The sequence below is a fragment of the Elephas maximus genome, chromosome 25 (genome assembly GCF_024166365.1).
Source record: "Elephas maximus indicus isolate mEleMax1 chromosome 25, mEleMax1 primary haplotype, whole genome shotgun sequence".
Classification (NCBI taxonomy): domain Eukaryota; kingdom Metazoa; phylum Chordata; class Mammalia; order Proboscidea; family Elephantidae; genus Elephas; species Elephas maximus.
The window spans coordinates 45,489,666-45,633,844 of NC_064843.1; the positions used below are offsets into that span (position 1 = coordinate 45,489,666).

The 144,179-nt window shown below is 39.0% G+C and overlaps 2 pseudogenes; one reads left to right on the forward strand and one right to left on the reverse strand.

The window, feature by feature from the left end:
• The first annotated feature begins 24,741 nt into the window (after positions 1–24,741).
• On the forward strand, positions 24,742–25,171 carry LOC126067357 (prothymosin alpha-like; annotated as a pseudogene).
• Positions 25,172–48,673: 23,502 nt separating this feature from the next.
• Positions 48,674–93,424, reverse strand: LOC126067358 (60S ribosomal protein L36-like; annotated as a pseudogene).
• Between the last annotated feature and the right edge of the window lie 50,755 nt (positions 93,425–144,179).

Sequence of the window (144,179 nt, forward strand, 5' to 3'; positions counted from 1 at the left end):
ATCAACCCAATAGGAATTGGTGTTTCAGTAAAGTTGTTGTTGTTGTGTGCCGTTGAGTCAATTCTGACTCATAGCGACCTGATAGGACAGAGTAGAACTACGCCATAGGATTTCCAAGGAGTGGCTGATAGATTCAAACTGATGACCTTACAGTTAGCAGCCTGGGCTCTTAACCACTTCACAACCAAGGCACCTTTTTGGTAAAGTGAGGGCTATTTACATTGTCAGGAAAAAAAAAACATTACAATACTATGTAACCCTGTCTCATGCTTTTCTGTTATTTTTGCCTCTGTGTACTATTCTAGTGCCAGTATCTTAATTTTCCTTTGGGGACACATTACTTTTCCACTTTCAGTCCCTGAGGCTTGGCTAGGCCTGACTCACTTTCTCCTGACCTGCACCAGCTACACTGATGGTCAAGTGGCCCATGCCTGACCATTCAGAGCCCTCTATCTCCAGACAGAACTATTAGTTTTAGATGTGCTCCTGATCCATCATCCATTTGAGTAGAGTCAGTCCTGGTGCTTTTATTGGAGATTTTAGGAAAAAATGCTCTTCATCTGCTGGAGTAGATGTACTGATAGAATGCAAACCTAGTAATCCTGGAGACCATCTTTGTCACCACCTGGAAAGAACTTGTCTGAGAATGAAGCCAACTCAGGGGAAAGCACAGTTGAGATACGGTGAGGAGTATAGTCCCGATAACACCACTTGAGTTGTATTAAATGAGGATCTAGTCCAGCTTTGCCTAAAGCCACAGATCCAACTAATTGTTATTATTATTTTGTTTACATAGGCCAGTTTGAGTTGGATTTCTGTAACATGCAATGGAAAGTACTCTTAATACTATGCCATCTTTTATACAGCCTGTGTATCAGTCAGCTATTGCCACAATAATAGTGTATAATAAAATACTCAAAACTCAAGTACATTCTACAGTACTTTCTTATGTATTTATGAGTTGGTTGGGATTGGATTAGCCTGAGCTGGACTCAACTGGACTTGGCTCCAAGCTTTAGGTTGGGTCAAGTCTGCTCCATGTATCTCTTATCTATTACGGACCAGTGGCTATTTAGGGCGTGTTGTTCTTCTTGTGGTGACTGACAGGAATGGCAGACAGCAATCCCAACCACACAAACACATTTCAAGTCTTTACCTGTGTCATGTTCATTACATCCCATTGGCCTAAACAAAACACTTGGTCAAGCCCAACATCAATGGGGAAATGTGCTCTTCCCATGGGGGTGGAGAGGAGGGAGTAAATGTTTGGTGAACAATAATCTAGTCTACCACAGCCTGAATTTAAAGCAAAGGGGATAATGACTATAAAAAATGACTACTTATTATAAAATCGTATAATTTAAAACCTACAGAGCTATAAATATAGTGATAAATAAACAATGTAAAGTATTTTAAACAAGGTACTGTAACAAATGGCTATCAACTTTTTTTTTTAGCACTTGTACATTTCTGTTTCCATGAAAGATTCAAGCTCCTTATTTGTATCTAATATGAATGGTGTTAAAACTAGCTTTGAAATAAGTATAACATCATATTGGTGTATCCTTCTGACTAAGGAGTTTCATCAGTGATATATGACCTATGAGTTGATGTAAGAATTCAATGAGAATTTGTTTAAAATATTGTCACTCTACAGGGCATGAAATTAAAGGAGAATATCTGAAGGCAGTAATAATAATGGTTGTTGCTCTTTTGAGTATCTATTACGTTTCAGGTACTGCGTTAAATGAGGCTCATCGATATTAAGTAATGTTGCCTAATATTCAAATTCTGGTAAGAGCCAGAGAAAGAACATCAACCTGGGTCTGTCTTGTGTCAAAACCCAAGCTCTTACTCCCTACGCTATAGGAAGTTTAGGTTAGAAGAGGAAGAGTTGGTAGCTTACTAATGGCGACGATACAGTCTCAATGCTAGGAAATGTTGCTGCATTCATAAAGGAAACCATTGTTCCAATCCTGCTTTAAGGCAGGAGGTCAGATTAGGTGAAGAGAGACTGTGTGGGGTGGACAACCAAGAAATTCAGCATGGGATCTGGTAAGACTCACCTGGACTCGGTTTTCTGTTATATGTAGTGGGTAAAACAATAGTTCGAACTATAGGTGCCTTTTGAAGAGTTAATGCAATAACATGCGCCATGATCTTTATTCAAATGTGTGGCTGAGTGGGCAGTTATTGTTGTTGTAAAATTCAATTAACAAACAAAAACAGGCCAGTTCTCTACCCTGGAAATGCGATACGTGGTCTGACTAAAACAGAGGCTGACTCTTGAAATCATTTTTAATCCTTAGCTCATGGGGTTGTTTAGGTTTCGAAACTTTTCTAAACACTTGAGAAAATGAATTTTCAACAGTGGTACTGTCCCTGGTTTTGTGTAAGTTCCAACAATTAGTACCCAGGCTGCCTAAATGAGTCTAAATTGAGCACTGAAAAGTCAACACTAAAAATGACCAAGAAAGCAGAAGCATTGAGCCCAAATTTCTTTTTAATTCCTGCGTCTGGACACAAGATTTCATAGCGAAAATCTTGGGATGGAAAACAAGATTTTTTTACCCCCTTTGGCCTTCACTTTGAATGGAGGTAATATTTGATTCAGGGATGAGTTTAAAGTAGCTAGAGGCAGTAATATAGTCTACTCCCACTCAAGAAAATGAAGAGTGAAAAATATCTTCTCAGAATTTGTCATGTCTGTTTTACTGTGCGACAGTTTATGAATGCTAATGTGGATGGCTTCCATGATAACATCCATAATACAGTTAATATGAGAATATGATTCTGTTTATAAGATACTTTTCAAACAAGGTAAGCACAACTTTAAAATAATTGTATGTTAGGGATGATTCCAGACACGTGGAGGCATGATTCTTGATTCTAATTTGAGCACGGAGGCAATTAGATTTAAAGCGTGTGTCCAATTTTCCTGGGCTGTGGAGGGGAAGGAAAACTTGATATATTTTTGTAAATCTCCTTCTCCTCTTCTATTTTTAGGATGGGAGGGTTACTTCACCTCTAGGTGAAGATACTGAGCAAACACACTGGGTTAGGAACAATAAAAAGCCCAGAAAATGGAGCCAGGCACCTCCTTCTGGCAAAATCTTGAGTGAATAGACAGGCACCGTGAATGGCAGCAAGCAGGTGAGCTGTCAGAACATGAAATGAGAGGAATTCTGAAGTTAGGGCCTTGCCCACAGACTGTCCTGCCTCCCACTTCTGAAGGTTTAATTCCAAGAACCCAGAAGGAGAACATTGCATTACTCCTGAGAGATCTGATCAAAAAGAGAGAGGGATGGCTCGGAACCTCAACTATTTTGAGTTTCATGGGTACAGCGGCATGACCCGGGCATGTTATTATTCTTATGACTTGGGCAACTTGCCGCTCGTTTAATCCTTTTTTCCCTCTCCTTTTTCATTTCAAGAAATATAGGTGATGAGTCAAATCGGTATTTAAAAAATTGCAAGCCTTAGTACCCTTGTATTTCTTAGAAACCTAAGAAAATCTCAAGAATTCCATGGCCCACCACAGGTTTGGCAGATGCGTAGGGCAAACAGGAGGGACTCTGCTCCCTCCACCTTCAGTTCACTTAGAATTCTTTCTCATTTGGGGTTTGGGTGTACCACTCTGACCAACAAAACTTTTTAGAAGCCAGTGTACTACATGACCTTGAAGCATCCTTCCAGCTCTGATATCCTTGGTGACCCTGAGAGCCAGAAGCATGTTCAAAGTTTATTCATTCTCACCAGAAACATAGCAAAACATTAGAAGTATCCCATTAGGTCCTGGGGATAAAAAGAACAAAAAGATACAATCCTTGCCCTCAAGGATTTTATGGTCCAATGAAGAGAAAAAGACAAACCTATCATTATGCTATAACAAGGTGATTGATTAAATGGAGGTCTATGCCAAGAAGAAAGGGAACACAGAGGGTGGATTGCTCAAGTTCAGCTGAGGGAATGAGAGAAAGCTTCAAAGAGGAAGAGGTCTCTGAGCTGAGGAGTTGTGCAGGCAGGTGTGCATGATTTAAAAATATAATCCTGATTGTTTTAGTCCTCTGCATGAAATATTTCAAGGGCTTCCCATTGTACTCAGAATAAAATCAAACTCTTTGTCATGGCTACAAGGCCATTACGATATGGCCCTCTGCTTCTCTCTCAGACACCAACTCTTTCTATCTCCTCCATACTTATTAGCCTCTTACCATTTGCTGTTGTTCTCCATTCCTCAACAGCCCAAGCTCACTGCCACCTTGAGTCCTTCACCTTCACTGTTTTCTCTGGCTGAAATGCTTTTCCCTCAGACTCTTCAGGAATGACTATTTCTCATCTCTCTGGTGTCAGAATAAATGCCACACCAACTAGCCAACATTTCCAGTTTTCCTCCTTTTGGACCCAAGGGAGAGATTACTCCTTGCTGGTTAGGAAATACCAGGTGACCTTCTTTGGCCATTGAAACGCAAGTAGAAGTTAAATATGCCACTTCTGGGCAAAAGCATTTACTTTCTAGTGTGAGATTCTCTAATGCTTTCTCCCTTGCCATGGTGACACTGGATGTCTGTGTTGATATGGAGGCACTGGCAGAGACATGGCATAAAGGACAAGTGCCCAGCAGAGTTCTCCCAGATTCATAGGACACTCTGCTTAAGTGCGTATTAATGTGTACTGGTTTCAGCCACTGAAACGTCAGGATTTTTTTTGTTGTTGTTATTGTTGTTACCAGAGAATAACCTACCCTATCCTGCCTGATACAGATCCTTTCTACCAGTTTTAAAGTAGCCGCCCAACCCCCTCTTCCTTTGCTACAATTATTTTCTATCTTTTATTTTTTTTCCATTGCACTTATCTGAAATTGTACTGATGTATATTTATTTGTGATCTATCTTCCTTCTGAAAATACAAACTCCATGAGAGCAGGTACCTTATCTGTCCCGCACTACATCTGCAGTCATTGGACAAGTCCCTTGCACAAAGTAGGTAGTCAAAAAAATGTTGGAAAATTTTTGGAAATTATGGAAAGAAAGAATGGAATTCCCATTAGCACACAAGATCAGATAATGGAAAGCAAATGGGAAAAAAGTATATCTGTGCCACGTGGAACAGGGTGGCTAGTCTCCAGAGAAAGGAATCATATGTAGAAATCCAATGCCTGAGTAAGCTTGAATAGTTGTTGTTGGGTGCCATCAAGTTGATTCCAACTCTTTTTTGTTTATTGTGCTTTAAGTGAAAGTTTACAATTCAAGTCAGTTTCTCATACAAAAACTTATTCACACATTGTTATGTGACCCTAGCTGCTCTCCCTGTAATGTGGCAGCACACTCCTCCCCTCCACCCTATATTTCCCATGTCCATTCAACCAGCTCCTGTCTCTTTCTGCCTTCTCATCTCACCTCTGGATGGAAGCTGCCCACTTAATCTCATGTGTCTACTTGAGCTAAGAAGCTCAGTCTTCACCGGTATCATTTTATGTCTTACGGTCTATTCTAATCTTTGTCTGAAGAGCTGGCTTCATAATTCCAACTCTTAATGACTCTGTAGGACAGAGTAGAACTGCCCCATAGGTTTTCCCAGGCTGAAACCTTCATGGGAGCAAATGGCCAGGTCTTTTCCTCTGTGCAGTGGCTGGTGGGTTCGAACTGCCAACATTTGGGTTAGCAGTTTCATGCTTAACCATTGCACCACAGGGCTACTTCGTTGCAGTCAAATTGGCTCCAACTCATGGCATCCTTATGTTTAACAGGACGAAATGTTGCCTGGTCATGTACCATTTTCATGATGGTTGCTATATTTGAGTCCATTGTTGCAGACACCATGTCAATCCATCTCATTGAGGGTTTCCTTCATTTTCACTGACTCTCTACTTTACCAAACGTGATGTTCTTTTCCTTTTGATGTGCCGGAAATAATCAAGTGGAAGCCTTGCCATCCTCGCTTCTAAGTAACATTCTGGTTGTATTTTTTCTAAGGCTGATTTGTTTGGCAGTCCATGGTATATTCAACAACATTCTTCACCAACATCACAATATGAATGCATCAATTCTTCTTCTGTCTTTTTCATTGTCTAGCTTTCACTTGAATCAATGGGCCTCCCAAATTAGGAAACCAAGTATAAGGAACATACATAATTTATATGGACTTTCTCAGTCACTATTTTCTAAGTCATTTTAAAATCACAAATGTGGAATATGGGTTTGCCCCTAAAATCTTATTGGTTATTTATTGGTAAAGGACTTAATTAGATGTAAATTTTGTGCTGAGTTTAGAATGTAGAATTCCAATATTATAGTGAATATGAGAGCTTTTTTTTGGTTTGTTCTGAAAGTAAGTTTTATTAAAGTTTACTGCTCTAGATAGTACAGCAGACAATCTGTGATGGCCAGAGTCTCATAGACTTTTTCCTTTTAAGATCTGAGGATTGAAGCCTAAACCTTAGTTTGTTTCATTCATCTTGACATTGTTCGCTTCCAAACAGTTCTGGAAAAGTAGACTGCATTTAAGGACACATAAATAGAAGAGCTGAGAAGTTCAGTTGGTAAAATATTGATTATAAATACTTGTAAATGTGACTGAGTAACCTATAGACATTGTTGTTGTTGTTGTTAGGTGCCGTTCGAGTTGGTTCCGACTCATAGCGACCCTATGCACAACAGAACGAAATACTGCCCAGTCCTGAGCCGTCCTCACAATTGTTATGCTTGAGCTCATTGTTGCAGCCACTGTGTCAGTCCACCTTGTTGAGGGTCTTCCTCTTTTCTGCTGACCCTGTACTCTGCCAAGCATGATGTCCTTCTCCAGGGACTGATCCCTCCTGACAACATGTCCAAAGTATGTAAGACGCAGTCTCGCCATCCTCGCTTCTAAGGAGCATTCTGGTCGTACTTCTTCTAAGACAGATTTGTTTGTTCTTCTGGCAGTCCATGGCGTATTCAACGTTCTTCACCAACACCACAATTCAAAGGCGTCAATTCTTCTTCAGTCTTCCTTTTTCATTGTCCAGCTTTCATATGCATATGATGCGATTGAAAATGCCATGGCTTGGGTCAGGTGCACCTTAGTCTTCAGGGTGACATCTTTGCTCTTCAACACTTTGAAGAGGTCCTTTGCAGCAGATTTGCCCAATGCAACACGTCTTTTGATTTCTTGACTGCTGCTTCCATGGTTGTTGATTGTGGATCCAAGTAAAATGAAATCCTTGACAACTTCAATCTTTTCTCCTTTTATCATGATGTTGCTCATTGGTCCAGTTGTGAGGATTTCTTCCTTTAGGAAGAAGGACCTGGCAATCTACTTCTGAAAAGCATTAGCCGGTGAAAACCTTATGAATAGTAGCAGAACATTGTCTGATACAGTGCTGGAAGATGAGCCCCCCAGGTTGGAAGGCACTCAAAAGACGGCTGAGGAGGAGCTGCCTCCTCAAAGTAGAGTTGACCTTAATGATGTGGATGGAGTAAAGGTTTCGGGACCTTCATTTCCTGATGTGGCATGACTCAAAATGAGAAGAAACAGCTGCAAACATCCATTAATAATCAGAACCTGGAATGTATGAAGTATGAATTTAGGAAAATTGGAAATCATCAAAAACGAAATGGAATGCATTAGGCATTAATGAGCTGAAATGGACTGGTATTGGCCATTTTGAATCAGACAATCATATAGTCTACCATGCTGGGAATGACAAGTTGAAGATGAATGGTGTTGCGTTCATCAAAAAGAATGTTTCAAGGTCTATCCTGAAGTACAACGCTGTCAGTGATAGGATGATATCCATACACCTAAAAGGAAGACCAGTTAATATATTATTCAAATTTACACACCAACCACTAAGGCCAAAATGAAGAAATAGAAGATAGACATTAGAGAAATTTAATTTAAGAAGGAGCGTTAAATTGTCTGTGTAGTCCTTAACTTTAAAGGCATGAAAGTTATTTTTAAATTATGTATTTTGTTGAAACGGTGTTAAATTGCTAACCTTTCTGAATCTAGAGTAACACTTTGACGTCCATGGAGTCTGTTCAGATCATTAGAGTTTTTAGTGCAGTGCAAACCATTTTTAAAAGAAAGCTCTATCTTATTTCTCAACCATATGTTTTGGTTGAAGATCTTAAAGATAATCTTGCACCCATAGGAAAATGTGCTGGAATTGTTAGCTTTGGACTTATCTAACTTTGCAAGCTGAGCTCCTTTGAGAATTAGAAAATGATCCTCCATTTGGTGGGCTTATACCCTAAGGTACTACCTGCTTCTACCTGTATTAACAAATTTTGAGATAATAAAACCCTATAGAATGGATGACATTAAATCCTTTGCATGATTGCCCAGGGAAAACTCAACATTATCAAGCTGATTCTCTTAGCAGAAAGTTTTAGTATGGAAATCTAAGGCCAAGAAGAATGTTATTCCACTTTCCATAATTGCAGCACCCCTAAGTGAATTATTTTGCTCTAACAAACTTTGGACATCTTTGCTATGTCTTTCCTTCTCATTTGCCAACAAGTTGCTGTACAACATGACACAATTGTGAGTCCTCTGTTGATAACCACAACCTGCTTGTGTTTTGTACCCATAACAGAAATAAACTAAGGAAACCATCTCCGCTTTGCTTATCTGATCTTCTGTAATAGTGGAAATTCCAATCTTACTTTCCGTTAGCTGAGTAGAACACTGCTGAAAAGGTGAAATTATCCTCAGGCACCACAGGATATCCAAAGGCCTGGGGAAGGTCCATGAGCATATTGGAAGGAGTGGACACAGGGTTTGGCTCAAAGCCAGAGGTCAAACCTTTGTTATTTCTTCTTTTATGAATTCTTTATATGAAGGTGCTGTTTTACTTTAAGATGATCTCTGAAGCAAATGGTAGAGAAGAGAAATCCTGCCTAAGGGAATTCAGAATATGATAGCTTCACAAGAGAGTAGTACCCATGCACACGGGTAATTATACAGGCTATGCAGAGCGTAGGCAGTTCATTTCAAGAGAATATTACCTTGTTTGTGAAGGCAGGGATGGATGTTCACCATGGTAACCTGGCAACCAAAGAGAAGACGTGGGGCAAAACCCAGGATAGTTATGATGGCAAGGGTGTTGTATTCTTCGACACATTTGAGGGCTTCCCAGGCTTTGTTACTTTCTCTGGGGGTGCCTCCAAAGCCACTGCTGAAGGATTAGGTCTAGATGGACATGTTCACACCAAAAAACAAAACAAAACAAAACAAAAACCCATTGCCGTCAAGTCAATTCCCTATAGGACAGAGTAGAATTGCCCCATAGGGTTTCCAAGGAGTGCCTGGTGGATTCAAACTCCTGACCTTTTGGTTAGCAGCCGAAGTCTTAACCACTATGCCACCAGGGTTTCCATGTTCATACAAGTTGACCTTATTCCAATGGCTGAAGTTTAATTGGACCAAAAAGGACACACGATCCTTGGTTTCAAATTTTAACTACGTTACACAGAAGCTAATGGCAGTAAATATTAAATGCTTGTGATGGTTAATGTTCTGTATCAACTTGGCTAGGCTATAATTCAGTGGTTCAGCAGACACTGTGCATCACCTCCCATTTTGTGGTCTGATGTGAGCAGCCAATCAGTTGGAAGAGGAGTTTCCTCGGGGGTGTGGCCTGTATTCATGATATAAGCAAATGTTCTATAAAGTTCACTTTCTCTTGATCCTGAAATTCGTCTCATCATCCTCTGACCTCCAGTTCTTGGAACATGAGAGGCCTTCAGCCTGCTGCCTGATCTGCATCAGCCCCCGCAGCCACGTGAGTCAGGAGAAGCCTCCAGCCTGCCACCTGACCCATGGATTTGGGATTTTTCATCCTCCACAATCGTGTGAGCCATTTCCTTGAAATAAATCTCTCTGTATATATTTACATATAGGCTTCACTGGTTTTGCTCCTCTAGAGAGCCCAGCCTAAGACAATGCTATTATGCTCTAGCAACCCCATGTGTGTCAGAGGAGAACTGTGCTGCACAGGGTTTTCAATAGCTGATTTTTCAGAAATAGATCAGCAGCCATTTCTTCCATTGTGCTGTGGGTATACTCAAACCTCCAACCTTCTGGTTAGCTGCTGAATGTGCTAACCATTTGCACCACACAGGGATTCCAAGAGTTAGAGTCTAGTTTATGGTACTCGCCTTCTGTTTACTTTTTAAATTTTGCTTAACCCATTCCCTGGGACCTTGCCGTTATAGAGCACTGTGGCTTGACTTCCAAAAAACTTGAGGGCTTTCTCCGGTAGCCCAAGTCAGCTTTGCTCACAATCATGGCAGGCCAGAAGCACCAGAGAGAAACAATACCCCCAGGTAGAGCTCTCGACCAATGATTTAGAGGACCTGGTGTATAAATACCCCAGCTTCCTTGTCGCTTGGCTGGGATAACTCTGAGGCACATGTTTTACGCTGACTCCTAGAGTTTCCCAGCAACGTTAAGTTCCGGTTACTCACAGTGGCAACTGGCTTGCTAATAAACATTTTATTTGCTGTCTTCTCTTCCTTGTCTCACTTTCCCACACTCTTATCAGTATTTCCTGGAATTGCCTCCCAAATAAAATAGAGCGAAACCTGTGAAAGAAAGAACTCAGTGGGACTGCCTTGTTTTTCCAGGTCTTTCAAGTTTTCCACCTTTGACAGGGCGCTGTCTTGCCACTTTTCTATTGCTTGTTTTAGTGGCAAATATTTGAGTTTTCCTTCTCCGACAGGTTCCTGCCTTAGGTTCTAGTTTTTACAGGTTTTACTGTATTTGCATTCTGATCTCTGTTGCAGAGTCCACTTCTCAGGAAACACAAATGAAGACTTAAGTAATAAGATTAGGTAGATTGGAGATCAGTGTTGGGTCACAGCAAACCAAAGCCACATATGTTCAAGTTGAAGTTCTGGGGGAAATAAAATCAAGAAGCCTCTGAATCTCATTTGCAGAGAGAGGAATGGAAAGATGAGCAGAGGGTAGTAGAGATGGCAGACGATGCAATAAAAAGTAGACAGGCAACAGTCACCCAGCCAGATGTACTGCCTGATTACCTAGCATTTAGGTTCGGTGAGATTCTGAATACCTCCCATTCTTGATAGCTTGAGGGTTATCTGTTTCTTGCTCTCCAGATGTCCCTGACTGAGACAGAGTTCAAGATATCAGTGGTTGGGGAAACACCAGAAAAGGAAATACTGGTATATAGTCCCTATGCTGAATGGAAGGTGTGTACAGAATGCCCGTGCAGGGAGCTCAATAAGGAAGGACCAAGGGTCTGAAGGAATCGGTGCAGGAGGTGAGAAAACTAAGCTGTAAGAAGAAAAAAGAATTAACTGCCTATAAACTTGGAATATAATAGTGGAAAAAAAGATTTAAAATGTTTGGAAAAGAGGTACTAATTTGTATTTTCAGAGACTAAGTTGGTTGAAAGTATACTTAAAGGTGTGAGTGAAAACCCTAATGCCACGTGGAATCACATAGAGGGTATCTTTCCAATCCCTGAAGTCTCTGGGTAGTGCAAATGGTTAGTGCGCTCTGCAGCTAACTGAAAGGTTGGAGGTTCAAGTCCACCATAAAACCAAACCCAGGGCTGTCGAGTCGATTCCGACTTATAGTGACCCTGTAGGACAGAGTAGAACTGCCCCATAGAGTTTCCAAGGAGCGCCTGGTGGATTCAAACTGCAGACCCTTTGGTTAGCAGCCACAGCACTTAACCACTATGCCACCAGGGGTTCCACCATAAACCCAGTGCTGTTCCACCATAGGCACCTCAAAAGAAAGGCCCGGCAGTTTACTTCTGAAAAACCAGCCATCATAAGCCCTAGGGACCACAGCTTTACTCTGACACCCATGGTGCCACCATGATTTGTGGCGGATTTAATGGCAAGTGGTTCTGGTTATCAGAGGATGGGAATCCTGGGGTGGTATAAATGGTTGGAGGTTCAAGTCCACCCAGGGGCACCTCAGAAGAAAGGCCTGGCAATCTACTGCTAAAAAATCAGCCACTGAAAACCCTGTGGAGCAGTTTTACCCTGACACAGATGAGGTTGCCATGTGTTGGAACGCTCTCGTGGCAGCTGGTGGTGGTTCCAATCCCTGCTTTTCAGGTTCTATAAAGGGTGAGATTTTGTAGGCTTCTGAGTGTTTTTTTTTTGGTCTCATTTTTTAACAGCTGCTCACACTCTCAGTCTATTGTGACGGGAACATTAGGAAGCTGGAAATAGAGAATGGACTGTGTAGAAGAAGGGTAAACCATTGGTCAATGAGGGTGGACTGAAACAATTCTGAGTTCTAAGTGGAAATTACTAATTCAAGGAGTTTCAGAAATGACTGGACTCTCTATAGCATGGCTTTTTCAAAGTCACCTATAGGGGAGAATTAGGCCAAACTTGTTCCTATAAGGGGGTCCCATAAGGCCAAATAATACTTAAATAAGTAAAAATCGAAGGACATCTGGGGAAAAGGGAAGGAAAAGGACTGGGATGTGAGATTAGCAGAAGAAATCGAGGCTGGAGAACCTCCTTGGTAAACTCCTTTAATAGATCTTTCCTAAAACCAGCTGCTCATGACAAACTATCCCTTGTCAACTTTTGTCCTTCTGCTTTTGCTGACTCTACACTCTTACCCTCTCCCACCCACACACCCCTCCATCTTATTAGAATTTACAATTTTTCAAAATTTGTCCAACGACATTTTATAATTTTTTCTTCAGAATATACAAGTATATCTAAAAAACAAAACAAAACAAAAAAACCGCTCAACAGGAATTCAATTATGGGGTTTGGTAAGTAATCCTATTGTTCTGTTACAAGAGGAGGGTAGAGAGAGGGAGAGAAAAGAGAGTGATGAGGGGTAACTTGTGATATTTGATGTCAGATAGCCTCTGCCACAGCCAACCTCGCAATGTCTTAAGTAAAAGAGGAGGAAACAATACTTTCCTTTTTTTGCCCTAACTTTTCATTTTAAAATGAGCATACATTCACAGGAATTTGCGAGGAAATATACAGGTACCCTTTACCCAGTCTCCTCCAATGGACATCTTGCGTAGCGATCAAACCAGGAAACTGATATTTCCCAGGTTGTCCATAGACTCATTCACATGCGTGTGTGGAGTGCTATATAATTTTATCACATGTGTAGCTTCCTGTAACCATCACCACAACCAAGACACAAAAGATTCCCTTGGGGTGCCCCTTTGGAGCCACTGCCCCATTCCAAGCCACTGACATCCTCTAATCTGTTCTCAATTTCTGTAAAATTGTTTTTTCAAGAATGTTACATAAATGGAAGCATGCAGACTGTAACCTCTGGAGATTGACAAAATCACTCAGCATAATTCCCTTGAGGTCCAACCAAGTTGTTGCTGCCTTAGTACTTTGTTCCTTTTTATTACCGATTGGTATTTCATAGTATCAAGGTATGTTTAGCTATTCACCTGTTGAGGGATACAGGTATTCCTCCCCCCCCTCCCCCCCAGTTTTTGGCTATTAGAAATAAAGTTACTATGAACCTTCATGTACAAGTTTCTGCATGAGCATAATTTTTCATTTTTCTGGCAACAGTGCCCCAGAATACAATTGCTGGGATATATGGTAAGACCATTTTTAGTTTTATGAGAAATCATCAAACTGTTTTTTTAGAGTAGCTACATCGTTTTACAGTTCCACCAGCAATGTATTCTTTGCATTTGATGCTGTCACTATTTTTTTTTATTATATTTTAGCCATTTTGATAGGTTCGCAGTGATATGTCATTGTAGTTTTGATTTGTATTTCCCTAATGGCTAATGAAGCCATTCAAAGCCATCTATCAACAAATAGCTAATGATGTTGAACATCTTTGCAGGGACCTGTTTGCCATCTGTATATCCTCTTTGGTAAAATGTCTGCTCCTATCTTCTGCCCATGTTCTAATTGATTGTTTGGTTTTAAATTCTTCACTTTTAAAAAAGCTCTTTTATAATTTCACCATTGTTTATGTTCATCATTCACTTTTCTTCCAAGTTCAACCACTCTGTGAAATGAGCAAGTATTTCTGTCATCATTTTACAGATAGTTTGAGACCTAATAAACTTTTTTTTATGAATCTAAGATCTATGTATCTAAGAATTGTGATGTAATTAAGGGTTGAAATGACTGAAAAAGGGCTTGTACTTGAATACTGAATTCATTCTAACTCTAGTGTTTCACTAAGGAGGCAATGCCTAGAATTAACTGGATGTCTCAGATTGAAAAGTAAGTGACTAGGAGTAAAGTTGATGAAAACAAGCAATACCTTTTGGTACATGTTAAAAAATACATTGTGAAATGCTTGTCATTTTACAAAGACATGGAATACAGTTTCATTTACAGCGATTGTTACTATATTTGGGTTACTTTTACCAATCTATTGTAAGTTTTTCACTTTACTCTTCAATCTTTGAATCTCTTTTTTTTCTTGATTTTTACTAGGTTAGTGGAACTTTCTTTTTTCTTTGCTTCAGTTTAGATGCTACGCATCTTTTTTTTTTTTATTTTTCTGTAGTTCCCCTTATATTTTAAACATACTTTGTTTATGTGAAAAAATCTAGAGTTGACCAATATCTCAACCTTCCTCCAGAACAATACAAGGAACTAAAAATAACTTAAGAAACAGAGGGTTCTGGACAAAACAGGAGAAAAACTGTGGAACAAAAGTTAAACTCACAAAAAAGACCAGACTTACTGGCCTGATAGAGACTATGGCCCTAAGACACCCTTCTGAACTAGAACTGAAGCCATTACCAGGGACCACCCATCAGCCAATGAAATAAACAACAACACTGGAGAGAAACGTGTTTCTTAGAACAATCTATTATAAGAGATCAAAAAGGCAACATTTGCCCAATAGCAAAGATGAGAAGAAAGGAAGAAGTAGCAATTCAGGACAAAAGGAAATGGGGAAACTAGGACAGAAATGGGGGGAGGACAGACATATTGCGGGGAGTGGAACCAATGTCATGGAACACTTTTTGTACAAACCATCAGATAGGAAACTAATTTGCTATGTAAGCTCTCACCTAATGCACAATAAAACATTAAAAAAAAGAAATGTAAACCAATAAAATAAATAATACCATCGATCAACGCACTCTCATCTTCTGTGTGTTGTTTTTGTTTAGCCCTACCCTGTTTTTATGCTCACATAAATTAATAATATGGAACAATTGTTGTATGTATTGCTGTGTGTTTACCAATTTATATCTTGCATCCTATTCCTTTTTTCCTGAGTTCATTTTCCTTTTTTATTTCTAGAGTTTCCATTTAGTCCTTCAAAAGGTATACTGTGTTCTTTATTCACAGAACCTCTTTTTTCCAATATATTTTCTATTTTTACCTCTTTAAACATTTTAAACATATTTATACTGTAGACTTTTAGATTATTTTATAATTTCTCATTCTTAGAGTGATAATTGTTCTGCATATTACTTCCATTGATTCCCTTTCATGATGATTAATTTCCTCTTGTGTTTTGTAATTCTCAGTAGTAAGCTCATCTTTGCTAGAGACCTGGGTCGTGAATATGTCCCTGCTTTGGCCAGGATCCCAGCAGTTTCATGGCTTGGACCAATACCATGGGTTGGGATTCTTCCTGCTTGCCTGGGATATAAACTCAAAGCTCACACAGGACCTACACTTGCGGTTTCAATATCACTTGAGACTTGATTTCCACCAAGAGCCCAAGACAGACCAAAAAACTTTTATTTTTACTTTCCTGGGCCAGTGGACTATGAGTTGGAATCAACTTGACGGCAGTGGGTTTTGGGTGGAGGCCAGTGGACAGAATTGTTTAGTACACTCTTCACATTTATTTAATAGGCTGTATGTTCCTCAACTTCCTTTTAGCTTCCTTCCTTTCCTCTCTGCTTCCTTCCCTCCCTCCCTTCTCTCCTTCTCTTCTTCCCCGTTGTCTTCATCTTCATCTTTGTTTTGTCTCTGTCATTAAAAATTTTACTAGGAAGATTAAAATTAGTGATAAATTCAGTAGATAAATTTAATAGGAAATGTAAAGGAAGAAATGAGCTTTAGTATTCTGAAATGCCAGGATCGACATCTCTTAAAATTCTTTCCTTACAATACCACGTTTAACACAAAACCTGTCTATTGATATTCTTGATCCTTTCTCAGACTTTTTTTTTCTTGTCTTTGTCCCCATTTTGATTTCTCTTCATTTATTCCCTGTCGAGAATGAAGTGGGGCTGCCTTTGAAGGCAAATAACTTGTGGATGTTGCTGACTGTAGGCTCTCAGTGATACACACATGGGTTTAGGTTGTGCTATTTCAAGAGATCCTTAGAAGTTAGTAGACTTGTAGGTCACCCACACACATTTTTGGAGACTCCTTGGACAGCTCTGCCTGCCTCCAGGATATGCAAATGTATCAGAAAGATCCCACAGGAATACTTGCTAAGCCCCCCAGACAGAAGTATTTGCAGGAAATGAGAGTGAGGAACTGGAGAGTTCGAGTCACAATTAACCTGTGGGCATGTTTGCCAAATTGTCTGCTATCTAGCTAAGCTTCCCCTCTAACAAATAATTGCTTCCTCACAATGAATAGGACAAACATTTTCACGTTGGAAATGTTTGCAGGCAAAACAAATCTCAAAAGGGAATAGACAAACTTAGGGACTTTTTGTTGAAATGTTTGGGAGGCATTTGCCGTCGTAAGCGAATTCAGTGTCTGACCTATATTAGTGATTCCAATGAGCAAACAGGGCAGGAGCAGGAGGTTTTATACTAAGTCAAAGAAACAAAAAGGGGAGATATGTCATCTGTTGAGCACTGCACAAATGTAACGAATCCCTTCAAAATTAACTTTTTAATTCCGGAGTGAGTTTTTTTTTTTTTTTTAAAGAAATGCAGGAGTTGTATATCTGTGTGACAATTCTTGATGTCTCATGAGTATATAGTGGAATTTATTAATAAATCGTATTTTCATTGAAGAAAAATTAACTAATTCTTAAGATGGAAGTGCAAAATTATAAAGTATATTATGTTCTATTCTTTGCTTAAACTTCAGCTCAGTGAGGAATCTTAGGGATCAGTACTGCCCCAGGCCAAATATATGAATTAGAAATTGGGGCCCTTCCCTCAAGACACTTTACTGCCATCTGCCGGAAAATCATGATTGTAAAAATGCAAATCAATGATAACTATGCCATGGAAGGTGCCCTGTATAGAGGTGCAAGGCATAATTAGGAAGACCATACACAGTGGCTCTCTAGGGGACACTGTCAGGCTTAATGAAATCATCTGGCAGAGGTTGACATTGAAGCAAGAGCCAGTAATCTTAACGCTGTCTTTTAACAATAAGTATTTTGAACCGAGAGGGTTGGATGTCCCCATGGATCCAAGCTGTAGGTTACACTATTCCATTTTGCAGGGTGTTAATGACTTGAGATGAATTGCTCACAATTCTGCCATATTCAAATATTGACTTATACAAAAGTCGCCATGGGAAAGAGAAAAGGATTACTGGGGGTCAGGGTGGGTAGTCTTTGTCAACACCCCTGCAGAAGCCTTGGGTTGTGCTGGCCAACATCTGTGCTAATAATATATGAACTGCAGCTTTTGGCAGCAGCATGGGAAATCTCCAGCAAGACAGCCTTTGCTAGCATTTTTTTTTTTTTTTTTTACTAAATGTTGGGCTGTAGGTAAAAGTGTAGACCTGCAAATGGAGACTGGTTTAAGTAGGCAGAACTTTCAGGAAGCCAAGTAACAAATGACAACTTAATTAAATATAATTAAAACATTTTCGACCTTCTTGAGTTCTCTTTCAACAGGGCAATGATTTCAGGATTGGGGGAAGGCCATGGGGGAAAGAGAGGCAAGGTGCTTTCATTTTCCTTTTTCTTGCTTTTTGGTCTCAGCTATTTTTTTCTCTTCACTATTAGAAATGCAGCTGGATTCTATTTATAATCCATTTTCACATTTGTTTGAATTAAAATCCCAGATTGTTGTGCTTTCAAGGTTGAATGTGCACAGCAGCCAACGTTTATCCAGCCATTTCAGGAGTTACTGGGTAACTGGGCTCCAGGAAGAGAGCTGAGGCCACGTGTTTGAGCCACAGGGAGGGGAGAGAGAAAACAGACCCAAACCAACAGCCTCTGACATCACTGTTGTTTGGAGAGAGATTGTTCTGCTCCCAACATGTGCTGCCTACTTAAGACTCTAATTACTCTAAATTACTTAAATTGGCTCTAATACCGGTGTTTTATTATTTGATATTAAAGAACAAACCATTTTAAAAAGAAATTCATAATGCCATCAAAATATTGGCAGCCAATTCCCTCAGTAGAAAGCTTGGGCTTGGAAATACCTATGCTCTTTTCCCTCCCACCTGAATTCTAATCTGAGAGTTGCCGTGTGCTCTCCCCAGTCTTTTCCAGTATCCTGTTTATGTCTAAATTCAATAGGCCAGCCATGCCAGCTTGTTACCACATGGAAAACTCCACTGCTCAGAGAAAGTTATGAATCCCTATATTCTTTAAGCTTTAAGATCCACTATGACATCTCCAAGTAATTGCCAGGTAAACCTACCAGATGGTTTTTGGGGAAAAGGGATCGACTAATAATTTCCATTAGCATAATATTGTTATTATAAACATTTAACGACTTCACTGATGTGGTGTCCTGTCCTAGTGGAAAGTTTATGAACCAGAAATAAAATAATACTTATGGGTACCCACGAGGCCATTTGAGAGAAGTACTAGAGAGGTTAATGAGATCTCAGGTCTCCTCAGCTCCTAATGTAATATTCTTATTTGAGCTAAGCCAACTGATCAGAGACGTGACATGGTACATGCAAAGCAGACTGAGCAGGGGTTGAGAAAAGCTCAATTCTAGTCTCAGCTCAGCTGCTACTCTTCAGGTTAGAACTGGGGCCCTGATCTGGTTTCAGACTGCCTGGGTTCCAGTTCTGGCTCCACTCTTTACTGGCTGACGTACCCTAGGTATGTTACTTAAGCTCTCTGTGCTCCAGCTTTTTCATCTGCAACATGGATATAATTACAGTACCTCAACGGCTGTCGTGAAGAATGAGGTAATTTTCACAATAGTGCTTAGAACAGTGCCAATAAAAATGAACAATTATTATTTTCCTTATTAGTATTACAGGGTTTTGAGCAAGCCATCCAACTGTACTGGTCCTCAGTTTCCTTAACAGTCAAATGAAAGAGATTGGTCTAACTCTGAAATTCTGTGATTCTATGAGCTAATGTCTTGATATAATTAAAAATCACTCTATTCTAAAATTTGAATGTGAACTTTTTTTCCCTTGAGACCTATCATCAAAGACAGACTTTGGAAACTAGTTGTGTTGTACAACAGGTGTTAAATATAAGAACAAGGGCCCAAGGAAAAGGTCATTGAGAAGAAGAAATTCCTACGTAGATGACAGAAGGGATGGCGGGTCTCTGCCTCAGAGTAACCTTGCTTGGGAGATTGTTTGGTCTATCTTGTCTGGAAGGGCATGGAGAGAGGAGTTGGTTAGTTTTTATAGGGGATTTTTTTTTTTTTAAGCAAACTTTTTAAGCTGATCATTTTTAGTCATCAGGTACAAAAATACAGCCTTCTCCTATGACATGGAAGAAGCATTCTTCATTTTGCTCTTTTGTCTACAGAAAAGGAAAGACTCTTTGCAAATTCACGGAAATGAGTCAGGTGGTTGGTTGCTACACCTTGACTGGTCAACTATGTCGTTTGAGCACTGCCTATTCCCTTGTCTGATAGTACAAGACATTTATGCTCCTTGTTTTTACAAGGATTATTTTGCTTTCTATTTGTCTTGCCATAATCCATCAGTGCAGTTGACTATGCTCTGGAGATGCAATTGAGTAATCCATTAGTCCATTGTCTTGTCTCTCTTCCCATAAAGCAATTTCCTTTTCTCCCCTAAGAGAAAGTGCCCATGCGGCTTCAATACACAAGGTCTCTATCTCATTATTTGAGTTATGCTGGTGAAGAATGGAGCCCTGGTGGTGGCTAACCAAGAAGTCGGCAGTTGGAATCCACCAGCTGCTCCTTGGAAACCCTATGGGGCAGTTCTACTCTGTCCTGTGGGATTGCTGTGAATCAAAATCAACTCGTCGGCGACGGGTTTAGTTTTGGTTTGGTGAAGAACAGAAAGGCCTTTGCTCTTCTCATTAGGGTGCCCATCTTAAGGAAGAGTTTGACCTTCCATTCTTTACACTGTTTTGATGGATGGAGCCAAGTCCATTTTGCAAAGCAGTCTCTTGTCGTGGGGCAAAACACAGTTGATATCTCTGCCCTTTGCCTCAGATCCCCTTTCCTCTTGCATTGTGGCCTGACACTGCAGGAACATGGTGTGTGTCCACAGCCAACACAGAAAAAATGTTCCCTCCAAAACCAGATTCCCAGGAAAGCAACATATTAATACATGAAGGCAAAGGTCATTGAAGTTTCTTTTAAGCGCATTGCCCAATTTCCTTAACGGGCAATGTTGATTTTTTTCTTATTTTATTTATAAAAAAGCCATGTGTAATTCATGTGGCTAACTTACATATCTTTAAACCAGCTGACTAGATATAAATAGCATTTCTGTCTTTAGCTACAAGTACAGGACTCAAGAATCCCGTTTGTAGTCTCCATCTGCATTTCAGTATTTGCAGTTAGTACACGTGGTTCCATTCAGGTTAAACACTCAGCCCCATGGAATTTGAGCAGTTCATTTGCTATTCAAACAAGTTAAATGCAAGAGACAAAATGAAGATAAATTCCTCAATGGACCAAGATAAGGTGGTTGGGTAAGGGGAAAGATAATTAGTAAGTCTTAAGCCACTCTGATTCTTCCAGGGTTTATCTTTGCAGCTTTTGGTGGTGGAGCCTCTGTCTCCAACACTGGGTGATTCTATCTTGCTTTTCACACCTGGGCCATTTTGGCTATAAGGTTGACCATAGCTGTAAATGCCCCTCAAATCTCTCCTTCATTGTGTGCATTCCTTTGGGTAAACTGGGGTGCAGGGAAAGCAGTATAGTGGGGATGGCCTTGGAAAGAAGCAGGGTGGGAGTTCTTTTGGTGAGAAAACACTACCAACATCAGTGGTTCCTTAGGGAAGTGTTTATTAGAACCAGACTTAAAACCCATGCTCCACAATAGGTTTCATATGAGATGATTGGTATGTGGATTTTGGAGAATGGTAAGAAATCAACCCTTCTTTTCAAAGATCTAAATGATCCCCTAAATCCAAAACCCGTGTGAAGTTTCTATACTAACTTCTGTTCTCCTTGAGTGTCCAGCTCCATTTATTTCCCAGGCCTTTTGTTCTATTCTCTCTTTTCATCCCAAACACTATTCTCATCCGATCTGATAATGACCAGCAACATACAACAACTCTTTGATCTATAGACATCCCTGAAAGATCATCTAGCTCTTTGTTAGCCAAAGTTTGTTTGTGGACCAGCAGCATCAACAACACCTGGAAGCTTGTTAGAAATACAGAATCTCAGGTCCCACCTGAATCCGCGTCTGTACTTAACAAGATCTTCAAGTAATCTGTATGTACATTAAAGCTTCATTCTGCTTTAGTCATCCTTGTCAGTATTCGACATTTGGTAGTTCTCAGAGCCTTGATGTCAAATTTTGACATTTGAAGAAACCGTAGAATATATTAAGTAGCTGAGGATAACATACTAGATGTAGAATTGGGAAAGGTGCTTGTCATTCCCAGATCTATCTCTGATTAACTGGGTGGTTTCACCTCTTTAGGTCTTTTCACCTCTTTAGGTTTCAGGGTATTGGTACCGATGACTTTCAAAGATTATAAAATTTGATGGTTGTGTGAATATGGGACTCTGTATTTATGGAGCAAGAAAGGTTCATTTAAGAATTTGTTGCATATTGTAAACCTAGACCAATAATAAACAAACAGGGAGAGGACTCCTCTGTTGATAAATTTCAATTTCTTGGCTACTGACCCTCCCATGTTGCTCAACCAAATGGTCAAGTGCAGAAGGACTGTGTGATTGTTTGCAAGAAGGGTCCAAATGATTGTGGAAATACAGATGGTAACCAAAGAGTGCATAGTCTCCTCCAAGAGTGGCCCAAGACCAGGAGAATAAAAATGTTTTTCTTTCCAAAAGGGTTGCTGAAATGTGCAGGTGGACGTGGTAAAAAACATGGCTGAACACTGAAACACTTGGGACTAAATTGGTCAGTTATTTCCAGAATTCGAGGCTTCCAGATGAATCTTTCATATATTTTTGTATAATGTGAATGTTGATAGGCCATAAGGCTCAATGTCTTCCATTTATGGAAATGTACATAATGGAAATGTATATATATATATGTTCATATATATATATTTTTATATATATATAGAGAACGAGAGAGAGCCCTGGTGGCTCAGTGGTTAAGAGCTACAGCTGCTAACCAAAAGGTTGGCAGTTTGAATCCAGCAGTCACTCCTTAGAAACCCTATGGGGCAGCTCTGCTCTGTCCTATAGGGTATCTACGAGTTGGAATCGACTCAATGGCAATGGGTTTATATACATATATATATGTATATAAAATACATATATATATATATATATATAAAACACAAAATCTTCAACATTAGAAGCAAATATTTATTTGTGCCATGTAAGTGGTGCTAAGAAATATCTTTAGACTAGGGAACAAATTTGAGAAACTCTCTCAGAAGTTAGAGGGAAAGGGAACTGTAAGAATGGTGTAAGAATGGTGTGGTAGAGGGGCCGGACCTCCTCCAACTTCACAAGTGGGATGAAGGATAAAGATCAACAGGCCAAGGCTGATTCTTACGAAGCAGAGGTCAGATGCGCCTCCACCCTGCAACCTTTTTAGGAATTCTGACACTAGACGACCCTCCACAGCATGTCCTACTTCTCTGCTGGGTTCGATAGTTCATTGCAATGGCCACACAGAATTCACAGACCAGTCGTTATAGAGTTTATTAGGAAGTGACAAGTTACAATTCAGGGCCAAGGATGACTCAAGATACAGTCCTTAGATCAGGACAGCCTCTTCTTAGCTGTGCTTGCAGGCAGGCCTTTCTCTGGCCCTCGGCCTCCCAGCTCCCCGGCCGTGCCTCTGCCCTGCTCAGGCAAGTATTACAAAGCTTTCTATCTCCACCAATAAGTGCCCAGGGGCACCCTACTCCACCAACAAGAATTGGCCCAAAGGCTCACAACTCTATCGCTCCACGGGTTGGCATGCCTAGCTTCGCTGATAAGTGCCCGAAGGCACCCCACTCTGCCAAGAAGCCTCCTGCCCAATGGTGCTCAGCTCTCTTGCTCCGTGGGCTGACACATCCAGTGCAGCCACCTTACTCCAGGAAGCCCACTGTGCCATCTTGTGTTGGTCTCCCGGCTTTGCCACCAGCACTTCTCTGCCACTACCTCTCACTGTCTGTCACCGTCTTCGGTGTTAAAGTTTTCTCTTTCTGTCTCCTGAATCCAGGAGATTCTTAGAGCAGGGATCCTAGGTCCAAAGTAAGCACTCACCTCCTGTCTCCTCTTTCTGGTGGTATTCATGTCCCCCTCTGCTCTGAGGTTGTCTCTTTTTTAAGCCTAGCAGAATGGCAAAACTGACCAATCCTCTCATTAGGGCGCCATACACCTTATTTGCATGGCTCCACCCACATACGGATGCCATATGTCTTATTTGCATAGTCCCACCCTGTCATTTGGTGAAAGTCACAAGACCATGGCAAGAAAGGCCATGTAAAAGCGACCCATAGCACTGCTGGAACAAAAAGAAAATGATGAGGTACAGGTGGTCAGTAAGGAGAAGAGTGAACAGAGACATGACTTCTAGAAAAATCTGTGTTTCCAAATGAACTATCGAGGGAAACAAGTTAGAAGCAATAACCAGAGGGCTATAAGACATTTTTGTGAGCTGGGCATGGGGTTTGCGTAATTATAGAAATCATTTTCTTCCTCATGAACAAGTATCACGTTCTGGGGAAAATCAGCATGAAGAGGGCCCACACCTAGCTTCATCCTGGCAAACGTTTTTGAGTGAGAAGGACTTTAAAGAATTTCGCAAGCATCCAGATGTGAGGGGAAAAAAAATCAAAGGACTACTGATAAAATTATAAAACTCTGGGTGGCCTCAGGCATCCTATGGATACATTAAATGCCAGAAGATAATTGTGGGCAATGACTAGACATAAAAAGAAGAAAGTAACATTATACAAACGCATCTAATGTTTCTCTATAATAATCATAGAATTGAAAAATAAAATGAATAAATTTTAGTACAGTCATGTGAAAACTATTACATAGCACGGATGAGAGAAAAACAATAATGAGATTTTTTAAAAAATGTTTGTTGCAGCCTAATAACCATTTGTGTAAAAATGTAAAACATAAAATAATCCAACATATTGCTTTCAACACATATGCATGAGGTAAAAATTGAAAAACATAGACCAATTATTATTATTATTTATAATAATCGTTGCAACTGGAGAAGAAGGGAGAGAACTGTGGATGGGAACCTAGAAGGCTTTATTTTTGACTGCAATGTTTTATTGTAAAAATACTTAAAGCACTTATAACCCAATGTCGTTCCTTCTAGGATGGCAAGTAAACAGTGTTTCGTTATATTATCTCTTGCCATTTTCTATACTTGTCCTTAATTTTTTAAAGAAAAGCAGTTATAACAAAATTGAGACACCCGCCAGCTTGGCCGCTCTGAAAAGGCATCTTAGTACTGTTCCCAGGTCTGGCTTCCTGCTCGCCCACAGCCACCTCTGCTGCGCGCCTCCTCCGCCATGGGAATCCTAGCAGTTTTCTGGCCAGAGTCCAGTCCCCGAACTCACGTTTTCTTCGTAGTCGTCTGCATCGGATCAGCAGTTTGTCCCACCAGGTCAGACGTGGCCGTGAACACCAGCTCCCAGATCATCCCCAGGCCACAAAGGAGAAGAAGGGGGTTGTGGAAGAGGCGGAGAATGGAAAAGGTGCACCCACGAATTGGAACACTAATGAGGAAAATGGGGAACAGGAAGCTGACCATGAGGTAGATGAAGAAGAAGGTGGAGAAGAGGAGGAGAAGGAGAAAGAAGGTGATGGTGAGGAAGTGGACAAAGATGAAGATGAGGAGACTGAGGCAGCTACAGGCAAAGGGCAGCTGAAGATGATGAGGATGACGCTGTTGACATCAAAAAGCAGAAGATGGATAGACAGCAGAAAAGGGAAAGTTAAAGAAAGAAAGAAAAAAGGGCGCCGTGACCTAGTCACTCAACACTAAGAATCTAAACGTGGTCACCTTCAAGTAGAGCGTCCCGCCCGCCCACCTCGGGCAGCGCCACCGCAGACGACAGGCGCTCTCCATTACCCAACCAAAACCACAATGTGAATTTGCAACAGGGGAGGATAAAAGAACCAAAACTTCCAGGGCCCTGCTTTTTTTTTTTTTTGAAGTACTTTAAAAAGGAAAATTTGTTTCTATTTTTCATTTACATTTTATATTTTTGTACATATTGTTAGGGGTGAGCCATTTTTAATGACCTCAGATGACCAACCCAGCCTTCAGAGTGTTCTCTGTCCTACTTTTGACTGCTTGTGGTGTGACCATATTCATTATAATCTCAAAGGGGAAAAAAAAACTTCTAAAAAAAAAGTAAACATAACAACAACAACAAAAATACAATCTTATTCCAAGCAGAGCCCAGGTGGTGCAGTGGTTAAGAGCTACAGCTGCTAAAAGGTCTGAGGCTGGAATCCACCAGCTCCTCCTTGGAAACCCCATGGGGCAGTTCTACTCTGTCCTATAGGGAAGCTCTGAGTCGAAATCGACTGGATGGCGTCGGGTTTGGTTTTGGTTATTCTGAACATTCCAGTAACTTTTTTTGTGTATGTACTTAACTGTACTATAGTAGCCTTTTTCCTTTCTGTGGTTTCAGCTACTGTGGTCACCCACGATTGGAAAAAGTTAAATGAGTATGTAGCATGATGAAATCTCATGCCGTCCCGGTCATTCACGTTTTATCACAGTATATTGTTAATAATTGTTCTATTTTATTATTAGTTATTGTTGTTAATCTTTTATTATTTTTAAATATGGTAGAGTCGGTTATGACTCATAGCGACCCTATGTACAACAGAACAAAACACTGCCCGGTTCTGTGCCATCCTCACAGTCCTTGTTATGCTCGAGCCAATGGTTGCAGCCACTGTGTTAGTCCCTCTCATTGAAGATCTTTCTCTTCTTCTCTGACCTTCTACTTTACCAAGCATGATATCCTTCTCTAAGGACTAGGCCCTCCTGATAACATGTCAAAAGTACATGAGACAAAGTTTGGCCATTCTCCCTTCTAAAGAGCATTCTGGCTGTACTTCTTCCGAGATAGATTTGTTCATTCTTCTGGCAGTCCACGGTATATTCAGTATTCTTTGCCAACACCACAATTCAAAGGCATCCATTCTTCTTCAGTTTTCCTTATTCATTGTCCAGACTTCACATGCATATTAGGTGATTGAAAACACTATGGCTTGGGTCAGACACACCTTAGTCCTTATAGTGACATCTTTGCTTTTTAACACTTTAAAGAGGTCTTGTTTATCTTTTACTGTGCCTAATTTGTAAATTAGACTTTATCATAGGTATGTATGTATGTATAGGACAAATCATAGTGTATCTGGTACTGTCCTCGGTTTCAGACATCCAAGGGAGGTCTTGGAATGTAAGAGGGGGCTTTTTATATGTAATTGGTTTGTATGAAATGGTTAAAAAGGCCAAAGATAAAAAGGCCTCTGTTCGTATATGAAGTTGCTATTTATTTATTTAGTTATTTTTGGCTTGTTACATGTATGTGTGAAATAATGTCTAACATTTTTTTTTTTTTAACAATGCATTGGAATTTTATTTTGTTGAGTTCTAAAAAAAAGAAAAAAAATTGAGACATCTATTATCACATCTCAAATCAACTATGTGTGCGTGTGTGCATACATCTACTCACTTTCCAACTATCTCATTATTCCACATTTATGACAATAGTAAAAAATCTATCTGATCATTTTACACATTAATGATATATACCTCGCAGTTACAAATGCAGAAGTGTGAGGCAAGAGTAACAGTGGCTATGAGGGTTAAGGTTACGTGTAAACTTGCTGGGCCATAATTCTCAGTGATTTCTCAGTTATGTAATGATATAATTTGGCAGTTATGTAATGATGTGGTCACCCTCCATTTTTGTGATCTGATGTAGTCATCCTCTATTTTCACTTAATGCTGATTTTCACATAAGGACTTACTCTTTGGAACCTAACCATGTCAATAAGAGAGGAATGAGGTATATAAAAGTGTATATATACATATAACCCATTGCCATCGAGTTGATTCTGAGTCATAATGACCCTATATGACAGTAAAACTAACCCATAGAGTTTCCAAGGCTGTAATCTTTATAGAAGCAGATTGCCACAGTTTCCCTCCGCAGAGCAACTGGTAGGGTCGAATCTCCAACCTTTCAGTTAGCAGCCAAGCACTTAACCACAGCTCCACCAGGGCTTCTATACACACACACACACACACACACACGCGCATATATATACACATTCGTAAAAGTGACATAGGATCAATTATTGATGCGGATTAAGGGAGCTACAATCTTCTGCTTTAATAATTTCCATGGCTTTTGATTCAGCAACTTCATTAGGAATTTACCATAAGGAAATAAGAAATATTTAGCAGAAACATTTATATCATCATGTTCGTTCATTCATTCATTCACTCAATCAGCAAATATATATTGAGTGCCTACAAAATTCAAGGAACTGTCTTGGTAGAGTCTCAGCACTCAGAAAGCCTATGTCATTATAGCTGGGAAAATTTCAAATTAGAAACCATGAACGATATCCAACAGTAACTGATTGTTTTGTTAAATTGGTATACTTAGCCTGGGGACATTTTGCCACTTAAAATAACTTTATAAGTATCATTTTTGAAAGATACTTATGATAAATTTTCTAGTTAATTCTATCAAAGAGTTTACAAAATATTGTGAACTTTCTAGTAAAATCAGAATGTTTACATAGTGTAGTAAAAGATGTTATTTGTAGTTTTCTGGGGGTGTTAAAATTTTGGGGCTTTACTTTTATCTATATTTTCTACATTTTCAATTCTAAACATAAATACTTTAATACTAAATAAAACAATGTTTTTAAAATTAAAAAACAGAAATATGATTTACATGACTTTTTAAGTAGGAATAGATCTGTAATTAATAATAGCCAAATTTAATTTTAAATAATAAATTTAAACCTCTGGAATACATTTCTAGAAAAATATTAAATTCAATATTCATCTTAAGAAATTCATATTTAAAGAGTTTATTTCATACTAGGGCAATGACCATGAAAAATGTAAATTGCACACATCCCTTGATGCAGCAATTGCACTTATAAAAATTTACCTAACAGATATATTTACATAAGTATGTAAAAAATTTTATTCTCAGTGTTGTTTGCAATATGAAAAACTGAAAACAATGTAAATATACATCAATTAAGAAATTAATCAAAACAATCCATATAATTAAATATTTTGTAGCAATACAGAAAATGCAGCTCCATATGAACTGATATGGAAGTAAATGAAAAAGAAGACATCAAACAATATGCTCAGGATAACACCTTTAATTAACTTATTTGTGCTTCTACATGCATGTATGGAAGGATTCATAAAAGTCGGTGATAATTTTTGGTGAAGAGGATTGAGCTTAATGTTTTATACTTTGTATTTGTTTGGTTTTATTTTATACCATATGGAACTAATTCAATTTTTTTTATTTTCATATATTATAACTAAAAGCTTTTAAAATACATTTGAACGTTGACCAGTTTTTTTTTTTTTGGTACAGTACTCTATTTCTTTTATCTTCTTTTGGTGCTTCAATTTTTTTGTCCATAGAATCCTTCAGTATTGCAATGCGAGCCTTGAATTTTTTCTTCATTCCTTTCAGCTTAAGAAATGCTGAGCATGTTCTTCCCTTTTGGTTTTTCTAATTCCAGCTCTTTGCACATTTCATTATAATACTTTACTTTGTCCTCTTGAACCATTCTTTGAAATCTTCTGTTCAGCTCTTTTACTTCGTCATTTCTTCCTTTCACTTTAGCTACTCTACATTCAAGATCAAGTTTCAGAGTCTCTTCTGACATTTATTTTGGTCTTTACTTTCTTTCCTGTCTTTTTAATGGCCTTTTGCTTCCTTCATGTATGATATCCTTGATGTCATCCCACAACTTCTCTGGTCTTCAGTCATCAGTACTCAATATGCCAAATCTATTTTTGAATTGGTCTCTAAATTCAGGTGGGATATACTCAAGGTTTTGCTTTGGCTTTGTGGACTTGTAGTAATTTTTTTTTTGCAGGTCAACAACTTTTACTTTATAGAATAAGCATTTGAGACTGTAATATGTTAATAAGCATATGTAATAAAGTCTTGGCTATTAACCAAAAGGTTTGTGGTTTGAATCCACCCAGAAGTGCCTCAAAAGAAAGACCCCTGGCAATTTACTTCCAAAGGGTCAGAGCCATTGCAAACCTGATGAAGCACAGTTCTACTCCGACACACATGGTGTTGCTGAGTTGGAATTGACTTGATGTCAACTGTTCTCTTTTTGACAACATTTATAAGGACAATTTATTCCCTTTCATTCTTCAAATACTGGGCTGGGAGCTATCTAGTATTTTTATGCTAACTTATAAATATCTTTATTCTCTTTGTTCATATTTGAGATGAACATATCTACTTTCTGAAAAACTGACTTTTTCAATATTTGGTGCAAAATTAACTGGAGCCTAATTCTATTTGCATCACTTTCCTCAGCAACTTCTTATGCTTAGCAGAGTGTACAAACTAGAAATCTTTGGGCCATATGTAGCTCACATATGGCTTAAATTTTTGGCTCAGCGTAATGCTTGCTTAAAATAAATGCTAAGAGAAATTTTAATTCATTGCCAATATTTTAAAAAATGAGCTAACATTTTAAAATTGGGAGATTTCTCATAAAAACCTGTAATTTTATCACATTTTGAAAAAGTAGAATATTTTACAACATTGGATCTATTGTCCCCCTGGAAAACATTTGGCTGGAGCTACAACACAGCTGTTTTCTTTAGTTTGGACATGCAGAAAACACTCCTATTTTCTATAGTCTCCACCACTCCCTGTTACTCAAACCCTGTCTGTATCACTTATTTGTGTTTCCTTTTTGGCCCTATATGCACCCCAAGTTTGCAGCCCATGGATAAAAAGAAGAATCTTGACACAAGGGGGAAATATCCCTACCATGTATTAAAACTTATTACAAAGCTTATAAAATTAAAACTGTGGTACTGAAGCATGGACAGACAAACAGACCACTGGAATAGAAAGAAACACAGAAATAGACCAAGTACGTATAGAAATTTGTCACTGTTGTTGTTGTTAGGTGCCATCGAGTTGGTTCTCATTCATACTGATCCCATGCACAACAGAACAAAATGCTGCCTGGTCCTGTGCCATCCTCACAATCATTACTATGTTTGAGCCCATTGTTGCAGCCACTGTGTCAATCCATCTCACTGAGTGTCCTACTCTTTTTTCACTGACCCTCTTTACCAAGCGTAATGTCTTTCTCCAGGGGCTAGTCCTTCCTGATAACATGTCCAAAATACATGAGACGAAGTCTCACCATCCTCCCTTCTAAAGGGCATTCTGGCTGTACTTCTTCCAGGACGAATTTGTTTGTTCTTCTGGCAGTCCATGGCATATTCAATATTCTTCACCAACACCATAACTGAAATGCATCAACTCTTCTTTAGTGTTCCTTATCCATTTGTCCAGCTTGCACATACATATGAGGCTTGAGTCAGGTGCACTTTAGTCCTCAAAGTGACATATTTGCTTTTTAACACTTTAAAGAGGTCTTTTGCAGCAGATTTGCCCAATGCAATACAGAAATTTAGTATATGATAAAAATGGCATTTCTATCACCTGGGCAAAAATATACTTTTTAATATATGGTTGAGGGACAACTGCTCAGCCATTCAAAAAAGAAAATTTATATTCATACCTCACATCATACACAACAATAAACTCCAGATGGGCTAGATTTCTAAACATAAAACAGTGAAAACACACAAGAACTAGAAAAAAACATGGGTGAATTTCTCTGTAACTTCAATCTAAAGAAAGGCTTTCTGACTATAACTCAAAATACAGAGGTGATAAAAGATCAATAAATTTGACTACATACAAATTTACATAACAAAACCACAAAAAATAAAAAACTGAGAGAAAATACCTGCAATATATGGCACAGACAAAAAGCTAATGTCCCTAATATATAAAGATCTGTTAAAAATTATGACAGACAGATGGCTTCACTGTAGAGTTCTATTAAACATTCAGAGAAGACCTCACACCAGTGCTACTCAAACGATTTCAGAACATAGAAAAAGAAGGCATAAGTCTGAATTCATTCTATGAAGCCAGCAAAACCCTGATACCAAAACTAGGAGAAGACACCACAAAAAAAGAAAATTATAGACCAATATCTTTCATGAATATAGATGCAAAAATTCTTGACAAAATTGTAGCCAATAGTATTCAGCATCATAAAAAAAAAATACACCATGATCAAGTAGGAGCCATACCAGGTACGCAAGGACGGTTCAACATTAGAAAATTAATCAATGTAATCCACCACAGAAATAAAAGAAAAAAAAATCACATGATCATCTCAATAGATGAAGAAAAGGTGTTTGACACAGTCCAACACCCATTCCCGATAAAAACTTTCAATAAAATAGGTATAGAAGGGAAATTCCTCAACATAATAAATGAAATCTATACAAAACCAACATTCAACACCATTCTTAATGGAGAGAGGCTGAAAACATTTCCCTTGAGAACAGGAACAAGACAAGGATGCCCTTTATCACCACCCCTATTTAACTTAGTGCTAGAAATCCTAGCTAGAGCAATAAGGCAAGAAAAAGAAATAATCGGTATCCAAATGGGTAATGAAGACATAAAACTGTCTCTATATGCAGACAATAAGATACTATATGTACAAAGCCCAAAAGACTCCATGAGAAAACTACTGGAACTAATAGAAAGATTCAGCAGAGTAGCAGGATACAAGATAAATATTCAAGAATCAGTTGGATTCCTACACACCAATAAAGAGAATGAAGAAAAGGAAATCAGGAAAACAATACCATTTATAATAGCCCCTAAAAAAATAAAACATTTAGGAATAAATCTTACCAGAGATGTAAGAGACCTATACAAAGAAAACTACAAAACACTACTGCAAGTATCCAAAAGAGATCTACATAAATGGAAGAACAAACCATGCTCATGGACAGGTAGACTCAGCAGTGTGAAAATGACAATTCTACCCAAAGCAATTTATAAATATAATGCAATCTCTATCCAAATACTAACGACATTCTATAAAGAGATGGAAAAACTAACATTAACTTTATATGGGAAAGGAAGGGGCCCTGGATAAGTAAAGCATTATTGAAGAAGAAAAATAAAGTAGGAGGAATCACGCTACTTGACCTCAGAGCATACTATACACCTGGTACTGGTACAAGGATAGATACATTTCCCAGTGGAACAGAATTGAGAACCCAGATGTTAATCCATCCACGGATGGTCACCTGACCTTCGACAAGGGCCCAAAGTCCATCAAATGGGGGAAAAGACAGCCTTTTTAACAAAAAGTGCTGATAAAATGGATGTTCATCTGCAAAAAAAAAAAAAAAGACACATACCTCACGCCATACACAAAAACTAATTCCAAATGGATCAAAGACTGAAATGTGAAACCTAAAACTATGAAGATCATAGTAGAAAAAATAGGCTCAACTCTAGAGGCCCTAATAATGGCATTAAAAGGATAAAAACCATAACTCACAACATACAAACTCTAGAAGATAAGCTAGATAACAGGGATCTTCTAAAAATTAAACATTTATACTCATCAAAAGACTTCACCAAAAGAGTAAAAAGAGAACCTACAGACAGAAAAAATTTTTTTTGGCTATTACAAATCCGACAAAGTTCTTATCTTTAAAATCTATAGGAAAATCCAACACCTCTACAACAAAAAGACAAATAATCCAATTAAAAAATGGGGAAAGGAAATAAACAGACGCTTCACCAAAGAACACATTCAAAAAGCTAACAGACACATGAGGAAATGCTTGAAATCACTAACCATTAGAGAAATGCAAATCAAAACCGTAATGAGATACCATCTCACCCTGGCATTACTGGCATGAATCAAAAAGAAAATAACAAGTATTGGAGGCACTGCAGGGAGATTGGAACTCTTATGCACTGCTGGTGGGAATATAAAATGGTACAACCATTTTGGCAAACACTATGGCTCTTCCTTAGAAAGCTAGAAATAGAAATACCATATGATCCAGCAAGCCCACTCCTAGGGATATATCCTAGAGAAATAAAAGCTGTCACATGAATAGACGTATGCATACTCATGTTCATTGCAGCATTTTTCACAATAGCAAAAAGATGGAAACAACCTAGATGCCCATCAACAGATGAATGGATAAACAAACTGTGGTACATACACACAATGGAGTACGACGAAACGATAAAGAACAATGATGAATTTGTGAAGCATCTCACAACATGGTTGAATCTGGAGGGTATCATGCTGAGTGAAATAAGTCAATTACAAAAGGACGAATATCGTATGAGACCACTACTATAAAAATTCATGAAAAAGTTTACACACAAAAAGAAACGATCTTTGACGGTTATGGGATGGGAATGGGGGGAAATGGAAAAACACTAAATAATAGAAAAATGGTAACTTTGGTGAAGGGTAAGATGGTACACAATACTGCGGAAGCCAACACAACTTGTATAAGGCAAGGTCATGAAAGCTCCATAGACACATCCAAGCTCCCGATGGTCTGAATTACTGGGCTGAGGGCTATGGGGACCAAGACATAACACAGTTTACAAAGAAAACGTCCTACATTCTACTTTGGTGAGTACTGTCTGGGGTCTTTAAAGCTTGTGAGCGGCCATCTAAGGTAATCCACTGGTCTCACGCCTTTGGGAGCAAAGGAGAAGGAAGGAACCTAAAGACACAGGGGAAAGGTTAGTCCAAAGGACTAATGGACCACATCTACCACGGTCTCCACCAGACTGAATCCAGCACTACTAGATGGTAACAGGCTACCACCACTGACTGCTCTGACAGGGATCACAATAGAGGGTCCTGGACAGAGCTGGAGAAAAATGTAGAACAAAATACTAACGTGCACGAAAAGATCAGACTTTCTGGCCTGACAGATACTGGAGAAACCCCAGGAGGATGGCCCCAGACACCTTTTTAGCTCAGTAATGAAGTCACTCCCGAGGATGACCCTTTAGCCAAAGATTAGACAGGCCCATAAAACAAAATGAGACTAAAGAGGCACATCAGCCCAGGGGTAAGGACTAGAAGGCAGGAGGGGACCGGAAAGCTGGTAATAGGGAACCCAAGGTTGAGAAGTGAGAGTGTTGACGTGTCGTGGGGCTGTTAACCAATGTCATAAAACAATATGTGTACTAACTCTTTAATGAGAAGCCAGTTTGTTCTGTAAACCTTCATCCAAAGTGCCATAAAAAAAAAAATTGGAAAAAAAAAATATGGGACAGAGGCCCAAAGAACTGATTAAAAAACGGGAAATGAACATAAAAAGACAATTCACAAAAAAGAAAATAAAACTGCCCTTAAAAATGTTTAAACCCACTCGCACTCAAAAATGCAAATTAAAACAACATCAAGATATCATTTCTTACCTACTGGATTGACAAAAATTTAAAAATATGCCAACACATTCTCTTGGCGAGGCTGTGGGGAAATGGACTTTACTTGCATCGCTGGTGGGAATGCAAACTAGAACAACCTTCTGGAGGGGAGATGGCAACACCTAACAAAACTATCTATGCACTCATCCCTTGACTCAGCAATTCCATTACTAGGCATCTACCTTGAAGACCCATCTCCAGCAATACAAAAATATATATGCACGAGGTTATTCGTTGCTGCGTTATTTATAATTTTAAATTACTAAAAACTACCTTCATGCTCATTTACAGGAGAGTGGTTGGATACCCTATGGTTTAACCACACTATGGGGTATTATGGAGCTATAAAGAACGATGACGAACACTCTAAGCTGATACAGTGTAAACCAGGACATGCCTTTAAATGAAAAAGGACAGTACAAAATTTATCTGTAGTGTGTTACTTTTCATGTAAGAAAAAAGAGGGTATAAAAAAATATGCATGCACCTGCTCATTTATGCAAAAAAAAATACAGGAAGCATTAAATCAGAAAACAAAAAGCTTGTTCACTTTGGTGTGTGTGTGTGCACGCATATGCGTGCATGTGTTTGTGTATGTAAGGAATGGAGAGAATGAGGGCCTCAAATGTGATATTAGGAATGAGGGAAAAGTGACACTCCTCTGAGTTTACCCTTTTGTTTAGCTCTGACTCAGCTCTGAACGATGGTAATGCTTGCATGACCAAAAAAAAAAAAGAAAAATTAAAATCACCAGATGTGTGTGTGTGTACTGGAATACGAACAATAAGAAACGGGCCTAGCTGTATTACAAATGAATAACATAGTCATGAAGAAGGTGTGAAGACAAAAAAAGTTAAGTGACTTTAAAAACAGTATTATGCCTATATAATTAAAATGAAAGACAAAAAGAAAATATGCAGCAAATATTACACTCCAGTTAATAAATTTGTTTCCGACATATGTATAAGTTAGCAACTCTGGAACTACTTTATGTGTATATTACTACTGAACAAAGAAGCAAATATATAATGGACTATGACAGCCAGGTTTCTCACGGTCAGAGAAAGACATTACCAGTAAGGAAAAGGAGAAGTCAAGAATGAACATTATTACGATAGAAAGAAATTGATGTATCAGTATGAATTTTGGGTTTTAACATAGATAGATATAGATTTTTTTTTTTAAGATATGATAGAGAAACAAATATATATGTATAAAAAAATCCATTGCTGTTGAGTCAACTCATAGCAGCCCTACAGGACAGAGTAGAATTGCCCCATAGAGTTTTCAATGAGCACCTGCTGGATTTGAACTGCCTACCTCTTGGTTAGCAGATGTAGCTCTTAACCACTACACCACCATTATTTCCATATATATATATATATAAGTGTGGGTTAATGTGTATCTGTATCTATTGCTATAAATGTATCTATATCTACATCTATTTGTTGGAAGGGTCTAGACAGTGCACCCCTGTAATAATAAGCATGCTTAACACCAAAAGCTTTCTTTCTTTTTTTGAATTGCTTTTCTTGTACTTTAGAAGGTTTACAGAGCAAACTAGTTTCTCATTAAACAATTAATACACATATTATTTTGTGACATTGGTTGCCAACCCCAAGATATGTCAACAGTCTCCCCTTCTCAAACTTGGGTTCCTCATTACTAGCTCTCCTGTCCCCTTCCTGCCTTCTTGTCCTTGCCGCTGAGCTGGTGTGCACATTTAGTCTTGTTTTTTTGATGGGCCTGTATAATCTTTGGCTGAAGGGTGAACCTCAGGTGTGACTTCGTTACTGAGCCCAAACAATGTCTGGGAGCCGTACCCTTGGGGTTTCTCCAGTCTCTATCAGATCAGTAAGTCTGGTCTCTCTCTCTCTTTTTTTTCCCTGAGTTAGGATTTTGTTCTACATTTTTTTCCAGCTCTGTCCAGGACCCTCTATAGTGAGCTCTATCAGAGCAGTCAGTGGTGGTAGTCAGGCACCATGTAGTTGTGCTGGACTCAGTCTGGGGGAGGCTGTGGTAGTCATGGTCCATTAGTCCTTTGGACTAATCTTCCCCTTGTGTTTTTGATTTTCTTCATTCTCCCTTGCTCCAGATGGGGTGAGACCAGTGGAGCATCTTACATGAGAGCTTGTTTCTAAATAGCATTCTACAATAAAAGTAACAATGGCTGCTTGGTTGATTTCAGGGCTGAGGTAGAGAAAATACAAGGAGATACAAGAGAATGATAGAATTTCTTGCGCTGCCAGGAAGTTAGAAAAAAAGCTGAAAAATAATGGTGGCATACCAAAAAGACATAGGTTCTACTCTGTAAGAGCTCAAAGGTTCTTGAGAACTACGTTACTGAACAGTTGACTGAATATATTACTGAATTATTATACAGAGAATAAAATAAATATCGTGTATCCATCATGAAGCCTTGGGGCTTCAGTGGTAGAATTCTCACCATCCATGTGGGAGACTGGTATTTGACTTCAGGCCAATGACCTCATCTAAATCACATAAAGACTTAGGCATGTAAAGGTGAGAGGGCAGGGGTGGTTCAGTGGTAGAATTATCTCCTTCCATGCAGAAGTTGTTGTTGTTAGGTGCCCTCGAATCAGCCCTGATTCATAGCTACCTATGTACAATGGAATGAAACACTGCCCGATCCTGCACCATCCTCACAATCGTTGCTATGCATCTTTGCAGCCACTGTGTCAATCCATCTTGTTGTGGGTCTTCCTCTTTTTCGCTGATCCTTTTCCTTACCAAGCACAATGTCATTTTCAAGGGACTGGTATCTCCTGATAACATGCCCAAAGTATGTGAGACGAAGTCTCATTATCTTCATTTCCAAGGAGCACTCTGGCTGTACTTGTTCCAAGACAGATTTCATTCTTCTGGCAGTCCATGGTATATTCAGTATTCTTTGCTAACACCACAATTCAAAGGAAACAATTCTTCTTCAGTCTTCCTTATTCAATATCCAGCTTTCTCATGCATATTAGGTGATTGAAAATATTGTGGCTTTAGTTTTTTTTTTAGTCCTCAAAGTGACGTTTTTGTTTTTTAACACTTTAAAGAGGTCTTTTGTAGGAGATTTGCCCAGTGCAATGTGTTGTTTGATTTCTTGACTGCTGTTTCCATGGGTATTGATTGTGGATTCAAGTAAAATGAAATCCTTAACAACTTCAATCTTTTCTTCATTTATCACACTGTTGTTCATTGGTCCAGTTGTGAGGATTTTTGTTTTCTTTATTTTGAAGTATAATCCATACTGAAGACTGTAGTCTTTGATCTTCAACAGTAAGTGCTTCAAGTCCTCTTCACTTTCAGCAAGCAAGGTTATGTCAACTGTATATCACAGGTTGTTAATGAGTCTTCCTCCAATTTTGATGCCATCTTCTTCTTCATATAATCTGGATTATTTGCTTAGCATTTAAATTGAATAAACATGGTGAAAGGATACAATCCACCTTTCCTGATTCTAAGCCATGCAGTATCCTCTTGCTCTGTTTGAATGACTGCCTCTTGGTCCATGCACAGAGTCCACATAAGGGTAATGAAGTTCTGGAATTCCCATTCTTTGCAATGTTATCCATAATTTGTTATGATCCACACAGTTGAATGCCTTTGCATAGTCAATAAAACACAGGTAAACATCCTTCTGGTATTCTCTGCTTTCAGCTAATCAACAATGATATCCCATGTTCAATTCCTGCCTACTGCACCTGGTTCAAAGCCACCACCTGTCTATCAGTGGAGGCTTGTGTGTTGCCATGTTGCTAGACAGGTTTCCGCAGAGCTTCCAGACTAAGATGGACTAGGAAGAAAGGCTTAGCAATCTGCTTCTGAAAATCAGCCAATGAAAACTGTGTGGTCTGATCTGCAATGGATCATGGGCATGGCACAGAACCAGGCAGCATTTTCTTCCATTTTGTATAGGGTCAACATGAGTCGGGGTGACTTGATGGCAACTAACAGCAAGAACAACAATAACCATGCATCCCCAACTGATATAAATAAATATTTGAACAAATAAATAAAAGGGGAGGGGAAGGAAGCTCCTCCTTACAGTAGTACTCCAATCAACAAATGTAGAAGGAATTAGGGAAATAGAAAATCAAAATTAGGCAACCATAGTAATAATTACTGTAGCCAAGAACCATTGATGGATACTAAAATTAGTGGGAAAAAGTGCGATGAGAAACAGGATATTTGCATAGTCTGAAAGTATTTCCCCACAAGATATTTATTAATTAAAAAGAGAAAAAAGTGACTTTACGGTGGAGAAACCTGGCAGACACCACATTAACCAAATGATACAGGTTAACATCACCAGTTCACAAAACGTATCAACACTACGTACCCCCTGGTATGATGCACTGAGAAGGACACAACAACACTCCTTTGGTGTTCCTGCCCAAAATACACAATCTTAACCTAATCGTGAGGAAACATCAGACGAATCAAAACTGTGAAACCTTCTATGAATAACTGACACCAAACCAAACCAAACCCATTGCCGTCAATTAGATTCTGACTCATAGTGACCCTATAGGACACAGTAGAACTGCCCCATAGGGTTTCCAAGGAGCAGCTGGAGGATTCAAACTGCCATCCTTTTGGTTAGCAGCTGAGCTCTTAACCACTGCACCACGAGGGCTCTGAATAACTGACAAGTACCCTTTAAAAACGCTAACATCAGGGAAGACAGGGAAAGGCTGGAATTGTCACAGGCCTAAGGTGACTAAGGAGACAGGAGGAAGTAATACGATGTGGGATCCTGGATTGGAACCTGAGCCAGAAAAAGAGCCTTGAGTGGAAAAATTAGTAAATTTGAATAAATTGGGTAGATTAGTTAGTCATGCTGACAACGTTAATTTCTTCATTTTGACAATTATAGCTCTACAGTTAACATTTGGAGAAAGTATAAGAAGGTCATTTCAGAATTCTGTAACATTTTTATAACTTAAAAAAATCTAAAATTATTTCACAATAAAAGTTAAAAAAAAACAATCAGATTCTGAGAAACACTTAAATTAGTCAGACTCTGAGAAAGCTTTTTTTTTTAGTAGAATAAGTGTAAAAACTCCAGGAAAGGAACTGAAATGAAGTTGAACTTGAAAGGAAGGGAAATGATTATAATATGAAGTCAGAAAGATGTATAGTTGATATTTTTTAAAAAATGGATACACTGAAATACACTTTCAAATCACAAGGGAAAATAACTGATATATCCAAATGAAAGCAGGTGGACGAAGGGAGGGAAAGAGAGAAGACTAGAACAACTAAGCTCTCGGGTTGAAAAGGAATAATAATAATAATAATAAAAAGGTGTAAATGTGACTGATTTCAAGGATTTATTTTGAAAGATCAAGTTCAGCTGGGCTGAAGAAATTCGTTTCTGTGTTTCCCCAAATGCAGCCCTGTCATCTTTTCTCGCTGAAGTGGACATAAAATAAATAGAAACAAAGACCACTGTTTGTTTGATAAAATTCCAAAACGACTGCTGGGGCCCAGAAACCACGTGATATTTGAAAGATGTCAGAGGTTGGCCTTCAGGCATGGCAGTTGCCTGTGAATGTTCACCTTTAACTCTGGGGCTGCAGTTAGATCATAGAGTTCATTTTTATTGTTTAGATTTCTCTCATTCCTTTGCTGCTTCCCAATTCTAAGGGTAAAGGCAGGTTTTATCACACTTTGCCAGTTCATCACATTTAATTCTGTTCCAACCACGCTAGATTAAATTTAAGGGTCACCAATGGCAGGAGTCACTGAACTTTGCCCTCTTAATGGTTCTCACCATTAATACTTGACCTTAAAGAGTTATGTACACAATAAACCTATTTTATAGGTGAGGTGGGAAGGGGAAGGCAGAAACGAAGTCTCTCGAGTGATTATTTATTTTGCCATGCTGTTCAGAGATTAGGAATGTTCACACAGTCTACGCTTGAGCTGCTGAACTTGGACAGGTCACAAAAGTGTGGTGCCTGAGCAGAACATCAGGACGGACATCCGTTTGAGGGTAATGCTCAACATGACATCTCAGCCTAATCTCAATCACTTCAAGGGGTGCTGATGCTTCTAGGCTTATCATGCTCCAACCTCAGATCTCTCTCTAAGATTTTCTTTGCATATGAAAAAAGAAAATCAAACACCACATTTTAATTTAAGATTATCTTTTGAAGAAAGGATGTCGTAGTCCAACAATTTATTTTCAAAGACTAGAATTGTGAAAGCTCTGAGAAACTTATTTTGGAATTGTCTGAGCTTTCTTCCATTATTCCAGCTGATCAAAGAGAACAAGAGAAAAGTCCATATGAATCGAAAGCTCCAGGATTCTGGCCTCATACACTTTGGATTCCCCTCCACCCCACATCCCTGACACACAGTAGTTTCTGGAGCTCGTTTGCTATTCCTTAAAATTTGGGCAAATTGAGTTATTGGGTTTACTTCTTTTGTCTTCTTTCTTTTACTTTTCAATGCTTCTAGTTTCCAGGGCATGTCATTACTTGCATGATAAATTAAAAGCTGTTCACATTATTATTGGAGAGCATTGCATCTGGGCTAGGCAACCCATCAATTCTCAGGTTTACAGAAAGGTTTCCTTTCCATGATTGGAGTGTGTCACATATACACACATGGAATAGTGAATTAAGGGTTGCTTTTTTTAACAATGCATGTGCAGGTATCACAGAAGAGGCCAAAGTTCACTATTAATTTACTCACAGGAACATTCTACTTCTCAACTGTTATAACTTTTAGGGGAGTGACTAGACAAAATCTTTTCTTAAGCCTGGGATAATTATTTCAGCGATATACGAGCTATCCGAAAGGAATGCGTGGTGATTAAGGCAAAGAATTTTTCTTGGTCACAGATTGACAGAGAGTCCTGGGCTTATAAAATACTCTATTTCCTCCATTAATTGTGTCCGTGTGGAGTTGTAACCAAGTCGCTGAAACAAATAAAACGTAAGTAATATTGTTTCCTTTTAAAATATTTCACTTAATTTGTGGAAGAGGTTTGAACTCATTAAACATGCACAGTCCCCTCCAAGAGAGCCCCTTTGCCCCAGTTCCCAACCCAAACCCCCTTCTGAAACATTCCAGCAATGCCCACAGCATGTCCATTCCTTCTACTTCAGTGAGGGAGGCTGCTGTAGCCATTCTCTAATTTGGGAGTTGCGGGCTTTGAGTCAGTGGTACAATTCTTGCCTTCGATGGGGGAGACTCAGGTTCGATTCCTGGTCAGTGTACCTCGTAGGCAGCTACCATCTGTCTGTCAGTAGAGGCTTGCCTGTTGGCAATGATGTTGAACAGTTTTTAGGGAAGCTTCCAACTTAAGATGAACTAGGAAGAAAGGCCTGGTGATCTGCTTCTGAAAATTAGTCAGTGAAAACGTTTGGATCACAGTGGTCTTATCTTAAATTGACTGTGGGAATGGCATAGGACCTGGCAGCATTTCATGGGGCTGCTGTGACAGCAGCTAACAACAAAGTTGGGTGTGTAAATGGAAAGGAAAGCTGAGGAATGCAAAGTTAGCCTGGGACCCTGCAGAATCTCTCCTCTTTTACCTAGAAATTATCTAATTGTTGATGTTTTGTTTCTGTTTTCTCCACGATAATTCTCATTTAAAAAAAAAAAACTATTTTATTTTATTTTTGTTGTTGTTGTCGAGACTATACACAGCAGAACATTCACAAATTCAACTATTTCTACACGTACAATTCAGTGATATTGGTCACATTATTTGAGTTGTACAACCATTCTTTCCCTCTCTTTCTGAATTGTTCCTTCCCCATAAACATAAACTCACTGCCCCATAAGGTTCCTATCTAATCTTTCAAGTTGCTGGTGTCAATTTGATCCCATATACGTAGATCTTAAAAGAATACAATGCTCAAGGCAGACATTTGTACTAGTTAAGCTAAACCATTGTTTGATTTTAAGAAGATTTCAAGGGATATTTTTGGTTTAACGTTTAAAGATTATTTCAGGGCAATAATTTCAGGGGTTCATCTAGCCGCCATGGCTCCAGAAATTTGGAGTCCATGATAATTTGAAATTCTGTTCTACATTTTCCTCCTTTTGGTAAAGATTCTTCTGTAGAATCCTTGACAAAATGTTCAGTAACAGTAGCTGGGCACCATCAAGTTTTTCTGGTTTCATGGGAAAGAAGACATTTCTTCATGGAGCAATTAGCCATGCATTCCATTTTATCTTCCTATTCCTGTCTCTCCTTTTTCCTCTGTTGGTCCATGTGATAGATACCAATTATTGTGCCTTGGATGGCTGCTTGCAAGCTTTTAAGAGTCCAGGAACTACTCAACAAACTAGGAGATGGCACAGAAACACTAAACACGTTATTAGGTCAATTAACTGGGATGTCCAATGAAACCATGACTGTTACAGATTGATTTGTGTCTCCCCAAAATGTATGTCAGCTTGGCTAGGCCATGAATCCCAGTATTATATGGTTGTCCTCCATTTTGTGATCTGATGTAATTTTATGTGTTGTGAATCCTAACCTCTGCCTGTGGTTAATGAGTGTTATGGATTGAATTGTGTCCCCCAAAAATGTGTATCGACTTGCTAGGCCATGATTCTCAGTATTGTGTGGTTGTCCACCATTTTGTGACCTGATGTAATATTCCTACGTGTTGTAAATCCTAACCTCTATGATGTTAATGAGGTAGGATTACAGGCAATGATGTTAATGAGGCAGGACACAATCTACAGGATTAAGTTGTATCTTGAATCAATCTCTTTTGAGATAGAAAAGAGAGTGTTCTCATTACCACCAATCAAGGGGAGCCAGGAGAGGAGCGTGTCCTTTAGACCCAGGGCCCCTGTGCTGAGAAGCTCCTAGACTGGAGAAAATTGATGACAAGGACCTTCCCCCAGAGCCAACAGAGAAAGAAAGCCTTCCCCTGGAGCTGGCACTCTGAATTTGGGCTAGCATCCTAAACTGTGAGAGAACTAACTTCTGTTTGTTAAAGCCATCCACTTGTGATATTCCTGTTACAGCAGCACTAGATAACTAAGATAGTATCTATCACATAGCTTTTGCTAGTTCAACTTTTTACAGGTATGCAATTTACTGACAGCCATTGCAATTATCGGCTGGGCAACCCTATCCTTAATCAGTGCAATTTTCCCATCGCTGTAAACCAAAACTCAGTACTCCGTAAGCAATAGCCCCCTCTTCCCGCTCCTTCCTACTCCTGGTAACCACTAAGAAACTTAGAAGACTTAATGATGTGTAATATAAATCAATCTCAAAAGGACAAATATTGTACTACATCATTTATACAAAAAGGCAGTAACAGGCAAATGCATAGAGACCAAAGATAATTCTCATTTTTATATACCTCTGAATACTTTGCTGAGGATTCCTAAAACTTTGAGGGGGATTATTCTTATGAAAGAATGAGATAGTTTTATGAGAGTATATTTTCCCAACACACTGAGGCGGGCGATCAATTAGTACAGTTAAATCTACCCAGTAAGCAGAAAGAAGAATCTGGAAAGAAAGAGTGAGGGTATATGGGTGTGTGAGTGGAGGGTTTGACTTTGCCTTGTACTGGTTTATTGCATCTGTCCATTTCCTAGAGAGGAGAGCATGCCAGAGTTAGCACAGAATAGCCTTCTCTAAAGGTAAATCCCCTCAAATCATGTTCGTTTAGAGCAAAGCTTTCCATCTACTTCTTGTTTGTTCTTTCACCACTTGTAAGAGAAGCCACAGGGACTGATAATTACTGTTTCCCTTATTATGGGCACCAAAAGGTATTGGGATATAAAACGGTACTTAAAAAAGAAAAACCAAACCTGTTGCCATCGAGTCACTCCTGACTCATGGTGACCCTATAGGACAGAGTAGAACTGCCCCATAGAGTTTCCAAGGAGCGCCTGGTGGATTCAAACTGCTGACCTTCTGGCTAGCAGCTGTAGCACTTAACCACTACGCCATGAGGGCTTCCAAATGGTACTTAGGAGGCCATTTTTAGTAAAATTATTCTCTCCCACTGTTATCTACATTGTCACAGCAGACCTAATCAAGAGACACACTTGGCCAGTGTTATTTAGACAAAGCAAGCTAAGAAACCTACTTATAAGTGGAGTTTCCTTTGAATCTTATACATTCCAGCTAGAGATTATTTAAGAACATATCTTTTAGCTATCAATATGTATATATTTTCAGCTCCTCAAAATACCAACTTTGTGATGGGTTCGTTCATCTTTTCCTTTCACTATTGTGGTGGGTGCCTGAGATCATTGTCTGGCTAGTCTTCTCACATAGAGATGAACCCATCATAGGCTTTCCTCAAATACCTCTGTGGAGAGTCGGGGATTTGAATTAACTAGTCAGGCTTTTCCTGTTAGGCTGAGTCAAGCCTTATTTTTGTCTGTCACCATGAGAAAATGTAGAACTATGACACAACCCCTTTGGTTTTAGGTTTTCAAATTTAAGGATGCATAGAAAATAAGAAAGGTCATTAACCCTCAATGTGATTTATTTCTAATCTTCTCTCTTTTCTCTCTCTCTCTCCAATGTACTGCCAGGGAAGAACACAGCCATAGATGTATTATAGACAGCTCATACTGAATGAATCTATTCTTAGGGTATAATTTTTCCTCTTTGTGGTAACAGTATAATTTAGATGTACAGAGAACAAGCAAGTAGACCGTGTGGGATAGATTATGATTTCTGTGTTCAGTGAAGAACTGAACTTCTCAACTGGAAATGTTATGGTCATCTATATGGCTAGGATTTAAGAAAATATCAAGCTTATAAATTAGAGACGATTATTTTTTATTATTTCAAAAGAGATCTTTGAACTTTCCAAGTTTCCTCCAATCTAAATGCATTTCCTTAAAGAACTTATTTTACTATACCATTAGATGTGTGTATCTATGTATATGTATGTATATATTTCAGTTCTAAAAGCATTAGTGCAGTTTTAAGCTTAAATAACTGCAAATTTATTAAAAATGCCATGTATTTGTTCAAATTTATTTATACTTGTTTTTTAAATTTTGGAAAATTAATTTTAATTTTTGATTTCATCTGCCATCTTCAATCAGACCAAAACAAGCAAAAGGCAAAGTGCCTTTTTGTGGGTTATTTAGTTCTTGATCATTTTCAATAAGTCCCAAAGTGGACAGAGCAACGATTTACATCAACATTAATGCAAATGGAAATCAGTAATGGAGTTCTTGATCTCTGGAGTCAGGCTGCCTGGGTTTGAATGACAATGAGCCACTTACTGACTGTGTGTGATTTTGACACAGTTATTTAACTTCTCTAAGTCTCACTGTCTTCATCTGAAAAGTGGGAGAATAATAGTTCCATGGAGCTCTTGTGAGGACTGAAGGAATAAATCTAGTGAAGTGGTCTGCACAGTTTTTAGTTCCTAGTGTGGTAAGTGGAAACCCTCTGGGTAGGTGGGTGGTGGTAGGAGTGTGGTAAGTGCTCTGATTAGAAAAGGAAGGCAAAACCCCCTGGAGATGGTTCCCTAGGCTTGGCATGGGGGAGGAATAGTTGGGATTATACCAGTGCATTGCTCGGTGACCATCAAAACCTTTCAGAAGTCAGGAAATGGCAAGCAGTTTCTATGACTTGAGACTCCTGACACATTTAAAAATGAGAAAATGCCAATTCAGGATCACAAAAATTGTGGGATATTTAAAATGTCTGCATTTAAAAGATGAAGACAATACACAAATACATGGGTACACGTGAACACAATGAGTATATATATGACTTCACTTGGTGATAACATCAAAAGGCTAAATTTGAAGCCTTTAACGAATGAGAGGTCAAAGCCAAATGGTCTTCATGAAAGCCCCTCCTACCCACTACCACCACCAGTGATAATCCCTGGTAATCATACAATATTAAGAGATTTTGGGAGATTAAGGCTCAAGGGAATGTGGACGTGATTTGGTTCAGTGGATGTTACACTGTGATGCCCAAATTAGAAAGTAGGTTAAAGTAGAGCTGCCTGGTTAGGTAGAATGAGGTTGTTGAGCTAGGTCCACCGTGCTCATTTTCTTAGGAGTGACTCATGGCTTCACAAAGCAAGTTTGAAAACCACTACTTTAGTCTCTCCATGCTTTATAGATGTCCCCCTCCATTCTGCTTTCTTAACCTAAGAAAAGAGCATTGGGAAGGGTTGTTGCAGAAAGATGGAAAGAGGCAATCGATAACAAAAACTGAATAAATGGAGAGAATAAATTGAAATAATAAATGGCAATTAACATTAACTGGTCAAAGGGAGTGACCAGTTCTACTGTTTTATAGTGTGTAAGTCTGGTTTAAGTTAATTACAAAGGCATGTCCAGAGTTAAATATGCCTAAACAAATTAACACATGCACACACACATAAAACCCCGTTCCTATCAAATTGATTCTGAATCAGTGAAGCTGTAGGACAGAGTATAACTGCCCCATAGGGTTTCCAAGGAGTGGCTGGTGGATTTGAACTGCTGACCTTGTGGTTAGCAGCCAAGCTCTTAACCACTGCACCACCAGGACACATGCACACACCTAAACATAAATAGGTCTATATTACATAATCATTTCAATGTTCTTTTCCAATTCCTTCTCCTCTTTCTCCTCTCTCTAGCCTCCTTCTTTCTTCTTTTCCTCTTCCTCCTCCTTCTTTAAGTATTCTTTCACAAACTATACAGGTCATGTCAGATGTTATTGCTTTCAGCCAAAGGTGACTCTAAGGTTAGGGAGCAAACAGAGAGTGCACTTATCTTCAGGCTGTGTGTCAGCCTATGTAAATACACAGCACGTCATAAGAAATTCTACAGATGGAGTTATCACTGTTGTTGCTGTTAAGTGCCATTGAGTCAGTTCTGACTCACAGCAACCCCACGTACAGCAGAATGAGACACTGCCCTGTTCTGCGCCCTCCTCATAATTGTCAAAAAAAAAAAAAAGAAAGGAAAGTTATCATTGCAATGGAAAACTGCATGGATTATGCTTTCTTCACGGCATTTATTCATTTTTGTTTGATGAATGGATATGGGAAATTGTCATTAGAGAACATGATGATCTCCGATGACGTATTTATGACATGGAAAGAGGTCACGTGATGAACTGTTTACAGCATGTAATGAGGGTGTGTAACAATCTCTTTACAGCCTGCAATTTCATTGACTAATTCCTTATAAAAATACTCAGCAGAGTAATTGTTCTCCATGTGCACGTGCTTGATATCACAGCAGCTTAGTAGCTGAGCCGACTCAGCCAAACTGCAAAATCAAGCAGCTTGAATGACTCCGTACTCTATCTGCCTGCTATGGCACCTAAACGATCCTGGAGGTTCAGTTAGTACACTCCAAGAACTGCCTCTTACTGGAGGTGTCTGGGCTAACTAATATACTGCCTGTGTGTCAAATATCCGTATGTACTGGAGAACTGGAGAAGTGGCTTTAAACCTGAACTAACCATTTCAGACATAGATTCCCTTTTGTTGTAGTGAGGGGAAAGTATACCTACCTGCCTTCTGACATCAGGGCGGTGTTTGTAGCTGATACCCTATTTCGGCCCTTTAATTATCTAGGCTCTATCCCTTGCCTTATTTAAGTAATTAGTGAGGAACATGACTCCAAGGAGGCCCCAGAATGTTTAAATGTGGGAAAGAAAACACCTTCTACATGAAGTTGTTAAGGCAGTGTAGATGGTTAACACACTCTGCTGCTAACAGAAAGACTGGGGGCTCAAATACATCCATAGACATGTCAAAAGGAAGGCCTGATGATCTACTTCCAAAAAATAAGCCACCGAAAACCCTATGGAGCACAGTTCTACTCTGATGCTCATGGGGTCACCAGGAGTCAGCTGATACAAGGATGAATTAGGTAGCTGGGGGAGTTAAACTGTTAAGGGGCTAAGAAGTTGATGCGCAAAGCCTGAAATGAGGTCCTGAACTTCTTGCCAGGAAGTGAGCTCTAAGATGTAGGTGCAAAAATTCTGGACTTGTCCTTCAGGTTTGTGAGAATCTGGGGGGAAATGAGAAAACAGAATGGTAAACAGAAAAAAGAGAAATACGATGTAGAAATACCACCTACTAAGCTTTCATCAGATTATGAATGAGCAGTTGAAAGGGGTTCTAATCTGAAGGAAATAAATGGGTCAGTAGACTAAAAGAAATATTAGTCTAAGTGCATTGAAAAGAAAGAGAAACAAAGGAGAGTTGAAATCTTTAGTTTGCAAATGTTCAAAAACTTGTGCTGTAGAGACTGGTTTAAGACTGACTTAGTTGAAATTTCATCATGTCAATAAGGGCTTGCTTCTTTCAGATACTGATAGATAACACAGGATTCTAACAGGACTTAGAATGTGGCTAATCCCCTGCAATAAAACTAAATGATGTGCTATCGACAGCAAGCGAATACGACTAGGTGATATAATCATATCTTGCTTTTACATAAATCTTTGTAACTTGCAAAACGCTTTACATAACTCAATCAAGCTTCAGGATAGTCCAAAAAGGGCTAAAGAAAACTGGTTTATTTTTATTTGTTTTTCAAAGGTAGAAAGTAAGACCCTAAAAAGTTAAAACAACTGGTTCAAGGTCTTTAGAATGGAAAGGTCATGGACTCTCTTCTCACAGCCACAGTTATCCCCGAGAAAATCACAATTTCCTTGAGCATGATGGAGGTGCCAGGTGGCCTAGTAGGAACTCCTAACAGTACCAACTGAATGCAGTTAACTCAAAGGAGTGCCACACACACAGAATTGGCACTGGGTAGAGTGTGATGGCTTTTGTTTTTCTCAACTTGCTCTCCAACCAAAGTAGTTAATATGGAGGCAAAACAACAGAACTGAAAGAAAAGACTTACCACCAAAATGTCATTGACGTTGAGTGTCAAGGTCTAGAGCAGGTCAACTTGTGTGTCACTTAGCATAGTGTCACAGAACAGAAATATCTTATTAGCATCATCACTTGACATATGGTTTTAAGTCTTCGCCCCCCAAAAATTCATTTCAACAATGCCAGTGACTTAATTGGTTATTTATAGAATGATTATCTACCTACTCCATGCCCTCCTTGTTTTATCTGGTCCCAGACCTTCAAGAAACTTCAAAAGAAGCAACTGGTTTTGAACAGATAAATTTGATTTGAAGGCTAACAAGGTTCCAGACAATGCTATAATAGGGCAATTCAGTTTAAATGCCCTGGTTGTTATTTTGCCTGTTTCTGCCATCAATATTTTATTAGGTCATTTTAGTTTGGTTGGTTCCAAGAAATGTGCGATAAGATTCACATGGAAGGAAACATAGGGAGACCATTTGTGGCTCCATGGCCCCATTGCCATGATTTATTTTAATCTGGGTTTTCATGTCACTCCTTTCTGAGTTATAAACCTCACAATAAATGACTGGACAAGTTTTGAAGGCACTTTATGGTAAGGAGGGACAGCATCTTAGGTAGAGGAGGAAGGGAAGCTCATGGTCCAGAATTAGATTTGCACTTCCGGTATTCCAGGAGGCAAGAACAAGAACACTTGTAGGTTTGCTGAGAGGGACCAGATTTTTTTTTTTTTTTTGCTAGTTTCTTTATGCAGAGTCTCCCTGATATTAAATGTCACCTTAAATTTGTGTTTTATTTTCCATTTGAATCTCAAAACAAATTAATAGAACTTCTCTCTCTCTCTCTTTTTTTAGTTTGGATATAAGACATTTAAAACAATTATTTGACATCACTTTTGAGTGTCACCCTCATCTTAAACTTCAGAGAAACATTCAATTTCCTCTTCGAAGCTGACATTCAATTCTGACAACCGCAGAATGTGTTTCGCTAGTGCTGTGCCACATCCCATGAGAATTCTGAAAATCTGAGTTACGTAGACAGCAGTTTTCTCATAGTTATATTTGCAGCTCTCAGAATAGGAATAAATAGGGCAAAACTTTTAACAGGGATTATGAGCATCACAAATATGGTCCTTGGTCCTGTCTAAAGAATGTCAAGTGGAAGATGATAAAAAAGATGACCAGAATTAATCTAAATTACTGTGAAAAAGCATACAACATTTAAGATTGGATTTTAATTTGTTCAAAGTATTTATCATGAATCTTTCCACATACCAGGTAACAAATATCTGATAAAATCAATCAAAAAATGACATTTGAAGCCTGCAGCTGATAGTGCCAATACATAGAGTAATGTGATCATTTATTTTTCCTTTAACTGGAATGATATAAAGCAAGATTCATTTCGAAGTCAAGCTGAGTGTAGATTGCCTTCTGCCATTTCCTTGAAGAATCCAAACCTTCAGTCAGAATGTTCATGAGAAATAGAAGAAGAGTCTGTTTTATCCTGACGTTGGAAAGAGAAGCATGCCTTCATGTCCTTAATTTCTGTTGTGTCATTTGAAGTTGTCCTCCACTGTCAGGGTTTCTCGATACATCACAATTCCAACGAATAACATCATTGTACTGCTTTACCAGGTGCAATCTGCTTTTCACATTGTCTTATTTGGTACTCAGGTGTCCTGTTATTCCTTTCTTGTGGATGAATAAACAGAGGTTCAAAAAAGCTAAGTAATTCCCTTCAGTAATCACAATTAAGTGGCAGGTCTAGGAATGGAATCTATTTATGCTTTTGGACTTTCTACTACACACGTGCCTCACTACATGCATATAATGTGAGTATGCTTTTCTCCTTATATTCTGCCTCGGTTTGCTCTTACTTCTTTTTTTTTTAATTTGGGCTTTAAGTGAAGGTTTACACAACTTGCTATGTAGCCCTAGCTGCTCTCCCTCCTAATGAGACAGCACACTCCTCTCCACCCTGTATTATCCGTCTCCATTCAACCAGCTCCTGTCCGCCTCTGCCTTCTCATCTTGCCTCCAGACAGGAGCTGCCCACACAGTCTCATGTGTCTACCTGAGCCAAGAAGCTCACTCTTCACAAGTATCATTTTCTGTCTTATAGTCCAGTCCAATCCCTGTCTGAAGAGTTGTCTTCAGGAATGGTTCTAGTCTTGGGCTAACAAAGAGTCCAGGGGTCATGGCCTTTGGGGTCCCTCCAGTCTCAATCAGACCATTAAGTCTGGTCTTTTTATGAGAATTTGAGGTCTGCATCTTACCGTTCCCCTGCTCCATCAGGGGTTCTCCATCGTGTTCCCTGTCAGGGAAGTGATTGGTGGTAGCTGGGCACCATCTAGTTCTTCTGGTCTCAGGCTGATGGAGTCTCTGGTTTACGCGGCCCTTTTAGCTTACTCATATCTTATTCACTCTATTTAAAAATGCCCATTTGAGAAACATGTAAATGCAACATTGTTGCAGGTAGGAAGCTTGAAGGTCTGAAGAAGTAATGTCAAAGAGACTTTAATCAATGGCCTCTATTATATAGATATTTTCCTTGGAAGAAGTTTCAAAATTTAAAAAAATTTATTTGACCTTTCATACTGAGACATCTAATTTAGAGGTTTTCCTCTTATCTTCCTCCCTCCCTTCCTCCCTCCCTCCCTCCCTCCCTCCCTCCCTCCCTCCCTCCCTTCCTTCCTCCCTCCCTCCCTCCCTCCCTCCCTCCCTCCCTCCCTCCCTCCCTTCCTCTCTCTCTTCTTCCCACCTCTCTCTGTCTTTCTTTCTTTTCACCAAGTCAATACCACTGTATCCCATTGTGGGTTTTTTTTTTTTTCTGTTTTATTTCAGAAAAAAAAAAATCAGAGAAAAAAGCTGTTTGTGTTTCAAAGATAAATAAAAATTTGTAACTTGAAGTGGATTGAACTTCCAATACTCATGAAGAAAAGTGGTCTCCTCAGCCCTAGTAGGCCTTGTTTGTCAGCATTATTTCCCTACCTTCTGACTTGACTAGCTGGGGATAAGGGTGGGCGTGTGAGTGGGAGGGAGACAGTCCAGGGAGCAGAGAAATCATATGTCAGCTGGTCCTAAGATATGAAGTTAAATGAAGCCATTGAAGTCCAAGGATTTGCCTTTTTTACAGGTCACTAGGCCCAGGGCAATTGCTACAAAGAAAATAAGACCTGTGTTAGGCACAAATTAAATATTACTAAACAAGAAATTAAAGAAAAGAAGGCCAGAATTCAGAGTTCCAACTAGCAGAAAGTGTGTTATTTGATTTTTTTTTTAGTTTGAAATTTTCATGCATTGTATTTTAAGTTTAATTTTTATTTGAATAACTACTTAAAAGCGTTCCTATTATGTTCTACTCTGTCCTATAGGGTTGCTATGAGTTGAAATGGACTTGACAGCAATGGGTTAACTAGCTGTGAAGGAGCCCTGGTAACACAGTAGTTAAAAGTGCTCTGCAGTTAACTGAAAGGTTGGCAGTTTGAATCCACCAGCTGCCCCTTGGGGGAAAGATGTGGCCGTCTGCTTCCAAAAAGATTACAGGCTTGGAAGCCCTGTGGGGCAGTTCTACTCTGTCCTACAGGGTCACTACGAGTTCTAATCAACTCCATGGCAATGAATTTGCTTTCTTGGTAACTAGTTTTGACAAGGCAATGAACTAAATTTGTTCCCTAGTCTATGCTGAATGCTACCGTTATGTGTGAATATTTGATGGATTGTGGGTAATACAAGATTAGCAACTCAAATTTAAGCTATAAAGCGATATCTAATGTCCAGGAGCTATTTGTTTACACATAATTTATCCCAATTTACATAATAAATTAGCTCTTTTTTTAAATCATCGAGCAGCTCATTTCTTCTGTATGACTCTATCAGGTCAGCTAACAGACCCACACATCTGGTCTTAAACAATTGTTAGTATTTGTCTAAATGTGTATTTTAAAATAACCCGATTTCATTTGAACTACCGTAAGGTTTGTGATAGAGATCCAAGATACCAAACTAAGGAGCTCCTAGGCTGGAGTCCATTTGGCAAAAACATTATTGCTGAGGTAAGGGTAGAAAAATAACCTTATGAAGTGAAGTCAGAGTCGTGTGTGTATTTCAGAATGAGGATAAGCCAGTGTTCATTTATCTAGGAAGGACAATAAATAAATACGATAGTCAAGAGCAGAGGACTTTCTCTAAAGACAAGTAGTATCAGATAAAAGAACAAAAATATTTTTTAACAAAAAGAACACGGTGACTGGTAACAGTACATTTCTTGTCTTCCATTTGATCCAGGCCTAAGTAGTCCCACTGACCTCAAACACAGAGAGAACGTTCTTACCTCAAGCCTCTACAGTTAGTATTCCCTCACTTTGGAATGTTCTTCCTTCAAATATTGGCCTGGTTGGATCCCTCATTGGAATTCTGGCCTCTGCTCAGATGTCACCTTATCGGATGAAACTTCCATTCCTATACCTTTATTTTCTACACTTTTATCCTATATTTGCATACGCACACACACTCTCTCTCTCACACGCATACACGCATGCATGCGTGCATACCTGTGCGCAGACACACAGTAGAATGCTAAAACTCATGAGGCGGGCTTGTGTTTTGTTCACTCCTGTGTCTCTAAGGCCTAAGACAGTGCCTGGCACTTAGTGAGTTCTCAGTAAATGCTTGTTGAAGAAGTAAATGAATGGATGAATGAATGAACCTGAGAAACCGGTGAAGATTTGATACCTAATGTCCTGCAGATCATTCTCTTTTGCCTTCAAAATTTCTTAACAACTTCCTAATATTGGATTATACCCACAGCGGTATGCATGTGCACGTGTGTGTATGTGTCCTTGTGCGGGTGTATATGTTTGGCTTCACATTTTTCCAGGGAAATTTCCATAGCTTTAACCAGATTTACATAGGGATCTATGTGACCATCATTCTCATGATCAAATGTGATATTTTCTCAGACCCCTTGAGCGTTTCTGTGCTTCTGAACACATGATTTATCTGACATGAATAACATGTGTAGAGAAAGCTGGTGACTTTCAGACTTGCTGAGCTTTAATAGTATATTTGTATGTGTGGAAAACATAATCCAGAATTCCCTGGGCTTAAGAACCAGGGAGAAGCTTAGAGATGTCAAATAGGGCCACAGCAGCATTTCTTTTGGGTTCACGGAGTCCTGTCTTTAAGAATCACGTGAACCTTTTCCCTACCTGTTCCCTTCCTGTTTTGAGGTCACTTGGTTGATATGTCATTGAAGTTGGAAGAGATCATAAAGAGGATCTAATCTAACCCAACACCTTCATTTCACAGATGAGAAAGTAGATGGAGAACATTTATAAGGCTTTCATAAGTTCCCATGAAAGTGTTGTTGTTTTATTTTGATTACATTGGGGCATGTGAGTACACACGCGTGTGCGTATTAGTGATAGGAAGTACGTGAGATTGCTAGATTAAAACAGAAACAAAACCTGAAACTCCTGAGGACTGCTGATCTAGCTTCTCCTGGACTTTGTTGAACATCAGATGGTGTCTTATCTAGATGCTACTTCTTAGGCATTACATCCAACTTTCTTCTCTGGCAAAAACAAAGACGGAGAGCTATCACCAAGGGCTCCCAGGTTGCTAATACCATAAATCCGTCATGCAATAGAGAATTAGAGTCCAGCCTCTGTTTGCCCATTCACAGAAGATGCCAGAGTCCCGTAGTTCCAATCTTGATCATTTACATCCACTGTGATAAATTCTTTCTTGTTTTGATGCCTGTTTCCCATGACGTCTTCCAAGGGGAAAGGGATCAACTGCTCACTGATCACTAGGGGGACAGCCCTGCATGTAATAAGAGTCTTTCAATACTGCTTTGCCCAAGCTAGACAGGAGAATCTCTGAACGTTATTCATTCTTCAAAGTTGCTTTCTTGGTAGCATCTCTATAGTGTTGATCTGGGCAGGACTCGGCAAGTATTAGGTATGAATCTTACTGGTAGAAGTACATCCATAAAACTGTCTTATAATTCCTATATATGCCCTTCAATATGGTGGGTATTTCTTTCTTTTTGAAAGAGCAGAAATATTGCTGACAAACATTTCACTTAAATATTTTTTTAGTTTTGTGCTTAAAGATAGCTCCATGAAGTTGCAGGTTGATGTAATCAAGACATCATTGACTTTTGTGTCTAGAAAGAATTTCTTCCCCTGTTCTTTTCAACTAGTTTTCGCCCTGTTACTATGCATCCTTATTTATAGTTAGAATTAAAATCCATGAGCTTTTTTGAAATATTTTATTGTGTTTTTGGTGAAAGTTTACACAGTAAATTAGGCTCGCATTTAACAATTTCTTTACAAATTGTTCAGTGACATTAGTTACACTTTTACACTGTGTCAATGTTTCCTTTAATTGTGCTCTGGTTGTTCCATTTCTAGTACTCTAGTGTCCCTGCCCCCTTATCTTCTCATCTTTGCTATAGAGTAATTGTTGAACTTTTGGTCTCATATTGATTGATTTTTAATGAAGCACTGTACTCACAGGCAGTATCCTTTATTTTGTGTGCCAATCTGTTATTTTGCTAAAAGGTGACCTCAGGGGATAGTTCTGGTTCAAGGTTTAAAGAGTATCTCAGGGAGATAGTCACAGGGAGTCTTCTAGTTTCTACTGTCCAGTAAGTCTGGATTTTTTAAGAATTCGGGCTCTGTCCCATGTTATTCTTTGGTTCTATAATGGTCCAACTATTATGACCCTGATCTGAATGGTCGCTAGTGGTAGCTGGGCACCATCTAATTCTCTGGTCCCAGGGTAGATAAGTCCATGGCTCATGTAGGCTGTTAGCCCTTTAGACTAGTATCTTCTCTGAGGCTTTCTTTCCTTCTCTTTTGCTCTGAATGAGTTGAGACCAGTTGTTGTATCTTAGATGGCTGATTGCAAGCTTTTAAGACCCCAGATGCTATTCAACTCTTTTTCTAGGATGCAGAAGATGAACTTTGAAAATTACATTATGCCAATTGTTTCCTTCTCTTTTGCTCTGGATGAGTTGAGACCAGTTGTTGTATGTTAGATGGCTGCTTGCAAGCTTTTAGGACCCCAGATGTTATTCGACTCTTTTTCTAGGATGCAGAAGATGAACTTTGCAAACTGCATTATGCCAATTGACTGAGTTGGTCCATGAGACTAAGGTCCTTCTTCAAGGTTTCTTCAAGCCCTGAAAACCAGTCTCACAAGCTATTTTGTTATGCCTGGGAAGTATCTGTGACTGTGTCCTCTATGAATACATATATATGTACTCACATATTTGTATGTACACATATATACAGATACTTCTATCTGTGCATACTTAAGGACTCACCTGTACATACCATAGACATATATGCCTAAATACATACATTTGTGACCATACATTTGTTTTTTTTTTGTTTGTTTGTTTATTGTTGATGGTGTTGCCAAATTATATATGCCATATTCTTTAGCATGAACATCTTTTTCTCTTGTGCACTTCTTAGTGGTATTGTTTGTGTTGGTCAAACTATAGCTTATTACACCCACATTCTGTGCTACTTTTTCTATCATCAAAAATAACAAGAATCTACAATCTAGAGAATGATTCCCCCGCCCCTCCCAACCATCCCTGGTAACCACCAATGAACATTGGTCTCTGTATATATATCTATCTTGCCTTCTTGTAAAAATGGGATCATGCAATATCTGTCCTTATGTGATTAACTTATTTCACTTTAGCATTATATCTTCCAGATCCACCCATATTATGTTTCATGGACTCATTATTGTTCTTTATCATTTATAATACTCCATTGCACGTTTGTACAATGTTTTGCTTATCCATTCATCCACCGAAGGGCAGTTAGGCTGTTTCCATTTTCTTGCTATTGCAAATAATGCTGCAATGAACATAGGTGTATATATGTCTGTCCATGTCTCTTTTATTAGATCTCTGGCTCAGTAGTTAAGTGTTTAGCTGCTAACCAAAGAGGTCAGCAGTTTAAATCCACTAGCTGCTCCTTGGAAACCCTATGGGGCAGTTCTACTCTGTACTATAGGGTCGCTATTAGTCAGAACTGACTCGATTGCAATCAGTTTTTTTTCCCCTAGGGTATATACCTAGGAGTGGGATTCCTTGATCATAAAGTATTTCTGTTTCTAGTTTTTTGAAGAAGCACCATACCATTTTTCCATAGTGGTTGTACTATTTTAAAGTCCCACCAGCAATGGATAAACATTCTAATTTCCCCACATCCTCACCATTTGTTGTTATCTTTTTTTTTTTTTTAAATCAGTGTCTTTTTAGCTGGGGTAAAATGGTATCTCATTGTGGTTTTGATTTGCATCTGTTTAAATGGGTTTGGTTTGGTGTTAATGGCAAATAGGAGCTCTGGTGTAGCAGTGGTTAAGAGCTCTGCTGCTAACCAAAAGGTTGGCAGTTCAAATCCACCAGCCACTCCTTAGAAACCCTGTTGAGCAGTTCTACTCTGTCCTTTGGGGTCACTATGACTTGGAATTGACTGCACAGTAATAGGTTTGCTTTGGCTTTGGTTAATGGCTAATGATTGTGAGCACCTTTTCATGTGTTTGTTGACCTCTTAAATGTTCTCTTTGGTGAAGTGTCTCTTCATGTCCTTTGCCCATTTTTTAATTGGGTTGTTTGTCTTTTTATTGTTGAGTTGCTGAAGTTTTCTACATATTTTAGAGATTAGATCCTTACCAGATATGTCATTTCCAAAGTTTTTTTTTTTTTTTTTTACCAGTCTGTAGGTTGTCTTTTTACTCTTTTAACAAAGTCTTTTGATGAGAAAATTCATGAGCTTTTGATGTTGTTGTTGTTAAGTGCCATGGAGTCAGTTCTGACTCATAGTGATCCTATGCACAACAGAATGAAACACTGCCCAGTCCTGTGCCATCCTTACAATCGTTGTTATGCTTGAGCTCATTGTTGCAGCCACCGTGTCAATCCAGCTTGTTGAGGGTCTTCCTCTTTTCCACTGACCCTGTACTCTGCCAAGCATGATGTCCTTCTCCAGGGACTGATCCTTCCTGACAACATGTCCAAAGCATGTAAGACGCAGTCTTGCCATCCTTGCCTCTAAGGAGCATTCTGGTTGCACTTCCTCCAAGACAGATTTGTTCGTTCTTTTGGCAGTCCATGGTATATCCAAAATTCTTCGCCAACACCACAATTCAAAGGCGTCAACTCTTCTTTGGTCTTCCTTATTCATTGTCCAGCTTTCATATGCATATGATGTGATTGAAAATACCATGGCTTGGGTCAGGCGCTCCTGAGTCTTCAGGGTGACATCTTTGCTCTTCAACACTTTGAAGAGGTCTTTTGCAGCAGATTTACCCAATGCGATGTGTCTTTTGATTTCTTGACTGCAGCTTCCATGGCTGTTGATCATGGATCCAAGTAAAATGAAATCTTTGACAACTCAATCTTTTCTCCATTTATCATGATGTTGCTCATTGGTCTACTTGTGAGGATTTTTGTTTTCTTTATTTTGAGGTGTAATCCATTGATCTTCATTAGTAAGTGCTTCAAGTCCTCTTCACTTTCAGCAAGCAAGGTTGTGTCATCTGCATAATGCAGGTTGTTAATGAGTCTTCCTCCAATCCTGATGCTCCGTTCTTCTTCACATAGTCCAGCTTTTGATGCTCACCATCAATTCTGACTCAGTTTTAAAGTAATTTTTTGAAAGAAATTCACAATTTTATTTACCACATTTTATGTAAATAATACACATGCCTTTTGTATTTGTTTGCTGGTCGTGCCCTCCCCGAGAGGTGTTTTCATAAGTGCTGTATGGTTTTTTTTTTAACAGCACGATGTGGAGGAGGACTGGCGTGGCAGGACTTGTGAAAGTGCCCCTTGCTGTGAGGGCACGGGCGACCAAATAATCGCAGAGGGCCTGCATTATTTGTGTAAGAATATGCATTTACTTTTCAATAAGTTAACTCCCTGGGAGTACAGCATCACATGGATTGAGTGTCCAACAGCCTTAGCAGGAAGTTTGCTTCCAAACTTGGCATGAATTATACCAGTGTTTCCATGGCAGGACTTTACCTTTCCCCGGATTACTCTGGTGTTTTAGGTTTGCCTCCGGGAGTCTGTGCATAAGCACATCTCTTACTTTAATAGAATTCAGTTTCACCACGATTCCATATGCACCGTGGGATCAGACTATTGGGTCCATAAGGTTTTTTTTTATATATAATTTTTATTGTGTTTTAAGTAACAATTTGCAAATCAAGTCTGTCTCTCACACAGTCCGGAAGGTTTTAATTGCCTGATTTTTAGAAGTAGGCCACCAGGCCTTTCCTCCTAGTCTGTCTTAGTCTGGAAACTCTGCTGGAACCTGTTCAGCATCATAGCAACATGCCTCCACTGACAGAGAGGTTCTGGCTGTACTTGAAGTGCATTGGTTAAGAATCGAACCCAGTGGCGAATTCTACCACTGGTCCCAAATAAAGCAGTTATCACTGTAATAAATCAGTTAATTTTTTTTTTAATATCCCAGGCAAAATGTATGCATAAATTTTGCCCTGATATAATGATGTTTTAATTTAGAAACCTAACAGAGGGAAAGATGTTTTCCTGCTACGATGATTGGGAAACGAGGGTCTAAGCTAGGTTTACTGAGTGCTCAGTGTCCTCGAGTGAAGGCAGAGTAAAGCTTTTTCTTCCATATTCCTTTTCTCACTCTAGCGGTTCTGGGCTCTAATACTGATGCAGGCCAGGTGACATGCTGGCTGCTGTTAAAGGGAGGCTCTCATCCCACATCCACAGAAAGTTCAGCAGGACTGCCTTCTGGATGCAGATGAGAGGCACCCACTCACAAATTGGCTGGAGCACAGGCTGTGGGGCCATGACACTGATTCAGCTCTCCCATGGCCCCTGGAGTCCTGAACAATGTTCTCTCATTGGTCTTTTATTTTAAAATATATGAAATACATACAAAGTGAGAGGCAGGATCAGAATATAAATTAGTAATAGTACAGAAAGCAAAAAAAAAAAAAAGAAATTCAATGGAAAAATCAATGGTATGTATAAACATAAATACAGAAATAATTCTAATTAGAGAAAAAAATTTTTTTCTCACATACAAACCAGTTCACCAAGAAAAGAAAAACATTTCCTGATATCCAAAACAAATTATCACAAAAGCCATCAAAAAATTAAAATGTTCAACTTCAGGAAAGACATCATCTCATATAGCCTCTTGTTGCCCAAAGTATGTGTAGCAGTAACACTGACAGGACTTGGAGCTTCATAGAAATGTAGACTCTCAACTCCCACCCCAGGCCTACTGAACTAGAGCTGGCACATTAATAAGATTCCAGGGTTTGTTTGTACATTCTGTTTGAGATGCCTTGGACCAGAGCATCCTTGTTGTTTTGTTGTGTGCTGTTGATTCCAACACCTAGTGACCCCCTATGACAGGGTAGAATGCCCCATAGGGTTGCCAAGGCTGTAATCTTTATGGAAATAGTCTGCCACATCTTTCTCCTTCAGAATGGCTGGAGGGTTCAAACTGCTGACCTTTAAGTTAGTAGCCAAGCACTTTTTAACCACTGTGCCAACAGGGCTCCTTAGAGAATCCGTAGATTAAGCCTATTATCTTCCTAAGGCTGGATTCTCCCACTGTACCTCTAAGGGAGATGCTGATGGATCCTTGAGCAAATCCCCTTTATGGATTTTGTTGGTGTGGCTTAATCCAGAGGTAGATATCAGAGATTATTCATTTGTGTGGTGGTCTGCCCACCCTTCAGTCCCCACAAATACATCATCTCACAGGTAAGATTTTATGTCCTAAACAGCAATGATTTTCTTGTCAAAGGCCCAGACTATACATGTCCTTTATTGGGACTTGAACATACTTAGGAGTCTGGTAAGGACATGAGTATGTAGAGAAATTCCATCTTCAGCACAGAAAGAGTGGTTGGGCCAAGGCCCTTTTTAGAGAAGGGTTTTCAAACTCTGGATAGGAAACCATGGGTGGCTCCTGAAATTAATACAGTGGGTTATACCCAGCATTGGAACATAAGAATTCCCAGCTTCCATGGTTGAGACCCGGGTTCTAGTCATTGCCAGTGCATCTCATGTGCAACTACCACCGGTCTGTCAGTGGAGGCAGAGGTGTTGCTATGATGTTGAACAGGTTTCCGTGTAGTGTCTAGACTGACAGGGACCAGAAATAAAGGCCTGGTGATCTACTTCCAAAATTAGCCAGTGGACACTCTAGGGATCACAATGGTCTGATCCACAACCCATCATGTGGATGGTGCAGGACTGGGCAGTGAGTGTTTCATTCCATTGTGCATGGGTCGCCATGAGTCGTGAGCCCCCCAAGGGCAGCTAACAACTAAAAACAAGCAGAGAGCAGAAATAAATAGTGTGGAGTAGAAAATATAAGAGGAGCACTTGTCCTAAGGAAAGTATTGATTTGTCATAAGGAAAGCATTGTTTTGTGAAACTTTTGTTACAATTATACATATACATGTATGTGTGTACTGAATCTTCAAGTAAATGAATTTGCCGCCAGTCAAAACTTTGAAAATCACTGACTGAGAATATAACTTTGAATACAGTCTAGTGCAGAGACATATAGGGGAGGATCACACTCTGTGAAATGTCAAGAGGAAAAAATGTCTTCATTTCTAATAGTCATAGGCTATATTTTATATTAAAAATTTAGGATGAAAATCTATATTATGTATTATAATTTCTACACCAAAACCAATATTCATAGCTTATTCAGGAATTAGAAAAATAATTTTATAATTACCACAGTGTTTCCTTAGGCAAATGGGTGCTTGGTTTAATTTTTGGAAGTATGGGATTTTGATTATTAAATAGAATTTTGGAAGTGCTTGGCCTCATGATTCCTGAGTTGCAATAGCTTTCCACTGTTTGGAGGCTGTTCTAAAAAATGTATCATGTTCAATTTTCAAGAAGAAAGCCAAGTTTAAAATTCACCCCCCAAAACTTCTTGGCCATAAAATCTGTCCTACAAATCAATTATTATTTGAGTGTAAAAGGATTGGAAACACACTTACGTGATTTGCCATCAAATCACAAGGGGTTACCACATTTAATGGTAAGAGGGATTTTGGATTTTTTCAACCCAAAATTTGTAGAGAATGAGTTTCCAGTGCAGAGAATTCCCTTCCGCCACAGTGAGGTTCTTCCTCATAGAAATAAACTGGGATGATTTCTACCTACAATTTTGAATTAATGTACCTAAATGTCCTATGGCATGTGATTCATTCAGATTTTCATTTCATTCTCTTTAAAAGCTACTTTACAAAAATATTTACTGGCTGAATGCCAATGTGGTATCATATTTTATAACTAGGAGCTTGGGCATAAAAAGTTGCTTTTTCAAATACAAGCAGTGTCTGGATTATGAGCGAGTTCCATTCCTAAATCTGTCTTTAAGTAGAATTTGTACGTAAGTCAGAACAGTTAGGCACAGTTCATATCTAACGTCAGTTAATCAAATGTTTGCCTTAGTATATGGTATAGAGTGAATGTTTCTATGCATAAAAACATTAAAAAAACACTTCCCGATACATTAAAGCATTTTTGTCATAATAATTCAATAATAATAATGTTTTGATGGTCTTTGCAAAGAGCCAGTTTGTCATTACAAACAATTGCATGTACCTTGAATTTTTAATATAATAGGCTTTATGGGGGTTGGTTCATAACTACCAAAACGCATTGCCACTGAGTGGATTGCAACTAATAGCAGCCCTATAGGACAGAGTAGAACTGCTACGTGTTGTACATAAGTCAGATGTTTGTAACCCTGTAAAGTAATGTAGTATCTGAATCTGATAGTAGGTTCTCTTTTCTCTTTTAAATGTACTAAGATTCCTTGATTGCTCCATAAGCTACAGTATTTGGAATAGCCATTTCCTTTTCTAAAAGCTCAGTGCTTTCTTTCTAACTAACATTCTATATTAATATGTATGAAAGTATTTATACATATGTCTCTACACTTAACTAACTTCACCCCTAAAGCAATTTGTATATATTGTCAATAGGACGAAACCAGTAAAGATGTTTTCTACACTTGATCTTTTAACAGCTAAGAACTTTGGAACAATTTCTACAGGATCGTTGTTGTTTTTAGGTGCCATCGAGTCGGTTCCAGCTCATAGGGACCCTATGTACCACAGAATGAAACACTGCCCAGTCCTGCATCATCCTCACAATCGTTATGCCTTCAGCCCATTGTTGCAGTCACTGTGTCAATCCATCTCATTGAGGGTCTTCCTCTTTTTCACTGACTCTTTTTTTTTCTCTATTTTACCAAGCATGATGTCCTTCTCCAGGGACTGATTCCTCCTGATAACAAGTCCGAAGTATGTGAGATGAAGTCTCACCGTCCTTGCTTCTCAGGAGCTTTCTGGCTGCACTTTTTCCCAGACAGATTTGTTTGTTCTTTTGGCAGTTCATGGCATATTCATATTCTTCACCAACTCCATAATTCAAAGGTACCAATTCTTCTTTGGTCTTCCTTATTCGCTGTCCAGCTTTCCCAAGGCATATGAGGCGATTGAAAACACCATGGCTTGGGTCATGCGCGCCTTAGTCTTCAAGGTGATATCTTTGCTTTTTAACCCTTTAAAGACGTCCTTTGCAGCAGATTTGCCCAATGCAATGCATCTTTGGATTTCTTGACTGCTGCTTCCATGGGTGTTGATTGTGGATCCAAGTAAAATAAAGTTCTTGACAACTTCAGTATTTCCTCTGTTTATCATGATGTTGCCTATTGGCTTAGTTGTGAGGATTTTTATTTTCTTTGCATCGAGATGTAATCCATACTGAAGACTGTAGTGTTTGGACTTCCTCAGTAAGTGCTTCAAGTCCTCTTTACTTTCAGCAAGCAAGGCATTCTAGCGGGTAGCTGGATAATAAAGTGGAGATGTTTTACATTAATATATATCAAGATGACATTAGAGAGATTTCTATGGAAGATACATAGAAGATGCTATTGAAATGGTTTCTTTCATATTGACTGGTGTGTTGGTCATCTAGTGCTGCTATAACACAAATACCACAAGCGATGGCTTTAAAAAAGAGAAGTTTATTTTCTCACAGTAAAGTAGGCTAAAAGTCCAAATTCAGGGTGTCAGCTCCAGGGGAATGCTTTCTCTTTCTGTTGGCCTTCTCATCAGTCTTCCCCAGACTAGGAGCTTCTTTGTGCAGGAACCCCCGGCACTGCTTTCTTGGTGGTATGAGGTCCCCCTGTCTCTCTGCTGGCTTCTGTCTTATATATCTCAAGAGATTGCCTCAAGACACAATCCAATCTTTGTAGGTTGAGTCCTGCCTCACTAACACAACTGCCGACCATCCTCCCTCATTAACATCATACAGGCAGGATTTACAACATACAGGAAAATCACACAACGCTGGGAATCATGGCCCAGCCCAACTGATACACACATTTTTGGGGGGACATAATTCAATCCATGACAACTGGTTACATCAAAATGCTCCCAGAAGGAAGTTTACTTTATGTCAATTAGGAGTGAAGGCTTTGGCTGAACTATCAAAGATACATAAATATAACCAGTTAAGAAGAGAAACAATCTGATTTGGGGTTTACACAATAGAGAAACTCTAAGAGAGCAAATGTATAACCACACACCCCAAAACAAAGAAAGTCTTCTGATTATCTGGTCACTGTTTAAAATAATTGAAGCCACTTAATAAAACACATGTTTCAGAGCTTTAGCTTCCAGGTAAAGAACATACGAACACCTCTGTTTCTTGACAGGGCAGATAAAAAAAAGTTACGGTACTATACAACCCTGTAGTCAGAGGCCTAAAATAGCCAGCCGTAATCCTTTCCGGTAGATTTACAAATAAATTGTATTTGCCATATTAGAAGAAAGATTGCCTCTCTGATTAGAAGTGAAAGGTGCATTATGCAATAGGTAGAAGAGTTAATTCTTGAAGATAAATGCCAGTTGTTTTTTAATGCGCATGTGTGCGTGTGTCTGTGTTTGTGTGTGTGTGTGCTTTAAGGGACCCCATGATTTTCTGGGTTGCCCCTAAAGAGAAGTTTAAATTTGCCTAAGTGTCTGAGTTAAATTGGGATGCCTGTACTTCATGGGGCTACGGAGACATAATTGTGCCTGGGCCACGATGGGTAATTTTCAGGTTTAAGTCTCCTTTGAGTGCTTGGATACATTGGTGATTATAATTGGCACTCACAGCTGAAAGGTTGAAAAGTTCCAATGAACAATTCATTCATTGTCTTGTTCACATCTGGGTTAATGTTTCCTTCTTGGATAACTCCATACCACTCTGTTCTTTGCTTCTTGCCACAAGATAGCAATGCCAATTTCTCTCTGTTTACTTGGAAGCTCTCAGGGCTGATGTATTGGTGCTAGCCACAAATTAATGGAATTCTTTCCAGCTGCAATGCCTTCAGATAGTCAAACAATAAGCCAAAAACACTGAACTGCTTTGGCTATTTTTCTCTTAACTACGTGCCATTCTCAGAGATGATGTAAACACAATTACCGGTTGAAATGACTATAACATTTAAGATATTACAAAGAAATGGAAGAGGCTATTATGGAAAGCAATGGGTCAAAAAAAGTTCTTTGTTGTCTGAAGCCAAAGGGCATATCAACTCAGAAGAATAAACATCAGAGAAGGAAAAATAAAAGTGCTCATGCTAAACACAAAGGTATAGAGGTCGAGGTGTGGACTCTGGAATCCAATTTCCTTCCTGGGTTCTTCTGGACTGTGTTCAAGGTACTGGGATTATTTCAGCCCTGCTGTGAGATTAACCTTTGGGAAAGGACCCTAGGTAGGAGAGACGCTGTAGAGGACTGTTGGTATCTGGTACCAGAGGCGGAATCTGGTACCAGATAACCTGCTTACCTGAGAACAAAACATCTAGTGAATCCAGCCATCTTTTTTCTGGATGCAAAGAAGTCAGAAGATACGTGGACAAAGGTAACAGTCTGGACACGCTGGACTAAGTTGAAAGAACAAGTGGACCAATATAGCTGAATTATTATATTGATATTATATATGATATTATAATGACATACTTTGATGCTTGTGTCTTACAATATCTCATTACTCACCCTGTGCCCTTCACCCAATTGACAATCCCAACGTATTTGTTGGACTGAGTTGACCCTAAAACTAATTTGACTATCAGTTCAGTTTTTTTTGAACTAATCAAACTCTTCCATTTTTGCAGAAGTCCAGTTCAGTAGCTATGATTTTGACCCTAGGATAGTGGTTCTCAACACTGTCTGCCCAGCAGAATAAGATGTTTAAAATACTCACGCCAAAGCCCCCCTCCCATGGAATCAGATCCAACTGGTTTAGGGTGAGGCAACACTTGCTATTTTTAAATAGCTTCTAGGATGATTCTAATGTGAAGCAAAGCTTGGCAACTAATACTCTAAATGGAATGGAAAACAAACGAAACATTGATGTGATTAAAAAGCCATTTAAAGAAAGAACTTTAACCTACTTTTCTGGTGTGTATGTATGTGTGTTTTATTTTATTTTATCTTATTTTTGCTCACTTTATTTTTGTCTCCAAAGTCACCTTTCTGTCAAGAAATATAACAAGGTCTAGTTGGAAACCCTGGTGGCATAGTGGTTAAGTGCTACAGCTGCCAACCAAAGGGTCAGCAGTTCAAATCCACCAGGTGCTCCTTGGAAACTCTATGGGGCAGCTCTACTCTGTCCTATATGGTCGCTATGAGTCGGAATCCACTCTATGGCCCTGAGTTTGGTTTTTTTTTTTGGTTTGAGGTAGCACAAATGATTTGCATATGACTGGAAACCTAAAGTTTGGCAGTTCTAACTCATCCAGTGGCATGGCTGAAGAAAGGCCCGGTAATCTGCTTTCATAAAGATTAAAGTCAGTAAAACTGTATGGAGCTCAGTTCTACTCTATGTCACATGGAGTCACCGTGAGTCAGAATCAACCGGACAGCAACAGATTTGTTTTGGTTTAGGTGCCAATGTGCTAAAAATGATTTCTCCTGTAGGAATTTAAGTTGAAAACTTAATTAAGGTGTTGAAAATGCAAGATATGTGGATTTAGAACAGCAAGCAGAACAGAGTGTATGTGAGTTTCTCTAAACTCACCAATTTCACCAAGTCAAATAGCTCTGTTGTTGTTGTTGCTAGGTGCCAACGAGTCAGTTCCGACTCATAGTGACCCTGTGTACAATAGAATGAAACACTGTCCAGTAACCCGCCATCCTCACAATTGTAGCTATGTTTGAGCCGATTGTTGCAGCCACTTTGTCAGTCCATCTTCTTGAGGGTCTTCCTCTTTTTTGCTGACCCTTTTGCATGAAGTCCTTCTCCGGGGGCTGGTCCTTTCTGATAACATGTTTAAAGTACTTGAGACAAAGGCTCACCATCCTCACTTCTGAGGGACATTCTAGCTGTACTTCTTCCAAGACAGATTTGTTCATTCTTCTGGCAGTCCATGGTATATTCAATATTCTTCGCCAACACCATAATTCAATGCATCAATTCTTCTTACGTCTTCCTTATTCATGGTCCAGCTTTCTCGCGCATATGAGGCAATTAAAAATACCATGGCTAGGGTTAGGCGCACCTTAGCTCTCAAAGCGACATCTTTGCTTTTTAACACTTTAAAGAGGTCTTTTGCAGCAGATTTGCCAATGCAATACACTGTTTGATTTCTTGACTGCTGGTTCCGTGGGTGTTGATGGTGAACACAAACAAAATGAAATCCTTGACAACTTCAGCCTTTTCTCCCTTTATCATGATGCTGTTTATTGGTCCAGTTGTGAAGATTTTTGTTTACTTTATGTTGAGGTGCAATCCATACTGAAAGCTGTGGTCTTTGATCTTCATCAGTAAGTACGTCAAGTCCTCTTTCCTTTCAGTAAGCAAGGTTGTGTAATCTGCGTATTGAAGGTTGTTAATGAACCTTCCGCCAATCCTGACGCCCCGTTCCTCTTCATATAGTCAGCTTCTGAGATTATTTGCTCAGTATACAGACTGAATAAGTATGGTGAAAATATATACAACACTGAGCACCCCTTTCCTGATTTTAAACCACACAGTACCCCCTTGTTCCGTTTAAACAATTGTCTCTTGGTCTATGTACAGGTTCAGCATGAGCACAATTAAGTATTCTGAAATCCCCATTCTTTGTGATATTATCCATAATTTGTTATGATCCAAACTGTCAAATGCCTTTGCATAGTCAATGAAACACAGGTAAACATCCTTATGGTATTCTCTGCTTTTAGCCAAGATCCATCTAATGTCATCAAGGATATCCCTTGTTCCATGTGATCTTCTGAATCTGGCTTAAATTTCTGGTAGTTCTCTGTTGATGTACTGTTGCCACCGTTTTGAAATATCCTCAGCACAATTTTATTTGTGTGTGATAGTAATGATATTGTCTGATAATTTCTATATTCCATTGAATCTCTTTTTTTGGACTAAGCACATATATGGATCTCTTCCAGCAGTTGGCCAGGTAGCTGTCTTCCAGATTTCTTGGTATAGATGAATAAGCACTTCCAGCATTGCAAGCGTTTGTTGAAACATCTCAATTGGTATTCCATCAGTTCCCGAAGCCTTGTTTTTTGCCTATGCCTTCAGTGCAGCTTGGACTTCTTCCTTCAGTACCATCAACTCTTGATCATATGCCACCTCCTGAAATGGTTGAATGTCAACCAATTCTGCTTGGTACAATGATTTTGTGTATTCCTTCCATCTTCTTTTGATGCTTACTGCATTGGTCAATATTTTCCCCATAGAATCTTTCACTGTTATATCTCAAGGCTTGAATTTTTTCTTTAGTTCTTTCAGCTTGAGAAATGCTGAGCGTGTTCTTCCCTCTGGTTTTCTAACTCCAGGTTCATTATAATACTTTATTTTCTCAAGCTGCCCTTTGAAGCCTTCTGTTCAGCTCTTTCACTTCATCATTTCTTCCTTTCGCTTTAGCTACTCTACTTTCAAGAGCAAGTTTCAGAGTCTCTTCTCACATCCATTTAGGTCTTTTGTTTTCTTTTCTGTCTTTTTAATGATCTTTTGCTTTCTTCCTATATTATTTCCTTGATGTCATCCTACAACTTGTTTGGTCTTTGGTCATTAGTGTTCAATGCTTCAATCCTGTTCTTGAGATGGTCTTTAAATTCTGGTGGGATGTACTCAAGTTCTTACTTTGGTTCTAGTGTACTTGTTTTAATTATCGTCAGCTTCAACTTGAACTTGATATGAGCAATTAATAGTCTGTTTCAAAGTTGCCCTTTGCCTTGCTCCAACTGATGATATTGAGCTTCTCCATTTTCTCTTTCTGCAGATATAGTCCATTTGATTCCTGTGTATTCCATCTGACTAGGTCCATGTGTAGAGTTGCTGTTTGTGTTGTTGAAAAAAGGTATTTCAATAAATAAGTGATGGGTCTTTTAAAATTCTATCATGCAATCTCTGGTGTTGTTTCTGTCATCAAGTCCATATTTTCCAACTACCGATCCTTCTTTGTTTCCAGCTTTTGCATTCTAATCACCAGTAATTATCAATGCATCCTGATTGCATGTTTGCTCAATTTCAGACTACAGGAGTTAGTAAAACTCTTCAATTGCTTTATTTTTGGCATTAGTGGCTAGTGCATAAATTTGAATAACAGTAGCATTAACTGGTCTCCTTATGGGCATATGAATATTATCCCATCAGTGACAGCATTGTATTTCAGGATTGATCTTGAAATGTTCTTTTTGAGGATGAAAGTGATTCCGTTTCATTTCGACTTGTCATTCCTGGCACAGTAGGCCACATGATCGTCTGACTCAAAATGGCCCATACCAGCCCATTTCAGCTCACCAATGCCTAGGATATCAATCTTCAAGCATTCCATTTCATTTTTGACAACTTCCAGTTTTCCTTGATCCATATTTTATACATTTCATGTTCTGATTTTTAATGGATGTTTGCAGCTGCTCTCATTTGGAGTCATGGGATGTCAGCAAATGAAGGTCCTAAAAGCTTTACTCCATCCACGTCATTAAGGCTGACTTTACTTTGAGGTGGATTGACACAGTGGCTGCAACGATGAGCTCAAGCATAACAACGATTGTAAGGATGGTGCAGGACCAGGCAGTGTTTCATTCTGTTGTGCATAGGGTCGCTATGAGTCGGAACCGACTCGATGGCACCTAACAACAACAACAACAACTACTTTGAGAAGGTAGATCTTTCCCAGCCATATTTTGAGTGCCTTCCAACCTGAGGGGCTTGTCTTCTAACACTATATCAGACAATGTTCCTCTGTTATACTTAAGGTTTTCACTGGCCAATTTTTTCAGATATAAATCACCAGTTCCTTCTCCCTAGTCTGTCTTAGTCTGGAAGCTCTGCTGAAACCTGTCCACCGTGGGTGACCCTGCTAGTATTTGAAACACCAGTGGCATAGCTTCCAGCATCACTGCAACATGCAAGCCACCACTGTATGACAAACCCACAGACGAGTGATGGCACATAGCTTAGTCCTTTGTATATATGATTGTGGGGCTAGAGAATGGGACAAAAATAAAAAAGAAGCATATGCCCCAGCTGCTGCACTGAAGGAAATGGTTAATTTTTTTTGAGTGGGAGATAAGATATATACATGAAATAATTAGACAGGAATCAAATATAAATAGTCTAGAATAGAGATGAACTTGTGCCAAAATTTACAGCACAAGCGAGCTCAAGTTTGCCCTTGAGCTCATACACTTTCCATTAGTGTTATTGATTGAGAGGAGGAGAAACAAAATATGCTTGACTCTGTGAGAGACTGGAAGTTTAAAAAGTTCAAGTTTATATATTAACATAAGAAAATAATCACTTTATAAAAGCTCTACAAAAAGAAAAAAATAGGGCATGTGAAGTATGGATGGATAGGATAGTTGCTGGAAAATGTAACAATCCTGAAATTTGATGATGCTGGGCGCTCTTGTCCTGTCTAAAATATCTGCCTGGCAGGAATTCTCCTCTCCAGCTTGAATTTGATGATATCATATGGTTATAAATCAAGTCCAGAAATGGAAATCAGTAAATGGACCACATCCTCCCAATGGTTTTGAAAAACTCTATCTTGCCTTTCCTCTCGATTATGAGTGATCTCCCATTTTCAACTCTAAAATGTTATTCAAATCAATGGTTGTTTCAGTAGCTACCTAAGCTTTTTGATGCTGTGTCAGAAATTTAATTAAGGACCATGAGAAAGTGGACACTTGATTTACAAGCATTTCCTTAGTAGCATGAATTTAAGATCCTGCAAAATCCGTTGATACTGAATCAATTCCGACTCACAGTGACCTACAGGACAGAGTAGAGCTGCCCCATAGGGTTTACAAGGCTGTAAATCTTTATGGAAACAGACTGCCACATCTTTCTCCCAAGGAGTAGCTGGTGGGTTTGAATTACAAATCTTTTGTTTAACAGCCGAGTGCTTTAATCACGGCACCACCAGGGCTCCTCTTAAGATCCTTTGTTTCCACTTAACAAGATATGCCATTCTTCCTATCATTGGCTTGTCCTTAATTATGAAAATGTGCTAGCATAATGACTTTGGTAGTAAGAATCTTATAAAAACTTTAAAATCCCATTAAAGGGTTTGAATAATGGTGGAAAATGCTGATCATCCTCCTTTCCGTGAATTACCCTTAACCATCTATCATCTTCACAAAGTACAGAGTTAGGTACTTTGTCCTTGGTACGTAACGAATTGTTCTAAAACGAATGGTATTGTATTTTAATTGTGTGTTTATGTGTTAGATGGTGTTATGGATTGAATTGTGTCCCTCCAAAATGCGTGTCAAGTTGGCTAGGCCATGATTCCCAGTGTTATGTGATAGTACACCCTTTTGTCATCTGATGTGATTTTTCTACATGTTGTAAATCCTAACTGTATGATTTTAATGAGGCAGGATTAGCAGCAGTTATGTTAATGAGGCAGGACTTTATCCACAAGATTAGGTTGTGTCTTAAATCAATCTCTTTTGAAATACAAAAGAGAGATATGAGCAGAGAGACAGGGGGACCTCTTACCACCAAGAAACAAGAACCAGGAGATAGTGTGTCCTTTAGGCCTGGGGCCTCTGCACTGAGAAGCTCCTCAACCGGGGAAGATTGATGACAAGGACTTTCCCCCAGAGCCTACAGAGAGAGAAAGCCTTTCTTTGAAGCTGGCATCTCAAATTTGGATTTCTAGTCTCCTAGGCTGTGAAAGAATAAATTTCCCTTTTTTAAAGCCATCCACTTGTGGTATTTCTGTTGTAGCTGCACTAGACGACTAAGACAGGTGGTAAGCCACATTTCTGTTTTAATGAAATAGCATGATTTAAAGTTCTGTTTCATTAGTTATATTGTTAATTTTTCTTGTTTTTATATAAGTAACCTATGCTTATTGTAGAGCAGGGAAATAGAAACTAAACGAAAATCAAAAGGAAAATACCACTCGTAATTCCACCAGCCAGAGATGGCCACACTCTAACACTTGGTGCTTTTCCTCTCAGATATCAATCTCATTCTATTAAATTTAAACTGCTTTCAGATATTTGCTGTTTTAGACAATAGTCGATTGATATCCCTGTTTGTACACCTGGGCATACAATCATTCAATAATTATTATAATAATAGATTAAATAATTTTTCAATTATTTTTTAAACTAAACGCTGAAATGAACAGCTGTTATATCAAATGATATGCCCAAGTCTTACGATTCTGATTTATATTCCAAACTGACATGGAGAAAAGTCATACCAATTTACTGTCCCATTAGGGTATGAAAGTCCTCATATGCTCTGAAGATATTACCTTTCTGTTTTATCTGAAGAGCAAGATGCATTTTGCATTTCCAGTGCTTATAGCACCATCTGGCCCATTAGGTCCTCCAGGTATGTTGAAAAAAAGATGGATGAATACAAGGATGGATGGAAGGAAGGAAGGTGAATGTTTTCAATGTCAAAGCAATGGTAGTATATCTGACCTCAGTTTTTCAATCAAAGGTTACTTGGCATGCAACCTCTTAGAAACTAGGCTGAATTGCTGGCTCCATTTCTTCTCCTCTCCCTGCATCCTCACCTTGTGATTGCCTTATCAAGGGTGCACTATACTTCTCCCTTTGATTTGGGACTCGGTCCTTGTTTTGTCCAAATGTCATGTAAGTGGAAAAGACAATGTACTGCTTCAAGCCTAGGCATTTAGAGGCCTCAGGGTTTTTTGCTTGCTTTCTTACATCTTTACCATCATCATGAGAAGTGTATCCCTCAAGACTCAAATACCCCTTTAGTCTGAGGTGCAGAATGAAACACAGGGGAATACGTGAGCAAGCTGGACTTGCAGCCTGCAGCTTAATCACCCCGGCTGACTTGCCCCATGAAGGAGAATCTCCCCTGATACCACAGGTATCAGCAGATGTGCCCCCGCTGAGTCCAGCGTTAAAATGATTTATTGGTGCTTTAAGTCAATGAGTTTTGTGGGGTATGCTATGCAGTATTATTGTAGATATCCTGATATAATGCTCCCCATGGCTATACAGCTCTCTAACCTGTTTTCCGTCCATGTTACCCAGCTAGGAAGAATGAAACAGACTTCAGGGGCGACATTTTCTGCTCTGTCATTCATGAAGACTCAGGGACTGCACAGTGGAAAAAGCGGTGAGCTTCTGGAAAGATATTGGTTCAAATCTCACCTCTGCCCACTGTAATTCTGTGGAGCTTCACATTTCACTTAATGGGTCTGAGTGTTAGCTTCCTCTTCCCTAGAGTGATGTGCAGATACCCCTTTTATGGGACTATAGTGCACATCAAAAAAAGTGATGCACTATTTAGTCAATTCATCCATATATGCTTAATTTGAAATTTGGTAGTTAGCAACATGTACTTAACATTTACAAATTTGCATAATAAGCTAAATCATTTCTTTCTCTCTCATTCTTCCTTTAGGACTGTTCTCATGACTCTCTTCAATATCATGGCCCTTCCTTGATTTCATCCTAGAACATTTATCTTCTAAAATTTGGTCAGATATTAGTTATCCATCATTGATTGACTTTAGTGACAGAGCTAATTACTATATAAGACAATAAGTTATTGGGATTCTTGCTTTGAATACAGTGGAGAAATGCCATTGCTAGTTTAAAAATCCTTTTAGATGGTCAATGCCCTTAACTTGTTCTAAAGTAAATACAACAATAATAAGAGATGTCTGCAGAAAATAAAAATTAAGCAACCTTGTCTTTCATAAAGCGCTGCAATTTTAAGCAATGATCTTTGAGCTGATTCCAACTCGTGGTGACCCCATGCATGCAGAGTAAAACAGCTTCATAGGATTTTCAAGGCTATGACCTTTCAGAAACAGATTTCCAGTCATATCTTCTAAGGTGCCTCTGGGTGGGTTTGAACTGCCAACCTGTACGCTAGTAGTTGAGTGCTTAACTGGTTGCGCCACCCAGGGAAAACCTAAGAAAGATTAGAAATGCAAAATTAATTCAAATGAGTCCTAAGACCAGAAGAGGGGAAAAAAAACATAAAGTACCAAAAAGATGGCTAGAAAAAATACAGGATGTTTAAAAATTCTAAAAACTGTTGACCTTTAGACAGATTAGTGTTAGAGCAAGTGGTTTTTAGAAAAACTAGCCAAGAGCCAGGATGAAGGGCATTTAGGGTTTAAATTCTATACCCAAAAAACTCACTGCCGTTGAGTTGATTCTGACCCATAGCAACCTTATAGGACAAAGTAGAACTGCCCCATAGGGTTTCCAAGAAGTAGCTGGTGGATTCAAACTGCTGACCTTTTGGTTAGCAGCTGAGCTCTTAACCACTGTGCCACCAGCACCCCAAATTCTTGCGGCAATTCCACCAGCAAGAAGGCCGATGGGATCTGTGTTTGGGATCTACGAATAGACCAACAGGGGACGAGCATTACTCGAGTTGAAGCAGGACTAGAGGTGAAGTTGCAGAGGGCTTGTTAAGGAGTAGAAATTTATTCTAGGGCAATGGGGAAGCTCCCCGAAGAAGTTTAGGCTGAGGCCTGGCAGAGACCATTTTGGCTGTGGTGTGGAGAGAGGACTGGAGAAGAAAGTCCAAATGTGGGAACTCTGGCCAAGGGTTTGTATTGGTCATATGAGAGATGATGGTGCTGTCATGAAACGGACTGCTCCAAACGAATTCACTCAGGCTGAAACTAGACCTCAGCCAATGGCCCAGGAAATCTATCAAGGCCAAACAAGGGTCTCAGCGCAGGGAGCAGAGTCACATTCCCCTAAAATGGGGCTGGAAAGAACTAAATGGGATAATCAGTGCCCTCATTAAGCTCCAGAAAGGAACCCAGAACTGAAGCAGAGACCCCTGCACAACATGAGTCTTGGAAAAGGGTCACAGGTTGGTTGGGTTGTACAAGATGCCTAGGGCTCATCTCAGACACTAAAAAACAAAACAAAACGAAATAAAACCCATTGCTGTTGAGTCAATTCCAACTCATGGCAACTCCATGTGTGTCAGAGTAAAACTGTGCTCTGTTAAGGTTTTCAATTGCTGATTTTTCCAAAGTACATTGGCAAGCCTTTTTTCCGAGGCACCTTTCAGTGGCCTTGAACCTCCAATCTTTTGGTTAGCAGCTGAGTTAACCATTTGGACCACCCAGAGACCCTGGCCTCAGACATACCCGAGGCTAACTCCAAGTTGTGCCCACTGGTGGGAGAAGGGACTCTTAGTATGCCGTCGGGGCCATGGATTCTTCTTGAATTGAGAGCAGAGAAGGGCTGAGCCAAATAAGAAGAGATTTTCAAGAAATTAGGCTGGGACAAGCAGGCCTGAGAGCAATGTGATTAGCTCTTTCCTATCCTTTGCTTGAGGTCACAGGGTGGCATAAATGGTTTGCACTCGACTACCAAACTAAGGCTGGTGGTTCAAACCCACCCAGCTGTACCACAGGAAGAAAGGCTTGGTGATCTGCTTCCATAAAGATTGCAGCCAAGGAATCCTTATGAAGCTGTTCTACTCTGTAACACATGAGGTCCCCAGCAGTCAGAATTGACTGGAGAGCAATGGGTATCCCTTGCTTAGAGTCTTTCAGGAGCAGCGTGTTGCTTCATGAATCTGGCACCATGCTGATAGGCATTGCCCTGTGGCTGTTATGCTTAGAGAGATATGTTTTATGCTGCAATCAAGAATACCCATACTGAAGGAATAATCATTTCCATTGTAACACAACTCCTTCATAATTGGAAAATGTTATACTTCCTCTCTTCTTTGCATTGAATTTCTAGTTTCACTATATTTCCTTCACTAAATTGCAATTCAGAGCTTTAATAGTAAACCACATTTTCCAAAAATGTCATCCAAAATCTGGTTCACTGTAGGCAATTGAATGATTTTGAATCCAATGATTTTTATCCAACTATGAAGCTCGTGGTATATTCTTACACGTAACAATTTGTTCTTTGGATTTGAATCATTAGAACTATAAGTGTTCCTTAAAATAGTTACACATTTAAAGTAAAATACATGACCAGGTCTCTATTTTAACATATAAAACACCAAAAGCCCATTGCCTTTGAGGTGATTTCTACTCACAGTGACCCTCTAGTATAGGGTAGAATTGCCCCATAAGGGTTCCAAGGAGTGGGTGGTGAATCCGAACTGCCGACCTTCTGGCTAGCAGCTGAGCTCTTAACCACTGTGCCACCAGGGCTCCATTTTAATGCATAGCCAAGTTTAATTATATTTGTCCCACTGATGTAATAATTTCAATGAGTTCAACCATAACAATTTAAGCTATCAGAATTTTACCGTTAAAATTGCTTTAATTAAATAATAATGTTTTAAAGTGGGGGTTATAAATAGAAGAAGATTCAGACATTTATTATATTTAAAAGTCAGGTTTAATATTAAAAATATCTTGGAGTTTTAAGCTCAACCACGCTGTGAAGAATACATTATATGGGAAGATTATGTGGCCGATAAATAGGAAGTTAGCCAAGCTCCTAATTCTTCCTGTTTTTCCTGCAAGCAAGTTTTTTCTAATCATACTTTATTATCCCATGCCTCAGTTTATCTGTCTGAAAACAAACAAACAAAACCCAAACGAACAAATAAAAACTCCACAGTGGTGTTCCAAAGGCTAATCATAAATCTATGAAGTAATGAGAGCAAACTTCAGGACTATTTTAGGAAATGGGATGTGTTTTAATTGCATTTCTCTTTTTTACCAACACTGCAGAGCTTGTAATTTGTCTACTAAGACTTCCAAGTGGCAGATAAAAGGCGTAATCGTTAGGGAATGATGAGCATGAGATCCAGAGTGAGAGACTTTGTCGAGATGTGGGCAGGGAGGGAGAAGAAAGAGTCAAGAATGACTCAGAAGTTTCTAGTTCCAGAGCCTGGGTGGAGAGAGAATGACACCACAAAGAGAGATTGCAAATACAGGAGTGAGACCATTTTTGAAGGGATGTAAGACAGTCCTTAACATGTGGTGGGTTGGGTAAGAAACCAGGTTGCTCAACAGTGGATATCTTTGCCATTTATCAGCATGCCGCCTCTCTGAGCCTCAGTCTCCTTATCTGCAAAATGGGATGGGGGATGGCCATAATATTATTTGTCTCACAAAGGTGTTGTGAAGATGTAAAGATTTAATGTCTGGGAAAGCACTTTCTAAATAATTAATAAAAAACTGTACAAAGGTGAGCTATGTTTACAATGAACTACCTTTAAAAAGGAAATGGTAATCACTACTCATGTCTGGAATCAGAAGAGAAGTGAGGGATGTGGGTCTAGCTTTGGTAGTCTTCAACAGCTAAGTGGAGGCACGGCAGTAGTTGAGATCCTGCAAGGCGGGGAAGGGAAAAAGGCTGATGTAGAGCCTCAGTGGATGCCAGCTACTTAGGGGTACACAGAAAATGAAAGAAAATGAAAAGAATAGGGGAAGAAAATCAGAGACTAACAAAAAGGTTTTCAAGAAAGAATAGGAATGACTGTTGAGGTTTTTTGTTTGTTTGTTTTGTTTTGTATTTTACCTTGTGTTGTTAATACAGAGTTCCCTGGTGGCACACAGAATTTGTGCTGTCTACTATCTAAAGGTGGGCAGTTCAAAGCCACCCAGAAGCATCATGGAAGGAAGGCCTGGCAATCTGCTTCTGTAAAGATTACAGCCAGGAAAACCCTATGGAACAGATCTACTGTGTAACACACAGGGCCATCACAAGTTGGAACTTTCTACTCCGTAATGAATGGGGCCATCATGAGTTGGAACGGACTTGACCTCAAAAGATTTGGTTTTTTGGTTTTGTTAGTAGAGACAGGTATAATAAATTTTAATAGAAGTTGGTAATTTTGATTATATGCTATGATGTAAGAGATCATTGGAAGCCCTGTATTTCTTCCAAAAGACAGGCTCTTGGATTCCTTACCTAGGGCACCTGGAGTACCAGTTATAGGCGAGGGCTTTAAAGAGAAACCTGAGCGGGACTTGCAAGCCATATGGGCAATAAGCCTATACCGAAGATCCAGTTTTGAACGGGCAACTCTGAGTGAGGCCAGGCTCTGGGCAATTTATCTTAGAAGATGTGCCCTATACAGATAAAGGCTGGGTGGCCAACATGCCGATTAAATTTAGTAAGACAGGTTTTTATTTTGTACCTTAATTCAAATTGCACTCAGTGCAAACATGCAGAATCGGAGGATGAAAATTGTTTCTATAAATTAACTGAATGAATGTAAAAACTGACTTCTGGGTTGTCCAGAACCCTAAACCTAAACCTCACTGTATTTTTTTTTTTTTAACTGTTTTATAATCAGGGGAATTTTGCCCTTAAATGAATACTATTTGTAAATAATCCTTTTTAATTGAAGGATTAAAATATCCGGGAAAAACAAGAAGTGGCTCCCTACCCAAGGTTTAGCAACAGCAAAGGTATTCAAACAGGAACAGCCCGAAGCACCGTCCTCTGGTTTGGTCTTAGTGAACCTGCCATTACTCATCTCTCCAGCAAGACTTTCCCTGCGCAAAGCAAAGGGTTACTCAAGTGACTTAATTGCTTACTGATGACTCAAGATAAACAAAAACCTTATAATCTTTGTTTCAAATAGTGTGTGTTGTAGATAGAAAAAAGAGTCTCTCTTTGATGGTGAATAACAGTTTGCCCATCAGATCTTTTCCAAGTTTCGCTGCCTATGTCAAGCTTCCGAAACTGGCAGGTAAAACAAATTAAGCTTTATAATAAAAAAAACCCAAACCCGTTGCCGTTGAATCAATTCCAACTCATAGAGACTCTATAGGTCAGAGTAGAATTGCCCCATAGGGTTTCCAAGCAGAGTCTGGTGGATTTGAGCTGACGATCTTTTGGTTAGCAGCTGTAGCACTTAACTACTATGCCACCAGGGTTTCCAAGCTTTATAAACTTACTGGAACATTCTGAAATACTAATTTTACAGATGCATAAAAGCAAGCTGCAGTTCCAACATAGCCGAATGCCGTTAAACATAATGCACTCCGAAGGCAGAAGCAGTTAATTTAACACTACATCCATAAACATTTACCAGTGCCAGTCAAGGTTTCGGTTGTTGACAGCAGTCTAGGTGTCTCATAGCCATGCTATCTTTCTGTTTGCCAGCCAGTTTTGCACAGCTGCTTTCTTCTGGAAATCATGCCTCATTTGGAATCTGCACAAGTATGACAAACAGCCTCTCTAAGGCTTAGTGACAGTGGAGAAGCTAAAAATTATTTAGGAGCCTTTATTAGCTAGAATGTAAAACAAGATTCAGTTTAACTACAGCCTTTGACTGTGTGGAGGCTTTGTAACGGCAGGAAATACTACCTGCTCTGGTGTGTGTATCTTTTGCAGGCATGGCATATAATTATCGCCCTGGGGGTAATGCCAAGTTCAAAGCACACAGAAATTCTAATGTTGATCTATGTAATGGACTAAGAATAAATTCTTTACTTTTTTATTGTGGTAAATATATATGTGACACATTGTTTGCCTTTTCGATGTTCTTTACGTGTACAATTCAGTGACATTAGTTATGCTCATCATATTGTTCAACCATCACCATGATCCATTTCCAGATTTTCCCATCACCCTTGTAACAGAAATTCAGTGTTCTGTAAGCAGTGACTCCCCCTTCCCTATCACGTCTTCCCACCCCTGGTAACCACCGATAAACTTTGGTCTATAGACTTGCCTATCCTGTTGTTGTTTGGTGCTGTTGAGTTGATTCTGACTCAGTGAACCTGTGTGAATACCACCCCAGAGGGTTTTCTTGGCCACCAAGGCTCCTTTGCCTATTGTATAAGTGGAATCACACAATACTTGTCCCTTTGTGATTAACTTCTTTCACTCAGCATAATGTCTCAGGACGTTATTTCTCATTATGAGAATATTCTATGTACGTACCACATTTTATTTATTTATTCATCTGTTGATGGACACTTAGGCTCTTTCTACCTTTTGACTACTGTGAATAGTGCTGAAATCAACAGTGGTGTACAAGTATCGGTTGTGTATTGCTTTTAATTCTTTTAGCTATATATCTAAGAGTGAAGTTTCTGGATCATATGGTAATTATATGTTTAACTTTTTGAGGAACCACCGTACTGTTTTCCACAATGGTTGTACCATTTTATAATCCCACCAGCAATGGATAAGAGTTCCAATTTCTCTGCATCCTTGCCATCATCTGTTGTCTTCTATCATATCCATTGTAGTGGGTGTGAAGTGACATCCCATTGTGGTTTTGATTTGCCTCTTCTAATGGCTAATGGCATCGAACCCCTATGCATATGCTTCTTGGTCATTTGTATTTCGTCTTTAAAGAATAACTTATTTACTTTTATACTCAACTACCTGGTAACATTGCTTATCTGTTGACTGCCATTCTCGGTACAGGGACAAAAGATATAGCTCCTTATACACTGAGCTAATCTGTGCAGGAGTTCAAGACTTAAAGAAACGGTAAAGAGCAATATAAGAAAAGTTAAGTGCTAACTAACTTGTTCAAACAAGGCTTCAGGCATACAAAACATACTGGGCTAAAGAAGTCAGGGGAAGCTGGAGCTTGAGAAGAATAGTGGAGGAATGGAAGGACATAGGCAACTGGCAGGGGATAGAGATGTTTTGGGGTGGCTCTGTATGCATGAGGATGGCATATTTTGAGACCAAGTGGATCAACGTGGCCAAAGTCTATTGAAATTCATGAAGTTTATTGAAGTCATGAAATTTATTAAAGTTCATGAAGAGTCCATGTAGGCATGTAGAAGAAGTAAATTTGGGTGAATTGAATGGGTCCTGATTACAGAGGCTGTTGAATGTCAGGATAAGATTTTAGATTTTTTGATGTAGTAAATGGGTGACATAGGAAAGAAGGGTTTGGGGAAATTCTATTTCAGTAACCTCTTGGATTAATCAACATGGAGAGAGTTTAAAGAATGGAGTATATACTTGGAAAATTAAGTACAGGTAGTCTCTGACTTAAGACAGGTCTCCGTTCCAGCAACTCTGTCCTAAGTTGGTTCTGACATAAGTTGAATACCTCACTTTTTTTTAGTTTTCAATATTACTGTCTTTTATTATTGATATTTTTATAAATCACCTGCAAGTTTACATCTGGTAATTACAACATCAGCAAATTACGTGCTGCAACATTGCATGTAGTACATATTACTAGCGATAAGATGTATACACACACATGTATACACACACACAAGGATGGCCGTTAGTGCAGTTTGTCTTAACTAGAATACAACATAAGTCAAGGACTAAGGGACTGACCACCTGTAATGACAGACCTGCACTGGGTTGAAATTAGAAGTGATAGAAAGGAATGTAATGCTTCCAGAAATGTTTTGAAGGAAGCATTTATAGGATTTGAGAATTTATTAGGTGTAGAGAGTGACGTGTGGAGGCCCAGACAGATTGTAGAACTAAGAAAATCCAAAACAGAAGGTGGCTTAGGTGAGAAAAGGATGAGATCTATTTTAGACATGTTGAGAAAATCCATGTGTAGATTCCTAGTAGGACTTTGGAAAAGCAGAGGTGAAACCTAGAGGAAAAATAGATTTGGGTGTCATCACACACAGGTGTTAGCTGAAGCTGTTGAAATGGATGAGCTATCTGAGGAAGAAGAGGGAGAAAGCTGTAGTGTGCTAAAAACAGAATTTCCTTTTTTGTTCCTGAATATTCAGAAGTGGAAGGGGAAGAAGAGTGAGGAATTAAAAAAAAAAAAAAAGAAGGAGTAGATCAGAAGATGGAGGAAAATCTAACTGTTTGTTTCAAAGGAGCTAATCGACAACAATTGCGGCATTGAGATTGGAGAAAAAGTCTCTGAATTTCCTGAGTAAACAGGTGTGAGACGCTGGTGAGAACCGTAGCTAGAATGGCAAAAAAAAAAAAAAAAAAAATGAGGTTCTGGAAGTTAAGGAATAAGTGCTTGTTTTGAAGGTGAAAGTCGTGAATAGATTCCATTTCTGAAGAGATGAAAGTCAAGGTAAAGAGAGAAACAAGACCATCCTCTGATGTAATAACAGTGCCAAGTATACGTGTTTTTGAGTTGAGATGAGCTTATTTTAGATAAAGGAGAAAGGAAATGAAAAAAAAAATTAAAGTAGGATGTATGTCATCTTAGAAAGTAAGGGGTCCTGTATTAATAAACAAGAATCTTATATCTACTGAGGCAGGAAGTAATTCGAGATGATGGTTAAAAACTAGAGGGAGGAATGGATATTTTAAAATTAACAGGAATATTTGAAAGAAGGAACTGAGTAGCCATATGAACTAAATATTCTCAGATATACAGAAAGAATGAATTGGCACTAAAAGATTGGGAATATGTAATCCCTGGTGAGGTTGTGTATACCAATTTTGGGGAATTCATTTGAACTGGGAGAGTCAACGAGTTTCCTCTCACTCTAGTGGGGTTTATTAATGGCCTTCTGGAGGACATGGTTTTGAGAAGGGTTCCGATGCTGCATCCAGACTTGTCATTCAGGGAGCACCCTGAAGGATTAGCAATGTCTGCCCTGAGGATGGCATGGGAGTGGCAGTCCCAGTGCTAGCTAGCAGGAAGAAATCTCAGACAACAATGACTGTGACGGGCCCAGTGTCTTAGCAGTCTCAGGGCACGTTTGCTTCTCAGAATGACACAGGGTTAAAAGTGAGCAAGGTGGAAGGCTAAGATGAGGGAGTCTAGGGCTTCGCTACTCCGAGTGTAGCAATGGCACCCACTTGGATCTTGTTCGAAATGCAGGCTCTCAGGCTCCACCTCTCACACTGACGCCTACTCTTCGTTTGAACAAGAAGCCAACTGATGACCACATCAAAGTTTGAAGAGGGTATTGCTGGGGTCTACACTGAAGTAACCAACCTTGGGTTCAGGCTGGGGAGGCGGAAGAATCCAGAAAACCAAGAGGTGTTCTTAAAGTTCAAGTTAGTGGTTCTCAAACTCTGGACCCCAGACCAGCTTCATCCTCATAACTTAGGGACTTGTTTAGAATGCAAATTCTCTAGCCCCACAAAGCCCAGACCTACTGAGTCCAAAAATTTGGGGTTGGGGCCCAGGAATCAGTGTTTAACAAGTCCTCCAGGTGATTCTAATATGCCCTAAACTTTGAGAACCACTGATCTAGGCAATGCTGGCAAAGTTGGGCTTCCAAGAGTGTAACAAGTAAAGAAAATTGTTAGTTAAAAAGATTAAAATCAAGGGAGGTGCCACAAGTTCAGAAAGCAAAAAATGAAAAAGTAAAACTCAGCAGGAATACTATAATGCTACTAAGAGTTTAACTTTCATTTGAACAAGATTCCAACTGATTCATGTGCACATCCAATTGGGACAGGCTCTACATTGAAATAAGTCACCATGGGGTGTAGGTGGGGATGGGAGGGAGGGCAGGGATATGACTAGGAATTTAGCCAGGATAACCGCAGCAGAGGACCATGGCTGTTTGGCACTGTAGACAAAGCAAACAATTGTCTGAATGATTTTTTGGCAATTAATCCTTCACTTGAAGGAGTACATGGTATAACAGAAACTAGGTTATGAGCAGATAAAAGTACCATAAAACACCATTTACATTTAGACAATGAAACTGCAAAATAAGCAAGGCAGGTCCAGTTTGGCATGTTTAAAATGCTAATTGCAAATAATTATGCTCCCATCATCAAAGCAGGGGCAGATCTTTAGTAAACTAGTTAGCTTTGTGATAGTTATCACACGTATCTGAAAGTAATATGATTACACTGTTTTATCAAATCTTTTAAAACTCAAAGTTCTCTTTTATCTATGACTGGAGAGCCCATCCACACTAATCCAAAGGTGTGTAAAACGGGGCTGACAATTTCGTATCTTTGGAGTTGCCACTAGCAAGGAAAGCTAACTGGTGTCCTCTGCACCACTGAGCCACCCATTGCAGTAGCTACTAGTCTCATGTAGCTTTTTAAATTAAAGTTACTAACAATTAAATAAAATTAAGTATTCCTTCAACACACTGGTCACACTCCAAGTGCTCAATAGTCACCTGTGCAAAGGGCTGCCATGCCAGACGGCAAAGGTCTGCAGAACATTTCCATCATCTCAGAAGTTTCTGTTGGGCAAGGCTTGAGCTTCTGACTCAAGATTAATGATACAGGCTTTGCCAGAAACAAGCTTACCAAGGAGACGCCTTCAGCAGGGCTAAAAGTGGACCACATTTATGAAGAAGCATGGATTGAGGCCTAAACCCTAGCTGTCTCCATCTGTTCTGAATACACCATATTTTCTTGCTTCCACCTCAACATGTAGAATGTGGAGATCTTCCACGGGGATAAGACAATGACAAACTTTTATTCATTTTCTTTTTTTTGCCATGACAAAGGGGGCAAAAAATCATCCAGGGCAAAGAGACTTTGACTAACAACCCAGCGCTCTCTTCATAATTTTTATTTGCACAGTTACGTTTTGTTTTTTGCCAAGGCCAATCATCAAAGAGAGGAGCCCGGGCAGCACAAGTGGTTTGTGATCAGCTGCTATCCCAAAGGTTGGAGGTTCAAACCCTCCCAGCAGCTGAACAGAAGAAAGGCCTGGAAAATGCTTCTGTAAAGTTTATAGCTAAGAAAACCCTAGGGAGCAGCTCTACTCCAAAACATGTGGGGTCACCATGAGCCGGGGGCCAACTCAACAGCAGCTAAGAATGATAATGAGATCATCAAAGAGAAAGTTAGAACTTAGTTTAGTTGTACTTACCGATTCTTTTTTTAATCAATTAATTGATTGGCCTTTTGCGCTGGAGAGCAAACAAGACAAGTGTATCATAAACAGGAGCTCTGGTGAGCAGACAGCAGAACCTGGTGCCTGACTAAGGTTGACTTCTCAGGTATGGTTTGAGGAACTTGTAAATTTTTGGTTATTTTTAACCTGTCTTTCATGAAAGCTGCCTAGAAAGAAAAAAGAATTCATCCAGTCCTGCTACATAAATGCCTTTTGGAGGTTTGTTAGGTACCTTTCCCTTTGACCAGGCAATATATGTTGGGGGAAAAGAAAAAAAAAAGAGACAACAATTTATTGATTTGAAGCTTGAAATCGTATCACCACTTTAAGGTGAGGGGGTCAAACCGAATGGGACTTGAGTTAACTGCAAGTCATTAGGAAACTTCCATTCTCCACAGTGTGATGGAGGCACAAACCTTGGCGTCTGAACCTGTAGCTCCAGTGAGGATTTGCTTTTATAATAAACATCCACTTGATATCTACAGAAAATAAAATTTCACAGCAATAATAATTCTACGTTATCATACACAGGTATGTTGTTGTTGCTGGGTGCCGTCCAGTCGGACCTGACTCATAGTGACCCTATGCGCAACAGAACGAAAGACTGCCCGGTCCTGCACCATCCTTAGGATCGTTGTCATGCTTGAGCCCATTGTTGCAGCCACTGTGTCAATCCACCTCGTTGAGGGTCTTCCTCTTTTCCACTGACCCTGTACTTTGCCAAGCATGATGCCCTTTTCCAGAGACTGATCCCTCCTGACAACATATCCAAAGTATGTAAGACGCGGTCTCGCCCTTCTTGCTTCTAAGGAGCATTCTGGTGCTTCTTAGGATCTATATGCAGGTATAGATCCTAGAATAATCTGTGAGCCTGAATTAGGTAAGTGGCTTTCATTTAAGTATTTTATACACACAGACACTAACACACATATATATATATATATATATATATATATATATATATATATATATATATATATATATATATATATATAAAGCCTATTGCCGTCGAGTTGATTCTGACTTATAGAGACCCTATAGGACACAGTAGAACTGCCTCCAAAGGGTTTCTAAGGAGTGGCTGGTGGATTTGAACTCCAAATCTTTGGTTAGCAGTGGAGCTGTTAACTACTGCTCCAGCAGGGCTCCATGTGCATTTTGTTGTGTGCCGTTAAGTCGATTCTGACTCACAGAGACCCTGTAGTACAAAGTGGGACTGCTCCATAAGGTTTCCAAGGCTGTAATCTTTATAGAAGCAGGTTGCCAGGTATTTTCTCCCACAGAGGTGCTAATGAGATTGAGCTGCCCACCTTTTGGTCATCAGCCAAGTGCTTAAGAATTGCACTACCATGGCTCTCTCTCTCTCTCTATGTGTTTGTATACACTGCGTGTGTGTCAAGGAAGTTTAAATTTAGAAAAAGACATTGCTTTGGGAGAGCAATTCATGTAGTCCAAGGTAAGGGTTTATGGTAGTGTTTCTTGTTTATCCTTTGGAATTGTTCTCTTTGGGCAAACATATTTATCTCTGTGCACCCTTTCTCTTCTGATCCCCAGAATAATTCCTTCTCACCCTTGCCCTGGGAGGATTACTGTTCTAAGCCTTTATGATGAGGCTTTCAACCATCTTCCCTATGAATCTTTGTAAAAAGCTAAGAGGTCTTTTCTGGGCAATTAGCCACATCTAATTTTCCAAATTATACATTTGGCTCTGATATGAATCTCTCTAAAGTTGGCGTGCTATTTGTTTATTTGGTTCTGAAACCGGGATAGAAAGGAGTCTCCTCTGTAGCAGGTGACACCATGAGAGCCACACCATGAGTGAATGTAGCTCAGAGAGGAGCCACTTCACTCGCAGGTCCTGCCAAGGCACTTTTCAAAACCTCTGGAAAATGGGAAGCTAGCTTTCTTCCTTTCTTCTTCATGCTCATCAGTATTCCCCCCACCCCTTAAAAAAATGTGAAATCAGAACTGGGCAAAATGTTTTTTCATGGAACCCTTACTGACATCAGTTGGTTTCATCTCAAAGCCACACATGGGCAGAACCATTTTGAAGACACATTTGTTTTCAGGATCCTTTAGCCTCCATTTGGAGGACACTTAGATAAAACTTCATCTCACCACCCAGCAAAATCATCAGAATCTGGGAAAATCTTTAAGCTCCTCTTTCCTCAAATTAATCGTTTACTTAGCTTTCATTGTCCAGTGTCCTGATCCTCCCAGTGACAATGAGTTTATCAGAGATTAATTAGATAAACTTATCCATGCTAATGAGGTAGTCAGCTAATCTATTACTCTTCCCCCATAAACCTTAAGTCAGTTCACACGTCCATGTTTCTAAGAGATCCTTAAGGAGTAACGTGCAAGAGTAGGCATTCCACCTGGTAGGTCATCTACAGGAGACACGAGGCTTTCAACACTTGGCCAGGGAAATTCTACCAGTGGCTGTCTCTCTGCCCAAAGATGACCAAGGACATGAGAAAGAGTTCACACCCTCTTGAGTGACTAACTGAAGATGGGGAAGATTTAACATATAGAGAGAACTTGATTTGTTTAGTGAATTCAAGATAATCTAGAGAGTTTACATAAAAAAAAAAAACACATCTGCTCCAAACTTGCTCCTCACTATCGTTGAAAATATCCCATCTTCTCATCACTCATGCTCAGAATCGCTCAGTCAATTCTAGTTCTAACTTTTGTATGCATCACTGCCTAGTTAAGTTCCAAATTCCTTGGAATGGGAACTAAGCACACTAAATGCCATGTCTCGAACAGAGTTTTCAATCTTGTCTTCTATTTGTACCTATTGTGTAGTCCCCTCACACACAGTCACTCCCACAGAAAAGTTCTCTGAATTGCCCTTGTAACTCTGGTTCTGCTCACTTTTTCCCTCTTTCAGGAATACCTTAACCCCCTCTGTCTTCTGAAGTCTTACTCATTATGTAAGGTCCACTTTAAATTTCATTTCCTTCATGAAGCTTTTGCCTGATCCCTTTGGGTAGAGACCCTCCCTCCATCAACTGCTCATTTCACATCCCTTGTTTAATTTTGCCTGGCATTCCACTGTTAGTTGGGCTGACAGTCTACCTACTCCATTACCTATTAGGAACAGAAACTGGGATCTGTTTATTTTTGTGCATATATTGTGTGTCTATTATACATGGTGACTTTTGATGAATAATTCTTAAATTCAGATCATCTAAATAACTTCTGTTAAACATCTAGAGCACATGTCTTTCTGTGTGTCATGTCATGAATTATACACATTGCATCACAAAGAAGAGCAAGATTAAAGAGACAATGATGAATTTAGAAACTGAAGGTTGCAAGAGTCCTAAAAGGCAGTAGGTTAGTAGAGTGTGCGCTAGGATGTCAAGGGGTATGGGCTATTCCATGGCTCTCCTACTATGGGACCTTAGAGAAGCCCATTTCCCGCTATGCCACAGCTTCATTTCTCTATGTGTAACTCTGGACAGTCTTCCTTAAGAACTCAACCAGACATGGATCTTGGGATACTTCCCAGGACCACCTGTAAACTAGCTACAGCTACATTGTGCTGTAAGAGGCAGCTTGACTAAATGAAGGAGCAGAGGCATCGCTGTGTCATGTTATTGCTGCCGTCTGGGTCTAAATATGGCAACAAAGTTTTAAAGGAGGAAATGTGTGTGGAGCAGGTCAGATATGGACCAACATTCTATACATAAGATCAAGCCCCTCTCTCACTCTCATCTCTTGAAATCAATATTGAAATTTGAGGGTGTCTGCAGATGGACAACTGGTAAAATACAACATTAATTTATTCATTTATTCACTTACTCATTCAAATACAGAGTTGAACAAATGATGACTAAATGTTGAGTAAATGCGTGATTGAGATTTGTTTTCAGTTCACTTTAAGGAGAATAAGAATAAATTGAAAATGTTTTAAAGAAACCAAGCATTTTTTGAAAACAATGTGAATGTTCCTTTCCTGATGATCTTAAAAATTCTAATGTCATGTTATAACTTTGGAAGGTGGCCTAGTAAAATAATATTCACCTAAAATATTCTTTACCTACTATGACATCTTCAAGGTGAGATAAGTGAGGGTTCAGGTAAAAAGCAAGGCCACAGAGTCTTGGAAAACCATACACAGTGATATATGGAGAAAAAGATGATTATTATAACACTGAGGTTGCTGGGAAGGCCAAGGAGAAAGATGAGCTACCAAAATAAAACAATGGGCTATTCTTCCTCTTCCATTTCCTGTGAGGACAGGGCAGGACACAGAAAGAGAGTGTGTCCATTTATACTTGTATAATTAAAAAAAATGGTAAAATATTTTTATCCTCTTTCACCATGTCATAATGTGCCGTAATTCATCATTGAAATTCTGCTACAAAATCAATATCACTGCAGAGGAGGTTTGTTTACTCTAAAATGTGCTATAAAAAAACACCACACTTTTGCTTGTGATTCCCCAACCCCACACTCCAAAAATCAAATTTCCTTCCATGTTTGGGAGGGGAATAGGAGGATGTAATCTATCAGTGTCAGCCTGTAATATGTCAATGTCAACTGAAAGATAATTGAATTTCTTGTGGGCTATGATTCTTATGGTTGACACTTAGAATCACGGAATGTTAGAGCCAGTATGGACCTTCAAATTCCTTACTCCAACTTCTTTATTTGGGAGACAGTGTGTCTTAGCAGTTATTGGATGGGATTTGACATTACATGGATCTGGGTTCAATTGCCAACAGTGCCCCATACTGTACGACTGCAGGCCAGTTGCTTCACTTGTCTGATGTTCAGTTAACTCTGCTGTAAAACAGTATTGCCACACACTTGGGACACTTCTAAGTTGGTTGCCTAAGATCCCAGTAGATCTATGGTCCTTCTCATCTCTAGCAACATATTAGGAGAGTTTTTAAAAAAATTCTGACTTCCAAATGCCAGATGGCAGGAGCATTAGGTACCTCTGGTGGGTAGGTCAGGCCTGTGGGGACAAAGGGATTTCCTGGTTAAGCACTTGTAAGACCATCCCTTGTTGGTGCTGCCGGTACCCCATTGCCTCTCAGTGGGGCAGAGGAATCTCAGGCTCTTGAGACAAGGAGACTTCCCAGCAAATGACTTGTATTTGCAAGATCCTTCTTGCTGGTGCACCCCGATCTCCTAATATCTCTGAGTGGGAGAGTGGAGTCTCAGACCCCCAGACACAAAGAGGCCTCCCAGATTCATGCTTGTTGTCAGGGATCCCCTTGCTGGTGCCCCCTGGTCTCCCAGTTGTCAAGGAAGAGAGTCTCTGGCCTGGTGGGGAAAAAGACTGTTTCCTGGCCTAGGCTACTTGTTGTTGGTAGGGGTTCCTATCGATTCACCTTGCTTTGTTGGAGGGACTCCTGCTCAGTCCGGTTGGACCACCTTCTGTTGCTCCGTAGGGGTCAGGGAAAACTGGGCCCTGATTACCTTCTTCTGCTGGGTGGGTGAGTGGGGGGTCTGCTGGGTCCCTAACCAGTCCACCTTCCTCTTTTCAAGTTTCAGAGTTTTTTTTTGGCTGCCCTGTGTATTATTTCTAGGATTTATAGTTGCATTTAGAGCTATATGTATTTGGAATCCCTGGGTGGTGCAAATGGTGAACGTGCTTGGCTGCTAGCTTAAAGGTTGGAGGTTCAAGGCCACCCAGAGATGCCTTGGAAGAAATATCTGGCAGTCTACTTCCAGGAAGTCAGCTACTGGAAACCCTGTGGAGCACAGTTCTACTCTGACCCACATGGGTCACCAGGAGTTGAAATTGACCCAATGACGATTGATTTCATAGTTGTATTTAGCAGAGAGGAGCAAGAAGAAATGAGTCCGTGCCATCTTGTCTGGACCAGAAAAGTCTCAGTATTTGCTGTATCATTTCAAAGGGAATAAAAAACATCCCTACCCTACTAATCTTTATGGATTCTTATAGCCTATATTAAAAGTTTCTTTCTAAATAGAATTAGTACTTTTTCTTTGGGTACGGGTTTTTTCACGTCTAAACAAAGAAACATAGCAAATAATTTTAAAGGCCTTTACAAATATTTGGTCACCAAACTTGGACATCAGATACATATCTAGTTTATTAAACTTCTCTTTCAATTCATACATCAGACGTGATGCCACTTCTGGGCAGAAGAAAAACAATTTCCAGCAGTGGTCTCCTACCCTTTTTCTCTGCAAGCTACAAATGCACAGATGAAGGACCTCACAGTCTACACGGAGTGAAAGGCAAACTGCCAGCTACACTGACAAAGCCCAGAAGCAGCGATAAACTGTGGTTCTATTTTGATCCCTTCTTTGTCATGGTGTCTCTAGTTGCCATTTCTGATCCTCCTCATCTCAGGACACCAGTTTCTTGTCAGGAAGAGCTCCAGGAAGTTGGTGTGCTTCATGAGAGAGGATCTGGACACAGTATTAAGTGTTAGGTGGAACCGTCTCAAGCTGGCTGCCTGACTGTCAGTCTGCTGCAGGATGTCAAGCCCCACACAGGTGAGGAGATGCAAGGCACCATGGGCTTCCAAGGGACTCAGCAAACTTTTGAGCCTAGGGTGAAGTTGGAATTTTCCTTCTTTTTAGAGCACATGGTTAAAGACCTAATTTTTTTTTTTTAAGTACCAGAATTTAATGAAAGTTTACATTGTTGTCACCATGTCTTTGTATTGCAGACAAAATGGTCCTTTTCCCTCCTGGATGCTTTTAAACAAACAAACAAACAAAAACTCATTGCCCATCAAGTCGATCCTGAATAGGACTTCCCCCATAGGGTTTCCAAGGAGCGGCTGGTGGATTCCAACTGCTGACCTTTTGGTTAGCAGCGGAGCACTTAACCATTCTACCAACTTTACCAAATGTTGGCCAGTATTCTAACCACTGTTCTAATATGCAGTGTAGACTGCTTAATAATTACAATTTTAGTGGTAGTAATAATGGTGATACTGTATTAAGAATTAAAAAAAAAGTTATCTTACTGTCAACTCCAAATTATGGCACCCCACGTGTGTCAGAGTAAAACCACGCACCATAGAGTTTTCAATGGCTGATTTTTCAGAAATAGATCTCCATGTCTTTCTTCTGAGGTGCATCTGGGTGGACTTGGACCTCTAACTTTTTGGCTAGTAGCTGAACTTTTTAACTGTTCCACCCAGGGACTTCCTATTAAGAACAGTCAGCATCTAATGAACACTTAGCTATTCGAATTTTTTTTTTCTCCCTATAAAGTCTTTATTACGCACAGGGGCTGGGGGCTTCTTAACAGCCACCTTCTTCGTGGTGGCTAGGACGTCGCTCAGGTCCTCTGCCTTCCTCTTGGTGTCAGTGCATGTCCCCACACTTTCCTTGATGAACTTGAGGCCCCACTTGTCCTTGGAGACTTTGAGCAGCTCAGCGGTGTCCCACTTGTGTGGGGCAAAGCCACATACCTCTTAGATCATGTACTACACAAGCCTGGCGTGGTGGTGAGGCTCCCACTGCAGCAGCGGCTGTGCCTCGGCTTGCTCACTGCTCATGGTCACGTTGCAGCCCTTGTTGAGGCCCACAGCCATGGGCAGTGCCGAGCCAGGGCTGCTGCTCTTCAATGGCTGCTGGGCAAAGGGGTCCAATTGCTTTTTATGGATAGACTCACTTCATCTGCCCAATAACCCAGTGAGGTGGCCATTACCTGTATGCCTATTTTACAAATTATGACACTGCAGCAAATATATTAATCAACTTGACCAAGGCCACATTGCTGGTAGGCAGAGGGGTTGGGATTCAAACTGAGGCAGTGTAGCTCCAGAACAGATGCTCTCAGTCGTAAAGGTGTAGCAGCTTGATGTTCCTGTCTGCTTTATCCTCTGTAAAATGAAGGAGTGGGACCACGTAACAAAAACAACAACACAACAATAAATAGAACAGCAACAACAAACCAAATCCGTTGCCATTGAGTTGATTCCGACTCATAGTGACCTTGCAGGACAGAGTACAGCTGCCCCATAGAGGTTCCAAGGAGTGCCTGGTGAATTCAAACTGCTGACTTTTGGTTAGCAGGTGTAGCTCTTAACCACTCCACCACCAGGGTTTCCAGAGCAGCAATAGCAAGTACAACTTACTGAGTGCTTATTATGGCTCACAGTCAGTGCCATTTAGTTGGCGTGTGTTTTTTCATATAACCCTTACCACAGCCTGTCATGGATGAACTCTTTTTATCCTTATTTTATAGCACTTCAGAAATGTCAGGTGACTTGCTGAATATCACACAGTGACTCATAATGACCCCATAGGACACAGTAGAACTGTCCCATAGAGTTTCCAAGGAGCAGTTAGTGGATTTGAACTGCCAAACTTTTGTTTAGCAGCTGGGCTCTTAACCACTTCACCACCAGTAAGTAAAATGGTGGTGCAAATGATTAAGCGCTCAGCTACTAACCAAAAGGTTGGGCGTCCGAAGTCACCATTTAGGAATACATTTCTGAAGATTGAAGCAGCATTACCTCCTGAGCCATTTAGCAGAAATGTTAGATAACCACAGATGCTGCTGTTAGTTGCCCGGTCCTTCGCCATTGGTATGCTAGATCATTGGTATGCTCAAATTCATTTTTTTCTCACTACATATTTTGAATGTCTTCCAACCTAGGTGGCTTATCTTCTAGTGCTGTATCAAACAATATTCTGTTGTGATCCATTAGATTTTCGTTGCCTAGTTTTTGCAATTAGACCACCAGGCCCTTCATCTTAGTCTATCTTAGTCTGGAAGCTCCGTTGAAACCTGTCTACCATGGGTGACCTTGCTGGTATTTGACATAACAGTGACATAGCTCCCAGCATCATAGAAACATATAAGCCACCGGGGTATAACAAACTGACAGATGGGTGGTGATAATCAAGCAGTGGCTGGTAAACTGCACTGAGTTTATTTGTTCTTATACAGCAGACTTATTTGTTAGGCTGACAACTTCATGGAAGTTAAGTTACACTTAACACTTATAAATTAATTTGTCTCTGAATCTCAATAAAGCCTTCAGAAAACCTTAGACAGCAATTAAAAAATGTGTATATACACTGTAAAGTTTCCCATCTAACCATTTAATTATATTCATAATGTTGTGCGACTACCACTACTATTTATCTCTAAAACTTTTTCATTGTTGTTATTGTTGTTGTTAGGTGCCATCGAGTCGGTTTTGACTCCTAGGACCCTGCGTACCACAGAATGAAACACTGCCCGGTCCTGTGCCATCCTTACAATCCTTGCTATGCTTGAGCCCATTGTTGCAGCCACTGTGTCAATCCGCTGACCCTGTACTTTACAAAGCATGATGTCCTCCAGGGACTGACCCCTCCTGACAACATGTCCAAAGTATGTAAGACGTAGTCTTGCCATCCTTGCTTCTAAGGAGCATTCTGGTTGCACTTCTTCCAAGACACATTTGTTCATTCTTTGGCAGTCCATGATATATTCAATATTCTTCACCAACACCACAATTCAGTTCTGTACCCACTTCTCTCTGCCCTCAGTCCCTGTTGACCACTAATCTGCTTTCTGTCTCTATGACTTTGCCTATTCTAGATATTTCATGTAAGTGGGATTATACAATATTTGTCCTTTTGTGTCTGGTTTAATTCACTTAGCAGAATGTTTTCAAGGTTTATCCTTCATCCATGTTTTTAGTGGCAGATGTTCCACCTTTATTTCTAGGGTATATTTTTTCTTGTAAGTAGTTCAAACTGGATTGTTACTTAACTCGAGGTTTGGAAGTAAAAGGGAAATTGATGTAAATTATAATATTAACCAAACAAATAAATATTTTCAAGTCCTTCTATTCTAATTTCCAAAAAAAGAATAGACATTTCAGGCTAATCAAATGAAAACCTGGTTCTTGCATTCCAAAGGGCAGCACAGTTAATAATCTGCCAAAGTAATTTTTGTTTTATTTGAATCCAAAAGAGTTTATCTTTGAAATTATATTTAAGTCAAGAAAACAGGTCCATAAGTTAGTATTTTATTAAAAAAAAAAGAAAAAAGGGTTTGTATGGCTGAAGAAATATGCAGTTTAAACTTAGCACAGGTCATATCTATGACCTACTTAACAAGGAGTTTGTTTTTAGGTATTCAGTATTAATTATATGAACCAATTCAGATATGAAACTTATTTTGTCCTCTGTAAGATTCCATTAAAAGTTGTGAGAAAATGAGCAAATTTTCAATTTTGGTACATTTTAGTCACACTGGGAATTTTGATCATGTATCACACTTTGACCCATTGCCGTGGGCCATGGAGTCCATTCCAACTCATGGCAACCCTAAAAAAAAACAAAAAACTGCTTTCGAGTTGATTCTGACTCATAGCACCCCTATAGTACAGAGTTGAGCTGCCCCTATAGGGTTTTCAAGAAGTCAGTGGATTCAAGCTCCTGACCTTTTGGTTAGCAGCCAAATGTTTCGCCACTGCACTACCAGGGCCCCTAGTTGCTTTTAAATTACATCTACCAGATTCATCCCTTTTAATTTAACTCTTTTTGTCATGGAAGTTGTTGTGCCTCTGCCACTTCTTCGTTTTTTTATATCTCAAAAGAACAGTAATAAAACACCTTTGAATGAGTGGGGAATTTTATCGTACGATTCTTTAAATCTTCATGGATAAGGGTCATAGTTTTGGGTAATTCATTTGGACTGGGGAAATTTACAAAAGGCCAAACTCTAAGCTTTCCATGGAGCAGCTTGCTCTTTGCCCAACAAATATTTACTGTGTTCCTATTATGTGGAAAACACTGTGTGGGGTTTCAAAGGTGAAGGCATCAGACAAGATCTATCATACAATCTGTAAGACAGGGGGAGTGATAAGGTGCGTTTACAAACAAACATAGGTGTGCGATAAGTCCCATCAGGAAGATGCAGATAAAATATTCAAGGAGTCTTGAGAAGCGAGACAAATCTGGGTTATCAGAGCAGAACACCATGGAGTAGGGGGTACTAAAATTGGGTCTTAAAAAGTAGCCTAGATTTCACCATGTAGAGACAGATGCATTTCAAGAGAGGTAGTTATAGCTCAAGTCATGGTACGGGGGAGGAAACCCGTAAGTTGTGTTTGGGCAGGAAAGTGTCAGCAGTCTACACTAGAGATTTGGGTAAAAAAGGGAGATAATATGTAATCAGATGGCGAAGACTAGTTAAAGGCTTTGAGAGTTTTGCCTGTAGGCACTGGAGAACAACTACAGCATCAGATCACTGAAATTATCCATCTCAACAATGATTTAGGAAGAATAGTTTGCTAAGAGTATTTCAGGGAATAGGAATGGAGAGATTAGAGACAAGGAGACCAACCATGTGGCTATTAACAGTAGGGTGATGACACTGGGAACAGGATATATGGAGCAATTACAGGAGACATAACAAAGGAAGCATAAATAGAACTTGGAAAAATATTGGATTTTGTGTGTGTATGTGCTGGTGGCAGTGGGGGCGAGGGCAGGTGTAGCAAGGGAGAGTGATAGCACCCTACCAAAATAGGAGACTCCTTGGGGAGTGAGGGAAGGCAAGGTAGATTATAGCTGTTGGGAAATAGGGATGTTGAGGGGCTAGATTTATAGAAGGGGAATTGAGAAGATCAAATCTGACTGGAAATGGAGATTTAGTTACTTCAGCTCCAAGACCTTCAAGACCACGCAGGTGAATATACTTGTAGAGGTGATTTATTCAGTATAAATACACCTTCCAGTTAGGGCTGGGAGTATATTTCAGAGCCTGCATATGAAATGGACAACAGTGTTCTGATTAGAAATTAGAGAGCAATAACTACTATTCGTGTTATACCAATTGCAGGAATGAGGTCCCAAATTATAGATCTTGTATTGGATCACTGACAAGGCCAAGAAACATCTTGGACTTTCATTCCTAGTATACATGAATGGATGTATTTTTGTTATCCTTCCCTGAAAATCAACACGGCTCTTCATGGATTGAAACACAAGCTACGAGCTCTTCTCACACATTTTCATCCATCTCCTTTGCGTTTATTCACTTCAGGGACTAACAACAATATGTTTGAAATCTAATGTAGGTCTCTTCTTATTAATATCCTGAAAGAGGATATTTGTATACTCTTCTTTGAAACTATCAATAATTTTGATACCAGATGAAGTAAAATATAATATTTTAATATTTAAAAGATAAATTGTTCAAAAAATTGTCTGAAGGGGGTGAATTTTCAACACGATGTCCTATTATTTCCACAGGTAAATAAAAATTGACTGTAAATTTGAAAGTAGAAGCGTCTTACGAGAAAACAGATATTTGAAAACCTCAGGTAAACAATGATGTACAAAGATTTTGAGGCAAATATTTGTTGATTTGGTCTCAAATGGATAAAGTTTTTTTTTTTTATTATCATTCATTTTCTTTTACAAAAGTGAATTTCAGGATTTCTAATCCTTTGTTCAAGTTCACCCTGTGCCATTTCCTCTTGGTTTCTTCCCATTGTATCAGGTTTCCATTTTGTGATCTGTGTACCCATGGTTGTTTAAAAAGCAGCCCAGACTTCTAGCCCATAAACATAACTTCCTCTGTCTCCTGGATTTATTTTAATGGCTGATACTTGAGCCCGGGGGATTGTTTAAACTAACACCATGGAGTCAAGAGGACTCATTCTCCCCACTCCAAGCTATCTATAGGTCAATAGCATCAGGCAAAACCCCTCACATTTTATTACCTCAAGACTAAATCTCTTTTCTCAGCCTTTCACTTCCCAAGCTCTGTGTTTTGAGTCTTCACTCACCCGTTTATTGATGAGTCAAGTGAAAAGTATGTTTTCAGCCTGGTCAAAAGTGTATAATCTTTTTTTCCCTGCTCATTGTTTTTATTTGCTGACATGGTCTCTGTTATCATACCAATAAAAAATTTGGCACTGATTTGTTTGTTAATCAACACACTCAAAGTCTGAGTCCTTTTTCACTGCGAAGAGAGGTTCTTTAATTGTCCATGTCTTTAACAGGTGAAAAAATGTGCTTAGAACAAGTTGGGTGGAACTATTTTTCTAATTTAAAGAAAAAGCATTTATTTGCAGCTTAAATAGATTAGAAAAAACCACGTAATAACTTCTGCATCAAATTATCTCCTAAAGATACTCTGCACATGACGGATGATTTTGTAAATTAAGTTAAAAAATGACATTAAGCTCTAACTATTTAACTTATGCTACTGATTATCATGAAAAACTATTCCCTAGGCCATTTGTTTTTAACTTTATCCTCTCACTGGCCAACAAAATGTCTGTCATAGCTCATTTTGGCTTTGGAAATATTCCTCTGAAATTTCATCTCCTCCAAGTCAATGAGTTCCTGAATTACAGAGGTCTTATAGTAGAAACTATTAATGATATTATAGAGTAGAAATTGTATTCTGTTTCATCAGTTGTATGCTTTGCCCTCAGGGCATGAATACACGCTTGGTATGTATGGATTTTCCTAACAGTTGCAAAGAATTCAATCCTTTTCAAAGGCCATTTGTACCTATGGGCATGCTGTTCCCTGCCAGTGGTTCCCGCCATGGAGTATCTATCCTTTGACCTGCCGACATGAACTTGGACTCTTGGGGTTTCTTCTAATTCCTGATTTCCCGCCAGGGATGTGCTGGTGTTTTATTCTCCAGACCAATGTCTCATGTAGGAACAGGACTGATTGCTTTTCAGAGATTAAGGTTGAGGAGAGCTCAGGTCTCAGAATTCACCCATGAAAAGTTCACTTAGGGTAGGCCATGTAGAAAGTTAACTCTATACATTATTTAGAAGGGTTGGGCCCTCCTGGTCTTGCCCTGTTCTTCTGTTTCATTTATGAGTCAAAAAAAAAAAGGTGGTTTCTATCTCTCTCATGCTCCACACCTCTCTCCAAATGAATGGATGGTAAATGAGACTTGAAGGGGTGAGCAACACTAGGAATGCACAACCCCACGTGTGTTGGAGACAGTGCTCGTCAGAAAACTTGACATCGTTATGTTGGGGGAATTATAGCAATTTTTGCTTAGCTCTTTAATATCTTTATAAATGTACTTATTATTCTACAGCCAGGGCTTACATGTCTGCACATCCCTGCCACCACCACAACCATCACACACACACACAAACACACACACACACACACACACATCACATACTGTCTTATACACACTTTTAAACATCTCATATATTATTCCTTTTTTAACCCCAGTGTCTAACTATTGGAACCCTGGTGGCATGATAATTAAAGTGCTCGGCTCCTAACCAAAAGTTCGGCAGTTTGAACCCACCAACTGCTCTGTGGGAGAAAGATGTGGAGGCTTGCTTCCATAAAGATTACAGCCTTGGGAACACAATGGGGGCAGTTCTGCTCTGTCCTATAGGGTTGCTATGAGTCAGAATAGGCTCAACGGCAACAGGTTTTTTTGGGGTTTTTTGCTCTAACTGGTACCAGGATCTTGGTAGGTGCTTTACAAATATTTGTTGAATAAATAAATGCATGGAGCCATAGCATTGCAAGGATATCTCAGATACTTATAGACTGGTTGATGGGTTTTCAAAATTATTGTTGATGCCCAGAAGTGAAAGATACTTAAGGACCAACACCAAAGAGCCAAACACTCACCACTTTCACTCCATGCCTGAAGCTCTGTTGTTCCATTTTGAAGGTGTCACCAATTTCATGCATTCAAATGATTCTCATTTTAAATCTGCAACAACTGGACTTTAAAGGAGTTAAAATTACTTAGAACTAACTAGGAATACAATAGAGAAGGTAAGAGAGGCTATCTTTTATCTTTCCGTCTCTAATACCTGGTAAGAGATTGGTTTCCCATTAACTTTTTTTTTTTTAATTGAAAGAAAGAATGAAACAGAATTTGAGGGCTAATCAACCAATGAAAGAGAGCAAGCTGTTTCCAAGCATACACATGTACTTCTGAGGTACCACTTTACATGTTAAAATAATTAGTAATTACTTTTACTTAAATTAAAATAATTACTTGGCAACTGTTTAAGTTTAGCTATTACTAGTACTTAAAAAGGTAACAAAACCGCATTTACAAAAGTTTCCATCATTCAGCCTTTTAGTGCTTCAGGACACTTTTCTGTACCAGATCATACAAATTAGGGAATCAGGGAATAAAGCACTCAGCCCTGAAAAATCTGTGTGTAAACAGTGAGGCAAAAAAAGAGCTTCTTTAAGCAAACTAAGGTGTCCTCATTTTTATCCCATCTAGGATTATTTGCTTGCCGTCTTGTAAACACTTGAGTTTCGTGACTGAGTGTGTGAGTGAGTGTTGGAGAACTGGTCTTATTGAGCAGAAGGCTCTCTAGCTATAAAATCTTTCATGTTAACCTACTGAGGGCTGAACTAACCTACGAGAAAATGTGAGAATCAAATCAGCCTTATCTTCCCAAAGGAATGATCTACAAGGGTCACCACAAAAGTAAAGAGGTGAAAATTAATAGCTTCATTTTTTTAGGGTTGGGAAGAACATTGGACCATCCATTTGTTTCGTCTCAGTGCCTAAATTCCAACCTGATAGGAACGTATCTACTTTTCAGCTTTGTGTAGGCAACATTTGATGCACTCTGGACATTACAGCGAAATCTTGACAATCTTACCATACTGTGCCAAGAACCTCGTGGGCCCATGCAATAGCCTGGGTTTTGTACCACATAAATAATGATTAACATTGGAGTCATTTTCATCTTTATTGTTTTCAATTGCCATAAGTGAATAAACCATAGTCTGCGGTTATAACTTAATAGCTAATGCATGGGGAAATTGAAGGCTTATATGTAAAACCTTAATGAATGTGTATTATTAAAAAAAATTAAAGCACCAAAACAAACTCCTAAGTGTATTATGGAAGATTGTATGCTATATCTTTATCTGTCTATGCGTCTATGTATTTATATCTCTTTCTCTGTATATAATCTATGGAAACCCTGGTGGCATAGTGATTAAGTGCTATGGCTGCTAACCGAAACGTTGGCTGTTCAAATTCAGCAGGCGCTCCTTGGAAACTGTATGGGGCAGTTCTACCCTGTCCTATAGGGTCGCTGTGAGTCGGAATCGACCGTAACGGGTGTGTGTGTGTGTGTGGTGTATATATATCTATAGAGAAGGAGGAGAGAGAGACACATGTATATTTTAGGAGGCAGAAACTATAAGCATAAATTCATAGTGGTTAAAAAGTTGTCTAATCAAATATGGGTCAGTGTCTGCTTTAGACTTTGAGTATAAGAGAAGTTTGACTTTCAAGGAAGTCTCTTCCTAAGAATCTGGGAGTAGATTTTGATCCACAGTTTGCATTTTCTTACTACATTTAAAAAAAAAAGTCTTTAAAAAGGAGGAAATGTTGCATTTTGCAAAATATTAAATTTGCCCTACAGATACATATACAGTGTTTACAACAAATAGCAGTGTTTAGGTGGTAATTATTCAGCAAATAAAAAATAAATATACCACACAAATAATTTGGCACCCGAAAAAGAAAGTTTGACTCTTTGAAAGTGCCTCTTAGTATAATCATACAGTATTACAACTATTCATATTTAGGATCTTTCCCCTGAGGTGTCCACTAATTGCACATTCTTACAACTAACAGATTTATACGTGTGCAGATGCATGTGGGAGTGGGTGTGTGCACGTGTGGGTGTATTTCTGCATATTAAGTTTTCTGTTTGAGAACACTATCCCCCACTATTTTTCTTGAAGAGGTCTCCGTTTTTCTGGTATTGTACTATTCCAATTATTATTTTTTTTCTGTTGAAGTTTCTCTCCCAAGAGTTTCTTCCCGAGAGTTAATGCATATCAAAGCCCCAGGCACACTCAGAGCTTAATTGCAGCCTTTCTAATTAAGCATTAAACTATGTGAAAACTCTCGCCTATTGGGTGAAACGTATTCATTCACCTGGGCAAGCTACTGCGTATCCTTCAGCAGAGTGACACAGCCACCTACCATAGTATTTCATTTAATTAATTGTTTCCCCCAAACCTTTAACCTAAGGACGTATTTTAGTGAATACTTTAACATATTTGAACTGTATGCTGAGGTCTAATAATACTCAAGAAAATAAACTTCAGGGTATGACCATATAGGAAAGGCACTGTTGAAAGATAAATGTTGACGAGGCCCGCTGGATGTTAACAAAAACAAAGATAGAGTGAGCCTGTTCCAAAACACAGGTCAAACTAGCTCCCATTAGTGAATGTTAGAAGCCGGCCATTTACATTTCAATTCATAGATAGTCTTGTCCATATTCCTTGTTTTTAATTTTATTTAGAAGGACTAGGAAGTGCTCAAAATGACTAAGATGAAACAGCTTTTGTCCTACTTATGTACCAAACAGAAAACAAAATAACAAACAAAAAAGGCTTCTCTGGTCAAGAACAATTACATCAAAGGGTGCTGACTAAATATGTGGGCTCAATCACTCAATAGTTATCAGCAATCTTTGGAGAGTTGTGAAGCAAAGGAAAAGTGGCAACTGATTGATGAGGGTCTGCACAGTAGTTTCAAATGATGGACCATTAAGCTCGACATTAATTTTAAAATTAATTACTGTGCAGATGGCTATTAAGGAGTCCAAGACCACAAACCAAAAACCACCCCATTGCCGTCCAGTCAATTTTGACTCATAGCGACCCTATAGAACAGAGTAGAACTGCCCCATAAAGTTTTCCAAGGAGCAGCTGGTGGATTCAAACTGCAGACTTTTTGGTTAACAGCTGAGCTCTTAACCAGTGTAATATCAGGGCTCCAGAGACCACAAGGCACAACAAAAATCAACACTACACCGTGTGCTTGAGACTTGCTAATCCTTACAGCAAGGTTACCTATTACCGTCTTCATTTTACTAATGGATAGTGTAAGATGCAATCATTTTAATTAATTTGCAAGAGATCACATAAGCAGAAAGTGACCTAGCTGGAATTAAGATCCCTGCCTCCTCCAATTAGCACTAACATATACACACACATCTGTTGTTGTTGTTAGGTGTCATCAAGTTGGTCCTGACTCATACCAACCCCTGTATGTAACGGAATGAAACATTGCCTGGTCCTGTGCCATCCTCACAATCGTTGTTATGCTTGAACCCATTGCTGCAGCCACTGTGTCAATCCATCTCGTTGAGGGTCTTCCTCTGTGTTTTGTTTACCAAGCATGATATCCTTCTCTGTGGACTGGTCCCTCTGGATAACATGCCCAAAGTGTATGAGACGAAGTCTCACCATCCTTGCTTCTAAGGAGTTTTCCAGCTGTACTTCTTCCAAGACAGATTTTTCATTCTTCTGGCAGTCCGTGGTCTATTCTTCAACAACACCATAATTCAAAGGTGTCAATTCTTCTGTCTTCCTTATTCATTGCCCAGTTTTTGCATGCATATGAGGTGATTGAAAATATCACGGCTTGGGTCAGGTGCACCTTAGTCCTCAACGTGGTATCTTTGCTTTTTAGCACTTTAAAGAGGTCTTTTGCAGCACATTTGCCCAATGCAATATGTCATTTGATTTCTTGATTGTTCCTTCCATGGGCATTGATTGTGGATCCAAGCAAAATGAAATTCTTGACAACTTCAATCTTTTCTCCATTTGTCATGATGCTGCTCATTGGTCCAGTTGTGGGGATTTTTGTTTTCTTTATGTTGAGGTGTAATCCATACTGAAGGATGTAGTCCTTGATCTTCTTCAATAAGTGCTTCAAGTCCTGTTAACTTTTTTTTTTAATAACTTTTATTAAGCTTCAAGTGAACGTTTACAAATCCAATCAGTCTGTCACATATAAGTTTACATACATCTCACTCCCTACTCCCACTTGCTCTCCCCCTCTTGAGTCAGCCCTTTCAGTCTCTCCTTTCTTGACAATTTTGCCGGCTTCCCTCTCTCTCTATCCTCCCATCCCCCCTCCAGACAAGAGTTGTCAACACAATCTCAAGTGTCCACCTGATATAATTAGCTCACTCTTCATCAGCGTCTCTCTCCCACCCGCTGACCAGTCAAGTCCTGTTAACTTTTGGCAAGCAAGGTTGTGTCCTCTGTATAATGCTGGTTGTTAATGAGTCTTCCTTCAATCCTGATGCCCTGCTCTTCTTCGTACAGTCCAGTTTCTAGGATTATTTGCTCAGCATACAGATTAAATAAGTATGGGGAAAGGATACAACCCTGATGCACACCTTTCCCAGCCTTAAGCCATGCAGTATCCCCTTGTTCTGTCTGAACAACTGCTTCTTGGTCTACCTACAGGTTTCTCACGAGCACAATTAAGAGTTCTGGAATCCCATCCTTCACAATGTTATCCATCATTTGTTATGATCCACACAGTCAAATGCCTTTGCATAGTCCATGAAACACAGGTAAACGTCTTTATGGGATTCTCTGCTTTCAGCCAAGATCCGTCTGACATCAGTAATGATATCCGTGTTTCTATGTCCTCATCTGAATCCAGCTTGAATTTCTGGCCCTTTCCTGTTGATGTACTGCTGCAACTGCTTTTGAATAATCTTCAACAAAATTTTACCTGCATGTGATATTAATGATATTGTTTGATAATGTCCACATTCTATTGGAGTACCTTTCTTTGGAATGGGCATAAGTATCTCTTCCAGTCGTTTGGTCAGGTAGCTCTCTTCCAAATTTCTTGCATACACGAGTGAGCATCTCCAGCACTGCATGTTTGTTGAAACATCTCAGTTATTATTCCCTCAGTTCCTGGAGCCTGGCTTTTTGCCAACGCTTTCAGCGCAGCTTGGACTTCTTCCTTCGGTACCATCACTTCTGGATCATACGATACGCTACCTCCTGAAATGATTGAATGTTGACAAATTATTTTTGGTACAGTGACACTGTGTATTCACCTCTCATTAATAGTGCTGAATTTTTAATGACATAATAAAAAATAATACATACTTTTATTCAGTTATCAGTTGCCATTGAGTCAATTCCGATTTATGGTGACCTGTGTCAGAGTACAACTGTGCTCTGTAGGGTTTTCAGAAGCTGATTATTCAGAGCAGGTCACCAGGCCTTTCCTCTGAGGAGCCTCTGGGTGGCCTTGAACCTCCAACCTTTCTGTTACCAGCCAAGTGCATTAACCAGGGACTTCACATATTTGTATAGCTCATGTAATAATATTATTTATAATAATTATAAATAAATAATTTTAAAGAATATTAATTATGATTGCATACTTATTGTAAACATTTCAAGCAATATATAAATGTATAGAATGAAAAGCAACTCTAATAAAAGAGTTAAGACTGATGTTGCCTTTGCGCTTGTAAATAGTAAGAGAAAACCATTCCATAATTGGTTTAAATTAGGCTAGCCTTCATTAGAAGCCCTGGTGGCACAGTGGTTAAGAGTTATAGCTGCTAACCAAAAGGTAGGCAATTTGAATCCACCAGCAGCTCCTTGGAAAACCTATGGGGCAGTTCTACTCTGTCTTATAGGGTCACTATGAGTTGGAATTGACTCCATGGCAATGGGTTTGGTTTGATTTGGTTAACCTTCAACAACAATGTTTCTCAGTGTGTTAAGATCACTGGTGATTTATCCAAAAAAAGCAATAGGAAAACATTATTTTATCAAGTGGTGCTATAGGACATTTCCCCAAACTAATGGTATACAACATGGAAGAACAATGGGCAATTATGCATGCTCAGATATATAGGGTGGGGCCATCTCTTGGCACACAAATGGAAGATACATGAAGGTAAAGTGCTCCACTGAAAACCCATTTTATGGAGAAGGGGTTTTTAAATGGATCTTATATGATTCTTTTGAAGAGCCATGAAATAGTTTGGTATATATCATGACTGGGTACTAATGATGTGTCAAGCAAGGAAAACACACTAATTATGTGGAAAAGCAAAACAAAAATAAAACCCACTCTTGACTGCTAATCAATCCATTACTTTCTATAATATGCTTCTTGATCTTCATTTAATATTGAAGGACGTCTCTAAATGAAGAAATAAATAGGGGAATATGATCAGATGTCTATTATAGCCTGAACCTGAAACTTCATGGCAAAAATATCATGGCTTTAATAAGTGGGTCTAAAATATAAAATTTTCTTGAGAATATTGAACAATGATAAAGTGCAAGGCTAGATTCCTAAGGATTTAATTTGCTTTCCCAAAACTTTATTTTCCTTTCTCATGAGATAAAAATATGGATGATATATTATTGACCATACTTTAAAAATGCAAGTAAGTGTTACTATAGAACTTTAAGAGACATTTTTCCGAGCCAGATGAAACTAAACTAAACATTAGGATTTGATTTGCTGCTTTCACCTAAGAGGAAATATTCAATAATCTAGCTTTTCAATGTGAGATACTCCTGGACTTAGCATTTAAGAGTGCTTAGAATGTCAAGGAACCTAATCTTTTAAGCAGGCCTTTGAGAAACTGGGAGGATTGCATAATGGACTGGGTATAGGTACAGCCAGTGAAAGTTTGTGCTTTGTTTTCCCTTCTTACTCCTTGTATATGTGTGTGTGTATAAGCGCACACACATATGAGTGTGTGTGGAGCAGGGCTTGGAACTAGTTCTGCTCAGTTCAGTCATGGCTGATGATGTGAAACCCAAATGGACCCCAATTTTTAAAATGTGTGTGAAGCAGAATAATGAGCCCAGCAGGAAAAATTATGGATGGAAGCCTTGCTAGAAACTTAATCTCCCTGTTAGAAAACAATGGTAGCCTGGGCATTGCAAAGCAGTCAAATCTCTTCACTGGCAGAGCCCTAGAAACAGCGGTGTCCTGCTCAAAGATGGCAGTCGACAGCACCTTTTTGAATGTGTGTTGCTCTCCATAATCCAATCTCCCACAATCAGACTCTTGAAAGAGCTCACTATGTCTCTTCCCAGTCTTCCATTCCAGAGCTTTGACCATAATTTTTCCCATTCTGCTTATTGTCCCGCTTCACCCAAATTTTAAAAATCCCGATTTGTTCTGATTTTACTTCATTGGCCATGACGGAACAGGTTCATATCAGTTCGAAGTCCTGGTGTGGAGAAAGAGAGACACAGATGGGACAGATGTGTGATCAGCTGTTATCAATCAACTTTGGAAACTTCCTTGTGGACTGATGTTTTTGAGGAATGGCCTGGTCTTTTTGTGTGGAAGTCATCCAACCCCCAGGGCAGTGCTCTTTGTCTCAGTAGCAGATACTGATAAACAGAAATTCACATGGTATTTTTGTTTTTTATTCTTCCAAAAACCCATTGCCGTCAAGTTGATTCTGCGTCATAGCCACCTTATAGGACGGAATAGAACTGCCCCATAGGGTTTACAAGGAGCAGCTGGTGGATTAACTGCCAACTGTTTGGTTATCAGCTGTAGCTTGTCGTAGCACTTAACCACTGTACCAGTCTTAGATGATGTTAACTGAATGGTTATACATGATTCTACTGACACATATGGGGTCAACTCTTTTTTTTTTTTTAATATATTTACAATTGACTATGTCCTCTATTAAAAGGTGGTCTGGAACATAATGATAATACTAATTATTAATTTATTTGTTAGGTTTTTTTCTCACATCAAATTTTAAAAGAATGGAGTATGCTATGGAAAATTATGCCATTACTAAATCACCACATTGAATCCAAAAAAAATCTGCTTGGTTTAAAAGAGTAGGGTTGAAGAGAGATTGTTACCAACAGTTTAGAGTCTCATGGTTGATTTTCCCCTGAATTTAAAACTAGTTGTCATTTTTTTGAGAAGTATTAGAAAGGCTTGTTTTTTTGTGGGTTCATAGCCATCATTATTACCTTGTATTGTGCTAAACTTTTTGCATGCTGTATGTGATTTGCTTCTTAAATTTCCCCTGTGATTTACACACTCTAACCTACACCATGTTGTAGGTGAGGAAACTGAGCCTTAAAAAAAAAAAAAAACTGAGCCTTAGGGAGATTATTTAAGTAACTTCCCAAGGTTACACAGATAGCAATTAAAAGAGTTAGGGTTTAAGCCCAGGTCTGCCTGATCATAAATTACCAGGTTCCATCAAGTCAGTTCCAACTCATGGAGACCCCATGCGCGTTAGAGTAGAACTGTTGACCCAGAAGTAGATTTCTAGGACTTCTTCTGAGGCATGGCTAGGTGGGCTCAAACCTCCAACCTTTTGGTTAGCAGCCCAAGGCATAACTGTTTGCACCACCCAGGGTCTCTGTGACCCCAAGCTACCACCTCTCATTTTTTATATCAGGCATGGCCATCCTTCTTGATGTTCACCTGCTTTCTGTGGCAGTAATCATCACCAATTATTTTCTTTTTTTTATTCAGCTTTCCCACAAATATGTTTTATTCATTCACTTCTTTACATGAAGAATGAATCACAGATGTAGGTGCAAAACTTCAAAGTTTCAGGGAAATGAAAGCTATAAAGGAATCCAGAGTATCTGCTGAATGAACACAACACGGAGGTAATGTGAGAGAGCTCTTTATCCACCATTAGGATGCTTTTTAGAAGGTGAAAAGAACATAGGCTTAGACGCTGCCAAACATCCACTCTAATATTTAATTCAAATCGTTTTTAGCTAAGCAAAATTGGCGCAAGCCAAAAGTTGCCTATAGACAGAGTTTATAGTGTGGGGAGTTTGCCAAAATCCTATTACAGCTTATTTTTCCCCTCTAAGACTCCTTACCTTCTCACCTTCCAGAAAAATATTGAAGTGGCCTTACAGCATAAACCACCTCACCTTATTCTTTTTCCTGGTGTTTGTATAAGTGTGCAACGATGAATTAGCCAATGGGCGTGGTAAGCCCAGTGCTTACCTTGCTTACCAGTTTATCTGCAGTCAACAATTTCATATTTTTCCAGCACATCAAAGATTCCGCTTCTAGATATGGCTGGCATCTTTCTCTCTCCCAACCCCGTAGCACCTTCCTACAGAATCAAAGCCTCTTTTCAAATTTACAGTGCCTGACAGGGTCAGATTACCCAATTAGCAAGGGGAGTACAGGCTGGGCTTGTTGTTGTTGTTGTTAGGTGCCCTCGAGTTGATTCCCACTCATAGCAACCTGCACAACAGAATGACATACTGCCTGGTCCTGCGCCATCCTCACAATCCATGTTATGCTTGACCCATTGTTGCTTATTTACCAATCTATAGTGAACAATTTCACATGTTTTTCACCACCTGGTGAAACCCATGTGAAATTGTTCACCACAGATTAGTAAGTCAGCAAAAGTAAGACCAAGCTTACCTTGTTATTGGCTAATCCGCTCCGGTAGTGTGTGTGTGTGTGCGCGCGCGCGCGTGCTCGCCTGACTGTGTGTGTGGTGTTTGCTACACAGTGCAACCTTCAGGGATTAGGTTTTAATGGGGCCAGGTGCAGGACTTTCAGAATGTGTTAACTCCGAAGAAAATGATGAGAACAAGGTTTTATTCTTTCCCTCCCTTCCCCTTTATACTTTCAAGCACTAGAGGTTATGACTTGAGACCTCTCCCTTCCTCCATCATGATCAAAAAACTGATTTGCACCAAAGTCAGATGAGTCAGACGATAAGACACCAAAATGTAATTGGACCAGCGAGCCTGGATGTTCTTAAATGAGTTCCAGCAAACTCTTGCTCTTTCTGGGAGCTTAACCACACGCAAACAGGATGGGATAGTGGCTTCACAATGGGTGTGGCTCTTCCACCTCTTCTCCCACAAACTCCCCTGCCTCCCTTTCTCAGCATGTGTTTCAAATTGGAGCAATGGTGGGTGGGAGAAGCAAGAGCTGCCTTGTGAACTATAAATAGGAAAGCCATGAATCCAGTGTGTTTGAGGAGGGGAGGTGGAGGGAGATAGTGGGTGAGGGAGGTGGGAAGCTACACAAATGTCGTCATTTGCATTGCTTCACACTGAACAAACTTTTGTAGCATATTAGGACTATCAAGTAAATATGTGGCCAACCTCAAACCAATCCTGAAACACCAAAAAAAAAAAAAAAAACCCCAAAAACAAAAGAGAGGGAGAGAAAGTGAGAGGCCCTAACAGAGATGGTCCCTGATAGATGGTCACCTCCCTTAACGTTTTGGAAAAATACTGTTATAGTCAGGACTAATGTGGACCAAAACCCATGGAAAGATTGATGGAAATTCATTTTAAAAAGCCACACACATGAAACTAATTTACACAGGAGGTTTTCTACACCACAGCTGCGCTGCTTATTTATCTTGGATCAGTTTGCATAAAGAGTGGTACCAAAAACGGTCTCAATTCTTGCTTGATAACCTTACAAATGTCAAATTAGTCCCCTGAACTCAACACGTCTTTTCCTGAATGCGCTGCTCTTTAAAGATAGATGGTCTTCAGGGTCTCCAGGTATTCATTTCTTCAGCATTTGCTTTAAGACCCTGCCCCTAGATCTCATCATTCCCAATGGATGTAACCCTTGGTCTATTTCTCCTACAACTTCAATATACCCAGAAGATGTAGAGTAGAAGGCAGAAGGCTTTTTTGTTCAGAACAGGAAGACTGCTTAGTGGCTGAACCTGTACCTGCCTCCAGGTGGGAAGATGCTTTGAAAGAACATTCCCAGATCCATAAAAGTTATACAAAAGAATTCTCTAGAGCATGGTGGCCTCACCCTGACCATAGACCTCAGAGGATAGAGTTGCACCTGCTTTGATGCTTGCTGATTTTCCTCTCAACTCCTGAGCCAGGTTGAGGCAAGTGGTTTATGGGAGTTCAAGTGCACCTTGCAGGGTGGGACCTCCATCCCATCTTGAAAGTTAGTAGAGCTTGGTGCCTTGAAGCCAGCCAACATACGTACAAGGGTGTGACATTTATTTAAGGGATTTGGAGACCAAGGCCTCACAAGCATGCAATCAGTGGCTTCTTTATAAGTATTCATGGAATTATCCTTTGGCAAAGAAGGAGCTGTGGACCGATACATCAAAACTCTGCCTTTGTGAAAGGGGCATGTTTGTACAGTTCTGATATGGTTCATAATCATATTCATTATATGGATTTATACACTGTCTTTCTTCCATGCTGCCAATGTGTTTCTTGGCCAATTCTTGAATTACGGTGAATTAACTCTTTTAGGTCACTGCAAAGTTCACCTCTGAGGCCACCTCCCAATGGGATGGACTTGTCTCAAAGAACTTATTTCCTGGGGACAGGAGCTTGTCATTTATTACGAGCCTTTGTTATATCTCTAAAGAAAGGGCGTGGTTGTTGAGATTATTCCCAGTGCCTGACACGGAGCCTTGGATATAATAGATTTAAGGCAGATGCACGTCTTTTTAGATGATGTATTAAAACAGAGAAATCAAAGTTATACCCCCAGACTCATAGTGTGCTTGGAATAAACTTTAAACGGGGGTTAACTCATCCAGTAATACCACACTTTCTTCACTGAAAATGCTACTGTTGCCAAAAATCAATTTTGGCAAAGCATTAAAACTCTCACCGACTCAGACCAATATATTTAGCTCAGCCAAGTTATTTTCTCTGATTTTTAAAAATTTTCTTTCTTTTGCCAAGCATAAATTAAGGTGACTAGAAGGCATAAAAATTTAAAATCTTACAAAACAAGGATTTCTTTCTCCCACATAAACCTATCAATACACAAATGTCAAGTTCCATTTCATGAGCAGAGTCCATGATAGCGTAATGGTAGGAGAGTCTGTGCTGTCAGCTCTTAGAAAACTCTTCAGTGAATTTAATATCTGGTGGGCTCAGCTTTATCACAACCAGAACAGTGGCTTTTGCTGGTTGTTGCTTTTCCAATTTACTGGAATATTTTTTAAAGGAAGAGAATAAAGTTGACCTAAGAGACCCATGGAGTCCCAGGCGGTGCCAATGGTTGAAGCACTTGGCTGCTAACTGAAGGGCTGGCAGTTTGAGTTCACCCAGAAGCACCCTGGAAGAAAGACATGGCAATCTGCTCCGGAAAACCATCCATTGAAAACCCTGTGGAGTACAGTTCTACTCTGACACACACGAGGTGGTCATGAGTTGGAACTGACTTCATGGCAAATGATTTTAACGAGACCTGTGAAATTTTTTAATTCTCTGAGGTAAGACATAAAATTCAGCGAACAAGAGTCCTGTCTATTCTCATGGGTGCATTTTTTTATTTTAATTTTGTAATTTAAAAATGAGAACATAGACGTATGATCAAAACCTGACTTTAACCTCATTCTTGCTTCAAAAGACACAAATTTGTCAAACATGTCACCTTTCTAAGTGAGGAAAATTGATGTGACCTTTTGCCAAAATAAGCAATGCCTCACTTCAGTCTAGCCTGGTCTTTTTCTTGGGAAGTAAACACATGACATCCTCCTGCTGGCTCCTTGACAGAGCTGATATATAACAGCCTTGAAAATAAGTCCTAGCCTTTAAGTATAAGCCGAAATAAAAGCAGAGAGAGTAGGTTATCTTACCACCAGGGGGCAATATATACCTCAATCCAGACATCCCCAAAGAAAGGGATTGAGTGTGCTACCATTTCTCTTGTATTCTCTTTCTTGTTGGTATATTTGGGACGGTTCGTAACCATGGGTAAGTGTTGCCCTTCCTCATGGAATGGTCATGGAAGTAGACATAAATAACAACAAAAAAAGGACTTGGGGTTGAAAGGGAGGTAGAAAGAGAGGGCTGGAGGTACAAGTGTGAGTGTAAGGCAATTTAACTACTTTTTTTTTTTTTTTGTAGTTTATGTGATCTTTGAAAGCCGTATAGAAAGCTTGACTGTATACTAAGAAAAAACGCATTTTGTTCTTTTGTCACAAGGATTCTAGAGTACACATTGGGGAAAAAAATTTTTAATTTACTTTATTTCTGTTCAGAGGAGTGATTCTCAACCAGGGGCAAATTTGCCCTTAATGGGACATTCAGAAATGTCTGGAAATATTTTTGATTATCACACCCTGGGAGGAAGGTGTTGCTATTGGTATTTAGGAGATAGAGATCAGGGATGTTATTTAGTAGATAGAGACCAGCAGATAGAGACCAGTAGATAGAGCCCAGTAGAAAGAGACCAGTAGAGAGAGACCAGTAGATAGAGACCAGCAGATAGAGACCAGTAGATAGATATCAGTAGATAGAGGCCAGTAGATAGAGGGCAGTTGATAGAGGCATCTTACAATGCACAGAGCAGCCTCCCCTCCAACAAAGAATTATCTGATCCAAAATGTCAATAGTGTTGAGTTTGAGAAAGCTTGGTTCAGAGCAAAACAAATAAAGGAGGGAATGTTTGTTTTTCTTTAGGATGAGTAGTATTAGTTTAAAAGATGATGATCAGCTAAGGTCTTCTGCTCTAACACTGAGAAAATTTGTCATTCAGGACAGGAATAAAGACATAGTTTTCCAAGTGAATAAAGACACATGGTATTAAAAGAACACAGAGACAAGATGGCAGAAATGCTCTCAGTTATCTTTGCCAAATTGGAGAGAATAGGAAAAAAAGTTAGAATTCTCCAGAGAGACAGGTGTGCTAATTTTCAAAAAGGAAAAGACAAATCCTGAGAACTAACATGTGACAGTTAAGGTTGTGTGTCAACTTGGCTGGGCCATGATTCTTGGTGGCTTGGTAGTCATATGACGTGATCACTTCCATGATGAAATTTGATAAAATGTGATCACATCCATGATGCAACCTGCTGTGAGTAGTCAATCAGTTGAAAGAAAGTTTCCTTGGGCATGTGCCCAGCATCGAATGTAAGTGGACATTCTGGCAAGGCTCATGGGCTTTTGCTGTCTTCTGGATCCTGCAGCTGGTTCCTTTTCATCTGACCTGTGGTTCTTGGGACTTGAGCTAGCAGCTTACCTGCTGTGATGTTTAAGATTGTGTGTCAACTTGGCTGGGCCATGATTCTCAGTGTTTATATGTGATCACGCCCCATGATGGAATCTGCTGTGAGTAGCCGATCAGTTGAAATGAGTTTCCTTGGGCATGTGGCCTGTATCCAAATATAAGTGGATGTTCTGGCTTTTGCCTGCACTGGATCCTGCAGCTGGCTCCTGGTGGTCTGACCTCCGGTTATTGGGACTTGAGCCTACAGCTTACCTGCTGATCTTGGGATTCATTGATCTTCACAGGCTGTGAGCAAGAGTCCCCGTACTCTGACCTGCCAATCTTGGGTTCACCAGCCCCTGCAGCTACGTGAATCAGGAGAAGCCTCTACAATCTCATGAGCAGTTGCCTTGATATAAATCTCTCTGTATATATATATTTAGGTGCTTTACTGGTTTTGCTTCTCTAGAGAACCCAGCCTAAGGCATAATGAAAACTGAGATGACACCAGTATCAAGTGAAAAGCTCAAGGTGTGTTTGACTGACTACATTATGGCCTTCATCTTCCTTTCCTTTGCCCAACGGAGCAGGTGTAGTACAAGTAGATTTGAGGGAGCCTTGGTCTTTTTTGACAACGCTTGTGTAGGCTAGGAGTTTCCTTTTGCTAGGGAAATAAAATTTGAGTGGTCAGTGGATTGACTGCGTCATCAGCAATAGAGTCTAGTCCCAGTGGCAAGGCTTTGTAATTAGTCCTTTAATCCTTTTCCATCTATATGTTGGTTTCTGAGTGGTACAAATGGTTAATGTGCTTGGGTGCTAACCAAAAGGTTGGAGGTTTGAGTCCACACAGAGGCACCTTGGAAGAATGGCCTGATGATCTACTTCCAAAAAATCAGCCACTGAAAACCCTGCTGAGCACAGTTCTACTCTAACACAATGGGGTCACCATGAGTTGGAATCAATTTGACAACAATGTGTATCTATATTTTATCCAAGTCTCAGTTAAAGACTGCTGACCAAAACCAGGAGGGATGGCTAATGCTTTTGGTAGCAGGATCAAGATAAAAAATATTATGGTAAAAATGAAGGCTGTACCAGTGGTAATGAAATAAACTTTAATGTAAGTCCCCAAAATCTGTAACACAGGTAGAAGTTGGAAAAGATGAGGTGAGCAGAAGTTTATATGAAAATCATGTCAGTGATTTAGTGGACCGCAGCTTCATTTTGAGTCAAATTAATCCAAACGACTTTTGTCTGTGTTAATAGACGCATAACGTGCCAAATTTAGAATGTTATAATCTTAGCTCAGACTGCACTGGAAGGGATGCATATCAACTATTCAATGTCTACAGAAACACTCAAAATTGGAGTATTCCAGGAGAATGACTAGGCTGGTAAGTGCTTTGAAACTTTGCATATGATAAAAAATTGGAAGTACTGAGGAAAGATCGACCAGGAGGAAATGAAACAATTGTTTCAAACCACAAAAAAGATTGTTGGGTAGGTGAAAATTTAGGCTTCTGGGGACTTCTTCAAAAGAAAGACCTAGCTAGTTCAAGAAGGCAGATTTGGGCTCAAAAAAAAAAAAATTTGAAAATGAAATAAGTTCCTTCAGTTAAGGTCTCTGTCACCAGAGACTGGACAGTTAATGGTATGGTGGTTTAGAGGGTGGGTGGCTTTTAGAGGGTATTCAAACATCAGGTAGCACTAGTTGGACTTTATGTTGTCTTCCAACTTAGGATTTGGTGATTTTTTAGATCATCCGTAATCGATAAAAACCCAAAACACTGTTTAGGCTGCTCTGATTCTGTTAATAAATATCAGTGCTATCACATTGTGAAGCAGTTTCACATTTCCTAAAACAGAGTTCCTCTAAGTGTATGTCACAGATGGGCAGAGTCACTTTGCACCTTGTCCCCAAATTCCATGAGCAAAAAAAAAAAAGAGAGAGAGAGAGATTATGGCATGCTGCATTCCTTCTTGGAGAGTCAAAATGCACTTTAGAATATTAAAAAACCTGTCGCCATTATGTCCATTCATCAAGTTGATTCCGACTCACAGTGACTCTATAGGACAGAGTAGAACTGCCCATAGGGTTTCCAAGGAGCAGTGGTAGGTAGCTCTCAACCACTGTGCCACCAGGGCTCTGAAAAGTACTGTAGTTAAAAAGAATTCCTTTAACTCTCAAATTCCTTAATGAAACATTCAAAGTTCTTCACTGTATTTTCCCTGCCATTTTATTCTCTATGTTCATAATACTGTTTATGAATTCTTCACTCTGGCCACCCAGTAAGTTCTTCTTGACCTTTCCCACCCTTACGGCTCTTGCTATTTCCTTTATTTGCAAGGTTTTGTGGAAGCCCGCTAAAGCAGCAGTCAAGAAATCAAATGAGGTATTGCATTAGGCAAATCTGCTGCAAAAAACCTCTTCAAAGTATTAAAAAGCAGTCACCTTGAGAACCAGAGTGCTCCTGACCTAAGCCACGGTATTTTCAATTACCTCAGATCCATGTGAAAGCTGGCAATGAATAAGGAAGGCCAAAGAAAAATTAATGCCTTTGAATTATGATGTTAGTGAAAAATAGTGAATATACCACAGACTGCCAGAAGAAAGGACAAATCCGTTTTGGAAGAAGTACAGCCAGAATGCTCCTTAGAAGTGAGAGAATGATGAGACATTGTCTTATGTACTTTGAACATGTCATCAGGAGGAACCATTTCCTGGAGAAAGACATCATGCTTAGTAAAGTAGAAGGTCATTGAAAAAGAGGAAGACACTCAATGAGATGGATTGACACAATGGCTGCAACAATGGGCTCAAACACAGCAAGGATTGTGAGGATGGTGTAAGACCAGACAGTGTTTCATTCTGTTGTACTGAGGGTCTCTATGAGTCAGAACCAACCTGATGGCACCTGTCACCTGATGTGATTTTCCTGTGTGTTGTAAATCCTACCTCTACGATGTTAATGAGGTGGGACTAGTGGCATTTATGGTAATGAAGCAGGACTCAATCTACAAGATTAGGTTGTCTTTAAGTCAATCTCTTTTGAGATATAAGAAAAGTGAGCTGAGAGACAAGGGGACCTCAAACCACAAAGAAATAAGAGCCAGGAAAATAGCATGTTCTTTGGACCTGGGGTCCCTGTGCTGAGAAGCTCCTTGACCAGGGAAGATTGATGACAAGGACATTCCCCAAGAGCCAACAGAAAGAGAAAGCCTTCCCCTGGAACGGGCACCTTGAATTTGGACTTCTAGCCTCCTAGACTGCAAGAGAATAAATTTCTCTTTGTTAAAGTCATCCACATGCGGTATTTCTGTTGTACCAGCACTAGATAACCAAGACAGCACCTAACAACAAAAGCAACAGTTCCCATGTTTGCTTCTAGGGGTCACTCCACCTGAAGGCAGAGTAAGGGAATTGCTCTCATTTTGTACTTAGACCCCAGTCTAAAAGTGGTTGCATTTCATGCCATTTACTTATTAGTTCCTGGATATACACTGGAAATTATGTAATACAGTACACCTCACGATACCTGGTGTGATGGTTCTCATCAAGTAGGTTATTAACTCCAATAATTTTTGGAATTATTAAAGAAATTATATGACTGTTGGAATCCTATTGACCTCAGGGCAGTGAAAATATGTTTACTATTAAGGGCATAGTCTCCTAGAATCTTGAAGAACAAATAGAAAAGAATGTGTCAAACACTGACAGACTTTTTACACAGTGCATTTTTGTAATCTAAAGTGCTTTTCAAAAACAAACTGCTTTCACTTAGTCACTCCTGGTCCAAATTAGATGACTGCCTGCCATTTGGAAGAGTGGCTATGTAGAGATTACTATATTTTAATGGATAAGCCTTATCTCAATGTTGTTCTTTGTTTCCCTTTTTCTATTTTCGCTATTCTGCTTTCATCGGAGACGTTTGGCTATGCCTTTGCCTGTAGCTGGACACCTCAGTACTGACTGTAGCTAGACACCTCATGACTGACTGGACTAAATTGGTGATTTTCCTTGTAAATAAGTCTAATACTAGGTTATCCTGTCCATTTGATCTAGAGAGAGAGAATGACTTTTGAGTTGGGTTGGTGGTCTTGCTCTGGGGAAATTTGGAAGGCTCTGTAAATACCTCATGTGACCAAGCCCAAGGTTAACAATAACTGTCCCTTTAGGAATGCCTGATTTGTGCAAATAGTTAAGCACTCAACTACTAACTGAAAGTTTAGCAGTTCAAACCCACCCAGAGTTGTCTTGGAAGAAAAGTCTGGTAATCTGTTTCTGAAAGGCCACCACTTGGAAAATTCTGTGGAGGGTGGTTCTCCTCTGCAACACATGGGGTTGTCATCAGTTGCCTACAGGGTAACTGGTTTGGTTTTCTGGTTTTACGAGTCAGCAAGCAAAGGAGCCTTAAAAAAGAACTAGTAGTGTTTTCTACCCCCTCTGACTTTTATCTCCAAGAAAAATTAATGAAAACTTCCCAAACAAGGTAGCTGCAACACCTCATCCAAAATTGTCAATGGAACCCCCTTAGCCAAATTCATGTAAGTAGGAAGTCCACCCAAATGGAAGTTAAAGGAGACATCACAGAAAGGGATAGATGATTTCCAAATGGGGTCAATTTAAATACTTTACCAAATGAGATCTGTGCGTAATAATCTTTTATTTTCCTACGGAATTTCTTTCTATCACCTCTCTTAAAAAATTCATCACTCATATTTTATAACATGGAGCTGAGTGTCAGTAATTAAGAAGGAAGTTAATTTTCTAAAGAACAATGCTTATTATTAACTGAAATCATTCTAAAGCTTAAATTAAAATGACGAGCTTATTTATTTAGAGAATATGTTAGCTGTCTCAAGAAACTTTTTTTCTAATTGAAATAAAGTTAGAAGATAATTGAAGTTGGAAAAAGCATTCAACTGGTTTGTACATACAGAATGTTTACCTTGTGTCCTTCCTTCAAAAAAAAAATTCATTGAACAATTAGTTAGGTCTTCTTTTAGGATTAAGGACATAATTGTAATTAGCCTACCATTTCTTAGCCCTTTAGTGGTTAACATCAAATCCCTGAAAAGCTGTGCTTGAGTATCCAAAGATATCTAGTCAAATGCCAAGTGCACCAAAGGTAAACAGAAATAGAAAGAAAATTGCCTTATTTTTATTGAATAATAAAATAGATCAAAGATGATGTGCAAATGAAGAAACAAGTGATCAATTCTAACTCTATGAAGGACTTTATCATCCTTTCCCTCCTTGACAACTGTCTTTGGCTGGGTTCTCTAGAGAAGCAAAACCAGTAAAGAGTCTGTGTGTGTGTGTGTGTGTATATATATATATATATATATATATATATACACATACATAGAGAGAAAAAGATGTATCAAGGAAATGGTTCACATGTCTGTAGAGGCTGAAAAGTCCCAAATGTGTGGGTCAGGATGAAGGCTTCTCCCAACTTATGTACCTGTAGGTGGTGGTTAAGTGGTGGTGAGCCCAAGATCCAGGCCACGGAGGCTGATGAATCCCAAGATCAGCAGGTAAGCTGCTAACTCAAGTTCCAAGAACCAGAGGTCAGATGAGCAGGAGTCAGCTGCAGGATCCAAAGGGAGCAAAAGCGAGTGAGCCTTGCCAGAAAGCCCACCTATCTTGGATATAGGCCACACCCCCAAGGAAACTTTCTTTCAACGGATTGGCTACTCATAGCATATCCCATCATAGAAGTGATCACATTATATCAGATCTCATCAAGGAGATGATTGCATCATTATACAAGTGCCAGGCTACATTGTAACTGCCAAACCACTGAGAATCATGGCCTAGGCAAGTTGACATACAACCTTAACCATCACAACAACCTTTTTGCTAGATTCATATTTACAGTTCATTTGTTTTCCAGATTAGGAGTAGGGGGGTGCTGTGCCCCAGTATGTTGTTCTTATCTCTTCTTCACACCTCTTCTCTTTTCTGATGTCTTTCAAAAATTTCATAAGTAATCTCATCCACATGCATGGCTTCAAACACCATCCTTTGTATACTCTATAAGGAGTCATATCTCTAAGTATTTTGTTCTCACTATCTGATGCAATGTCTGGAAAAAATAGACTTTCAACAAATATTTAAATAAACTATTGACTATATACATTTAAAATGAATTAAAATTTAAAATTCAGTTCTTCAGTTGCACTAGTCACATTTAAGGTGTTCAGTAGCCACATGTGGCTAGTGGCCGCTATATTGGACAATGCAGGTACAGAACATTTCATCCTCACAGAAAGTTCTATTAGACAGTTGATCTAGATATTGACTTTGTGGTGCGATTAATTACTGATTAATTTTGTGTGGCCTTTCTAACCATGTTCTTTTAACCCCTACGCAGGTGATTGGGTGGGACTGTGTGATAGGGTAATCCAAGGGGATTGGTTAGTTTTGCCTTAAAAGACAGCCAATTCTGGAGTAAAGGAAAGGAGCCCGCCACCAACAAGGAAGGAGAGACCCAGCAGCAGAGATCCAGGAGGAGTAGACTGTGTGGTGGACTTCCTGGCCTATGGAAAGAAAAAGCTGAGTGCTTTTGGGCAGAGACTAAGGGCCAAGGAGAGGCATGTCTGAGAGCACAGCTGAGAAGAGGCTATCCTGGTGGAAGAACTGTATCTTGAGTGTTCTGAGCCTGAAATGTAACTGTTACTTCCCTAATAAACCTCAGAATTGTAAGTATGGTCTATGAGTTCTGTGTGGCCATTGCAATGAATTATCGAACCCAGCAGAGAAGTAGAGAGTGCTGTGGGGGGAAAGGTTGGTATCAGAATTAGTAAAGATGGGAGAGAGAGGAGGCTAGTCTGGCCTCTACCTCATGGGAATGAGCCTTGCGCTGTTGATTTTGGTTCTCCTTCCCCCTCGTAGGGTTGGAGAAAGTCAGATACTGCCCCCAAGCCATTTTCACAGACTCCAAAAATTTATGTACCTACTACAGAACTTTCCTTTGAGGTACAGACTTCTTTACCCAAATGTGCACTGAACCATCTCCACTTTGATAGCTCAAGGAGCCTTTACTCCCTCCCTCATTCCCCCTCAAAACAGCCTGGTGCTTCCTTTCTCTTCCCCATCTCATTATATGACGTTTGACATCTCCCTTTTCCTCTTACAATGCGTCAGCAGATCCTATCTCTGTACCTAAAATTCTACCGCTTTTCCTTATTTCCATTTCCTCTACCCTTGTTCAAGTCACCACCATCTTTTCCTGATCTATTTCAGTAATTTCCCGTCAGTCAACTTACTTTCACTTCTGTATGGAAAATGCGCTTTCTTCCCATGAAGAACCCAGAGTGACTTTCTTTTTTTTTGGTAAAGGAACTTTATGATGTGGCTTATGTAGCTCTTTGCATCCTACTAATAGAAAAGCATTTTTCCACATCTTATTCAGCCTTACAAATGATATATATATATATATATATATATTTAATTTTATTTACCTGGCTACAGTATTAACTGTTGAAGAAAACCTTTTCATTTGTCTTTTGGTGCAATTATACAGTAGAGATCTTTTCCTCCAGAAAATAAAAACGTTCTTGATCTATACTCAAAATGGAACAAAGATATTATTAATACCAAGTTTCTTGTACCACTTTGTAACACACTGCAATAAAAATCGCTTAACATACAAAGAAAACGAGACATCTGCCACAGTTTCAGCTAAATCATGGTGCAGGAATGATTTAGCATCTGGGTTTATTTTTACTGCAGTTTTCACATATGATATGTGAATTGTACCACAATGAAAAATAGTCTAATTTTCACAAGACAATCTCAAAGATGAGACTGTAGCACAGGAAATGTCTCTTGGGACTTAGTAATACACAAATGGATAGGAAAAGAACGGCAAATCAAATTATAACCCTCCCTTGCTGAAATACCTTCCAACTACGTTTATCAGTCAAACCATTAACCTGGGTGGTCTACCTATATCTCCCATCTCTTCTCCTGCCACTCCTCTCCTTGACCAAAACCTCCAGTCCCATTTATTGTCTATCATTTGCACTACTTCTATCTAGGATCTCACTTTCCTTGTTTTTCTCTTGGCTGGCTCTCCCTTTCCTTCTGGTTTCACTTAAGTGTTACTTCACCAAGATACTTTCTCTGACCTTGACCCTTGAAGGGCTCCTCCCCTTGTCTATCAAAGAATTATATTTACTACTAATCGCAAATATTTTATTCATGTATAGAGTACCTTCTTTGAGGTCAAGGACTTTGTCTCTGTTACTGTTTTATTCCTACTACCTAATGCAATGCCTGACAGGTAGTAAGTTCTTAGTGTAAATTTTTGAAAACTCCACTGAATGCATGTGTTCTGTTCTGTGAACAAGTGAGTGAGTGAGGAATGAAAAGAACATGTCAATATTCTGCTGTGTTAGCTAGTGGATCTCAGGAATGATTTTTGTCAATGTAAAACACAGCTAAAGAACCACAAAACATCCTGAAAATGACATAGCCGACTTGCATAGTGGATATTCGAATGCATCTTGCATATTGGGTATTTGATTGCATCTGGTGGCTTCTCTGCATGTCACCAAACCATTGACTGATTTTTTTTTTTTTACCAGAATTCATAGCATTGTGAGTTTTATTGACTGAAAACAGCTCTAGTTACACCTCAAGAGTATAAGAAATTTAATTGATTCGGAATCGATTCGATGGCACTGGGAATCAAAGTAGATAAAGACCTAAATACTGTAACCTAGCTCTAAAGCCTCTGCCATTTTCCATTTATACTTGTAGCCTCATCACCAATATTTCTTCTTACGAAACCCGCCTCAGGGCATTTACCTTTGAGGTGCATAACTTACTTGAGGAGGCAATTCTTCCACCGTAGACCAAGACCACTTACAATTAAGAATACACTTAATTAAGACAACTCTATTATTAGCCATGAGGTATTTAACATGATTTTTATTAAAATTATAGGTTGTTCAGTCAAACTATTGTGGATTTGTGCCCAAGTTCTGAAACTTCTTGCCAGTGGAAAGATTATTTAATCTCTTTGTTAGTTTTCTTCTCTGTAAAAATGGAGGTAAAATAGGGTTAATAATAGTATATATTTCAAAGGATTTTTTTTTCTATTTTTGTATATAACTGAGAAACTCTATGCAAAGCACAGAGCCAGGCATATAGTAAATGCTCAGTAAATTTTAGCTTTAAAACAACATAAAGTAAAATAAACTAAAATAAAATCACTGTGTTTTTTCCAGATCAAAAAAAACAAAAACAACTCGCTGCTGTCTAGTTGATTCTGACTCATAGTGACCCTAAAGGACAGAGTAGAACTGCCCCATAGGGTTTCCAAGGAGCGCCTGGTGGATTTGAACTGCTGACCTTCTGGTTAGCATACATAGCTAACCAGACCTAACCATAGCTAACCATAGCTCTTGACCACTATGCCACCAGGGTTTCCAGCTATACCCCCTTAAATAAGTACGGATGGTATTACCCTTGAAATGTTCTGATTCTGGTGGTGGAAGGAACAAAAATTTCTCTCTGAATGCTGTGTTTTCATGTAAATAATGTGCGCCTTCTGCGTTTGTGTGTAGGCTGTGCTCTCCCCAGCAAGGTATTTTCCTAAGCACACTATACTAATTTTTTTTTACAGCAATATGTGGCAGAGGACTGGCATGGCAGTGCTTATGAGGGTGTGACCTGCAAACAAACACATAAGGTGCATGCTATTTGCATAAAAAATATGGTAAACACTTTACAGTTCACACGAAGGATTGTTTAAATACTAATAATGAATAATTAATTGTATTAATATATCAATAAGAAGTATACTATCTACTACTACCAACACACTTCAAAAAATGTGCACTTTGTGTTGACCAGATCTTTTCATCACTTCATTTCTAGTTTGAGTGCATCTCAGCATGCAATGAGAAATGGTGGTTAGAATTAAGTGCGCTTTTTGAGATTCGTGCTTCTTTTTAAAAAATTGTTTAAATTTGCTTTTGTAAAGTTTTAAATGCTATTTTGGTTTTCCACCCCTTTGAGATCTATGGGTGACTTAGCCATAAAAGCTAATATGGCCTAGAATATGTATGTGACAATTTTAAATAATCCTAAAGCATCGTTTCTCAACTTTGGCATTATTGACATTTTGGACCAGATAATTTTTTTGTTGTGGGGGCTGTCCTGTGCATTGTAGGATGTTTAGCAGCATCCCTGGGCTCTGCCCATTAGATCAGTAGCACCCTACTAGTTGGGATAACTGAAAATATCTCTAGATATTGCCAATGTCCCAGAGGGAGAGACAGAAGTGTCCGCCATTGAAAACCCTAGTCCTATGGGATACTCTTCTCAAAGATACTATCCTGAAAATAAAAGGTAAAAGTTCCTCTTACTTTTAAGAGCCCAGATCAAAACTTGACCTCCTCCCACAAGGCTTTTCTGATGAACACTAAACTTATTATTCCTTCGTTTCCTATTGTTTTCACAACTTTTTTTAACTTTTGTTTATAATTCTGTAAGTACTTAGGTTTTTGTTGTTTTTAAAATATGTATTCATTATTCATCCTAATGACTTCCTAAATTTTGGAGGTCAGGTGCTATTAAAAATTATTTTGTCTGAAGAAAACCGAAGATATAAGGAAAATCTTAGCCCAAAGGATTAATGGACCACGTGAACCACAGCCTCCACCAGCCTGAGCCCAGCTACCACCACCCACTGCTCTGACAGGGATCACCATAGAGGTTCCCAGACAGAGTGGAAAAAAAAAAGGTAGAACACAATTAAAATTCACACACACACACACACACACACACACACACGCACACTCACGCAAAGGCCAGTACTTCCTGGTCTGATAGAAACTGGAAGAATCTTCAAGACTACGGCCCCTGGACACCCCGCTAACTCAGAATGGAAGCCACTCCTGAAGTCCACCTTTCAGCCAAAGATTAGACAGGCCTATAAAACAAACAGTAACACACGTGAGGGACACGCTTCTTATTTCAACCAAATATATGAGACCAAATGGGAAATACCTGCCCAAAAGCAAAGATGACAAGAAGAGACAGCAAAACTGGACAAGTGGATACAGGGTACCTAGGGTAGAAAGGGAAAGGGAGAGAGTGCTGACACATTGCAGGGATTGCAACCAATGTCACAAAAACGATTTGTGTACACATTTTTGAATGAGAAATTAATTTGCACTGTAAACTTTCACCTAAAGCACAATAAAATTGAAAAAAAAATCCTGAAGAGATTTGATTTTATCTGATTTCATAAAGAAGGTAGGCACTGATGCAGTCTGTATTTAACTAGCACAAACCGAGTGTAGTAATATCCACAGAAGATCCTGGCTCATCTTATTGAATGTGAACTTGTAAGTCAGGATGCTAAATATTATCCAGCCAAATTTCTTTATTTTTTCCGCTCATTAACTGTGGAAGTTGGTTAATTTTATTAGACCAATATGGTTACTTTTCACCTACATGAAGTGTGTTTTGGAAAGGTGTAATGCAAATACAATTCACCTATGTTATTTCAATGGGGAAAAAACAAATGGGTTGGTGGTGTTTTTAATTCAGGCACAATAGATTGTGTCTGAGGGTGAGCAGAGGTTATTGGTTTTAAACCTGGTCTTAATTTGGGAAGTTAAATTATACAGCTCTGAAAATAGGAGGAGGTAATGGAAAGACAAGCACACTTAAAATATGAAAGGCCTTGGATGCGATTCTGCCCTGTTCTGCCCTGGGAAGTCCCTCTGAAGTCACAGGGAGGTCCCTGAGCCCAGCTGGGACAGGAGCAGCCTGGAGACTTCCATGAAGACATTTGCTTGGATGACTGTAAAGCGGGGCTAGTGAACTCATTCCTAATAACCAGTCAACTCCTTTTAGTTCATTTTCCAGGGCAAGATTAGATCATGTTGGAAAACCTCACCAAACAGGCTTATAAAAAGAGATGAACTCACTCACAATTTTCATCAGTTTTTGAAGCAAAACCATAAAACCACTATCCCACCTCAGGCTACTGGAAACAAATTTGCATTTCATTCTCAGGAACAGAAATATCTGCAAGCAAATATTTCAGTGAGAGGCGCCCTGTATACACATCTTACCTTCTCAAGAAACCCATCTTGTTACGTGCTTGTTCTAGAGACCCCTGTGGCCCAACACCACGGAGACCAGAGGAGGTTTAAAAGAAACGTGGGGAATTAATGTCCCACCTTGTAAAAGGAGTAACACCTTTTCAAACCCTTCCAATAACGAATTGAGGTGACTTGGTTATATTCTAAGTCAGTTCCTCAGTTAGCCCATAAGCCAGGACCTCTTTTTTCAGGAATAACTGTAACTGTTTTCCAACAGACCGAATGATCTTGTGAATGTTGTTGTTAGCTACTGTTGGGTCAGCCCTTGACTCATGGCAACTCCATATACAACAAGATCTGATTGTTGTGATCCATAGGGTTTTCAGTCACTGATTTTTGGAAGTAGATAGCCAGGTCTTTCTTCCTAGTCTATCTTAGTCTCGAAGCTTCACTAAATCCTATTCAGTATTACAGTAACGCAAAAATCTCCACCGACAGATGGGTCGTGGCTGTGCTTGAGGTGCATTTGCGGGATTTGAACCCTAGTTTCCTGCATGGAAGGTGAGAATTCTACCACTGAACCAACACTGCCCTCTTTGTCAATCTAGTACTGGAATTTAGTAGACAAGTGTGCAAGGTGATGAAAGTTCTTACTTGCAAAGTGCCATGAGGATGAATAAATCTAAGAGGCTAACAGGGTGTGGCTAGATACCCATAGACTTTTCTTTATGCTAAGAGTAATTTACTGAAATTTAATCTACATTCAAAATGCACAAATCTTAAGGATGCAGCTTGATGAACTTTGACACATGTATGTGTCTCTGTTACCCAGATAATGAAGGTCATTTCCATCACCCAGAAAGTTCCTTTGTGCCCCTTTCCAATCAATACCTCCATCTTCCCTCTGAATCAACCAGTGTTCTGATTTTTTATCACCATAATTTTTTTTTGAACTTCATATAAATGGAATCATGCACTCTTTTTTTGATCTGACTTTCTTTTTTCAGCGTAATATTTGTGAGATTTATCTATGTTGTGGCATTTTATTGTATGGACGTTCCACAATTAATTGATCCATTTTCCTGCAGTTGGCATTTGTGTTTTTATTGGTTCAGGGTTCTTATGGGTAGTATTTCTGTGAACATTTATGTACAAGACTGTTTGTGAAGAATATGCATTGATTTTTCCATGTTTATGGGTGCAATAACTGGATCACAGAGTATGTGTGTGTTTAGAAACTGCCACACAATTTTCCAGAATGACTGTTTGTTCTACACTCTCGAATCAGTCACGTACAAGAGTTCTGGTAGTTCCACATCCTTGCCGACACTTGGTATTGTCAATTTCTTTTGATGGACACACACAGTGATTTATCAGATCGCACGTGTTGATCCTATTTCAGGTAGTAGTATCATTAGACAAAGTGGGGGAGACTGTTAAAGGAATTTTAAAAACCTGTTTAGATCACAGAAGTTCTTACTTGCCTGACTCATCTGCTACACTTTGCTTTAATTGGCATTTTCTTGCTTTCCTTATTTGTAAATTTGAATGTGGCTGTTTATCGATAAAGCACTGCTATCCGCTCTAGCTTCATTTCTCTGTCAAAGCCCATTAACTCACTGTGCTTCCAAATGGAACCACATTTGTTCAGCTTCCTTTAAAAACATTCTCAGACACCTGCCACTAAGTTTACATATCATAGGTTATAAGGAAAGAGGTGCTGCCTTACTAAGTCTCCTAACAAAAATTTCTCTTTGGCAACTCCCATGGTTAACAAGATTCTGGTTGTTAATTTAATTTTTTTTTTCTATCTTTAATTTCAAATATATCACACCAATGGTACTTATTTCAAAACTGTATTTATGTGTAGTGAAAACAAATGACCATTTTCATTAATGACTTATTTTTTGACTCCATACTTGGAAACAATTTCAGACTTACAGAAAACTTTTAAAACTAGGACAAGAAATTCCCGTATCCGCTATATTCAGATTCCCAAATTTTATTATTTATCACATATGTTTGATCATTTTATTTCTGTCTATATATATATGCATATTCAAGAGTTAGGCAACTCTGCAGTTAGAGGGAACGGTTTCCACAAAGACTACCCTCACTTTAGACACAATTGCAAGTTTGGGAATTCACTAAACTACCTTCAGATCTGATAATTTGCTCGAAGGACACACAGAATCCACTGAAAGCTGTTACACTCGTGGTTATGGTTTATTACAGGGAAAGGGGACAGATTATCAGCTGGGGAAGAAGCACATAATGTAGAGTCCAGGAGGAGTCCAAAAGTAGGGCTCCCAGTTCTTTCCCCATGGAGTTATTGACAGTGTTAACTCTTTTCAGTTAGGATATGTGACAACACATGTGGAGTATTGCCATTCAGGGAAGCTCATCTAAGCCTTGGTGCCCGCATGGGTGACCTTTAGTTTCTAGTCCCTTCAGATGCAGAACTGATACTATGCGGCCCAAAACCCCCTTCATCAATCACATTGCTAGACTGTCTGATGTTTGAAACTCCCAGGCCGACAAAGCACTCCTATCAAGCAAAACATCCCAAGGGACTAGCAAGACGTTCCAATGGTACTGAAGGAAGAGATCCAAGCTGTGCTGAAGGCATTGGTGAAAGTCAGGAATCCAGGAATTGATGGAATATCAACTGAGATGTTTCAACAAGTGGATGCAGTGCTGGAAATGCTCACTCATCTATGCCAAGAAATCTGGAAGACAGCTTCCTGGACAACCAACTGGAAAAGATCTGTATTTATGTCTATTCCCAAGAAAGGTGATCCAACTGAATGCAGAAATTATCAAACAATATCATTAATATCACACACAAGTAAGATTTTGCTGAAAATCATTCAAAAGCAGTTGCAGCAGTACTTTGACAGAGAAGTGCCAGAAACTCAGGCCAGGTTCAGAAGAGGGTGTGGACCCAGGGATATATCATTGCTGATAACAGATGGATCCTGGCTGAAAGCAGAGAATACCAGAAAGATGTTTACCCGTGTTTGACTATGCAAAGGCATTCGACTGTGTGAATCATAACAAATTATGGATAATATTGTGAAGAATGAGAATTCCAGAACACTTAATTCTGCTCGAGGGAACTGTATATAGATCAAGAAGCAGTTGTTCAAACAAAACAAGGGGATACTGCATGGTTTAAATTCAGGAAAGGTGTGCATCAGGGTTGTATCCTTTCACCGTACTTATTCAATCTGTATGCTGAGAAAATGATCTGAGAAGCTGAACTATATGAAGAAGAATGTGGCATCAGGATTGGAGGAAGACTCATTAACAACCTACGTTATGCAGATGATACAACTTTGCCTGCTGAAAGTGAAGAGGACTTGAAGCACTTACTGATGAAGATGAAAGATCACAGCCCTCAGTATGGTTTACATCTCAACATAAAGAACACAAAAATCCTCACAACTGGACCAGTACGCAACATCATGACAAGCAGAGAAAAGTTTAACGTTATCAAGGATTTCGTTTTACTTGCATCCACAATCAACACTCATGAAAGCAGCAGTCAAGAAACCAAAAGACGCATTGCATTGGACAAATCTGCTGCAAAAGACCTCTTTAAAGTGTTAAAAAGCAAAGTCACCTTGAAGACTAAGGCGTGCCTGACCCAAGCCCTGGTGTTTTCAATCGCCTCATATGCATGCGAAAGCTGGAAGATGAGTAAGGAAGACTGAAGAAGAATTGATGCCTTTGAATTATGGTGTTGGCAAAGAATATTGAATAAACCATGGACTGCCAGAAGAAAGAGCAAATCTGTCTTGGAAGAAGTGCAACCAGAATGCTCCTTAAAAGCAAAGATGGCAAGATTATGTCTCACATACTTCGGACATGTTATCAGGAGAGATCAGTACTTAAAGAAGGACATCATACTTTGTAGAGGGTCAGTGAAGAAAAGGAAGACCCTCAATGAGATGGACTGACACAGTGGCTGCAACAATGGGCTCAAGCATAACAATGATTGTAGGGATGGGGCAGGACCAGGCATGTTTCGTTCTGTTGTACCTATGGTCTGTATGAGTCAGAACTGACTGGACTTCACCTAACAACAACAGAGATTACCTCCCAGTAGCTGAGGGCAAAGGCTACACCTCTTTTTGGTTAAGGTTAATTCTTTACTACACAGCATATTAATAATTTTCTGAACCATTTGAGAGTAAGACTCAATGTTCTTATACCTCTAAATATTTCTGTGTGTATTTTTCAAAAACAAGGATACTCTCTTACATAACCACAGCATAATTACCATCAATAATTATCATCAATACAATACTAGTGTCCAGTATATAAAAGGAGCCCTGGTGGCACAGTGTTTAAGGATTATGGCTGCTAACCAAAAGTTTGGCAGTTCGATTCCACCAGCCTCTCCTTGGAACCCTATAGGGCAGTTCTACTCCATCCTACAGGGTTGCTATGAGTCAGAATCGATTCAACGGCAATGTTTTTTTTTTTTTAATTTAATGTATAAAAACTCCAAAATCAAACCCATTGCTTTTGAGTTGATAGAACTTATTTCATTTTGCCATTTGTTTCAATAATTTCCTTTATTGAAAAATAAATAATTTTTCCTCGTTCAGGGTCTAATCCTAGATAATTTGTTTCAATTTTTGCTACTGCTTCTTTTCTTTAAATCCGGAACAGTTGTTCTATGCTTCTTGTCTTTTATGACCTTGGCAATTTTGAGGAGTATGGGCCATTTATAGAATGTCTCTCAATTTGGATCTGTCTATTGTTTCCTCATAATTGTATATAATGAGTTATGGAAGGAATGCCACAGAAGGAACGCTGTGTCCTTCTCGGTGTATCATATCAGGAGACATAAGATGTTTATTTATCCCAATATTGGTTCTGATAATTTTAATCATTTCTTTACGGTAGCAGCTGTTAGATTGCTGTCCTCTGAAGTTAGTATTTTCCTCTTTGTAGTTAATAAACATCTTGAGAGAAGATTCTTTGAGACCATGTCAATATCCTGTTGCTCATCACCCAATATATTTAGCACTTATCAATATTTTCTGGAAATAATTTTTACTAAGTTGAATGACAATTATTGAGTAATTCATCCTTTCTATGTTTGTTATTTAGCATTCTGCTCTAAGAAAGGGCTCTTTCTTTTTCCCACATATTTGTTTACTTGTTCGCTTTATACAGACTCATGGATTCTCAGTTTATGCTATGGATTATGACTTATTTCTATCATGACTTCTTTTGATGGTCAGATTATTCTAGGTCCTTTAATGGTTTTATTCTTGAAAGCTTTGTAAAATTCATGTTTTCCATTATAATGTCACCATTATTAGATACTGGGTAGCTAAGCTAATCCAATAACATGACAGATAGATCAATACATAATACATGTGTAGAGAATTTAAGTAGATATTCTAGACTACTTAAATAGACTTTGATAGGCAGAATAAAGGCCTCTCAAAAATGTCTACACCTTAATCTCTGGAACCTGTGAGTATGTTCATATTACATGGCAAAAGGAATTTTCCTGATGGAATTAAGGCTAATCTCCAAATAGAGAGATTAGGTGAATGGAATTAATGTCGCTGTAATTAAAACACTTAAAAATGGTTTTTAAAAATTGAGAGATTATTGTGAATAACCTGGGTGGACCCAACCTAATCACACAGGCCCTTAACATTGGAAGAGAGAGACAGAAAACTCAGAGATTTGGCAGAAGAGTTGGCAGGAGAGATGAGGCAAGTAGAAGGAACTGACCCAGTGCTTCTGGCTTTGAAGATGAAGGAAGCCATGAGCCAAATAATGTGTGTGGACTCTAGAAACTAGAAACAGCTCTCAACTGACAGCCAGGAAAGAAATGGGGACCTCAGGCCCACAATCGCCAGGAATTGAATTCTGCCAACAACCAGAACGAGCAAGGAAATGGATTCAGAACTTGAGGCTCCAGAAAGGAGCATACCCTTGCTCATAGACACCTTGATTCTGGCTCACTGAGGCTATGTCATACTTCTCACCTACAGAACTGTAAGACAATGAATTTGTCTTGTTTTAAGGCACAATGCTGTGGTAATTTGTTATCACAACAATAGAAAACTAATACATAGACTATATATATTTATATGGGCTATCTATACACAATTTCTTATATATTTTCTCATTCTTGACTCTGCCTCTCTTTCTCTGCATCTCTGTACTTTCTTTTTGTCCTAATACCTTTCTATTTACAGACTGGTTTTCTCTCCCTTTTCACACACATAATATATTCTACTTATGGAGCCTAATGAGTAACTAACTCTTGCAGTGTAAACATAGTAGTAAAAACACAATAAATATGAAATGGCAGCAGTAGATCTTTGAACCTTTGATAGCTGAACTTCTAACCTTTCTTTTTTTGCAATGTGTTTTTGCTACTTCTTTTGGGGAATCACCTAAAATGTTTTTGACTTGAGTATTACATAAAATATCTCCAATGAGCTACTTTGCCAAGCCACACATAACATGCTAATATTTTTTCAAAAGACTTTAATATAGCAATCAGTTTTCTTAAAAAATAGCATATTTCGCTCTATGACTTGGCTTCATCATTGAAGCTTGTGGTAAACATAATTAAATAAGACCAGACCAAATCCGAATGCTTAATGGCATGCTGGACACAAACCAGTATTTCTATTTCTAGGTGAGATTGGTTGGTTGGACAGGTATCTCTTAACATTGTGTAATTACCACATTTTGAAGAATTGTGGTTAAAACATATTTTCATAAATAAAACCATATTTTAGAGTCATGAGTGGAGTTTGCTGTATGAAGAAATTCTATGGCTTATCATTTGTTAAACAATCATCAGGCCATAATGTGTGTGCATGTGTATTATTTTCACTGTGGATAAATCTGGGCTCTCATTATTGAGTTTACTTAAAGTAGAGCACAATCGTATTTAAAAAATTTTTTAAAGATATTATTTTTAAGGGCAGGGTGACATATTAAGCAAATGTTAAAAATGGAAAAAATTCAAATTTACCTTTTAACTTAAGGCAATGCATTTTGGTCATACAGTTTTAACTTAAATGTTGTTTGTAAGCTTTCTATCAATCTCTAACACAGTGAAAATAAAAATTAATAAAGGAAATTTATTATTGCCTTACTCCCTTACTTCTGAGTCATTGTCCATTTAGTCTTTCGTTGTGCACCTAAATCACATGAATTTGCTGTTTCAATTTTGATGTGTTATTATACCAGAACAATGTACACACCAAAACAACTTTAAGTGCATCCATGTAATGTTAACATGTGTTGAATGATTTCTATTCTGCAATTTTTTTCATTCTTTAAATACTTACCGGGGAACTATACTTCTTTTTTTTTTTTTTTTTTAATGAGATAGTTATGGCTTTGACTCCATTGAATTTTGAATTTCAAAGTTTAAGACTTCTGTGGACGAGATAAGCCTGTTAACAAAAATTTACAAGAGGTGATAGGTTCTGTAATAGAGACATATGCAAATCACAGTGAGACAATAGAGAAGAAAGACTTAGCTTGGAGGAAAAGAAAAACGCTGTTAGGAAATATGAGCTAGGGTTTCGCTAAATGGAAACAGGGAAACATGGAGGGAATGGCAGAGAGGATCACAGGAGCTAAAATAGAGACTGTGAAAGGTAGTATCACATCTGTGAATGATTGGTAGTTGGAGACCACTGATCCCAGCAATCATTGTGGAGATGGGGTAGAAATGCAAGCATTGTGCTTGCCTTTTGCTTAACAGTCCACAGACTCATGCCTGCAGCTCTTTTACCACAGCGTAAATTTTAGTATTCTTTATATTTCCCATGATGAGTGCCCATGGGAAATGTTATAGATTAAATTGTGTCCCCCCAAAATATGTGTTGTAAATCCTAACTTCTATGCCTGTAGTTATAATCTCATTTGGGAATAGGTTGTCTTTGTTGTATTAATGTGGCAGGATTAATGTAGGGCATATCTTGAATCAACTGAATTTGTGTATAAAAGAGATTAAGCAAGCGTGCAAGTAGGGTTGGGGTAAGATAGATGCCAAGACTCAAGGAGACCTCCAAGGAACCAGAAAGCAGAAGCTGAAGAGACAAGAAACTTCCTCCAGAGCCAACAGACAGAGAGTTTTCCCCTAGAGCCGACACAATGAACTTGGACTTGTAGCCTCCTGAACTGTGAGAAAATAAATTTGTCTTTGTTAAAGCCATTCACTTGTGGTATTTCTGTTATAGTAGCACTAGATAACTAAGAGGAAATAAGTACATTTTATTTTGTGATGACTCCTGCATCTGGCTTCTTTCCCACAACATTAAGTTTCTGATATTTTTTCAAATTGTGTATATAATAGTTCTGTTATCGCCCATTGCCATAATGTGTGTGTATATATATATATGTATGTATGTAGGTATGAAACCCTGGTGGTGTAGTGGTTAAGAGCTACAACTGCTAACCAAAAGGTTGGCAGTTCAAATCCATCAGGTGCACTTGGAAACAGTATGGGGCAGTTCTACTCTGTCCTATAGTGTCACTATGAGTTGGAATCAACTCAATGGCAACGGGTTTGGTTTTTGGTTTATATACGTATATATATATATATCTTAAAATACATATAAAATATTTATATATATAAAACTCTTGAGCTTTTGAAAACTGAAGACTAGTAAGTAAGTTCAGTCTTGGGTCAACTTAGACGAAGGACTAGGAGACAAGAACAGCATTAGGTCTCAAGGTAATGGGTGGAATGGGTAGATTTTGTTTATCACTCATCTCGTCACTTTCCTCAATTTACCAGCCCAAATTATTTCTGATCTCTGCACCTTGGTTGTAATTCTCCATCCAAGGAAATTAGATGTGATACCCCAAGGAAATTAGATGTGATACCCCAAGGAAATTAGATGTGATAGGCAAATAAAATACAGGATGCCCAGCTAAATTTGAATTTCCGAAAAACATGGACTGATTATTTAGTACAAGTTGGTCTCAAATATAACATGGAACATACTTATACTAAAGATTTATTCATTAATATCTGAAACTCAAACTTAGTGTGACATCCTTTTTTAAAAAAAAATATTTATAAGTGTATAGGAAGTTGAAAAGATAGTACAGACAGGCCCCATATTTTCTTTACCCAGTGTCCCTCAATAGGTATACCTTACATTACCATAGCACAATATATCAAAACGAAGAATTTGATATTGTTATAATGTGTGTGGATAGTCCTATGTGATTTTATCATATGTGTAGGTTTGTATAATCACCACCACATTCCAGATGTGGTACTGTTCCATCACCACAAAGCTCACCCTTGGGCTACCCATTTATACTTATGCCCACCTTCCCCTCAACATCTCTAACCCGTGGCAATCACTAATCTGTTTTCCATGTCTATAATTTTGTTAATTTCAAGAATATTTTATAAATGGTATCATAAAAAAATGTAACCTTTGAGATTGGCTTTTTTTCACTCAGTATAATACCTCTGAGATTCGGCCAAGTTGTCATATCAAACAATGGATCGATAAAATATGTGATGCAAAAACTGGTAGAAATAAAGAAGAAATAGATTAATTACAATTAAAGTTGGAGACTTCAACACCTCTTTTTCAACAACTGACAGAACAACTAGACAGAAAATAGCAAATAACGGAACAACACCATCACCTAACAGTTTCTAATCAATATTTATAGAATATTCCATTCAAAAACAGCAGAACACATATTCTTTTCAAGCACTCATGAAACATATACCAAGACAGACCATATCCAGGGCCATAAAACAAATCTCAGCAAATTTAAAATAATTGATATCATACCTAATATGTTTTCTGATCATAACAGAATCAAACAAGAAATCAAAAGCAGAAAACGAACACAAAAATTCCCAAACATATAGAAATGAAACAACACCTTTCCAGATAACTCATGGGTTAGAGAGGAAGTCACACGGGATAGGAATCAGAAGAAAAAAAAAAAGTAAGCAGAAGGAAGGAAAAAATAAAAAGCAAAAATCAGTGAAATGAAAAATAGAAAAACAACAGAGAAAATCAATGAAATCAAAAGGTGGTTCTTTGAAGAGATCAATAAAATTGACAAGTCTATAGTGAGAATAAAAAAGAAAAAGGGAAGACCCAAGTTATGAATATTGCTACTGATCCAATGGATGTCAAATGGATCATAAGCAAAAAAGCCTACACACATAAATTTGAAAGCTTAGATGAAATGGACCAATTCTCCTAAAAGTACAAGCTATCACAACTCACCCAACATGAAATAGAAATTTGGAAAGCTCTATAATTACTAAGGACTTGAATATTTTTTATCAGAATGTTGCCATCACAAACTAAACAAAGGTTGGATTAGAAAGAAGGGGAGAAGGTTATCTTGGGGGGACAACCTGCAGTGTCAGTTATACCTGTTTCAATCATCGTAGTGATTTATTGCAAAAATTACTAAAAAAGACCATGGATCTCCTTTTGCCTAAATTCCGTAAAATTCATGCTAATCCAACAGGTTGCTTTTATTGTTTCTTTTTCTTTCAGGGATGACATCAAACCTACCTCTTTTCACATTTGATATCATTGGTGGGAGAAATATCACATATAGTTTGATCTGTCCCTTAAGTGTGGGCCCTAGAAATGGAGTCGTTACTCTCTGCTCTGGATGATGACAACGTAAAAATTGAACTGTTATATCTCTGGATTCCCACAACAAATCTAAAAGAATTGTTGTTGTCGTTCGGTGCTGTTGAGTTGATGTCAACTCATAGTGACAGGGATAGGGAAATTGTAGAGATCTAAGAGTCAGCAAGCTTTCAGTGTTCTTGCTTGCTTTCTATTCTGCTGGTAACATTTTTGGATCAAACAGCTAGCTTCAGCCTATTTTACCCAGCAGGAGAGGAAGGCTCAAAGTCGTTCTGAAATAGTCTTTGGACTGTACGACAGTCACTGCAATCCTCAGGGAAGAGATTATATGTTCTTTCTTCTTTCACATTAAAGAATATAACCAACTCTTCCAAACAGAACCTCTATTGAGAGAGAATCTCAGGCAAAGCCTGCAAATTGTCTCCAAGATTACTTTGCTCCTGGTAGAAGCTTCTTGAATTTTCATACCCAAACTATAAATAGTATACATGGTATAGATAAGGTCCCACCAAGCTCACTGCCTTCGAGGAGATATCGACTCATAGCAACCCTATAAGACAGAGTAGAACTGCCCCATAGGGTTTCCAAGGAGAGCCTGGTGGATTTGAACTGCCTACCTCTTGGTTAGCAGCTGTAGCACTTAACCACTGCGCCACCAGGGTTTCCACAGGTAAAGTAGTAAAGGCAATTGTGTGGGAATGAAAACGCTAACAGTTTTTATGATGCTTTTGTCCGGAAAGGTATATGCTTCGCGGTCCAACACTGAAATTATGGTGGTGGTGGTGACAATGATGACGAATTTTTTTTGTTGTTACTACCACCATCATCTTCTTTATTATTTTAGAACAAAACAAGTTCATTATTACAATAAAATGTCCATCAATGATTCCTGTTTTCCAGTGTATATGTGTATTTATAGATATGCATACATGTAATTTACACATTCTTATATAACCCTAGATGACCTTTTTTGTTTGTTTTTTGGCTTAGTAGGGTTGAGTATAACTGTAGCTAGTATAAAACTCTATTTAAAGTACACCCCTGAATGAGAATGCTTTCCCAATTTTGAATTTCCTTTGCCAGTCATTAGAAGTTGGTGGGCAATGCCAATCTTGTGAGAAATGCTGAAATTAATTTCTGTAAAATACCTAAAACAATTGATATTATCACATGAATCACACCCAACCAGCTATTAGTATAAGAAGCTCACCAGAGCCGAAGCATGGGCCTGCATTAAAATTATGTCAACCAAATGTTCCCTCTTTTATCCCGGAAATTTCCAAACAAGGTCACTAGGGGATCAAGGTATAGTTTGAAATAGAAGCGCAAGACCAAATTTTATTTTCCTCCCTCTTTATAACTGGTATATTCCAAATTTCCAAATCAAGACAACCTTAAATCAGAGAAGCATTTGAGAAATATCTCAGTCATATATCCTGCCCAGCCAATACGGTCCTTCAGTAATGACCATCTGCCACCCCGCTCCACCCTGCCACATTTTTAAAAACTCTATCTCATGTTGTTGGGCTACTGAGAAATGCAAGAGAATAAACCTAATCAGCCTTGTTTAGAAAGCCTAATTTGTGAAAATTTACAAAAAGACATCATATCAGCTCTGACTATATATACAAATACATTCAACTCAAATCACCATTTACCTACTGTACATATAATGATAGGTATTCTCTGTCTAGGCCAAGTTGATTTTCAAACAGATGAGCTTTAATTTTACAGATCCTCTTAACTAGCAGCACCGTTCACTTTGTTTCCTTGATTCTTTGTGTAACATAAACGAGTAACGTGATACCCGACTCCCATTTTATGGGTACATAACTCACCTCAATTCCAGATGCAGGAGAGTTATTCCTGCTTGACTTTCCAATGTCCCCTCCACGGTCTCAATTAGATGATTATTTAACAGCCAGTTGAATTCCCAGACCAAGCCATCCAGGCCTAGATCTTTAATTGCCTAAACTGTTTGTTCTAACCTACAGCTTTCAAACATCCTGCTGGCTCAAATTTAACTGAAAAAAGATGGCTTTCCAACCCTGAGAAGATTTTAGGGGACGGAATATAAGCAGTGGGTCAATGAGATAATTCAAACCATCTTGAATATATTTTTATATAAAAGGTATAGTTATAAAATCTTGTCAAACAACAACAACAACAACAACAAAAAACCCTATGTTGCTGGATTCTTTTTGTTGTTAAAAGTATTGGGAGTTTGGTTTCCCTCAATGTCAAAAACTAACTTTGATCGTAACTAATATTGATAACCAAACCAAACCTGCTGTCGTAGCGACCCTATAAGACAAAATGGAACTACCCCACAGGGTTTCCAAGGAATGGCTCGTGGATTTGAACTGCCGACCTTTTGGCTAGCAGTGGAGCTCTTAACCAGTACGCCACCAGGGCAAGAGGTTACATTAAATGTACGGCACATTGAAAGATGATTTAATACTTTCTGGTAGAAAATTATAAGCACTGTGGGCTTATACTGAAATCTCAAGTAGGTCAGGTAAATCTTTTATTCTTTCACTTTTGATTAGGACAGATTTAATTAAAAGTATTATGATAAGGCCTATGGCTTAGGTAATTAATACTCAAATGTAGACTAAAGCAAGCTATGGTTTGTCTTCAGTTCCTCATTTCACTGTGTCTAGACTAGCTCACCAAGGCTGAGATGGACCATTCTAGGCTCCCTTGAGTGAGTGTGCTGTGAAGCCTTGGCCTTGGGATTCACCAGAAGCTGACTCAGGAGCACCTTCTTTTCAGTCTCAAGGGCTTTAAGAAAATATTGCATTCCTCTGACTCTTACAGTACTCCTTTTCATGCTGTGGAACATAAAATTCCAAATAATATTCAAATTTCAAGTGCGTTTCAAATGGTTTTTTTGAAGAAATATATCTGTGCAGTGTATATCTGTTCTATCCTAACTCCACCTCCAAAATTAAAGATAACCTTTAATGTGCTTAATCTTGAAGGGATCATTAAGGACGACTACTTTTGTAGTGGAAAACATTTAAATTTGATATTAAGGAATTCCTTTGGTTTCATATGAAGTTCTTTTCAATTCGTGTAAGATTTTACTTAATGTATATTATTTAAAATGATTTTTATAATATACTCTAATTTTTATAATATTTTAAACTCTGTTGATTGTCCTAAATCCATAAGGAGAAATGTTTGAAATAATGCAATTCTAACATTCATAATGGTAAATTTCTGGAGGATGGAATTTTTCTTGTGTGTGTGTGCGCGTGTGCACGCATGCATTTAATCTTTCTTTTACTTTTCCTTATTGCTTGAGCTGATCATGTATCATTTTAATAAAAATGATAAAAATCACAATACTAAAAATAAGCTAAAGCCAAGTCAATTTGACAGTATTCTTTACTTGAAAATTGTTCTATTTTGCATATGCCATACTATCTATTCATTTGGAAAATGTGATGAGATTGCAAATTTGAACAGTCTCTTTCATGTACAAGAAAACATTTTATATTTAGATTTTTGTAAATGCTCTCATCTGTCTCACATTTCATTTTCTCCTCTCTGGCAGAGATTTCGTTTTTGACCAGGTCTCCTACTTCCCTCCGGTGCAAAGATCATGACTATGCTTTAATAGTGGAAGGGGTGCCACAAGAGAAACCAGCTTACAAATAAGGCAGCTTGCATAAGGTGGTAGTTCAAAAATATTATGTGTATTACAAGTAGTTTTTTTCAATTATTCTTTTATTTGTAAGCAGTGTAAAATGACCTTAATTATTCCATTGACCTATTCCTCTTTCAAGAGTAAGTATACATCACTATTCTTGGCAATGTATCATCCACAGAGCTGCAAAATGTAAGTAGGGTTATCTTTCATGAGATGAATCACTTGAGTTTATTCATAAAAGTATACAAGATTTGGCTGAGGTTTCATTTTATTAGATACAAGAATTATTTTTGTCATAATTGGAATGAATATTTCTAAGAACGCAAGTAAATTTTATTAATTTGGTTATTTGAAAGTTATAGTAACTGAGATACAAAGTATCAAATGAAAAAGTTTAATCAAAGACTACAATAGGCATTCTTATAAAAGTGTTGGAAAACTCCCAAAAGTAATTTGGGAAAAGATAAAACAAAGGAAGTATTTGAGCAGCGTCCATCAGTTATTCTTTTATGTGGGGGAAATGCCAAATAAGCAGAAATTAAACGATTTCAAAGACACTTGAGCTTAAGTCTCAAAAACCATAAGAAGAGAACTTCAATGTAGTGCCGACCACGCTTGCTTTGTAAATTTGAACAGACGCTGCTGTCTTTAACTTCCCAGTTCTTAAAAAGAGAACCAATGGACTTTTTCCCTCAAGGGTCCTTGAAGTGATTAATTGCTTAATGGTTTCCAAAGACTTTTGCTGCCTCTTCCCCTGATCCTTGCATTTGTGTTAATTTCTCTGTAACTCAATTTTCACTCCATTCTATATTAAAAAAAAAAAAAGCTACTGGTTATTTTTCTTGAGACGTGCTTTGCTGAGAAAAAGGCTGAAAGCTGTTGACCTGCACTTTGGATGGGGCAATATGATTTATTTTCTAAAACGTTGCTTTGCCTTCCCCTTTTTTCTTTTTCTTCCTATTCTTTTTGTTTCGTTTTTAATTCTTCTTTCCTTCCCAATGATGAATTTCAAACATACAGAAAAAATACAGAGAATAACAAAACTTCCAGCACATTTGGCCACGGCACAGATGTAGTAAAGGACAATGTTTAGCTGCCTTGGTTCCAGGCATATTTTTAATAGAAATAATAAAATGTTACCGATGAACATTCATAAGGCTGAATCTGCAAATGGGCCCCTGATACTCCACTTCCTGCTCTTCCTTCCCTGAATTAACTTCATCTTTCAAAGTGTACATCCCTCCCAGTCAGCTTTTAAAATCTACATAATATTGTTTGGGTTTTAAATGTACATAAACGGCATGGCACAGTATATAATCATCTACAACTTGATTTTTTTAATTCAACAATAATAGGTTTCAAAATTATCCAATTTGAGCAGATGGATCTAATTCATTTGTTTTAATTGATGTATTCTTGTTTTTGTTGTTAGCTGCCATCGAGTTGGTCCCCACCTCACGGTGACTCCATGCACAATGGAACAAAATACTGCCTGGTCCTGTGCCATCCTCTTGATTGGTTGCAGATCAGACCATTGTGTTCCACAGGGTTTTCACTGTCTGATTTTTGGAAGCACGTCACCAGGTCTTTCTTCAAACTGATGTGTAGTATTCTATGTACATAATCTCCCTATTTCTATATAATTTATGGGCACTGATTTTATTAGTGACATTTTGCTATTGAAAACAACAATGTAATGAACATTTATGTACTTATTTTCTTACCAACCTGTAAGAGCTTCTCTAAAAGTGTAACCTTGCAGAGGAGTTTCTGAGTCATAGGTAATCATATATTCAACTAAACCTCGGTATTTTCAAATTATCTTCCAGAGTTATTTTAATACCAGTGGCAGGTTATGAGAGTCATCATTTCCCCACATTCTTTCTAGTTCTTGAGATTGTCAGGTTCCTTAATCATCGCTTACATGATAGACATTAAATGGTCTCTCATCATTGAGACATAATTTGTTGTTAGGTTAAGGTTCTGACTTGGTGCTCCTATGTGACTCCCACGCCTGAGGATGGTGCTGGTTTAGGGTTTCCATTTCTCACAGGGAAAAAGTTGTTTGCAAATTTTCTTATTGCTTCCCTGGTTCAGAAAAGGGCTTAATACAGTGAATTATGTTGGAAAGATTGAAGAAGTCAGTTCTAGAAACGGCCCCCAGACAAAGTCATACTATGGTGGAAACCACCATCAGTGCTATGCTGCAATGAGGAAGCTACTGCTGCCTCTCCTGCCACTCCGACCAGTGCCTCTCCACTCCCAGGGAGTCAAAAAACAGACACTGAGATGCTGCTGAAACACCCACAATTCTACAGGCTTGCTTCCAAAAGGGATTGAAAATGGACCCCAACGTCTTTCCACCTTCCAATCTCATGTGAGCGCAATTAATTGGTGGAACTCAACCCCCCTCAGATCCCTAGCTGCACAGAAGTCTGGGAAATGCAGTTGATTTTATTTTGGCTTCTGGTTTGTTTATTGAATTTTGATTTGATTTCTGATGCCTCCAACCAGAATGAGAGTATAATGGAACTTGAGTAATTCAATCAATAGCAGCCACGCTTGGATTAATGGGGGAATATTCCTTCGAGAGGATTGGTTCTAGTTTTCTACATTTTAATTAACAAGGTTTCCCAGCTGATTCAGAAAACCTGGTGAGGTAGTGGTTAAGTGCTATGGCTGCTAACCAAAAGGTTGGCAGTTCGAACTCACCAAGTTCCTTGAAAACTCTATGGGGCAGTTCTACTCTGTCCTATACAGTTGCTATGACAGAATCTGTATTTTAATTAACAAGATTTCCCAGGTGATTCACATGCACTTAAATGTTTGGGAAGCATTAACTTCCACAAAAATGCCGTAGTTGATGGGCTTTGCAGAAAGAAACTGTAAATAAGAAAGGAGGGACAGAGGACTTTAGTGGTGGGAAGAAAACTCACCTTAAAGGAAGGAGAAAATTTGCAAAGAGCTACAAGGAGAGGACCTTAGTTTTGCGAAACAGAATGTGATACCACAATTTTTAAAAATCTGCTGGGGCCCCAATATGAACCCGCGAATCCACTGTGATATTTTACGCGATAAGATTTTATGGCACATTTAATTAAAAAAAAAAAAAAGCCAATTTGAATTGATATTGAAATTTATGTCGTATGTCTTCCATGCTGTAGGAATTTTGATAAAACACATGAAATTCT